The sequence below is a fragment of the Hemicordylus capensis genome, chromosome 14 (genome assembly GCF_027244095.1).
Source record: "Hemicordylus capensis ecotype Gifberg chromosome 14, rHemCap1.1.pri, whole genome shotgun sequence".
Lineage (NCBI taxonomy): Eukaryota > Metazoa > Chordata > Lepidosauria > Squamata > Cordylidae > Hemicordylus > Hemicordylus capensis.
In genome coordinates, this window is record NC_069670.1 from 17689175 (window position 1) to 17822634 (window position 133460).

Sequence of the window (133460 nt, forward strand, 5' to 3'; positions counted from 1 at the left end):
GCCAGGGATTGAACCCAGGTTGGCCTTCGGCATGCAAGGCGAGAGCTCTGCTACTGAGCTGCAGGCAGCCCCATCTCAGGCCTTGCCCTCTTTCCTTCTGCCCTTGTTTCTCAGTATATCACTGCGCAGGAATCTGCTGTCCCTCGTCTGTACTCCGCTCAGCCAACCAGGCATCTCCTACTCGAAACCATTTCAGCTACCCTGATGGGTTAGGAGAGGAGAGCTGGTCTTGTGGTAGCAAGCATGACTTGTCCCCATAGCTAAGCAGGGTCTGCCCTGGTTGCATATGAATGGGAGACCACTGTAAGATATTCCCTCAGGGGATGGAGCCGCTCTGGGAAGAGCAGAAGGTTCCCAGTTCCCTCCCTGGCAGCATCTCCAAGATAGGGCTGAGAGAGTTTCCTGCCTGCAACCTTGGAGAAGCCGCTGCCAGTCTGTGCAGACAATACTGAGCTAGATAGACCACTGGTCTGACTCAGTATATGGCAGCTTCCTAGGTTCCTATGGGTTCTGCCTAGCCTGAAGCTCCACATGCTGCTGCTGCCCCCTGATGGTAAGGCCCAGAATTGCAGCAGCCCTTGAGTTCTCAGAGCGCTGAGCCCAGTCCTGGGTTCTCTCCCCAAGCAGGAAAAGTACAAGAACTTCCTGCCTCAGAACCAGCCTGGCCTCGGGGTCAAGGTCTTCTGGTTCTGGAGGGGCTGTTTCTGGCTTGCTTTCTTGAGTTACCTGCTAAGTTTGACCTCTGGCGTGCTCCGGACCTCTGGCCGCTGGCTTGACTTCTGGTGTGTTCTTGACCTTTCAGTCTTCCTGGGCCCATCATGCAATCCATGCTAAAATTCTTTCATTGGGATTCTCCATGGATTGCCTGGTTTTGTTGAGCCATAATCAAGCTCTACAGGCTCTGAAGCAGAGAATCTTGGATACTGAAAATCAACACGAGCTTTCCATGATCCCTGAATGTTCGAGAAGGAGGCTGGGTTTATGCACTGCTGTCAGGGGTCCCACTACTTACCTGTATACCCTAGAGAACCCGCGCCATCTGAGGGCTTTCTTTAGACCAGGGTATGACATGCTCCCATCGGCTGTGCCGGCGGGGAGAATAAAGAGTATACCAAGGGAAGGTAGAATCTGCCCTTGTGGCTATAGGGAGATTTAAACCATCCAACATGTATTGCTCCGTTGTCCGTTTTACAGAGAGCTAAGACCCTCCCTGATATCTCCTTGTCCGGCACTCTTTCCAGGATGCTCAGAAGATTTTTGTGTTTCTTATCTTCTGGCAGATCAATCTCCATCTATCGCATATAAGGTGGCGAAGTTTTGCTCTAATGCTATGTGGTTACGTCAGTTTTTTTATTTCATGCGTATGTTCTTCCTGAATTTTCAGTTTATATTTATATTTATGGTTAGCAATTGCTAGTTAGGTCTTTGATTGGTACTGTATGTGACTGATGTTTTATTATTTTCTAGCAACTGTTAACCTTCTGTAGGATTTCTTTTATTCTACTATTTCTAGTTGATTTGTAAGCTGACCATGGGTCGTAAATAAAATATCTTCCCTCGATCTTCCCATCTGACCTTGGGCTACTGGCTGTCCTCTGATTCTGGTCTACTCTGCTTGCTTCCCCTCTGGCCCGACCGGACTGCTCCTAGGCCTGGCTTCTAGCCTTTTGCCACCTAGTGGCTGCCACTTCATACATTCTCCCTTACGGCACCCTGTGCCTATTTATTTTATATTTTATTTTATTTTATTTATCTATAAAATGTATAAACATCCCAAAACTCTTCTTTAGGCAGTTTACAAGAAAACAACACAGATCAAAAACAAAATTTAAAAACATCAAAACAATTTGAAAACAAGGATGAGTCTGATTTAAAAACAATGATGAGTCTGATTAAAATGTAATCGGACACATATGCAAACCACCCCGGGCCATTTTTGGAAGGGCAGTATATAAATCAAGCAAACAAATAAATAAAAGCCCAGATGAATAAATGCGTCTTAACAGCCCTTTTAAAAGCTGTCAGAGATGGGGGCGGGGGGGCCTTCTTATTTTAGCAGAGTACACATTCCAAAGCCTCAGGGCAGCCCTGGAGTGGGTCTTGAGTAGCCACAAGATGAGCTGCTGGCAAAGGCAGACGGACCTCCCCAGGGGATCTCAATAGGCAGCGGAACTCATAACCAGGACTAGGGTGGAGCAGGGGACGCGAAGGGACAGAGCACCGGGACTTCTTGGCTTAACGGGGTGGGCATGGCCATGGGGGCTGTCATGGAGAGCGCCTGCACTTCTGAATGTGCAACTACATCACTGCTCATAATGGAGGGAAAAAGGAGAAGGGAGTTCTGCATGGAACTCCCCGCCGCACCCTCAGCACCCTGTGGTGCCCCCACCCACCCCAGAGCCCGCCTCAGAATGTCCCTTTCACACGGGGCCTGCTGCAAAACCTTTCCGTCCTCACCCCCAGCTGAAGTGAAGCTGAAGGGTGTCTCCCTGCTGTTACTCACGGGCCGTTCTTGTTTCCTGCACTGCTGACAGCCTAACCGTAATCCCTTCAAGGGCAGGGCCTTGTTGTGTCTAGTGCTGATGCTATTCCGTACGGTGCCAGGGGGCTCCACATTAACAATGATAACGACCGTAAAAGGAAGAAGCAGTAGAAGCAGAATCATAGAATGTCAGATCTGGAAGGGACCTTCCGGTCCACCCCATTGCTCTGTACAGGAAACTGCAGCAGCATCCCATCCAACTTCTGTTTGGAAACCACCAGCAAAGCAGAGCCCACCACTGCATGAGGCAGACTGTTCCACTGTCCAACAAGCCTCACAGTTACGAAGTTCCCTCCACTGAGTAGCCTTAATCTGCTTCCTTCTTGGGTGATCTTTAGGTGTTCACTTTGCCTATCTTGAGGTGCAGCAGTTCCCTCTTTCCTCACCTCTCTCTCTCTCTGGCCACAGGAGACTGGGGAAGGGACAAGATGAAGTCTGGTGGCAATGGTGCCTCGTGTTGAGGTTCTCAGACTTGGGTCCCCAGATGTTGCTGGACTACAACTCCCATCATCCCCAGCCCCAATGGCCTTGGCCATCTGGGGACCCACGCATGGGAACCCCGTCCCCCGTCCTAGTGGTTGAGCAGAGATTTGGCAGGATCATGGTGAGGCTTGACGTTAGGTCTGCTCATCGCTTCCTGCAGCGAGCATGTCAGCGAAAAGAGGAAGGGAAAGTGGAGGGCGGGGGAAACGCTCCTTCACTCATTTCGCAGTCTGGCCTTGGAGCGGCATCAATATGAGTAAAGGTTAATCTGGTTTAAGGGCTTTTTGGAAGTCAACGCATTCAGCACCAAGCTCCTTTTCCATTTAATTGTGTGCAGCACCTTTACAGTGTCACTTGGCATTCCAACACACAGCCGGGTCCCATGCAAACAGAGAAGCTCATTTCTCATCCAAACATCCTTGCAGAGGTGAGGAGTGATCTGCAGGGCCTTTGCAACAGCGGGGGTGAGAGGGTGGAAGGAGGGAGAGGAAACCAAGCTATTCAAACCCCATTTGCCCCCCTGGAAGGAAGCTATAAGAAACCTAGGAAGCTGCCTTATACTGAGTCTGACCCTTGATCCATCTAACTCAGTCTTGTCCGCACTGACTGGCAGCAGCTCTCCAAGGTTTCAGGCAGGAGCCTCTCCCATCCCTACCTGGAGATGCTGCCAGGGGCTGAACCCAAGACCTTCTGCATGCCAAGCCCTACAGCAACATCCCTTCTGTACTGTGTACTCATTACTGTATAGGGAATTGGAAACTAGCCCTCAGGCATTTGTGAATAACAAATTTTGTAGAGGTGCAAAGTCGGGGACATTCAGCATTGCTGAAGCCAGGCCCACGGGCCACCCAGGATTGATATGGTTTAGAGGACTATTGCTACGCTCAGTACTTTTCAAAATGTCTGGAGGTGTGAACGGTAGCCTCTTCTAGGCCAAGTCGGGATCTGCACCAGAGCAGGGATCCAGGAGCTGCACAGACCTCGGACAGCGCTGAGGGATCAGAACCTCCGTCCGCACCAAGCTGGAACACGAGAGCTGGGGATCACAATGAGCAAGGGACGTTGCTCCAGCATCTTCTTGCCCGTGTGTTTACGGCTGCTATCCAGGCAGAGTGAATTGGTTCTGCCCCTTCCCTAGAGAAGGCTCTGTTTCTTGGAGGGGTCTTGCCTGATTTCTTAAGCACTGGCTCTGGCAGTGCTGGGTGGGGTGGGGTTCTACCAGGGCTGTTCTCCAGGGGTTCCGCTAAGTCAGGGCTGTCTTCTCAGATCACGGTGCAACTGTGGGCTTGGATTCCCCTGGTTAGGGGGATCGCGGCAGCGTGGGGTCGCCCGTGCTCTGCGACAGACAGTCTGCTCAAGCCAGCTCATCCCCCGCTTTGCCCCCCAGTGGTGGGGTTCTGGACCTGGGGTCATGACAGGCTAGGTGACTTTTGGTGACTCCCTCCCTGCTCTCACCTCTGTAGGGTCGTTCTAGTGCATGCAAGATCCCTGCTAACTGAGCAAAGAGGCACCTTTCAAAGTGGTGACTCTCTTATATTGAGCAGGGGGAGAGCAACTGGCCCTATCCAACCCCAGCACAGCATCCCTCCAGCGGCTGCTGCTGGTGTCTACCTTATGTTTCTGTTTAGACTGTGAGCCCTTTGGGGACAGGGATCCTTCTTTTTAATTTATGATTGTTTTTTCTATGTAGACTGCTTTGGGGACTTTTGTCAAAAACGTAAAGTAAAGTGTGCCATTGAGTCGGTGTCGACTCCTGGCAACCACAGAGTCATGTGGTTTCCTTGGGTAGAATACAGGAGGGGTTTACCATTGCCATCTCCTATGCAGTATGAGAAGATGCTTTTCAGCATCTTTCCTATATCGCTGCTACCCAATATAGATGTTTCCCATAGTCTGTGAAACATACCAGCGGGGATTCGAACCGGCAACCTCTAGCAAAAAGTGGTATATAAATATTTGTTTGTTGTTTGTTTGTTATTCTTCTTCATACTCTGTCACATTCACAAACTACAAACAGAAACTTTCCTTACACTCCAGATGCATCCTTAAATACAAACCAGTGGTTCTAATCCAGATTAGCCATTCTGAATGCAAGCTAAGGTTACCACTATCCAAAGAAGGCAAGATAGAAAGGCTTATAATACAAGACTACTCTTTACTTTGATACTGTCATTGATACTTTGGAAGAAGAATTTGCATGATTACTGTTATAAGTGCCACTGAGGAAGACCAAGAAGGTGGAAATGCATTTGGCAGAGACAAATCAGCTACACAGAAATATGCATTCTTCAGATGAACTCCAATAACAAGAGGATAAACTTCTGGCAAAGTCAAACATACATAACAGTAGTATGTTTTCTCTACATGAGCTTTGAGGAAAGTGAATCATTTGGAAATAATGGAAGAATAACTGGTTCATGTGGTTATATTTCACTGGATTTATTATTGTGATTTTATGTAGTTTTTGGATCAGAATTGATATAATTTTAGATCATTTGTTTTTATTCAAGTTATTGGATATATAGTGGAAAATAAATACCTGGTTTTCACATTTAAGATACGTTACGATTTATGTAGCAGTATACACAGGGTTGATACTCCTGCAAGCGAAAAGGTGCTGGTGAGTCCAGATTACTCAGGATTATGGATGTGACATGTGCAGGCCGTGGACTCATGAAGGAAACCCTGGTGGCTGCAGGGAAGAGCAGCTTGGGTGTCCTGTGAGTTCTGCTGAAGACTCACCATTCTTGCATTCCCCCCCATTTATTCAGACCCAAACTGGTCTTATGTAACGACCAAGTAATTACTTCCAGCATGTGCATGGCTGGGACCTAATGGACAGTGACATTTTACCTTTGCTTTTAATGAGTAGGGACAGGCTCCGGTGGGTAGGCGCACTCCAAAGTGTGCCTCACTGTGCGAGGGAAGTTGCAGCAAAATTAGATAGCTGAACCAATGTAGAACTGCCCTACTGGTTCCAATCAAGATGCATAAACTCACTGGTTTGGTGGTTCAGAGTTGCCTCCAGACACGGAGTGATGGCCAGTCATATTCTCAGCGGATGCTTCTGTCTGAGCTACAGGAACGACCTAGACAGTCAAGTGTGCCACTTTAGATGGTTTGCCCGGCCAGATTTTTGCCTGGCCTCTCGGATCCCACCTGAGCGTTCCAGAGTACATTGGAGTCTTCCCCTGAAATACAAGTGACAACAATTACTGTACAACTTATATCAGGCAGGCACTTGGAGATCAAGTCAACCACATCCCCCAATAACTTCTGTCCAGAACTGCAATTTTAACAATCCATGTCTGGTTTGGAGAGGAGAGCTGATCTTGGAGAGGAGAGTTGGTCTTGTGGTAGCAAGCATGACTTGTCCCCTTAGCTAAGCAGGGTCTGCCCTGGTTGCGTATGAATAGGAGACTAGAAGTGTCAGCACTGGAAGATCTTCCCCTTCTTAGGGGATGGAGCTGCTCTGGGAAGAGCAGAAGGTTCCAAGTTCCCTCCCTGGCAGCATCTCCAAGATAGGGCTGAGAGAGATTCCTGGCTGCAACCTTGGAGAAGCCGCTGCCAGTCTGTGAAGACAATACTGAGCTAGAGGGACCAGTGGTCGGACTCAGTATTCCTATGTTCCTGTGTCAGTTTCCTATGTGCCTCAGCTTCCTATGTTCCTGTGTCAGTTTCAGTCTATATGGGCAGTATAGTCTATATGGCCAGCCTTGGACTGGAATGCTGCAGGTGAGGGCCAGTGCTTTAGAACTCTCTCTTGCATTAAAACCTTCCCTGCTGGTAGAAAACTAGCACATCAAGGAATGAGCTAGGCCAGTGATCTTCACTATTTTTCAGGCAGCGGCCACTTTGACAAAACAAAACAAAACAAAACAAAAAACAACCCTGCAATTTGAGAGCTGTTTTTCACTGTGCTGAACTCCGCACAAATACTGTGCTTTCCCAAGTACTGGGAGGCACTGTTCCTGCTGAGGAGTGCGCACTTGTGTGCGCTCACATGTTTTTGGATGTCCGCTCTGTTCAATTTAGATCCTGCTCAGGTTGAATCAGGAAGGCCCCCCTCTGAATGCATATGAACACACTGCCTTGATACTGCCACCCAGAACAAAACTCATTCCGCACACAGATGAAAAAAATTAGAGAGAACACTGCTGAGAGGGCCTTTTAAGAGAGCCAGAACCCTCTCCTAAATGCACGGTGGGGAAACCGCTGGGAGGAGGCTACACTTCCCAGCACTCTGTGCATGCCTCCCAAGATGGTGAAGGAGGCTCCGTTGACAGTGCAGCACTGCACAGTGAGAATGGTTCTCTCCACATGGAGTATTCAGAGTATTCAGCTTTGGCCAAAGCTTCACACAGGCCCAACAAACCACGTGTGAGGGAGCCACACTGAGGATTGAAGGGGGTCTAGCCCCCAGGCCTTACAATTAAGACCCCTGAGCTAGTTTGTTGTTGCTTTGACTCAGAGGAAACTTTCAGAAATGGCATCCTGAAGAAATGTGGGCTTCTCTGCCACGTCTGGATTTCTGTCTGCTGCTTGCAGAGACCGCTGTTCTTTTCGTAGTGCTTCAGGGAGGCAATTGCTTGGTTTCTAATCATATGAGCTTCTTGCAGGATTCTCTGTTTTGTAGAGAGCCATTCAAAGGGGGGGATGTTATTATTTGGTTGTAATAACACACCACAGTTGTGCAGGTTGTTGTTATTGTTTTGTTTTAATGCTTTGTGTTGAAATAGAAATAGCCAGCACCAACCTTACTCTCCTGGGATGTGCATGCTCCATCTTTTTTCCTTTCGCCTATGGCTCCCTGCCCACACAGCACATATCAGTTGACAACTATAGGAGAAGAACGCGAAATGTCAGTTGGCCCATGCAGGAACCCACACCTGTTCCATCGCTGAGAGACACCTCAAAAGATGCATTGACTACCTTGCATAGGAAATGATAGAACATCTGCTCTGCATGCAGAAGGTCCCAGGTTCAATCCCTGGCAGCATCTCCAGGGAGGGTTGGGAAAGGCTCCTGCCTGCAACCTTGGAGAAGTCGCTGCCAGTCAGTGTAGGCCAGGATTCCCGACCTTTTTAAACAAGTGCACCCCTTCTTTTGCAAACGTTCAGCTCAGGCACCCCATAGAGATTTTGTTATGAGACGGGCTACTCCAGTCACTGGCTTAGATCCTTAATCTGGATGTGAACCAGAGACTGGAGTAGCCAATCTCATAACAGCAACCTTTAAATTTATCAGCGTTAATACACCTATATCCATAAAAACACAAATTTAAGTGTTAAACTTAAGGAGACAGGCTACTATAGTCACTAGCACACATCCACACGAAGCTGCTCATCAGCAGTCTTTTCGAACCTCTTTTTGCTCATCAGCAGTCTTTTTGAAATTAGTGGGATCAGTTCACTTGTCCTATTAATTTGTTGACTAGGACTCCCAGAATCCCCAAGCAAAAGCCATGGCAGCTGGGGATTCTGGGAGTTGTAGTCAACATCATCTGGAAATCCCTGTTAGATGGAACACTGGCCTTGAATAACCCCTGGGAGCCTTTCAAGTACCTCTAGGGGCACTAGTACCCGCACTGGCAACCCTTGGGAGAGACCAGTGGTTCCCAACCTGTGTTCCTCCAGATGTTGCTGAACTACAACTCCCATAGTCCCCAGCTATAATTTATTTAAGCGCCCTGGTAAGGCTGGGAAAGACTCCTGCCTGAAAACCATAGTGAATTGCTGCCAGTCAGTGTAGACCGGACTGAGCTAGATGGACCAAGGACCTGACTCAGTATAAGGCAGTTTCCTATGTCCCTATATCTGTCAAGGGACTCGTGCTTGCTGACTGCACGGGACAAAGCAGAAACAGCCCTTGCATCCAAATGTCTTGATCACCACCAGCACAGCTCCTGAGTCCTTCTCAGCTATGCTTCTAACCTTGGCATTAGCAGGACTCCAAACCTTAGGGCTGGAATGGTTGCACAGGGTGTAGAATATGGGGGGTGGGGGGGCGGGGCGTGTTGCTACCTGAAAGTCCAGCCACCACTCCCCGAAATTACACCTTTTAAAAAAAGTCTCCCTGAAGAGAGAGAGAAACCCAAATAACTGCTGCTGTGCTAATCTGCTGCTACTATCTATCCTCCCCCAGTGATAGTCATGCCAGAAAAACCTCACCAAGAGCTTGGTAATTAGTATAGATGTGCATGAGACAGCCAGAGACCAGGATGAAAGAAGCAAAAAGAAATAACTTTATCTATGAGATAAAAAGCACAGTTGTTTCAAGTTCTTGTTGCGGTTACTTACTTGCAAAACCCGCAAACCCGGCAGAAGCAATTGCTTCGCTGTTAATTAGCTCTCTCCTTTAATTAACTTTCAGGCCAAATTGCCCCCTTCTTACCTCCATTGTTTTTTCTAGAAGTCTACCCCATCAAATTAATCCTATTCTAAACCTTGCTGAGATGTCTGAGTACAAAAGAACAAGAGACGTTTCCTCCAAAATGCCTGTTTTTCATCAAGGAAAAAATGTAAGCTCTTGAGAGGGAGTGTGCAAGTTAGGGGGAAGGGATGGTTTTTTGTTTTTGTTTTACATTTAATAACTGATTTGCTCTTAATGATTTATTATGACCATGTGGTAGGGGTACACAGCTCAAATTATTCAGTGGGCCGAAAGAACCAAATCATGGCTTGGTGTGTGGAGTTTAAGTCCATTTTTAGCACATTCATGGTTGCATTTTTAGCACATTAATCGTTAAAAAAACACATTAATACATAAATTACACTATTAAGACACAGACACACACATATATAAATTTAAGAAGCCAGTGGGGGGGAAATATCATGTATCAGGACAAAAATGTACCTGTGAATAATTGAAAATAGCAAAAGGACACACACACACACACACAGTGTGCTGTTGGATACTCCAGAAGGGAAAAAGCGGAGGAGACTTTATAACCTGAACGGCAATATCTGGATTATAAAATCAGGTAGGCACCACTCAGCCGCCCTGATGCTGGGCCTGGAACTGACCACAAAGGTGCGTGTAGAGCTGAGGTAACTTTCCACCACATTTATGACTGAATTAAAACATCATTAACTAAAGCCATTCTTAAAATGTTTGCTTTAAGAAGGGCGTGGGGAGAAATAGCACAAAAGCGTGCCTGGGAATAGCTGGAAATAGGAAAAGGGGGAGGTTTGGGCTTGGGTTTTGTGTGTGTGTTGCTGTTGTTGCTGTGCTGGACCCTCTTCTCTTCAAAGGAGAGAAGGAAAAAAGGACAGAGGCTTCATTACATCACAGCTGCACACGGACACGGGTATAGCAGTGGCCCCCTGAGCTGTTATCTCTCCAGGTCAGGCACTCCAGGCTCAACTGGTTTGGGCGACATAAACCTGAAACGCCACGAGGGCCTGAGGAAGCCCACCAAAGCCAGAAGAGCCCGGATGTTGAGAGCGCGAGGGCGCCCCCCTCGGCCCCCCCCCCATGCCTTTCGGAAGAGCGCGAGGGCGCCCTCTTTATTAACTCTTTATTGCCCGGCAGGCAGCGGCAGCAGCAGCAGCAGTCCCCGCGCCCAGCAGTAACTGACTTCCTCGACTGGTGGTGAGATCCTGGCTGGCTGGCTGGCTGTTACTGGGCGCGTGCGCTTCACCCTGGGGCTGTGAGCAAGCCGTGGGGCAGCGCAGCGCAGCAGCGCGGTGGCTTTTGTGTGTGAGGGTCACAAAGCCAAGCCACGCTCCTGTGCACACTCCCCCGCCCTCGCCTTATTCGAAAACAATTCGGACGAGGTTTTAACAAAACGCCCTTACTGAAGTTCATGCAGGGGAACCATATGTCATCACTGAGCCCAGTCGTTAATGCATCATATACGGATAGCCCTGCATTGCTGGAAAGAGTCTGGAGATACTGTGCGCAGTCCTGGGCGACGCCATCTCATCCCAGTGCTGAATAAATGGAAATCCATTTTTGCCCAAATGTATTCAAGCGTGTGTGTGTGTCACTGGAACATTGGAAGCTGCCATATACTGAGTCAGACCCTTGCTCTAGCTAGCTCAGTATTGACTGCCCAGACTGGCAGCTTTCTCCAAGGTTGCAGGCAGGCATTTCTCTCACCTTGCCAGGGAGGGAATTGGAACCTTCTATACGCAAGAAGGCAGCTGCTATTTCCCAGAGTGACCCCCATCCCCTAAGGGGTGGGTGGGATATCTTACAGGGCTCACAGAGGTAGTATCCCATTCAAATGCAAACCAGGAGGGACCCTGCTTAGCAAAGGGGACAATTCATGCATGCCGCCACAAGACGAGTTCTCCTCCTCGCTTGATGTTTTGTTTTGTTTTATATTATAATTATTTATATTATGTACGGGTTAGACCATACAGAGGGTCTACCCCTGCAAAGATCTGCTGAGATTTTTCTTCCATGCTAAGGTAATACACAGCCTTGCTGCTGTTAAAAAATATCATTCATTCCCACAAAGCTGACCTACCCACAGAACTTACGACAATAAAGTATCCATTTTACCCTCTTTGTGGTTTCCAAATCCCTCGCGCCGCGTCGCCATCTAGTGGAATCTATAGGTAAGACGCGCTTTGTTTTTAAAGCTATGTAAACGGAAGCAGACCCAAGAGGAGCCCACTTCTGGGTCCTTGAGTGGTGCTAAGGCCTTGGAATTACCTTATTTACCCGAATAGGAGGCATCTACGAATTTAAGAATACCCCCTTTTTTAAAAAGTTAAACACAGTTACAACTGTATTTACCTGGAAGGAAGAGCACGCTGAATTTAAGACAACCCCCTGATTTCTAAGGTCAAATAACCGTGTGTGTGTGTGTGTGTGTGTGTGTGTGTGTGTGTGTGTGTGTAGAGATTCAGGTAAATACAGTAAAATTGAGGTTTCTCACAGCACTTTAATATAACACTGTATTAAACAGCATGCCCCTGTAGCCAAAGTCCTTTAATGATAACTACTACTCACCAGTAACTTTCGTTTAACAAAAGGCCTGGCTACTTCAAACAAAATCCCAGCCATTTCATTCTTAGGAACATAGGAACAGAGGAAGCTGCCATATACTGAGTCAAACCATTGGACTATCTAGCTCAGTATTGTCTTCACAGACTGGCAGCGGCTTCTCCAAGGTTGCAGGCAGGAGTCTCTCTCAGCCCTATCTTGGAGATGCTGCCAGGGAGGGGACTTGGAACCTAGATGCTCTTCCCAGAGCGGCTTCATCCCCTGAGGGCATATCTTACAGTGGTCTCCCATTCATATGCAACCAGGGCAGACCCTGCTTAGCTAAGGGGACAAGTCATGCTTGCTACCACCAGACCAGCTCTCCTCAAAAATGAGATGTGTCAATTCTTCTCTTGCTCCTGGAAGGAGTTCAGGTGCAGTACAGGCACAGCCTGGTACTTTTCCACATGTTTATCCATGACTCCAGTCAGGGATTCTTAACCTTTTTGCAGCTAGGGACCCTCCAGATTTGCAAGTATTACCCACTCCATTAGATAATATATTTTCATGAGGCTCCAATAAAAATTAGAGAACAAATAAATACTCAGGAGGATAGTCATTCTTAAGGATTTTATTCTGGGTCACCAGGAAGCAAAATAAATCCAGTGCAGCAGAGATTTCAGGGCAGCAGAGAAACCGACCAGACATGTGAGTTTTGGGCAGTATAGAGAATTGTTACGTAAATAAAATGAATAAACTTAAGACCCCTGACTCAGAACACCATTAAATTGCAAGTGGCAAAAACTGGGAAGGATATCAGCTGGAGAGAGAGAGAGAGAGAGACAGAGAGAGAGAGAGAGAGAGAGACTCATATATATAAATATATATTTATATTTATATTTATTTATTTTCTGGTCTGGTTTAGCTACTGCAGAAGCATTATTCTGAAAGTCCAGAGACTGGGGAGGAATCCAGCAGGCATGAGAAATGCCACCATCATCAGAGCTATTTTGAGTCCCTTCCTCCTCCAGCATGATGCAAATGAACCTTTTTAGTGCCCTCTGCTGGGTTGGGGCAGAGAGGGAGGAGGGCCTCCCGCCATCTCTCCTTTTGGCGGAAAGTTGAAACAGAAAATAAGAACGGCTTCCTTTTTCTGACGGACGGCCCCGCATTGCCGCAGCTGCATGGCCCGCGCCATCATCACCAAGGTGAGGAGAGGGTGGATGCTAACTAGATATTCATCTCACTGAGCCGTACCTGCTGGGGTGGCTTAAGAGGTGGCAGGCGGTGGGGAGAGAAATAGACAAAGGTCCTTGGGATGCGATCAAGGCAAACACCTCCCACAGCCAGCCTGGACGCCTCACACGTGAAGGCTGCTTGCAAATGGAGCCCAGACGATGCTCTCGGGAGGCCCTTCCATGAGGCAGGGTGGGAGGGTGGTCTCAGGTAGAGTTGCCAGCCCCGCCCCCCGGAATTCTGGGTTTCACCCAGATTTTAAGCATCTCACCCAGATTGCTTCACCCACCCAGATTCGCCCAGATTCCAGCTTTCATTTAAACAAAAAAGCTAAGCTCTAGCCCTTGTCGAAGTGGAGTTATGGAGCAAAACGTGCAGTCCCTCTTCGGCTCAAAATTTATTTTCCAGCCTATTTACATCATATGCAAATTAGGCACCCAGGTTTGGAAAGCCAGAATATAGCAACCCTCGTCTCAGGTGCCGCGGCACAGGGTGGGTCAGTGTCGGGCACCACCACGGGGGCCATCCTGGTGCCCGCTTCTGTGGCCCTTCCTCACCCCGCTGGGGCACGCTGTGTTCGTATCCCCCTCCTCCCCCACTGAGGTTCACCCCGCTGCTCCAAGAGTTAAGGACAGCCCTGCCGCCACGGCTTGGCTTGGGGGCATAGTCTGAGGCTGCACACATATCACTGCCACTCCCTCGGCCCGAGAATGCTGAGATGGTGGCGGGGTGAGCTTGTCCTTTGTCTCAGTCAGGCAGTGGCGGGGTGAGCTTGTCCTTCGTCTCAGTCAGGCAGCAAAATTGCCTCGGACTGCCCTTGGGGGGGGAAGAAGGACCACTTTCCCAGGGTCCTGCACCTGGTCCCGCCCTCTGATCTGCAGGCATCCTCAGGCGAGCCCGAGTCAGCCTTGCAGCAGCGAGTGTGGACTAAGCAGGGCTCACCTTGGTTCCCATTTGGATGGGCGACTACATCTGAGCGCTACCAGACTTTCCCATGAGGGGAAGGGGCCATGGGTCAGTGGAAGAGTATCTAGGTCTAGGTATCTAGGTATCTAGAGTATCTTATTTAAGCCGGGGCATAAATAATGAGCCCCTGGTGGCACAGTGGTAAAACTGCCGCCCTGTAACCAGGGGCTCAAGGTTGACTCAGCCTTCCATCCTTCCGAGGTCGGTAAAATGAATACCCAGAATGTTGGGGGGCAATATGCTAAAATCATTGTAAACTGCTTAGAGAGCTCCGGCTATAAAGCGGTATATAAATGTAAGTGCTATTGCTATTGCTATTCTGTCTGAAATTGCATAATCTCTGTTGTTTAGAAAGCCACAATACTCCACCCCCCAATTTTTTTTTCTTTTTTGCAAACTTCAGCAAAGTTACTAGCATGGGTGCAGCTGTCCATGCACGGATTTCGGGCTTCTTAGCTTCTCTAAGAGGGCCCCTCCCCAAGACAGGGGGCCACCACCGAAAAGGCACTGCCTTTTAAAATACTGCTTATTATTATAGGCTGCTCAGTGCCCAAAGCAGCATATAATAATAATGACAACAGGTTAGAACACGGGGGGGGGGGCGGGGTTTAAATGCCATGCCCATACAATCTATCTGGTGTGACTGAACTTCTGTTTTCATTCCCATGGTCACCGACTTTCAGGTCATCACTAAGGAATGCAAACAGCCCCTGTGCGAATTCCGATTACCCCTGGAGTCCTGCTATACAAAAACCTGCATCCATCCATCCAAGATCACTGGTACTTTTGAGCTCATCCAAGCTCACCTGGGTTCCCTTGTCTTTTTGGACAAGCACAACAAAACCGGCGCCCTTTCTTGGCACGCACGCTCTCTCCATCCCGCTTTGTACAACTTTTTGACAGAAGAGGAGTCGGTCGAATAGACAAAAGCTTTGGCGGCGGTGGGAAAGATCAGCCCCTTTCTAATCGCGCTAAACTGTCCGCGCCCCAAGGCCGCCTCCTGCCTTCCATCTTCCGCAGCGGGCATTCCCCACGGGCTCCGGCCGGGTCGCAGCGAAGAAGGCCGGACTGCTGTGCTGCTTTCCCTCGGATTCCGCGCGAGCAGCCCCCCAGCACCGTTTTTCGGGAGGAGGCCCGGCGGGAGGGCCCGCTGCCTGCGTCAGCCGGCCTCTTTCCTTCCTCGCTGCGCTCCGGCGCGCAGACTCCAAAAGCAGCTCCACCCCGGAGGCTCGCCAAGGACGGCGAAGGAGAGCGGCTGGCTGCTGAGGCTGGCCCGCCTTGCGGGCATCCAGCAGCCTCATGGAGCCGGGGCCGGCAGGGCTGGCCTGGCCCTCCCCTCCTCGCCGGCGGCGGCGGCAGGTGAGCCTCCCCTCGGGGCGAGATGATGCTGGGGTGCGGCTGCTGATGCTGAGCGCTGCGGAAAGAGGCGAGAAGATGCGCCTCTCTCGGGGCTGGTGGATGGAGAGGCTGGGGAGGGAGGGATCCTCTCTTAGGCATGCATTTGGTTTCCATCTGGGCGGGAGGAGGCTAAGTGAAGTGGCTCCGGATTAGACAGGCGTCCCTCCCCCACCTAGAGCGCAGGCCGGGGTCTCTGGAATAGGGGCTGCCCCTCCGCGGATTGAGGGAAGAGCAAGGAGGCGGGGGAGCTGGTCTGTCTTGGCTAGAAAGCCCGGCCATTTCCAAGGCCAGGGGGCCAGTCTTAAAGAACAAAGGTGGCTGTGCCTCTGAACATGTGCAGAGCACTGTCCCGGGGCAGAGGTAAAGGTAAAGTGTGCCGTCAAGTCGATGTGGACTCCTGGCAACCACAGAGCCCGGCACCTAGATGATTTTGGAGCCTGGAGGTAAAGGCCTTTGGTACCCCCCCACCCCCCCACTGCTGCATCTTAAGCATCATCCCCCTACACACACACACACACACACACACACACAGTATTTTCAACACATGGGTTCCTGAGGACACAAACAGCAACTGAACTCCCAAGAATGTAGGGATATAAAATGGGTCTATTTATGCAAATATGCATTAGCAGAAACAATTCAACACACAACTTAACATATTCCCATCCCACATATTTCTTTTCCCCCTCCCCCCTCTGTTTCTTAAGCAGAGGTCACACCACCACCCCGGGGCAGACTATAGAGGATTTGGGGGGCCTCAGGGGGTGTGGAGGTCCTGGACTTCTGCCCGGAAGTCCCAGGGTAAGAACACCTCTGTCCCCGGGCCCACTGACGGCAAGTCGTCTATTTTGCTGCTGGGGAGAAAACCAGGTCAGTGGGTCTCCTTCTTCTGTAAACGTGAACTCTGCCCTTTGCATCCAAATTCTAGATGCTCTGGACTGCTTGTGGTCAATTGCTGAGGGGGATGGGTAAGACACTCTGCACATGTTCAGAGGTGCCCTGGGACTGAGCCATGGCAGGCTTAAATAGAGACACATTAAGGACCTTCTTCCGCAACTCCCCATTTTCAGATACTTTTATTTGGTTAAAACATTGCTTTCCCATTTCTGCATTGCAAGCCCACCCTCTTTTGCATCTGTTTGTACCCATGCTGTCCCCAAAATGCCATCTTTAGGAGGTCTGAAGAGCTGGGGGGTGTATAGCTCTCTGAATCAGAGCGTGTGGGTTTATTTCTGTCTTGTGAACTGGGATCCCTTTGGGAATCTGTTTGTGCCTGGTGTGTGCAGAGTAATGGGCAAATTAATTGAGGCTCAGCTCTGGAATCTAGTTTTGAGTGCCAGGATTCAGCTCTGGGTTATGTAAAGTCTTAACAGAAGAGAGTGCTTCTGAGCATGTGAAAGGTGCATTTCCTCCCTTAGTGAACAACAGCTGCTGCAGGCCACAGTGCACCTGGGATTAGGGAGGGCAGGCGGGCTTGTACCTTAGCACTATTGGGTTGGGTTTGTCTCAGTTATTCTCTTTCTTTGCTCTTCCTGTGCCTGGCAGACTCTCCAGTCTTCATCTGCATTTGCAGAAAACTATAGAGTTTTCAGACGCTCCCTAAAACTTGATCTGAGATTTCCCATCCCTTCAAGGCAAAGTTGAAACTTGCTAGCTGTTCATATTTTGTTTTGCTTTCCAGGTGCGGTTGTGATTTGACGGAAGCAAGATAGGACAACCTCCCCTGCCTCCTGCGTAGAGATAACCCCTTGCTGATGGCTTCCCAAGGAACACCCAAGGACTCGTGAGTACTATGGTTGTGATCTGGGAGGGCTATCCTTTGGAAGGACTTCACTAAGCGATGCCTTGTCGCTGAATCTGTGTTGAGCACAGCAGCTGAATCTTAGACTGTTGAGAATAAATAGAGAGGTGCTTTGGACATGTTAAAGAATGCCTCTTTGAGCTTGTGAAGAGTGCCCCTTTCTCCAGCCCTTGTGCCTTGTATGTAGACATTTTATAACCTGATGTGACACCTTTCGTGGATCACTTCATGTTTACCATGCTAGAAGTGAGTTTCTGAGTTAAACAGAATTCTTTTTTTGGCAGAAGTTGTCATGAGCTAGTGGGATGTGGTGGACAGTCCTGGATTTGGACCATGAAGACCTGAGTTCAAAATCTGCTTAGGCTAATCATGATCTGCCAATTTATGGGGTTCCGTGAGTATAAAATGGGACAGCTAGGAAGTATGGAAGACAAACACAAATGTGAGAAGAGAGTAGTTTAGGAAGGTCTCTCACAGGCTCCCAAATACACTTTCTTACCATTTGTATTATATGTTTTCTGCTCTGTGCCCAAATAGTTCTGTGTAACTCCCAAGCTTGCTTGCTTTTTACTGCACCAGTTTGGATATGGAACACGTAATTTGCATTAGGCTGCTGTGTGTGTTTGTTTTTTACATGGCTTAATATTTAGATTTTTTAAAAATACTATCCTTTACTATAATAAAGTTGTCTAATATATTTAGATTTATTTTTTAAGGTCATATGTTGTTAACTCTGTCATGAGTCACCGTTTGCTGGATTTCAAACTGGGAAAGGCAGGGTATAAATTGTTATCTTAAACCATTATTACGTAAGCTTCCCTGTGCCCTGAAAAGGTTGTTTTCAGAGACAGGTGCAAGAATTTGTGAAGGTATGCCCAATTACATTTTCTCGAAGCCATACATGTGGAAGGAGGCAAGTATATTCCACAACCGGATTGAGAGCATTGTTTGGATTCTGAGATTAGAGGAGTTGAGTTTGGGGCTTTCTGGACAGGCGAGTGCACTCCCTTTCGCTCATTCTCACACCCACACCCCACATCCTGGCCTTTCTTCCCCCCACCCCGCTCACCAAAGCCACAAAGAAAAACACTGAGGTTGTATTTCCACCAAACCTGATTTTCCTGTCCGAATATGATCATGGGAGGTGGGAACGTGACCCATTTGGTGTGTGTAGCTGTTTTTCTTCCTCCTCCACAAAAATTTGGGGCAGGGGGATGCAGGGGTGAGTGATACTGGCCACTGAAAAGCACGCCATCTGCACCCCCACAGCAGTTTTTTAACTCCTCGTCTACTTGCAAAGGACGTTGGAATCAGTATTTGGGTGTGTTGTTTTCCGGCTGGACACCTTGGACCGAGCCCTAGAGAGGGACTGGGTCCAACACGTTAATGAGTAATCCAAAAGGTGACCTTGTCCCCGAGGGTGCAGGAGGTGGGAGACCCCCCCTTTCCCTTCTGCTCATAGCCACACAACCCGATCCACCAGGAAGCTCTTTTGCGTAATGTATCTGTTGGCATAAAACAGGAGCTCTGTGCAAATCAAGCAGGCAGGTGGGAGAGCTCTGCCTTGTACAGACGTGCTTTGAATGGCTTGTGACCGCACACACCCACAGACACACACCCACTTTTCTCCCCCAAACTGCCAGGTTCCACTGCGTGGCGATCATCTTCTTCCTCCTCGGCCTGGGAACCCTTCTCCCCTGGAACTTCTTCATCACGGCTATTCCGGTGGGTGCTTTTCTCTGGGCATGGGTTGTGTGTGTGTGTGTGTGTGTGGCTTTTTTTTTCTAAACCTGTACAGGACTTCTAAGTCCAGCTCCACTGCGGTTTACTCAGCATTTGTCAAGCTTAAGCAAACTTCAGTTTCTGGGCAACAGGTGATCAAAAAGCTCAGAGTCTAAGAGAGTTCATGGCGATGTCCTCCGGGAGTAATTCGCCCTAACTTTTAGCTTAAAGACAACAGGTTTTCTCCCTCCCACTGTTCTGGCTGTCTTGGCCTAAGACCTAGCACACCCAGTGCAAGTTTCCACTCAGGTATTCTTGTCTGCCTGCCAGCCCGTTGCTGGGCAACTCCCCGCTCCGTGCATCCCGGGCAGGCAGCCCGCCCAAAAAAGGGAATTGATCAGGGCTGCTGTGTGTGTGTGTGACCATACGTGGCTGTGTTCAGAGCTTGGTGCTTTTCAGGTTATCCTGGCCTGAGTGGGACTTGCTGCCTTGACACATGTGTGTTTTTGGAGTGCCCAGAGAGACAGCAGAAAATTATAAACTGGAGGCTGAGTTGCCCTCCTTTGCAACTTATTGGCTTGACATTTGTTTGCATGATTTGAGCTTGACATATCCCAGACACCACCTCTCTCTCTCTCTCTCTCTCTCTCTCTCTCTCTCCCCTGCCCCCCACTGGCTACACACCCCTTTTTCTTTCTAAATGTTTCTAAATGTTTTAATTGCTTCCCACCCACCCCGCCCCACATTGCATGCTTGACAGAATATTGTCCAGAGAGCGTCCCAATGTTCTTTCAGGCAAGGGACCAGAAAGGGGGAGGCAGCTGGAAGGCGTCTCAGATGGGTTTATATCATTTCCGTTTTGTGTCTGGTTCTTAAAATGGAGCTCTAGAGGAAGGAATAACAGTAGATTTCAGAGATAGGAAGCTGCCGTATACTGAGTCGGACCCTTGGTCCATCCAGCTCAGTGTTGCCTACTCTGACCGGCAGCAGCTCCCCAGCATTTCAGGCAGGAGTCCATCCCAGTGCGACCTGGGGATGCTGCCAGAGATGGAACCTGGGACCTTCTGCCTGCAAAGCAGATGCCCTGCCACTGAGCCACGGCCCCACCCCATCCCTAGAACCTGTTCTGAGTATGTGACAGAATGAGAAGAGGATCTCTGAGCATCTGCAGAGTGTCATTTTGCCTCGCCACCAAGTAACTGGTGACATGTCTTGGGCGGCATATAAATGTGTTGCATACATAATAAATACATAAGTAAATAAGTGAGTGAATAAACAAACAAACGAACAAATAAATAAATAAAGACGGCAGTTAGCCTACACGTCACTGGATTTAGAGAGCTTTCCGCTCTTGACTAGCTTCCAGGAAGGGTTGAGCCTCTCTCCCCTTTTGGACATGCAAGTGCCCCATCCAGCTGCTGGCCTGGCGTGGTGGGTAAAGTGCTAAGACTAGGACTTGGGAGACTCGGGTTCGAGTGCCGACTGGGGCATGAAGTTTGCTTGATCACCTTAGAGCAGCCCCTCTAGCCTACCTCGCAAAGCAGTTGTGAGGATAAGAGAGGGCACGTATGCCGCCCAGAGTTCCTTGGAAGAAGGGCAGCATAGGGATATAATAATCAACAGTGATGTTCTCGTCAGTATTTCCAGTCCAGACTCGTTGTGGGGAACTGCTCGGCTGGTGAGGAGGACTGGAATCGGACGGCCCCGGGCCTCGAACCCGCATCCCACTGCAGCGATGACTTCAACTTCAGCAACTGGCTGGCCCTTCTCTCCCAACTGCCTCTGCTCCTGTTCACCCTCCTCAACTCCCTCCTCTACCAATGGTGAGGCAGCTGTTGTTGAAACTGGCACTGTAAGATCTTCCCCTTAGGAGATGGGGCCGCTTTGGGAAGAGCACCGGCACGCTTGCCTTCAGAAGCCCCCAAGTTCCCTCCCTGGCGTCTCCACGGCTGAGAGAGACTCCTGTCTGCCACCTCGGAGGAGCCGCTGCCAGTCTGTGTAGACGATGCTGAGCTAGGCGGACCACGGGTCTGACTCAGTATGTGGCAGCTTCCTGTCTTCCTCCGCTCCTGCTGAATTTCCTTCTCTTTTCCCCTCCCCAAAGCATCCCGGACAAGGTCCGCATCCTGGGCAGTCTTTTGGGGATCCTGTTTCTCTTCTCCTTGACGGCGACCCTAGTCAGAGTGGAGATGGCACCCCAGAGCTTTTTCTCCATCACCATGGCGAGCGTCTGGTTCATTAACTGTGAGTGAGTTCTCTGCTTTTGGCCTCTGCTCCGTGAACCTATCACAGGCTGTCCATGGCAAGACAGGCCCCGTTTTCTCTTCCCCCCGCCACCCCCCACTAGTAGGTGGCCCAGCCTCGTAGTAACTCATCGTCACGGCCAGCCTTCGTTTTTATTTGGGTGTTTGAGTTTTCACAGTGCCTCGTTTATGGTTAACCCATAATTAATGTTGTAAGCCACCCCAAGGGTAATTAATTGCTGTTGCACTGAAGGGGCGGGATATAAATATTTCAGATAAATAAAAACAAATACATAGGGACATAGGAAGCTGCCTTATACTGAGTCAGACCATTGGTCTATCTAGCTCAGTATTGTCTTCACAGACTGGCAGCGACTTCTCCAAGGTTGCAGGCAGGAGTCTCTCTCAGCCCTGCCTTGGAGATGCTGCCAGGGAGGGAACTCTGGACCTTCTGCAATTCCCAGAGCGGCTCCATCCCCTGAGGGGAATATCTTGCAGTGCTCACACTTCTAGTCTCCCATTCATATGCAACCAGGGCAGACCCTGCTTAGCTAAGGGGACAAGACATGCTTGCTACCACCAGACCAGCTCTCCTCCTAATCCAGCAGTGGCCAACCAGAGGCTCCCCAGCTGCTGCTGGACTACAACTCTCATCACCCCCTCACCAGAATTGCAGCAGGGGATGATGGGAGCTGGGGGAGCCTCCTGTGGGCTACTGCTGGTGCTTTACAACAGTCCTGTGAAGTGGGCCAGAGCTTTGATTCCCCGTGTTGGGGGTGGGAGGCTGAAAGAGATGTTGCCCGTCCCAGGCAGTACGGCTTGTCTGTGGTTGCTCAGTGGCAAGGCATAGATCTCTCCAGGGTTTAGCTGTGGGACCTGCATTCAGAGTTGGGATTCGGTCGCAGCAGGCCATGCACGTTGCCTCTGAGGATGTGCAGAGAGCATTACCTTCTGCACCCGGTGACAGAATCCAGACCCCAAGAATCCAGGCAAAGGGCTGCCAGGCAGTTGTGTGTGTGTGTGTGTGTGTGTGTGTGCATTTCAAAGAAGTCATTCCTACTGATCTTCTGATCTCCTTTGTCACTTCCCTCCTCTTTCTCCAGCTTTCTGTGCCGTCCTCCAGGGCAGCCTCTTTGGGCAGCTGGGCTCCTTCCCACAAAACTACAGCACGCTCTTCTTGAGTGGCCAGGGCATGGCCGGATCCTTCGCGGCTATTGCCATGTTGCTGTCCATGGCCAGTGAGTATCAGGGCAGGGAGGGGTGGAGCGGGGATGATGGCGGGGCGGGGGGGCGCTCTTTGCTGCTGGGGCATTTAGCTATTAATACTGGCAACCCCAAACCACCTCTCTGTCTGGCTGATCAGCAAGGAAAGGCCCTGGTTTTTGCGCCCCCTTGATTTCGGCTAAGACGGCACAGCCCCTAACCCTCTGTGAGTGTGTCTTTCCCAGTTCCCCCTAGGATTCCTCATCGCTCCATTTGGCCCACCCAGGCATCCTTCCGGATCCTGCTTCCAGGCCAGCTGCTGGCTCTGACCCCTCCCCTGCCCTTCGCCACCTGGCCTGAGCTGTTTTTCCATTACTAACCCCTCAGCTGCCCGCCTCTGTTATTCCTGCACAGTCCCCCACCCAGCCCCAAGTTTTTCTCATCAACAAAAATGATCTTTTGCTTCTCTCACTGAAGCTGCCCTGCCCACGAGCTTCCGGTCAGAGACATCCTCACCCTGAACAGTTAGAATGTTTGTGAACATTCCCAGCTACCCCAGAAGCTTGGCTAATGGCTGGAAGAGACTTGCGGGCGACAAGCCGCCTTTTAAGGCTGTTGTGATAACCGAGACAGGTTAGAAGAACAGTAGGCTCAAGTGCTTTCCCCCACCTTTGGTCCCTGGAAGCTTTTGCCCTATAGTCCAGAGAAGGTACTGGGGGAAATGCCCATTGGAGGGCTCTCCATCCCCATCCCCTTTCCTCTGGCTTTTCAGGTGGCGCTGATGCTCAGACCTCTGCTTTGAGCTACTTTGTCACTCCCTGTGTTGGGACCCTGATCTCAATCATCTGCTACCTCTTCCTGCCACACAAGGTGAGATGAAGATCTTCTCCCCCTCCCCAAATCAAAACAAGGGGGTGCCCTTTTCTGCAAATTTGGGGGGAGAAAGGAACAGCAGAAGATCCATGGGGCTGGCCCAAACCTTTGTCTCTCTGAGGTGGGAAAGTCCTTTCCCACTTACCAGCCACGTAAAACTATAATTTTATTTTATTAAGGCAGGTTAATTGCTCCCGATTACTGCCCAAGGCAGCGGTCTGTCTGATAGCTGGCCTGGCCTGGTGACTCCAGTCTGGTGGCAATTTGACATCTAGATGTGCAGAGTTTGGCTTTCCTCTGTGTGCACATAAGACCAGCCTTGCAGGATCAGGCCCAAGAAGGCCCAACTAGTCCAGCATCCTCTTTCCCACAGTGGCCCACCAGATGCCCCTGAGAAGCCCACAGGCAAGAGCTGAGACCATGGCCTCTCTCCTGCTGCTGCTCCCCTGCAACTGGGATTCAGAGGCATCTTGCCTGTGAGCCTGGAGGTGGCCTATGGCCATCTAGACTAGTAGCCATTGATAGACCTGTCCTCCACATATGCGCTCACTAGTCCTAAATTAGCCCCCTGGTTTGTTTATTTTTGTTTGTTGTTAAATTCATATACTGCCTTTAAAAAAAAATTCCTAGGTGGTTCGCAATATATTAAAAAACAAACAGTAAAAATGCAACTCGCAGAAGCAGCACCAGCTGTGAGCGGGAAGCCACCTTGAGTTACAGCAAATGGGCAGTTTATAAATCTGAAAATAGCGCCCCTTAAAAGGGGTCCTATCCTTAAAAGTAAATAGCCAGGTCTCTACCCAACTCTTAAAGGCGGTGAGGGAGTCTGAGGAGCAGATGTCTGTTGGGAGAGTATTCCAGAGCCCAGGGGCCACGCTCCAGAAGGCCCTGTCCCGTGGAGGAGAACTCCCTTTGATTATCTGATCTGAAATAGGAAACACTGCCGTGTGAACCAATCCATGCAAACTTATTGAATTGCCATGAGTCTGCTTAATTTTCCTCCCTTGGGTGTAGAGCAGCTGGGTCTGGGTTTTCCCACCAAACTCTCAAATTTTTGGTGTGTTTGTTGGAGTGGGGGCAGACTGTTACCAAAGCAAGATTGGGAAAGGAAGTCTTGATTTGTAGAACTACCTGAAGAACAGATGTGTAGCTGGAGGTGTTGCGGTCTGATGTAAACACTGCCTCTCTTAAGAACCTAAGAACAGCCCTGCTGGATCAGGCCCAAGGAGGCCCATCTAGTCCAGCATCCTGTTTCACACTGTGGCCCATCTTGGTCGTGGAAAGAATTCTCTCCCTTCTCTGATAACAGATCCACACTGGGAGCTTTGCCAAAGTTCAGAACAGAGCATTTGTGCTTAAGCTGAAAGGGACCAATTTTGTTTAATCTGATCGAATACATTCTATTCATGGGATATTTATTTCTCTTGGTTTTATCGTTGATTAAGTGTGGAACATTTCCTGCCCCGCAGACCCTCACAGTTCTTTTCTCTAAGGAACGCAAAGCAGGCTGCAGGGAGATGATCCCATATTACATACACAACACCCCTGTGAGGTAGATTAGGCTGAGGGTAAATTAATTGCAAAGCTATTTGGGGTGGGGGCAGAGATTTGAATCTGCAAAAACGAATGGATTTCCTATGTCCAAGCTCAACACCCTGTTTGATTTATCTAATAAAACACCTAATCTTCCCCTAACCATGGCACCCACACTAATTTTCAATTTTAATTGGCTACCCTCCTGCTCTTCACCCATTTTTATGGTGTGAACCCCATCGCCATAACTTGTAGTGATTAAGAGGGTGAGGGAAAGCAGGTCACTCTTGGTATTGCCCCAGTGCCAGGATGGGGCCATAACCCAGCAGCAGAGCATCTGCTTAGCACGCAGAAGGTTTCGGATTCAGTCCCTGGCAGCATCTCAAAGTAGGGCTGAGAAGAATTCCTGCCTGAAGCACTAGAGAGCTGCTGCCAGTCAGAGTTGACAATACAGAGCTAGGTGGACCAAGAACCTGACTCAGACGGCAGCTTCCTATGTTCTCCACAGGACTTTGCTCGTCACTACCTGAACAGGAAACGCCAGGAAGAAGAGCCGGGCTGGGAACTGGAGACCAAAACTGGACTTCTTCCCCCAGGTGAGTGATGTCAAAGGGATGAAGGAACGGGATGGTTGGAATTCTGATGTTCTTTGCCAAGGTGGAGTGGGGGTTGAATTCCATGTTGTTGCCTGAATCGGGAGCTGTGTGTGTTTCATCATCCCTTTTTTCCTGGTTGAGATCTGGACAAAGGTAACCAAGATATACCATCAGACTTGCTTTTTATTAACAATCCAAAGACCTTCCTTAAATAAAAACAAACCCAAATCTGCAACCCCGGAAGATGCAAAAAAAAAGATTAAAATGCAAAAGGCACCAATGTAATGTTTAGACCTATAAAGGCCAGGCAGCCCTAATGACTGTGAAGACGGCCATACCTAAGATGAGCACTTTGGCAGGGTACAGGCCTGTTCATATCTATCTATCTATATAATTCTCTAAGGCATACCCATGCCTAATCCCATGCGTGGCAACTCTCATGAGACTTTGTGAGCAGAAACACCTGGTTGGGGAGGTCTCTGGGGATAGGGGGCTGCAGCTTGGCCAATAGGCACCTTTAGCAAAGCTGCAGCCGCGACCAAGAGGGGTGAGAGGAGTGGAAGCAACGGGATGGAGGAGGAGGAGCAGGAGTGCGGCTCAGGTGAGGGTGAAGAGATCTCTGAGGTGAGGAGAGCCATCGAGTACTAGCACACAGATGCACTGTGTGGGTTATGCTAGTTATTTGTTAATGTTTGTTTATAATCAAGGAGGCCAGGCATAGATCTCACCGAGCCGCTAGTCTGTACGTCAAGGGGCTGGCTGGCCTGCAGAGGGGAGGCTGATGCAGCAAGCTGTCTACGCGGGGCTGGCGTGTCACGGGAGCGTGTGGACCTCCTGGCGTCGCCCTGTGAGCAATGGGTCTTTTCCTGCTCTTCTGCCTGCAGAGGGTGGTGCTCCCGATGGCTCCAAAGAGGAACCGCTGCACGTGAGCAACGGGAAGGTCTTGGCCCTGGAGCAGGTGGAGGTGAAGTGCCCTCCAGGGATGATGAACAAGAGTAACGGGGCAGGCCTGGCCCCACCCAAGCCGTCGGCCCTGGGCGTGCTCAGGAAGGTAGGAATCTGGAAGCTGTTGGGCTGATGGAGGGGATTTGGATGTACGGGCAGACCACGCTGCTCGTGTGGGTTCTCTTCCCCGCCGACTGCCACGAGGAACGGAACTGCCAGGCATGGTGCCTATGGAAAATGGGTTGGGTTCCAGAATTTGGGGGGGGGCTAAAAAAACTAGTGAAAAAAGGTGAAAACAACTGAAAGTATTGGCTGTACTGTACTCCATGGGTCTCCATATGCCCAGGAATGCCCCCCAAAACCTAAAAATATCCAGGGGGGGAATGGGTATGGGGTTTTTTTAGCAGCAGAGCCACAAAAGGGCAGGCACGGAGTGGCGGGTGCTAATTCTGCCAGCCCTGGGCTCCCTCAAGCGCTGCCTCCCCTTCCAGATCTGGCAGCTGGCCCTGTGCATCGTCATGGTCTTCTCCGTCACGCTGTCCGTGTTCCCCGCCATCACGGCCAGAGTCGTCAGCGCGTCGCAGAACGAAACCTGGAGTGAGTGAGAGGTGTCTTTTGGGATGGGCCTGGAGGGTTAGAACACGGGGAGCGGCCAAGAGCCGCTTCTGGCAAGGAGGTGGGGTGGGTGGGCGGGCAGAGAGGAGAAGGGGCGGGGCTTGGCATGCAGCTTGGCTTGCTTTCGAGAGAGAGCTGTCTCTCACACAGAGTTTCTGTGGGGCTTGGCCATGCTTACAAATTCACAAAACCGTGACACGCGACTTGACAAATCCCAGGTGCCAGGGTGCCATGGTGCCTAGAAATGTAACCATGGTGCCTAGACTAGGATATTCAGAGGTCACTCAATCAGATCTTTCTTTGTCCCAGGCAGCCCTGTTTCTGTTGTAACTATGTGACTTGTAAAGGGGATAAAGAGAAGCCGGTTTACCCTTTTCCCCCCACCCACTCCGTAATGCCTGTCTCAAAGTCTGGTAGTTTCCCCCGTGTCCTTGGTTTGGCTCCTAAATTTTTGGGCTGGCTCCTAGATCCAGAGGGAAATGGTCAAGGCCTGAAGAGCGCAAGCCATATATTCTCGACTGTCAATATATGCATACAGTTGCAAGTGAGGAAATAGCAGACAGCAGAATTTCAAACCCCAAGAACGGCGTTTGCCCAACAGTGACGTTGCAAAGCTCAGAGGAGCAAGTGGGGCTTGAGTCCCCCATATCCTCCCAAGGCAATATTGAGGATTATATGGAGGAGGAATATAACCTCCTTTAGTTAAGGCAGAGGTCCTAACTAAAGGCCAGGCTAGGCACAACAGGGGCTGCCCCATTCCGGTAGAAAGCTGGGGTTGAATTGCCTGGAATGAGAGAGCTTATGCAGAAGGCGTCGGGTTCAACCTCCGGCAGCATCTCTAGGAGGGACTGGGCTAGAGTCCTGTCCGCAACCTCGGAGAGCTGCTGCCGGTCAGTGTAGACAATACTGAGCTAGATGGACCAAGGGTCTGACTCGGTAGAAGGCAGCTGGCTATGTAACCTTAGAGGACTGGGCTGTAGCTCAGTGGCAGAGCATCTGCTTTGCAAACAGAAGGCCCCAGGTTCAGGTGGGGCTGGGAAATACTCCTGCCTGCAGCCGGGAGAGCTGCTGCCAGTCAGTGTCGGCGGTACTGAGCTAGATGGGCCGAGGGTCTGACTCGGTAGAAGGCAGCTTCCTGTGTCCCTATCTCCAGGTTGGCGTAACAGGAAACGATTCTCCCACCCCACAGCAGGACCATTTGCAAAGGCAACTGATTGTATAGTCCCCCCAGGAGAACCGTAGGCTCAAGAAAGTGTCCCAGTTTCTAACCCGTTCCCCAGTTTGTGTTTGGACTGCAGCCTGGTGTATAGGAACGGCATTTTTGATCTCCCTTCCCCCTGCCTGCTTTTTCCTCCACCTCAGGGAAGTTCTTCACTCCGGTCTGCTGCTTCCTTGTGTTCAACCTCATGGACTGGCTGGGCCGCAGCGCCACCTCCTATTTCCTCTGGGTAAGTGGTGGGCGGGCAGTGATGGTATAGGGGGATTGACCCCTAGCTGAGTACCCCTCTGTGCTGGGCAAGGAGCCCGACCTTCACTCCGTGCCTCAATGCCCTTGGGACAGAGGAAGCTGCCACATACTGAGTCAGACCCTTGGTCCGCCTAGCTCAGCATTGTCTACCCAGACTGGCAGCGGCTCCTCCAAGGTTGCAGGCAGGAGCCTCTCCCAGCCGTGGAGATGCCAGGGAGGGAACTTGGGACCTTCTGCATGCAAGCACGCACACAGATGCTCTTCCCAGAGCGGCCCCATCCCCTAAGGGGAAGATCTCAACAGTGCTCAACCATGTCGTCTCCCATTCAAATGCAAACCAGGGTGGACCCTGCTTAGCAGAGGGGACAGTTCTTGCTTGCTGCCTCAAGAGGAGCTCTGCTCACAGAGCTCCTGCTCAGTAGGGAATCGGATACGAGAAGTCATGACCATGGACCCTTTTGATCCTCCCCAGCCACAGAAGCATCTCCGGCTGCTCCCGGCCGTGGTGGGGCTCCGCCTCCTGCTGCTCCCGCTGCTGCTCCTGTGCAACGTCCCCTCCCGCTCCTACCTGCCTATGCTCTTCCAGCAGGACGCCTGGTTTGTCCTCTTCATGGTTGTCTTCTCACTCTCCAACGGCTACTTTGTCTCCCTCACCATGTGCCTGGCGCCAAGGTGAGTGCGTGCTCACCGCTGCCTTTTGCTGAGTCAGGCCATTGGTCCGTCTGGCTCAGTATTGCCTGCACTGACTGGCAGCAGCTCTCTGAGGTTTCAGGCTCAGGCATCTTTCCCAGTGCCAGGGATTGAACCTGGGACCTTCTGCAATTTCAAGCAGATGCTCTACTACAGGTCTACAGCCCTATCCCCAAAATATAGCTGGATTAAGCTTATTTGGGGGGTAGGGTTTGAACAGGTCGGAGGGCACAGGATCTTGAGGGAGTGTTTAGGGGCCAGAGGGTTCATGGCGACCGGCTCATTCTACAGGAATCGCCTCGGTTTCATAGGAAGCTGCCTGATCGTGAGACCCTTGGTCCGTCTAGCTTAGCAATCCCCACCCTGACTGGCAGCAGCTTCCCCAGCCCTCCCTGGAGATGCCGCCGGGGACCTTCCGCGGGCCCGGCCGCTGCTCTAACCACTGTGCCACGCAGCCCTTCCTCTCAGCCCAACCATCTTGGGCGCCCCAGCATTGAGAGCCCCAGGGCTAAAGCGTGCCTTCCTTCCTTCTCTCTTCCCAGGCAGGTGCAGCCGCACGAGCGGGAGCTGGCCGGTGCCGTCATGACCTTTTTCCTGGCGCTGGGACTCTCCTGCGGGGCGGGCCTGTCCTTCGTCCTCCGGGCCTTGCTTTGACGGGTGCCCTCCTGCCAGCGACTGGGCCCGGACCCCACGACGGCCTCTCTGCTCCTTGGGAAACCCTGGGGGGAGCTGGTCTCTGCCCCCTAAGCCCCGCGCCCACCTCCCCAAGTTCCATTTCAAGCCCCCTCTGTATGGCAGCTAGTTTTCTCCGGGGTGGGGAGAGGCGTTCCACCCGTCTTCCGACAAAGGGAAACGTGTGTGTGTGTTTTGTGTTTTGTGTGTGTTTTGTGTGCTGGGCGGAATTCGAGCTCACCCGGTTCCCCTATTTCCCCAGGAGTCTGAATGTATTTTCTGAAAGACGTCTGGGTTTTTTGGCTTAGGCCACGTGTGGGGAGGGACCGTGAGCAAGAGCACCCGTTTCCAGAGGCCGTGGAGGATAATGGCCTCTCCCACTCGTGGCCACCTGATACGCACAAAAACGGAACGGGAGGCCGTGCCACACACAGCCTCCTCCTTCTTCCTCGGCTTTCGGTTTGAGGGAATGTCACTGCATGACGCACAATTGCTCTGTGGAATGTACTCCAAGGGTGTGATCGCGGTGGGGCCAAGCAGATGTTAGCACCAACGGCAAAACTAGCACTGAATGTACTTTCCCCCCATCCCTTTCCTCATCACACGCACACAAAACATCCAGTCCCCTGGGGCAAGTCAACCCATACTCTCTGCCTCTCCCTCCTTTTATTTTCAGAGCCTGTATGGGTTCAGATTGTTTGCTAAGCCCACAGGACTAGAAACTTGTCTTCGACTGAAATACAAGGACCACAAGATGTCCGTTTTTGTAGCAGCTTTTCCACGTCAGGGGGGGAAAAGGGGGTTGGATGGATTCAGGGCTGTAACCAGCTTTAATGGATCTTGAACTGCTGGTGGTCCTGAAGCTGTTTCTGGCTCACCGCTTGCATCCTCTAGTCTAAAGAACTTAAGAACAGCACAGCTAGATCAGGCCCCAGGCCTAACTCGTCCTGTTTCACACAGTGGCCCCCACCAGATGCCACGGAGAAGCCCACAGGCAGGAGGCGAGGGCATGCCTTCTCTCTTGCTGGGGCTCCCCTGCCACTGGGATTCAGTGCCAGTTATCTGTAAACCGCCCCGAGCCAATTTTGGAAGGGTGCTATAAAAATTGAATAAATAAAAAAACTGAATAAATAAAAATAATCCTGCCTGTGAGGCTGGAGGTGGCCCATAGGCACCAGACTAGTAGCCATGGAGAGACCTGTCCCCGTGCATTTGTCTAAGCCCCTTTTAAAGCCATCCAGGCTGGTGGCTGTCACCCACCTCTTGGGGCAGAGAATTCCACAGATTAACTATAAGAATGCACCTCTTATAGTGGTGGTTTTATAAACTGGTTGGAGAAGTGTAAAATATCTGGGATTTGGAAATTTGTGGTGGGGAAAGGAAAGGGAAGAAAAATCTCTCTTTTTTTTTTTTTTTTGGTCTTTTAGAAAGAGATTGTGGGATTCTCTTTATGGGAGGGATGTTTTGCATTATAGGTTAAAGCTGCTATGCAGGATGTGTCCTCCCTCCCCAAAGAAAGGCCCCTCTTTCAAGCTAGACAATAGTTCACAGGAAACCGAGTGGTGCTACTGTGTGTTTATTCTGAGTTTGGAAAGGGGATGATCATGCTCAGCCTGCCAGTTTTCCTGTATTATGATTGTATTATAGCCATGCTTGGTTCTTGGGCTCGGTTCTCTGGGAAGATCTACTAAAACTGCTCCCCCCACGCCCCTGGCGGGGACCAGCCCCATTTGAAAACCAACCCTTGCAAGCTTTGAAAATGGGAGCAGGGAGGAGAGAAGGTTGCCAGCAGCTGCCGCCTCCTCTCCTTGTGCTTTTTGCAAACCGTGCGAGGAGAGGTGCTTCTAAGGGACCGTTCTAAAGAGCTGCTCCAAGGGTGACAGCGAGGTGCATTTTGCCACCCTCCTTGATGCTCCAATAATCTGCCGCCTAAGGTGATTGCCTCACCCTGCCTCATGAAAGGGCCGCCCTTGATTGAGCTATTGTTGATTCAGCCCAGTGTTGTCTATCCAGCCTGGCTGAAGCAGCCTCGCCACCCAACACTGATTTAACTGCAGATTGACTTTAGGACCTTCTGCGTGAAAAGATGTGCTCTAATCTAGTTAACTGGGCCTTCCTACCCACCGACCCCAATGGGTAGACCAGCTCTCCCTGGAAAACCAGGCCTCAAAATGGTGCTAGAAACACAGCTGCTAAAGTGATGATGGAGATTATCGCTGATTTCCTGAGGCGGTGTTAGATATAGGTACTGACCGAGCAGCTAGATGCTGAATGTACAGCCCCCCAGTGTAAGTTTGCGGTTATGGGCCAGGGGTCTCCAACCTTGGGGTCCCCAGTGTAGTTGGACTGCAACTCCCATAATCCTTCAGCCATTGTGACTTGAGATGATGGGAGTTGTAGTTCTACACCCTCTGGGACCTAAGGTGTAAGAATCCCTGTTTTAGACAGAAGGCAGATACAGCTCCTTAAATTCGAATAGCCTAACTATGCTTACTAGGAAGTGAATTCCCCTGAATGTGTTGCCTTTCCACACATTTCATGGCAGCAAACCCCGGTTTACGACTGAGTTTACATGTGAAAGGGAGTTGCACCCAATCCTCAGACACTGATGGGGGTTTCCAAATGTGTTTCAGTCTCAATATTTCACTTTTAGGTTTACATCTTTTAAAATAAGTGTGTGAATTGGTTTCAGTGGGCCTTCCTTCCAAGTAAACATCTTTAGGATTGCACTATCAAATTGTATTTCTCCCTGCCTCTGTTCACATTGCTCTTTCTGTGGGAACCACATGACTTCTCCAAAGGAGGAAGTTTGGGGTCAAACAGAAATATTTGCAGTATTTACTTATCAACACCCAACTCGGCCCTGTTTCTTTAGTCCGACCCCCTAATTGCAAGTGAGCTGCTTTGGTCTTTTGATGTGGTTAAGCAATATGTCACAAATTTATCTGAAATCCCCACATTTCTTTGTAGACAAGAGACTTGCCTTCTAGGCAGAGGCTTAATATTAACTTTATGAAGGATCAAAGGGCAATCATGAAAATAGGATATTCATATGTATAAGTGATCTTACTCTTTGTGGCAAGTGTATTTTGTGGAATAACTTAAGTTTCACCCTTTTTTTTAACAGACCCATGGGGAGAGGGAATCGACTGCAATGGTTGCCTGTGATGTTAGGTGGTGCTGTCCTCCCTTTTCTCCCCCCCCCCGCCCACTTAAAATCACATCTCCCATTCCTTCCTTTCAGATAGCTCCCCCTTCCTTTTCTATTAAGGGAAGGGGAGAAGAAAAGCAATTTTGATGCCATTTTCCCTTCTTTCCGCTGCAAGCCATCTGTGGGGAGGGGGCTGGGGGGGCTGCTGTGCCACCCGAGACCTGGAAGCAGCCTGCCACACCTTGCCTCATGGGAGAGCCGACCCTGAAAAACTTCCAGGAAGTGTCCTTTGGGGATGATGGTTTAAATAGATTCCAAACTCTTTATGTGTCAGTTTTTGCTCTGTGTACTCTGTCGAACCTCTCTTCTTGGAAGGTGTGCATCTAGCTGCTTATTTAGCTCCCACTCAGTCAATAAAGTTTTTTTATATATATAAAATGCTTTTAAATCTCTTGCTTTCTGTTTGCGTTGGTACTTTGAGAAAAGCTAGCCAAAGGTTTGCTGCAGGAGAAGAGCTTCTGTCATCTTCTGTGTCACTGTGTGCCTCTGTAGTCTGGGAAATGGAAAGCGTGCCACGAAGCAGCTCTTCTGCAAGATTGGCCAGCTAGGGTCAGTTTGACTCTTGGTATTTCAATGGACTAGATTCAGTTCCCCATTTGGAACAATCTAGAAAAGGAACATGGACACCGCCCACCGGAGGGATGCTGTGCTGGAGATGGATAGGGCCACTTGCTCTCCACTTGCAAAATAAAGAGAACCAAATAAAGAGAAAGAGGTGCCTCTGTGCTCCGTTAGCACAGGAGGGATCGTGTCGATTTGGTTTTTTAGGATATCAACTTGCCAACCCTGCCCCAAGTTCAGCAACATCAATAATTGGGGATGTTGTGTGGGGTGTCAAATTTAAAAATACACTCAAATTTTTACAAAGATTGGGAGTGGGGGAAATAATTTCTTTTAAAAAATAATTTTCTATATATCAATGTGTCTTCCAGTTCATCTTTCAACATAGTTGTACTAAAACATCCATATTTGCTCTCATATACATATCTACTTCATACCTATATATCTAGTTGTTATATCCTAGTCCTTATTTTCATCATCATCATCATCATCTAGTTTCATTACTGTAACACAATCCCCAACTGTTGTTTTTACATTTCAATCCCCGTTAATAAATCCAAATTCACACTGTTTTTCATATACCGCAGAAAGGGTTTCCAATCTTCTACAAAGCTTTCTATATGACTATCTCTTACTAATACAGTAAGTTTTGCCATTTCTGCATATTCATATGCCTTCATCAACCATCCTTCTCTTGCTGGAATTTCCACAGATCTCCATTTCTGAGCAAGAACCATTCTAGTAAGATATAGAAATAAGTTTATATTTTCTTTTGGGATTTCTTCATTGATTATGCCCAACAGAAAGGATTCAGGTCTCTTGTGAAATACACCTTTAAAAATCTTTTTACATTCATCATCAATCGTATCCCAAAACCTCTTTACCTCCCTGCAGGACCACCACATGTGGTAAAAGGACCCCTCGCTTTCTTTACATAATTTTGGGGATAATTTTTGACCATTCTCCACACACATGCACAATTTCCCTCCCCCAAGCCTTTCTTTGGAGCTGTTAGCCCAGCTAGAGGCCAATTTCCTTGTGCCTGAAGTGACTTCCAGGAATGCCCGTTTGCCCCAGGCCTGGTCCGAGCCCTCGGGGAGACGGTCAAGAGACCAGCACTCCCCAAGGCCACCCATGGCCACTTGCCCTTGGGCTTCCTGAGAGGATTGGGCCTAGTTGCCATTTTGTGGCAACTGCCACACATTTCTCCCTACCTCCCAGCGTAAACATTCCTCTGGGGCTTTGTGGGGGGGGGGATACTGGTTGCCATTCCCCCCCCCCCAAAAAAAGGTGCTTGAACTATGTGTATATCAGGGCACTGGGTGTGGGGAGGTTGAGTAGTGATGCCTGAGAGGAAAAACTTTAAAATCAAAATTTGTTGCTACTACTGCTGCCTAGATAAGCTCCCCCCACAAACCGTGAGGAGCGTACATCCCCGGATGAGGGTGTAAGGCTGCTCCTCAAGAACTGGCCCGTAGTTTATAAAAGAGACCTATTTTTTAGTCACGTTTAAAACAGATACATCCTGTTGAGTTACAGTGCAGCAGCAGATGGGCAAAACAGGAGCCCGCCACTTTGAACGCCAGATCCTCTGCCTCACTAAGTAGCCTTAGGCAAGCATTCTGCATCTGCAGTGAGGGAAATAATGCCGTCCTACTCTACAGGCTTGTTGTGAGCATTACAGCAAGAGCACGGGAACCCCTCTCAAAGGTATATTCTAATTATTATGATAATTGCTGTCCAGCCCTCTCGACTGGCAGTTCATCACTGGAAGCAAATTGATCAATACCAGCCGTAGAACAATCCAAGCCATACAAAATGGATGATGCCTTAAAACACAAACCGTGGTCTGCTTTTTTCTCTACCTGAACAAGCGTCTAGGTCACTTCTCTTCTTTCTTTACAAAGCGGTTCGGTTTACAAGGGAAATGAGAATGTGTGCATCTCGTCTCTGTACTGTGAAACGTGGATGCAGGTGATAAATCCCAATTCTAGGCAAGAAGCCACAGTTCCTATGGGCAGTACAGCCTCTTCTTGCCCATCCTTGGCATGAAAGGCATATTGTGGAGGGGCAAAGCTGCCCGCTTTTATGCCATTTGCAGCAAGAACAAAACACCAGGATCCGTGGGAAGGCCTGGGATTTGCCTGTCCCTTTTCCCCAGCTCCCAAAGCAGCTAGGAATGACTGGCAACCCACAGCTGGGGGCCAGTGAAATGTCACTCTTAAAGCACAGCCGTGCTCACCTTTGTGTCTCTCTCAAACTCTGCAAAGGGAGGCATTTCTTCCCCATCTGGAAGAAACTGCCTTCTGAAAATGCAAGAGGGGAAGCGTAGCTGACCCTTTCCACTCAAAAGGTGTGCGACGAGGATGGGATTCGAACCCACGCGTGCAGAGCACAATGGATTAGCAGTCCATCGCCTTAACCACTCGGCCACCTCGTCTCATAGGGCACAGCTGCCTCCTCCACCTGGTCTATAGTTGTCTTTCCAGGGGGTGGGGTGGGGGGAATCCCTTCCTTTATGATCTCTGCTGCTTTCCCCGCCTCCTTATGAGGACCCCACAACTTTCCCCGCGGTGGCCTCTTTCTCCTATCTCCTGCTTTGTCTTGCGCAGAAACGCCTACCAAAAGAATCAAAACCTCAAGGCAACACGCCCACCACCAACAAAACACACACACACACCCCGCAGGCTTTCAGCAACCTGCTCGCGCCACAGACAGGATTGGGGTTTGGGTGTGCGTGCAGGGCTGGGGAGGGAAATCGCCGCTGCCTTGTGCAAAGGGAGAGGAGGGGCGCGATGCAAGGAGGCGGCAGCGGCGGCGGGGGTGGGTGGGTGTCTCCGTCCCCTTTTTAGGAGGATGGCTGTTGCAATGCATCCTCCTAAGCAGCAGGGGGCGCCGGAGAGAGGGGCTCCCTCCGCTTCCCCAATCTCCCAAATCCTGTGTGTGCACTGCCAAAGAGCTCTCAGATTTCCAAAAGGAAGGAGCGAGGGAGGCGAGCAGCTGCAGGCAGGCGATGCATCGGGACTGATTCTCCTTGCATATTTTCTCCGGGCTCCCTTGCAGGCCGGTGCGCCACCCGCCCGGCCTAGGCTCCGCGCGCAGTTTGCCGAAGGGAAGGCAGGCAGAGGCGAGCCAGAGCCTATGCTGGGCCCGGCTTGAGCCCCCTCCTCTGCTGCCTTGCCCGCCCGCCCATGCACTGCTCCTGCTTCCAGGTGCTGGTGGCGGCGCTGGCCCTGGTGGCTGGCTTGCAGCTGCTGTACTTGGCCCTGCTGTCGGGCTTGCACGGGCAAGATCAGCGCTCCCGCTATGCCGAGCTCTTCCAAGGGCGCCAGTCCCTGCCCAGCGACGGGCACAAGGAGCGGCTCAAGCAGGTGCTGGCCAGCGGGGGGGCCCTGGACGCCAGCCAGCAGTACCGCATCTACTGGGACATGCTCCGCGGCTCTTGGGACGGCGGCGGGGGCCGGCGAGACGTGGTGCTGGTCACCCACACCAGCCTCGGCAACTTGCACCACACCCAGCAGCTGGTAGAGCGCTGGGGGGGCCCCGTCTCGGTGGCCCTCTTTGCCCCGGGCTTGGCCGAGGTCCGCCTGGCCACGGTGATGGTCTACGCCCTGGCCGCCCTCTGCATGCCCGTCCGCCAGCTGGTCCGCCTCCACCTGGTGTGCCACGCCGACCAAGTGGCCACCTTCCCGGAGCTGCAGGACCAGGGCGAGTTTGCCCGCCTGCAGGCCTGCGGGGACGTCTTTGCCAAGCTGGCACAGGTTGGGGCCGGGCGGCGGAATTACGCCATGGACGTGGCCAACGCCTCCTACCCCAACAACCTGCTGCGGAACGTGGCGCGGAGGGTGGTTGGCGGGCACTGGATGCTGGTGGTGGACATGGACATGGTGCCCAGCGAGGGGCTGCGGGAGGATTTCCTGGCCTTCTCCAGAGCCGCCGACGAAGGGACGCCGGGGGTCTTTGTCGTGCCGGCTTTTGAGATCCGCCATACGCGCCGCATCCCTGGCACCAAGACGGAGCTGCTGCAGCTGTACCAAGTGGGCGAGATCCGGCCGTTCTATGAGGAGCTGTGCGCGCGATGCCAGGCACCCACCAACTACTCCCATTGGCTGAATCTCCCCGTGGGCGGCCCCCTGCGCGTGACCTACGAGGTGCAGTGGAGGGACCCCTGGGAGCCCTTCTACATCGGTGCGAGTTCCGTGCCCCCCTACGACGAGCGTTTCAAGCAGTATGGCTTCAACCGCATCAGTCAGGTAGCTACGCTGTTGGGCATCAGCTCTGCTAGTGCAGGGACCAGACCTGGCGCTGGAAAAGGTTTAATTAGAGCTAGGCCTGAAGGGAGGGGCGATCACAGGAACATAGGAAGCTGCCTTATACTGAGTCAGACCTTGGGTCCATCTCGCTCAGTATTGTCTACACTGACTGGCAGCAGCTTCTCCAAGGTTGCAGGCAGGAGCCTCTCCCAGCCCTACCTGGAGATACCAGGGACTGAACCTGGGGCCTTCTGCATGCCAAGCAGATTCTTTACCACTGGACTCGAGCTACGGCCCCATCCTTATAGGACTAGCCCCCTGACATTTGCTTCTTGTGATTTTTCGGGGAGGGGGTTATTCTTGCATGTTGTAGATTGGGGGGAAGCCATCTTCTCTTGTGACCTTGTCCTTTCCCTCTAGGCCTGTGAACTCCACGTGGCTGGGTACCGTTTCTCAGTGCTCAGCAATGCCTTTCTGGTGCACAAGGGCTTCAAGGTGGCCGGCGAGTTCCACGCGCAAAAGGACTCTGAGAATCAGCGCAACAAGCTGCTCTTTCGGCAGTTCAAGCAGGAACTCAAGACTAGATATCCCAGCTCCCCACGGCGGTGCTGACTTCGTGCTTGTGTCCAAGGAGGCACCACTGGGCTTGTTCTAGACTGTGGAGGACTCTAGCATTGCACACTGCCTCGACAAAGATGCCCAACTCAGGGTGTGGATGCTCACCGTCTCTCTTGTAGTATCCAGAGAATTACTCCTGTGCCAATTGGAGGGAGAGGGAGGGAGCGTTGTAGCTAGCCTGTCTATTCTCTCCAAATCCCTTTGTTGCTGCTAAAAATACTTGTGCTTCATTTATGGAAGTCTGTGTATGCACACACCCACACACCCTGACCCCTCCACCTGTGAGCACCTTGGTTTCTGTCAGATAGGAGGAGACCCCCGTTGAATTTTTTTGTAGAGCTTGTTTAGAGATTATTCACCCTGACTTCACATCACCAGGAGTAAATGAAAGGTTCAGGCTTGTTGAAAGAGAATCAAGGACCATAGACAAGACTAGGGACTTCTGGTTCACTCCCCAGTTAGTTCACTTCTGGGATAGTAGCAGGGATGAGGGGATGATGGCCGTAGCTCAATGGCAGAGCATCTGCTTTGCATGCAGAAGGTCCCCGGTTCAGTCCCTGAAGCATCTGGTAGGGCTGGGAAAGACTCCTTCCTGAAACCTTGGATAGCCACTCTCAGTCAGGATAGACAATACTGAGCTAGGTGGACAAATGGTCTGACTCAGTATAAAACAGCTACCTGTGTCCCAGTGATGTCGCCTCTGGTGGATTTTTTCACAGTCTTATACAGAGAAGAAGGGTGGCCTGTGAAATTATCCAAGGTAGTCAGCATAAGGGTGTGTGCTAACCCATCCTGAACTTTTTCGTTTCTTGGTTATGAACCCTGTGATCATTTCTGGTTCTTGATTGTGTGAATAGCCTTCAGCCCATTTCCACTTGCTCAGCTCTTAATGTTTACAGACATTTGATGCTTCTTTTCCATGAGCCAGTGTCACCCTACCCAACATTAAGAGGCACCTTTCTTCCTGTGAAATAATGTTGTATGATTAATTCAGGGATATGGGATGGGGAGAAGAGGTCTTTGGGGTTTGGTGCTAAGCTCTGGGAACTGAGGTCTAGTTGTCTGAATTGAGAAACAAAACCACAAGCAAGGATTCTTGGGTTGTGCCCCGACTTTGCTTCCCAACTTCCTTTTCTGTATCCTGATGTCCCTCCTGGGGCGTAATTTATTCCCACGCTTCAAAAGTACAATCCGTAAATGAATTAAACTGAACCACTTGGATTTAAAGTGCTTGGGTCCCATCAGCTTTATGCCATGTATTCTCACTCCGTTTGTGACACCCACCAGGCACCTTTGATTTTAGAAGTTAAGCATAGGGTGCTTACATACGAATTGGGTGCTAGTGACATTAAGGGATGGCTAGGCCAGACGCCTAACCCTTCAAGCTCTCTGACTAGGTGGTACAAAAACCTCACAGCTGCTGGGGCACTAGCAAAGAACGATTTCATAGCCTCTAGCATGTATCCAGTTAAACCGTGACTTCCTCACCCTCTATGCCAATGGCTCTTGTGGTCCGAATATGTACCATGTAACAGGAGGCATTCCCTTTAACATGGGCAGTGAAATACAAGTTCATGTGCTTTGCTACCAAATAGAATGTCACTATAATGAGATTTGGATGATCCTCTCTAAGATATACAGATGTGGGTTATGTGCATAGAATAATAGCAATGCCTTTTAAGGGTCAAGAGAAGTCTGTATTAAGAGTGTTTTCACTCTTCTTCCGTGGGCATAACAGCCTCAAGAAAACATTCATCCCCCCTTCATTCTCTTCCTTCCCTATGTGCTATGGGCAACTCGCTTCCTCCTTTTGTGGCCTAAATCTCTCCCTTTTCGGCAGAGACATTGGGGGATAAGAAGCCACCCCAAAACTAGTGGCGGCAACCCAGCAACTCGGATTGCATTGGCCTTGTGTGTGGAGACTTCAACATGGGCAACATTGTGGTTATTATGTTCAGCGCCGTCCAGGGTCATAATGCTGGTATAACGAGCAAAGAGCCTGTTGGTGTCAGGATGTGTCATCTAGGATTCTAGCTTGCCCTGTTGGGTGTGCTTTAGGTGGGTTACGGCCATAAAGCACTGGAAAGTGTGATGTTCCTGAGTTGCTGTAGTGATGCGGTTGTTAGCAATCCTGTCAGATGGCGAGGGGGTGAGTAGTGGGAGGATAGTGCCGGTCCCCATGGCAACAGCAGTACCGGATGCCATGGCAACACTAGTCCACCACCACACACACACACACCCCACAAGTTGTAGAGTGTGGCTTTCAGGCCCTTTGAGGAGTTGCCTCTTGGCTGGCTTGAAACTAGCCCTGGTTTCTGTGTCCTGTTTATTGCCACTTAGCCGCGATCCTACTTTTAAATGTGGCCATTTATGCTGCGCATGGAATGAGTCACACCACCACGCCGGAAGGCTGGTGGGTTTATTTTAGCTTATTATTTATTTGTTCGATTCGATTAATGGGTGGATTAATTCAATTCGATCAGTGGGTGGATATGGTTTGGTCTCTATGCTTTGCTTCACTGGGGTCACTTCTATAAGCAGTTCCACACCACACAGTGCAATTGTGCATCCTTTTTGCTTTGCCGGGCTTGGCATCTTGTTGCCATGGAAACGTTGGCCCGTCCCTTTATTTCCGGCTTCCCATAATGCCGCGCGCAAGCAACAACCATAGAGCTCGAGCGAGGCCCAAGCTTGGGAGAGTCTACGTCTATACCTCCCGTTGTGATTGGCTGCCGTTGGCCCGCGGAGCCTAGGAAGAAGAGGACTTCCGGTTGCTAAAGAAGCCAGAGGGGGTCTGCGCCTTCTTCAGCCCCTCCCCCAGGTATGAGGGGGGTCCTGACTCGTTTCCCCACCCATCCCCCTTTTGCGGGTAATGTTGGTCCCGCCCATTCTAGACTTACGCGTTTTCCCCATTGCAAGGCAGCCTTGGGTTAGCCCATTGCATCCCGGGGTGGGGGTATGGGTATGGCTGATTCTTCTCTTATCAAGTTCAGTGTTGGAAGAAAGCGCCTCTTCTCCCCGGGCCCACCCCCGCAGGTACTCGTTAGTCTCTTCCTCCCTGGAATTTGCTGGAGAGGCGGTTGAGTCCATTGCAGTCTGAGGGCGAGGCTTACAAAAGAAGCTGCTTGGTCCCAAATGGCTTCCTCTGCCGAATGGCTCTTGCCAAGCAAAGGCTGTTGGAGTGGGGATTGCCTGCCACACTTTTCCTCCCCCCTCCCTTTTTACTTCCTTCCTTTCCTCGCAAGTCTCCTGTGCCTTGAACAGCAGCTCAACAGGCAGACTCCCAACAGGTAGATGTCCCCATCTTTAGCCATATACACCTGTTGAATTTCTGCCTGTCGCCCGACAGGTTTAAACTCGATTTAGTTGTTTGTGTGTTTGGATTGAGATTGATTTCCCTGCCGCCCCTTCCAGAAAGCCCTCAAAGTGCAGGAAGGTTCCCGGAGTGAGGCTAGGAGGTGACCAGCTGATCCTCCCAACCACCCCCATTTTGCCTGGGAAGGGAGGACACAAGTAAAGAAACAATCAGGCACATACATCATGTCCAAAGGAGCTGCAGGTCAGCTGGGCTTTTACTCCTGAGGATCCTGGAGGCTTCCGAGGAAGCTGGAGGGGATCATAGCAGCTTGCACAGGAAACCTCTGACTGGCTGACTTGGTTTATTTCTGGTTAGCAGCGAATTATTCCTCCGATGCTGCCTCTCTACTCCTAAGGGAAATTACCCCCCATGCAGAGGAACAAAGCCACAGACAGAGAAGTCGGACCAGCCTTCCTCCAGCCTTCTCTGTCTGACAGCAGGGAAGCCTCTAGGATGATCAGCGGTCAGAGCTTGGCTGGCGCATGGCTACCACGTGATATGACGAGAGTAACAGGCAGCCAGGGGGGCCCGAGTGTGTGCCTGGATGGGAGAGACAGACGTAGCCAGACAGACGTGGTTTTGCCTCCGCTCCGAACCCCTAATTGGTTTTCCCTTCAGGCTGAGACGCTGAATCAGACCTAGGTGCCCTTAAAAAACAAAACTCAGATTTTGAATGCATCTGGAGAAAACATTTCAGGAGCCCTCATGCTGAGTAATTCTCTCTGCTTCCAGTAGTTGAGAGAGGGGGAGGCAAAAAGCAATACAGGACACGGAGTCTCTTGCCCCCTGGCCTGCCCCGCTGACAGCTTAAAAAGTAGCAGCTGCCTCTCTGGGTGACAGTTTGCCAGGAATGGATAACCTCCTACTTGCTTGCCTGGCCTCGCAGTCTTAAGGACTAGAAACTTGCCTTTAACAAAAGAGCCAGGGAAGCTGATATTCTCCCAAGTGGTGAGCATACCACTTGGAGCATACGGGTAGCGCACTGTGGCATTGCAAGGGTGATGGTCTGAGTCTGTTTCGCCCCTTCACAGGTTGGTCGCTTTCTCTTTTCCCTTCCCTCGACTCGGGCACCCTGCCTCCACGGAGCACCATGCCCGTCCAGCCCCTGCCCAAGGAGGTGGAGGCAGAAGGCGACTCAGCGGCTGAGATGAACGGGGAAGAAGAGAGCGAGGATGAACGCAGTGGCGGCAGCCAGTCGGAATCGGAAGAGGAGAGTTCAGGTAGCTGGCGGGGAGAAGGAGCCCCCAGTTTCTTCCACAGGGGCTTGGGGGCAGGGGAGGCCCAGGACTCAGTGGCAGTGCTGCATAAGAAGCGGCCTTATACCGAGTCAGGCCCTTGGTCCATCTTGCTCAGTTTTGTCTACACTGGCCGAAACAGTGGCTCTCCCAGGTTTCAGGGAGGAGTCTTTTCCCAGCCCTACCTGGAGATGCCGCTAGGGATTGAAGTAACGGTAAGCATCCTCCCGGATTATCCAATTTGGCTGCAGTTTCGTAAATAAAACACGTAGATAAGTGGGGAGGCACAAAGAATCGTGGGGCAGGGCAAAGAGAAGGAGTCTCTTCCTTCCTCTCTGCCAGTGAGTTCTGCTGCTGCAGTCTTTCTCCTCCACTCAGGAAGTCGCCACTTTCCTACACCTTCATAAGGAGGAGAGATTTGTAGGGAGTGGTGGGTTGTTTCCTTCAGAAAAGCCGAAAGCCACAGCCATGCAGAATGCACGCTGCTCTGTTTGTGAGCCCCTTTCCATAGTCGCTCACAACATGGCATGAACTGTGGTCCCTCACAACTGGGAAATTTATCCACAAATTCCTGACAGAATCTCAGAACAGTTCCAGTGATCACTGTTATACTGAGCCAACTGTGTTGGTGACTGGTTCCACTGAGCTCTTCAGAGCCACCACATGCTTTGGAATGGGAAGAGCTCTGTGCAATTCAGAAGCTTCCTCGCCTTTTTCTAAAACCTGGCTTTTCTTAAAGAAATTCCAGTGTAGCCAATGTTGCTGAATTCTCTTGTGCCCCGAGGTGATGAGGCACAGGAGGATGGCTACTTGGCATGTGTCGTATGTTCTTTCTGCAGAAATGGATGAAGAAGACTATGAGCGACGCCGGTCCGAGTGCTTGGATGAAATGTCGGACTTGGAGAAGCAGTTCTCCGAACTGAAAGAAAAGTGAGTTGCCCCTTCTCTCTCCCTGTGTTTCCTGCAAGGAGCAGCTTTATACGTAGCAACATTCTAGTCCTCAAGAGAGGGCCACAGCAGTAGCCTGTCAATCTTGCATAATTACTCACTAAACACGAAACAAGAAAAGCTTCTGCAGTGTACAAGTGGTTTGCGCGCACTTTAAGCCAGTGTTCAGTGATACCTTCTTCCTAACAGAAATCGCTTGCTTCAAGCCGGGAACTCGGTATGCTAACAACCTTTGTTAATTCAGCTGGCAGCAGTATTCAGTTATTACCTACCCAACCCCATTTTCTGCTGAAACAGAAATCGCTTGCCTCAAGCCAGGAACTCGGTATGCTAACCACCTTTATTAATTCGGCTGTCAGCAGTGTGCAAACAAGGCTGTGTCTTCGTCAGTAACTTTGGAAGGCATAAACATGTGCCATCACAAAGCAATCGGGAATATTCAGACATGTATGAAGCAGTGGATGCTTTTAAAATAACTCATCTGGTAATTAGATATTATCTTTGTAAATCTGTGTTCCCAAAGCTTCCTGTGCCCGCTGATTCTCTCATGCAGGATACTCCGACCGCTGTTGTGACTGGGGGTGATGGGAGTTGTATTCCAACAGCATCTGGGTAGTATACAAATATGTTAATAAATTAATTAAAATAAAATAAAACCCTTACTCAAAAGGTTTTAAACGATTTTTATCCCTGAAGATCTGTTTATTTTTAGTGGTGGTTGTCTTGTTGATCACTTTGCTGAACTGTGACTGCAGTTTGTGCTTTCTTACTGTTTCGGGTGTTTTAAGAAAACGCTTCTTGACGCAATGCAGAATTAACCTGGGGAACTGACTGCCACAAGATGCCATGGTGGCTGCTAACTGAGATTGCTTTCAAAGGAGATGAGACTTGTTCACAGAGGATTATATCAGTAGCAATATCTATGAACATCAAGTGTCCCTCGGGAGAGAACTGCGGGGGTGGGGGAGGCAGGCAAAGGTGCCATCACGTGTCTGTTCCTGGATCCGCTCAAGAATTGCCCCATCTGTTTCTCCCTTCCCACATATTAGAAGGAACGGATCGTTCTCTGTGTGTCAAGTTTAGTTGAATTCAGCCTTTTGAAATTCTGGTTTTTTCCTTTCTTTTCCTCCTCACTCCTGAGTCCATTTATATGGCCTCTTTCTTGAACCTGTATATATATATACTTGGACCCATATCTATGGTTATTAGCAGCCTGAGCCCTTGTGATAAGGCAGAAGCTTAGATGTGGATCTTAGATTTTAGGTCTGAAGACTACGCAATAGCATAATGCGCTCGCCATGTTGGGAAGCCGTCTTCCTCTGGTTGCCGGTGGCAGAACCAACCACAGGGAGTGGACGGCTACAATCCCCATAATCCCTAGCCAAGGCCATTGCAGCTAGGGATTATGGGAGCTGTAGTCCCCAACATCTGGGGATCCCTCTTCAAGGGAACACTGGATGTGTCCATCATGCCTGCTTGTGGGGTTCTCTCTCGGGTTGGGTCCAGCCAGGCAGTTCCCATCTACATGTGGTTGCTTTCCTCCACTCACCCCCAAGAGTAGGGATTTCCCTATTCTTAAGCCCTTGTCATATTTATTTCTACATACATACATTTATATCCCTCCAAGGAGCCCAGAGTGATGGAACCGATAATTATGTTTCTCCCCACAACAACACTGTGACTGAGAGAGACGTGACTGGCCCAGAGTCACCCAGTGAGTTTCATGGCCGAATCGGGATTTGAACTCGGGTCTCCCCGGCCCGAGTCCAGCACTCCAACCACTGCGCCCCGCTGGCTCTCGATAGGGCCGGCTAGATGCCCAGCCCAGCGTCTCTGCTCCCTTGCAGGCTTTTCAAGGAGCGTCTGAGCCAGGTGAAGGCCAAGCTGGAGGATGTGATGTCGGGGAAAGCGGCAGAGTATCTCGACCCCCTGGGGGTGCTGCAGAACCACATGCAGATCCGGATCGAAGTGGCTGGTGAGCAGGGGCCGCAGCTGGTCGGTGGCGGTGGGTCGCGTGGCTCGGGTGGGCCAGCATCCGGCCAGGGGGCAGTGGCCAACTTCCAGAAAGATGGGGGCAAGGATCCAGATCTCCCCAAGAGCCCTGCCGGCTTATCCCCAGGTAGGCGATGGCCACTTGGTGGGGATGGGAAAGTGTGCATTCTGCCCATGCTCGGAAGTCCTCTCTTCCATGGCTGGGCCCTGGCGTTGAAAAGAGGGTTGTGGGGTTGGCTTTCACAGGACAGAGACTTGTGTTCCATCTCCGACACTTTGCCTTTCCTCAGGGATCTATCGAGGTTTCTGCCTGGAGGTGATCCACCACAAGCATCGGTGTGAGCTTCAGGGAGCCCAGCAGCACCTGGAGGTCAGGCCCTGTTCTTGCTCCTTGTTTTACTTTTTTTAAATCCCTGGGGACAAAGGACCTTCCTTCCTTCCTTGTCCTCCCTTCTCCAGGAGAATCCGAAATGGCAAAGCGATTGGAGGAGATGCCTCCTCCTCCCTGACCCTTGAAACCCACAGCTAAAAAGAGACACAAGAAGGAAATGGCATCAAGAGATGTTTGAAGCAAAATACAAATTGCAAAACGATGGGTTAGCTTTTGAATTTCGCAGAACTCTTTCTCGGGCTCCAGAACAAGGAAAGACGGCAGAAAAACAGAGGTTGCTGTTAGAGAGTTCTGGTAGCAGCCCCCCTCTGCAGCACATCACGGTCCTGAGAATGGAGGGCTTTTAAGTGAGTTTTGTCTGAGAGGGAAACGGCTCATCCTCACAGGCGAAGGTCCTTCAGGCTGCCCCGTTCACGGCTGCAGGGCTTCCTCCCTGTGGAACTGCACACGCTCAGAGAAGCAAGTAGACAGAGGCCTTCAGTGGATCAGTAAAGCCCGGTCAACTTTACTGAACAATGAACTCTTTCTCTTTCATAGCTTGTCGTTCCCTGGTGGAGCATCTGATGTGCATGCAGAAGGTCCCGGGTTCCATCCCTGGCAGCATCTCCCGGTCGGGCTGCTGCCTGCAACCTTGGAGAGCTGCTGCCAGTCAGAGTAGACCGTACTGAGCTAGATGGACCAAGGGATGGTATAAGGCAACTTCCTATGGTCGTATCCCCCAAACTCTGGTGTGTGTCGCATCCCAAAGCCTAGAGCCATCAAAGGTTTAACATGGGAACATAACAAGTTGCCTTCTACTGAGTGAGACCATTGGTCCATCTAGCTCAGTATTGTCTGCACTGACTGGCAGCAGCCCTCCAAGGTTGCAGGCGGGAGTCTCTCCCAGCCCTACCCGGAGATGCTGCCAGGGATTGTGCCTGGGACCTTCTGCATGCAAAGCAGATGCTTTGCCACTGAGCTTCTGTATGGCCCCATCCTCTCAGCGACAGCCATTTTTGCCGAAGGCAATGGACTGCGTTCTGCATTTCTGGCCTCCAGTCCCAATTTGGAATGTATGTGTCAGCTCTCCGCACGGATCTTTTATACGTGAGTTTGCAGGACACAACAATCAACTCTGCAGACAATAATTAGCAAATGACAAGGCGGCTCTTGAGCACGAAGCTGGCGGGATGTTTCCTGCTGACCGGCATCTTTGTGTCTGACTTCATGAGTGTAATGAAAGAGCCCTTGCTTCTTTAACTGTTGGAAAGGCGCGTTAGGGAAACTGGCCTAGCTTCGGGCTACCTCCCCACAAATTATACCCTTGTGAGGACATGACTGGAGGAGCCCTTTCTGATTTCTTCTCCACACGAAAAGCTAAAATCCTCTCCAGATGGCTGGAGTTCACCTTGCTTACGCAGACAATAAGGTCCCCTGTGCCTCTTAAGACACATCAGCAACTGCCTTCTGTTGAGTCAGACTCTTAGCCTGTTGATTTGGCTATTGTCCACTTCAGGGCTGCAGATGTTGGCCTACAACTCCCATAATCCCTGGCTATTGGCCACTGTGGCTGGGGATTGTGGGAGTTGTAGTCCAAAAATGGCTTGGGGTGGGGAGTGGGAAAAGTTGAGCAGGCCTGGTCTAATTTGAAGCATGGATGGCCCTAGCTGGAGATGTTGCCAGGGATTGAATTTGGGACCTTCACCATGTGAAGCAGGTGCTCAGCATCAGCACTTCTGTAACATGGGGGTCGGGGGGGGCAGAATCAAGCATGGGCCCCCAGATGCTTCTGGACTACAGCTCCCATCATCCTTTGGACATTGCAGCTGAAGTTTATGGGAGTTGTAGTCCAGCAAGATCTCGGACTCTTCTTTGAGAATCTCGGCTATAAGGCTTTTCTGGTAGACTTGTGAATCACGATAAGGCAAGCCAAGTCAGGAGATATGAAAATGTGACAAAAGAAGTAAGCCCAGGTATACACAGCACCCCCAAGACAAATAAGCAGTGGTCCCTCTCCTTTTATCACAAAGTTGGAAAGGACTTTGAAAGGCCTCCAGCCCCTTCCCTTGTTCCGTGCAGAATCCATTACAGCATCCCTAAGAGACGGCCATCCAGCCTCTGTTTGGAAACCTTCAGCAAGAGAGAGCCCACCACTGCATGAGGCAGGCTGTTCCACTGTCTAACAAGCCTCACAGTTAGGAAATTATTCTCGATAAATCTAGCCTAGATCTGCTTCCTTGTAAGTTCAACCCATTGGTCCTAGTCCTGTCCTCAGGACCAACAGAGAGCAGCCTGAATTGGTTTCCTCCTAATTTTGAGGATATAAAAGTCTGCTGCTGTTTGGAGCCGTCTCTGATAGTACTTGGGTCCCTTTGTATAAGGCAGAGAACAGAACATAGTGTCGCCTTTATGTTTCAGTTATTGTCCTAAATATAGGAATTTGCTTTAAGTGCTGCTAGTTGACCAATGAGCCACCTAATGGCGCAGTTGGGAAATGACTTGACTAGCGAGCAAGAGGTTGCCGGTTCGAATCGCTGCCGGTATGTTTCCCAGACGATGGGAAACACCTCTATCAGGCAGCAGCAATATAGGAAGATGCTGAAAGGCATCAGTTCATACTGTGTGGGAGGAGGCAATGGTCAACCCCTCCTGTGTTCTACCAAAGACAACCACAGGGCTCTCTGTGGCCGCCAGGAGTCGACACTGACTCAGCGGCACAACTTTACCTTGACTTTAGTTGACCCATAGGAGCCAAACTGGACAGTAATGAAAAGAGAGTGCCCCAGATCCTCAGTGTTGCTTTGCTGCCTTGCAGAGTGAGAAGCTGCTGTTGTACGACACCCTTCAGGAACGCCTGCTGGAACGGATCCAGCGCTTGGAGGATGACCGGCACAGCGTGGACCTCACCTCCGGTCAGTGCAAAAGGGCTCTCTCCTGTCCCTGTCCCCATTGACCCTGCTGACTTCTCTCCAGAGACCCCCACGGTTGCCACCACCGATCTAGAGAAGTTGATGTTATGAGCAAGCGGATTTCGCAAACGAGGAAGGCTTTGAAAAGAACTGGGGGTTAGTTTGTGTGTGTGTTCTAAACTGTGGCCTTCCACTTCCCGCCTCCTCGGATGTGAACAAATTTGCATTGCCTAAGGTGGAAGTGCATAGAGACAGTATATTGTGGATTCTCTTGTTGCTGCTTCTCTGACGTTCACAACACGTGCTGTGTGGCAGGGTCTCTGTTATCATGCAGTGCAGCTGGTCCTTAGAAAGAATCCTGGGAAATGTAGTTGTTGAAAGGAGCCAAACGTACTCTGGCTAGAGATTGTTTGCAGAACTACAGTGTTCCCAGGATTCCCTGGAGAGAGGGAATCGCTATTGGGCCCATGTCACTCGAGTTTAGGTAGTCCTCAGTGCTGAAGTCTGTTTGGGGGCTTCTCCTGTTCTTCTTTCCCCTAGAATGGTGGGATGACAAACTTCGACCAAAGCACAGTTCGAAGGAATGGGATGCTCTCCGGCCCGGCAAGAGGAAGAAACCGCCACTGGTGTCCGATATCCTTTTGTTCTTTTCCTCTGATCTCCCCAACCGATATCAAAAGAACAGATTTGCCTTGTGAGAAGTGCTGGTGCATGGGTTATGATGCCGAGATGCAAAGGTGGGGAGGGTGATTTTAACAGCAGTGCAGAAGGTTTGCCCTCTTCAACTTCTGATGCAGGAGAGAGAAAAGCCGCACCTGTTGAAACGCAGCCCGTAATCCCAGCTGGAGAAGGGTGTGGGGCGAAAGTATCTTGGCTCAGCAGTGTGTAGGTACCTCCTTAACGCCTCTCTCCAACGCCCGTACATTGTCTATATGTTGCATGATATTGATATCATGGAGGACTGGACGGCCATCAAGAAGGTGAGCTGGGGAAGGGACCTTCTCTTTAGCCTTGTGGGTATAGAAGCTGGTACTCTCCAGTCCTCTTAATAGCCCTGGGTGGTGATCTGGGGGGCGGCTGCATCTGGGAAGCTGGTCTTGCTGGTTTGGGAGATAGTGCTGTGCTTTATTTCGATCAATGACCAGAACAAAAAAGAGAGAGAGAGAGAGACATCATAAAATGGCAATACGCAGCTTGCATGCAATGTAACAAAACTTGACCACAGAATTAGTACTCATACTATCAAATTTAGACAGTAATAAATCAAGATAAAAGTCATCTGAACGGCCAGGAAAAGGGTGAAATAAAATCTAAACGGGCATCCCTGTAGAGGTCACGGTACAGAATAAAATGTGTAGTAGATAGCGCTGTACTTTTAGCCTCTTGATTCAGCATGTGTGCAACTGGGAAATTCCACAGAGAAAAAAGGGAGATTCCCTGCCCCAGAGGGGCTCCAAATCTAAGAAGAAGCACAAGAAGGGAGACCCCAGCAGCAACCGCTGGGAGGGATGCCTTGTTGGGCTGAATAGGGCCTGTTGCTCTCTCCCCTTGGCTAATATATGAGAACCACCACTTCAAAGGTGCCTCGTGGCCCAGTTGTGCAGCCGTTCACACCAAACGTATATGAGTGTACAGACTTTGGTACACTTCATACAGCGTAATGTCTGAACAGGGCTAAAAACTGCGGGTAATATGGAGCATTTGGGTCCCCGTCCTTCTGCGCCAAATCATGGGCTGAATTCTCCGCTTAGAAAAGGCCCTCCTTGTGGCAGGGAGGGATGGATCCATTTTGGTCAAGGCCTCTCGCATTTGTCTGATCGTTCTGTACAAGGAGGCAACCTTGATTCGGCTCAAGGATGTCCCACTGGGAGTCCGCTCTGACATCTCGCTTGGACTCGGCACTGCTCCTAAATGCTGTGAAGGGGAGGTTGAGTTCTGAGATGCCTTCCCCGTCTCCTCCTTTTTCTAACTCGGGATGGGTCTCTGCCTTGGCACAGAGAAGGCTGGAGACTGCCAAGCGGCCCAAGGATTTCCGCAAGGCACCCAGGAGAGTGTCTGGCTCCCTCTCACCACCGCCTCATTCTTCCTTCCTAGGCTAAAGCCGCAGTGTCCCCTCCGAAGAGGAAGCAAGAAGGCAAGAATCCTGTCCCTTCCCCTCGGTGGCAGGGAGGCTGTCTTGGGTCTGTTCCCACCATCCAGGAGAACCCTTGTGGAGCTGGGAGGGGGCAGGCTGACCCTGAGGTCCAAACACAGACCCGTTGCCCTAGTCCTTGGGGGAGACGCGGGTGTTTGTGGGCTGGTGGTGGTGGTTATTAATTCGATTTCTATACCGCCCTTGCAAAAACGGCTCAGAGCGGTTTACACAGAGAAATAATACATAAATAAGATGGAACCCTGTCCCCGAAGGGCTCACAATCTAAAAAGAAGCATAAGACAGACACCAGCAACAGTCACTGGAGGTCCTGTGCTGGGGGTGGAGAGGGCCAGTTACTCTCCCCCTGCTAAATCAAGAGAATCACCACATTAAAAGGTGCCTCTTTGCCAAATTAGCAGGGGTTAGCATGTTCCTCTTTGCATGCAGTTTGGCACTCCTCAGGATCTTGGATTTAAAAAAAAAGACATTAAGCAAGTTTCTCACCATTCTGGCTTCAGGGATGGATTTTTTGTTTTAAACTGTGGGTGTTATTTGGAGTTGCTACAGAAGCCAAGAGGGGGTCTGTGCAGACTCTCATCCCATTATTCCAGCAGCCCACACATGTCTAATGCTCAGCCTTCCATCCCTCAAGAGAAATATCTAGCCCTTGGGAAAACCTGGGTCCTGGGAGCATCAAAACCAGTGCCAATTGGAGCTAAGCTAATGGACTATGGGGTGGCTTGCAGAATTGGTGTGGGATTTCTGCTTCTCTTTTCCTCCGTCCCCTCCTTCCTCCAGGCCTGGTGAAGGCTGAGAAGCGGGCGTCCCCTACGCGGTACTCTGCCCACTGCGAAGAGGGCCACCTCCACTATGAGGGCGACATCTATGCCAGAGGGCAAAGCATCTCCTTGCAGGTCGGGGATGAAGCGCCTGTCCAGTGAGTGCAAAAGTGCAGCAACCGGGGTGATGGGGGGTGGATTCCCCGGCTGAGGATATTGGTCTGTCACAGGATGCGACTGGGCCTCTTCTTTTCAGTGGGGCTTGTGCCCAGAGAACTTGCCCGTAGATCAGGCCCATGCGAAGTAGGGAAAGAGGTGGGAGGTGCAAGCTGAGCTTTCTGGCTCAGAAGTTCAGTCTCCTCCCAAAGGTCGTCTTCATCCAGCCCTAAAGAGATAATAGCTCAGAATTTTGCAAGCCAACCCAGACCCAGCCTTGAACCCATCTTGCACAATCTTTGAAGCAGATTACCTGATTCAGGCCAGGGAGGGAGGGCCGCTCGAATATCCCAGAATTGCAAGGGGTGGGTGGGGTTGATTTGTTTGAGAAAGAAAGGCCTTTGAGTATATAAAATCCCCTCCCGGGGGCCCCTCTAAATTCTTGAAATAAGTGAGTAAAGACTTGTGGGGGCAGAATTTCCCCCTTTCTAGCAGGGATGTCTTCAGCCTTGCATAGTCTGCTTTGTTCTTCTTAAAATTTATTTTAAGAATTAGAATCTCTGTGGACCACCACCATGCATTAAATGTGCAGAAGAACCAAGTTGCACCCTCTTGATAGTTACAGCACAACTGATCTGTGTCGGGTGGTCCTGTGGATGCACTCTTGGTTTGGAATAGAAGTGCCTTGCAGAGAGATCTGCCCCAGAGAGCTTACAGTCTAAAACAAGGCACTGGGGAGAAGGCAGAGAGGTAGAACAGGCAAAGGGGGAAAAGGGATCATTCAAAACTGTAACTTCATTCTTGTTGCAGCTTGTGGGGTGGGTGGGTTAGTAAGACGTGTGTGGGGTGGGGTTGTGGAAGAGACTTGAAGAAATTGGGGGGGGGGGCAGGGTTCCCTGCAACAGGGGATCCCAGCAGTTGTTGCCTGTGACTCCCAGCATCCCCAGCCCAAAAGTCACTGCAGCAGAGGAGGCTGGGAGTTGTAGTCAACCACATCTGGGATTCCCTGTTACAGGAAGCACTGGTGGGCATCTAGGCATCTGAGCTTCCCTGTCGTCCCGTCCCCCCCCCCCCCCGCTCGCTTTAGTTTCTCTCTCCTAACCCTTTTCCCTCTTCCCAAGAGCCGTGATCACCGCCATCAGCACGGGAGAGGTTTGGCTCCGCAGGGCGGATGGCAGCAAAACCAAAATCTACGTGTCCCAGCTCCAGAAGGGCAAATACTCGGTCCACAGAGCCTAGTGCCCGCTGGGGGGGCCGCGGCCTCTGCTCCCCGCTTCTGGATCCCGAACAGCCCTCCAAAGGAGCCGGTGGTCGCAACACCCCCTCTCTGTGCCTGCTTGGGCTGGGCCCGTGGGAAGCCGCTTGCCGCCATGGGTCGCCTGCAGCTGGGACGGGACGACAGCCCTCCTGCCGTGGGATGCTCCCACCCCCACCCCACTGGTTCTGCTGCCGTTCTGATTGGGCTTGCCGTCTGTGTCCTCCCTCTCCTTGGGGACGATGGGGGTGGGAGGGTGCAAGCACTTATTTCTCCAAGAGACCTCAAATAAAACACCAAAGTGAGATTCTTCCCCGGCCCCTCTGTTGGCTTTTAACTTCCACACTTGCGGTCTCTAAGTTTGGGTGCCGGCAGAAATGCCCCTGTTTGGGAACCAGCAGAGCTGCTGCCCGTCTGGGTCGACACTCCTGAGCTGGATGGACTGAGGGTCTGACTCGGTATCCGGCAGCACTAAATGTTCACGTTTAAGAGGGCAAGGACTGGAGCACTGCAGAGCTCAGTGCTCTGCATCCAGAAGGTCTCGGGCTCAATAGTCCCCGGAGGCATCTCCCAGGTATTGCTGGGAAAGACCCTCCGTTGCTGGTCTGTAGAGAGAATCCTGAGCTAGTTGGACTCATTCAGCAGCTGCCTACGTTCAAGAACAGACCACCCTCCCTCTTAAGAAGATCTCCCGACGTTTTGCCTGCCTGAACTAGTGACCGTGTGCTTGAGCATGTGCAGAGTGCCTTTTCCTAGCACCGGGGAGGTGTCCACTCTAGCATCTCTCCTGTGAGGAAGGGGCTGGGGGATGAATTGGGAGCCAGGATAGAACCGAGGGAGCCTGACCTCACTCCCTTTTTCTCGGAGCCAAGCAAGAGCCCAGGTGCCCTTCCTCTCTCTTGCTTGCCCTCTCGGCTCTTAAGCTGTACTCCCTCACGAGATGGTAGTCCTCCACTGCAGACCCCTTTTAGGCAAAATTGCAAATTCTTTCGTCCCAGAATACTTGAAATAGCCCATGGGGGTGAATAACTCTGGCAAGGCCACAGTTGTGCCTGTCTGCCTCCCGCCCAAGTTGATGGATGTCCTCAGATGTTTCCAGGGGAATGGGGCAGCAGCCAGTCACGGATCCTCTATGGGGCGGGGCTGCTGGGGGCATCAGGCAGGGGGTGCCAGAAGAACCCCTGAGACGGCGGCCTCAGCCCATGCAGGGGGAAGCCCACCGGATCAGGCTGGATACCTGCTGAGCTGCTCTAAATGGAAACAAACGAAGGGAATTTAAAGCCTCTCGGTAAACTTTAAATCTGTCACAGACAGGCAGCAAATCGGGAGAAGGCTGCCGAAGGTGTAGCAACTGTGCGGGGAGCTGTTTCCCACTCCGCTCTGGAAGGATGCAGAGGGTGGCTCTGTGCAGGCGCAAACCCCTGTGTGCCGATGCCCAGAGACCACCACCACCACCACGAAGAAGTTCTTGGAGAGCTGCTGCCAGCCAGGGTAGACGACACCTAGCTAGAGGCACGAAAGGCCTGCCTTGGTATAAGGCAGCTTCTTATGTTCCTCCCACCTTTCTCTTTCGTTTTGGTGAATGTGGCCATAATAGCTCATGGATAGAGCGTCTGCTTTGCATGCAGAAGGTCCCAGGTTCAATCCCTGGCAGCCTCTCCAGGGAGGGCTGGGAAGGAAAGACTCCTGCCTCCAGCCTCAGAGAGCTGCTGCCAGTCAGTGTAGACGGTATAATCAGGGTCCAACTCAGCAGAAGGCGGCTTTCCGATGTTCCTGCTATGACTCGGTGATACCAGGTAAGCAGCGGTACCCAGAGGTTTTCTCGCTCTGTTGTTCTGGCCACCGCTGGGTCTGCCGCTCAGGACAAATTTTGGGCTCGAGTGTGCAGGGTGGGGCTGTTTGCCTTAGCAAGGAATGCCTGCTGGCCCTCCAGGTTCTTCTGCTCCTCCCAGGAACATCCTGAACCACAGGTTAGGCCCCACACTTCTGCTTTATCTGGCGGTCCTTTGCCAACTCTTCATTCCTTAAAGGCATTGTGAGGGCACTGCCCTTCCTGTCTAGACATTTCTCTCTTGGGTTGCAGAAGTGTGGAAGCTGGATTCTCTTGACCATGAAAACACTTTGCACGTGCTCAGAGGCTCTTCATTATTCTCTCGCAAGTTTGGAGACGAGCGTGCTGTGACTAGCTGTTCCTGCGGTCTCAGTCTTATACATACGAGGACTGGAGAGGGAGAAATGTTTACCAACCCCAAAGGCACCTGCTGTGGCTAACGTTCAGAATTCTTGCTGTGCTCAGATAGACTGTGACTATCTGAAGCAGTTCTGCACGGCGGAGGGGACATGTCCTGCTCTCCAAAGTTTTGTGCACACAGTATTCAGTGGCTGAGTGTGCTGTACTGGGCTAGGCTAGTGGGGCTGCACCCTGCGGCAATCGTGCTCTTCCAGCTGCAAGCCCTTGCCAATGTGGAAAGCTAGGATCCCTAGTTTTGGGACCCCAGAGGTTGGCTGTGGATGATGGGAGCTGTAGTCCAACACAATCTTGGGCTCTGCTCTAAGTAAACATTCCTGGCTCTTCCTCATCTCTCCTACTGCTGGTTTCCATGGTGAAATGAAAACCGTATTTAATCTAAAGATGTTACTCCCAATATATTACATAACTTTTTATAACACCCCCTTCTTTTCTTTTCTTTTTTTAACTCTGGCCAAGCTGCACTCGGGGCAGTGTCCCTATTTATTTCCCTGTCTTGGTTGCGTAGTTTGGGAGTTGTGTGCCGGTACTGAAAACCAGGCTATGATGCCGAGCTGACCCTGAAACTTGAGCCGGGAGCTCAGTGGCAGAGCGTCTGTGCTCTGCATGCCAGAGGTCCCATGTTCCATCCCTGGCTGGCAGCAGCAGATCCAGAGTTCAGCCTCTGGCACCGTCTCCAGGCAGGGCTACAACTACGACTGCAAATATATATATATATATTCCCAACAAAAGTCAAAGCCGTTGACATAGGAAAGCAAATAATAAAGTTGCTTCCCTCAGCTCAAGGGGGAGAGCGGCTGCCAGTCAGTACCGGGCCATGTCTGCCAATGGCCCGACTCTGTCGTGGGGCAGCAGCTCCCTGGCATTGCGCTCCTTTTCTGTGTTCCAGGGCTCAGCCCCAAGAAGCGCGTGGAGCCGTCCTAAAAAATAAGTTTCGTAAAATCTACTCCCCTAGTCTAAGCAAGGGCGTTTCTGTAGGGGTGAGAGAGGGAGAGAGCCCTCTGCACGTGCTCGAGGCGCCCTTTAGTTCGGCGATCATCCGGCCGCTGTTGGAAGCCGAGAGCGGCGGCAGGCAGGCAAGCAGGCAGCTCGGTGGTGGTGGTGTTTCTTCGGAGTCACGCAACAGTTTCTGTGGCGAAAGCCCGATGAGCTCATCCTCAGATAGGAGCCCTGCGACGAGCGCCCGAATCCCGCGCCACGAGGTGCCCACCCCTCTCGGCCTCCCTCCTTCCCGCTGCCTGCCTGGGCCTCGCCCTGCGGTCGGGTCGCGCCTCGACGTGTTCAGGCGGCAGCCTAGAGGGGCACCACAAGGCAAAAGGGATCGCCGGGCATGAGAGAGGAAGCAGCGGGCTCACCGCCGCCGCCGGGACGCTGGCGAGAGGAGGAGGTGAGCGGGGCTGGTGGTGGCGGGGTAACTTGCCCAGGGGGGCTTCCTCGGGGTCCTCTCTCTGCCCTGGGAGGGGGATGCCTTGCCTCGCCGGCTGTCTGCATTTGCCAGGCGTCCTTCCTGGAGGCGGCTGCCTGCGGGGGCCACTTGGTTTCTAGGGCTTGTCTTTTGAATTTTATTTCTGCAAGCCGATTTCCTTGTTCGCAGTGGCGGCTGCCCTGGAGACGCCTCTAGGTAAGGTTTGCATGGATAGGTCAGAGGAGGACAGTAGAGCTCGAAGGTGAGAGCCAAATTGGTTTGGAGTTGCGGGGTCCTGTGGGGGCGTGCCAGCCCCCCCCCCGCAAGCATCCGAGGAGCTCCCCCCCCCCCGCCAGAACCAACCCAGACTTTCAATCCCCCAAATATATTTTTGGACGGCAGCTCTCCCTGCACCCCGTTCAGTCCAGACTCCTGGCCGTGCTGTGTGCGCACAGGAAGGGATGAGACGGGGCGGAATTGGGAGCCAGGACCCCTGGGTCCGTTTCCCCTCCAGGCTAGACCCACAGCCCTCTCTTTGTACTCATTGGGCAGGGGTGAGTGGGGTGGTTGTGGCCCCCCTCCCGCCATTTCCAAGACAGGGTTATGGGGTCGAGAGTGCTAATGAGTGTTTAGTGGTGGTGAATTAGCGTGAGAGTTACTTTGGATGAGGGGAGGAAGGGGGGGTCTGGACGCAGTTTGGGGCATCTAGTCTCTCCCGAGGCGGAAGGGGGATCTAGGAGTTATGGGGTGCGGGGGGGGGGGAGAAGAGGCATCATGGCATGGGGTCTGGATCCTTCGGGCCTTGGGAGGGGGTCTGGTGGCGTCTCCTTAGCTTGCAGGGCTCAGACTCCTGGGTTCTCCCCAGAAGGCAGGAAAGTCTGATGGCTCCTGGGGGCTGGGATGGGGCGGGCCGGGTGTGTGGTGCCTGTACTCCTGAGCTTAAGGGGGCGATACTGCTTAGTGGTAATTGCAGAGGGGAGCTATTTTCGGCTCTGATTGACAGGGAGGAGACACCCCCCCCACCTCCTCCACTTGCAAAACGTGTTCTGTTTCTCTCCTCTCTCCCTCGCCATGTGATGAATGAGGGAAAAGTTCCCTTTCCCCCCCAGTCTGCTTGCATGTGATCAATCACCCCCCCACACACACACAAACACCCGCTTCATCCCAGGGCTGAGGCCATCCCAGCCCCACCCTGCGTGCTTGTGCGGTGCCACGTGAGGGGGCAGCCCCCATGGCAGGGCTGGAGGGCTGAGTCAAGAATTCCTCCTTCCAGTGGCAGCGCTTTCTCTGGCCGAGGGCTGCTGCTGCTGCTGCTGGCAGAGACGGCTGGTGCGGCCACCCACTTGACCGGGTCACAGAGCAGTAGGACAGCGGGTCTCAGCCCCAAGGAGCTTGCAGTTTCCATTTGGGGGTGCGTGTGGGGAGAAGACAGAAGGGAGAGGCTGCGGAATGAGCATGTGGATTTCTCGATGGCGAGGACGGAGGGGCTGGTTTCTCCCCCGCCTCCCTGAATGTGGGGCCCATCGACGTGGGGTTCTTCTCTCTGTGGGGCAAGCACAGAGGCCGCGATCATCTGCTAAAAACGGTGCCGCTTACAGTGGCACCGAGCCATCGAGAGCTGATTCATGCCCTGTTTTCCTCCCCCTCTCGCCCCCGCTGTGTTCTGTAACAGTTCGGAGACGGCTCTTTCAGCTCCTGGGCTTTCCAGCTGTGCCTCCGCAGAGGGTGGCCACCTTCCCGGCCTGCGAGGCTCCTGTGCTTTTAAAAGGAGCGAGGAGGCGAGCGGCAGGGGAGGCCACCACGGGTTAAGGGGCAGAGCAGCCTCCTCCTTCCCCCATTCCAGATAGGGCCAGGTCCCCTCAGGCAGGGGTTCCCAACCTTGGGTCCCCAAATGTGGTTGGACTACAACTCCCATCACCCACCACCAAAATAGCGGTGGGTGATGGGAGTCTAACAAGATCTGGGGCCCTCAAGCTGGGGACCCTTGCCCTCGGCTACCTTCTCCCCACCCACCACTCTTGCTGGCTGTGCCCCTTTCCTTTGTACTTAAAAGATTTCTTCTTCTCTCTCTCCCAATCCAGGATGACTGGCAACCCCATATACGACTATCCGGAGCCCTATGCCAACCCCCGGCGTGGGGCAGTGGCATCTCCCCAGAAGATCAGCCTCGTGGGACGGTTACGGCTCACCCAGCCCGTCTGGCTTCAGCTCGGCATCAACTCAGCCACTGCGCTCCACATTTTGCAGCAAGAGCCTCCCGGGGTAGGAACCTAGGAAGCTGCCTTATACTGAGTCAGACCCTTGGTCCGTCTGGCTCAGTATTGCCTACACAGACTGGCAGCGGCTTTTCCAAGGCTGCAGGCAGGAGTCTCCTTATCAGCCCTATCTGGAGATGCTGCCAGGGAGGGAATCTTAGAACCTTCTGTGTACAGATGCTCCTCCCAGAGCAGCCCCATCCCCTGAGGGGAAGATCTTAACAGTGCTGGCACATGTAGTCTCCCATCCAAATGCAAACAGGGCGGGCCCTGCTTAGCAAAGGAGATAACTCATGTTTGCTACCGCAAGACCAACCCTCTTCCCTCAGGAGGATGGGCAGGGGCAGGCCTTAATTTGCAGCTTTACAACAGGGAGGAGGAGCCATGAGGGTGAAGAGTGCTTCTGAGCATGCGCAAAGCACCTTTCTGGCCTCAGTGGCTTGGGTTGCCACTTTTTCTTCCATCAGGACTCCTCTGCATGCAAGACAGGCTGAAATTCAACAGGCAGAGCTGTTAATAACAGGGAAACACACTCATGGGGGGGGGGAGACTAAACCTGCTGAATCGCTTGCTTCCATGCCTCTATCAAAGGCATAAGAAGAAAAGTCAAAGTGGAAGACCTGCCTCTGAGTAATCCTGATCATCTCAGTCTGAGAGGTCCAAAGTCTGGATACCCCAATCTCCCCCACTGTTTCAGTGCGTATTGAGTGGGGAGGGATTTTAATCTGCCGGCAATTGTGAATATGGAACCAGTTACTCTGGATTAATGCAGAGCACACGGGTATGATCTGTGCATGTCTCTGTGAGGCGTAGCTGAGATTCGGCCGTGTTTTCTCTGAGGCTCAATTTTCTGTGGAATTGAGGTCTTAAACTTTAAAAAAAAGGCTTTTAAAATGCTGGCACTCGTGGCCTTGGTCCACTCCACTCAGTCCACTTTTCTGCTTCTCTCCTCCCCTCTCCACAGACATTTCTGGTGCGGAGATCAAACACGCGGCAGTGCCAGGTTCTCTGCTTACGTCTTCCTGACAACTCATCTCCAGCATTCGTCACCACTTATGGCTTATGCCAGGAGCCTACAGGTAAGCCTGAGGAGCATTCGCAGGACTCCCTCACCAGCATGCTGAGCTTGCAGATGTTCTAGTGACGACTGCTGTGTAAACGAAATTATCTTGGTAAGATCCTGGGACTCAAGCCTGCCTGGAAAACTAACCTGGCAGCTCTGTCTCTGATCTCAGGTGTCTGAAAGGCACTCTGCACATGAGGAGAGGCACCCATTTCATTATTATAACTTTGCATTCTCCAGTGATGAACTCTGTCTCCGAGAAACAGGTTCTGGGGAGCGCCGAGGAGGAGATTCACCGATGTCTGAAATGTGCCCACCTTTCCATTTTGAGCAACATTCCATTTTAAATTGAATTTTTAAGGGAAAGTGTGAAGCCTGCATAGAATTTTCGGGTTGGGTGGCACCTTGGAGGTCATCTAATCTGACCCCCTGCTTAGAGCGGGATGCTTGATGAACCTAAAGGTAGCATAGAGTCCATGCACATGCCATTGTGCATCTGCTGTTAAACAGTATTAGGTATCAACAAGAAATTATCAGATACTGAAATCAAATATCATAGGGAGTCACCAGCAGATAGGAAAGGTTTCGAGTACACTATTAATATTATCATGAGTATGAGTTCTTACAGTGGTTTACATAGAAAAAGAAATAAGATCAAATAAGATAGATCCTTGTCCCAAAAGGACTCTCAGTCTAAAAATAAATGCAAAGAGCCCCAGCAGCAACAGCCACTGGAAGGCTACTGTGCCAGGGCTGGATAGGGACAGTTGCTCTTCCCCTGCTAAACACAAGAGAATTGCCACTTTAAAAATATGCAGTGAGGCTGAATAGGGATAGTTGCTCTCCCCACACTAAACGTAAGAAAATCAGCACTGATTCAGAGGACAGTCAGGAATTTTGCAAAGGAGGATTTGGGCGAGCCAATCTGTCCTAGCTCTGGCTTAGGGGATGGAGACGTGCCTCTTCACCTTTCCCCCCCGGTCCCTTCTTTTCTCTAGCCATCTCGCTGGAGGGCTCGAACCTGACCTTCCCCAGCCTCCTGCATCTCATCGCCGCTTCCTGCTCAGCACCGTAAGTCAGAGTCCTGTGCTCCTCAGCCTTGACATGGCCCTGGGAGGAAGTGGAGAAACAGTCTGAGGAAATCCTCCAAGCAGTCGTGGCTGGCGGGAGGCAGGCAGGGGAGAACCCAGTCCCTGAGGGGGGAGCCTCCCCCCACCCCTTTCCTCCCTCATGTCAGTCAGCAAGCAGGCATGGGGCGTCCTCCACCCCTTCTGCAACCAATCTGCCCCCTGTGGCACCCACCTCCCCACGCCCCACCTGTGGGCCGGCCCTGAGTGTAAATGCCCTCGATTGGTCCAAGTTGAGACTGTGCACGTCCTTTCCGCTGATCAGCCAGACTCAAGACGGTTCTTTTAATGTTTAAAGGAACTTTGATTTTTATTTTTTTTAAGTGCCTTGCCAAAATCAGGTTTGAAAACTGGCATGTGTAAAACTCGTAATTGTCAATTTCAGTACCAGATCTTTAGAAGAGAGCCTGCTTCGAGTGCAGGCCAAGACGGAGTCTCAACAGCCTTTCTTTCTCTCTGCTTCCCCTCTTCAGGGACATCCTCCCTCTCTCTTTGCGCCTTCCTCAGCCCATCTGGAAGGCCTCATCCTGCCAGCAGCTGGAGGCCATTGCACACCTGGGACTTGGTGAGTGGGCTAAGCCGTTTAAAAGTTCCCCTGACTCCCCAGACAGTATCCATTCCTTGGACAGCAACTTCCTTTAAATTGCAGCTTTCCCCCCACAGTTACTGCTTCCTTGCCTGACCTTGGTCAACCCTTGACCAGGGGAATTCTGGGAGGACACCTGCTTTTGTTTGCAGAAAATCCCAGGTTCAGTCCCTGACATCTCTAGCTAAAAAGATCTTGGGTAGCAGACCAGCCCCGGTCCCCTCGTACACACACCCCAGTTTTTCCAGTTGTCCCTTCTTACCAGGCATAGCCTCTCTTCTTTATTACCTTGTCCCTATGTGTTCTTTTTAGAGGTTAGTAGACCACTAACTGAACATGAGCCGGTCATGTGATGCAGCAGCGAAAAAAGCCAATGCAATAGTGTCTGAATCATGGGCAGTAATGGTTCTGCTCCACTGTGTATTGGTCAGACCTCACTTGGAATACTGTGTCCAGTTCTGGGCATTGCATTTTAAGGAGGATATGGGTAAACCGGTTCAGAGGAGGGCCACCAAGATGGTGGGAGATCTGGAAACTAAGTCCTATGGTGAATGGTTAAAGCAGCTGGGCAGCAAGGAGAAGAGAGACTAAGACGGTGCCAGGGGTGGGGATGAGAGTCATCTTTCAGGATCTGAAGGCCTGTCACGTAGAGGGCGGAGTGGAATTGTCCTCTGTGGTTGTCCAGGGCAGGACTGAGACCGATGGGCTGAAATCACAAAGGAGCAGATTCAAGCTGGACATTATTCGTTCGTTCATTCGATTTCTATACCGCCCTTTTATTAGGAAGAATAAAATCATTAGGAAGAATTCCCCACTCTAAGAGCTGTTCAGTCGTGGGACAGTCTGTGTCATGCAGTGGCGGTTTCTCCTTTGTGAGAGATTTTCAGAGTGATGCTGGACAGACCCCTATCAGGGATGCTGTAGCAGATTCCTGGGCGCTTTCCAGATTACACCCTACAACAGTGTCACGACTGTCCACTAAGTGTGCTTCCGTACTGCCTGTGTTTCAACATTGTCAGCCAGGTGCTGTTCACCTTTCCAATTCCTCCTTTTGGATTTGATCCTTGTGTTTTAGTCCCACAACATTGCATGTGTGTCGCCAAAAAGAGAGAGCTGTATTTCCCCGTTGTAGGAGGGTTGCGCAAGCGATTGACGTTTTCGGAACGATCCTGCCAAGCTGGAAGCAGTTTATTGCTGAACAGGGTGCAATTTGGAAAGCACCCTGCTCTGAGCAGGGGGTTGAAGACTTCCAAGGTCCCCTCCCACCTCTATTATTCTATGTGATACCTTGTTAAATGGTTAGCGTGAGTTGCTAGAATTGCCATGCTTCAGGGGTTGGTTCCATTCCCCGGGTTTCCAGAAGTTGCATTTCCTAGTGTGGGGGTGGTGATGGATGCATCTTCCCTAGTACGCATGTGTATAAGTGCGTACGCATGAACGCTAAGGCATGGTGCAGTGTTCAGCCTGCCATTTGGCACGCTGCAAACGTCAAGCTCTGTACCTGGTACTATTTTATCAGACAATTAATTCTATTTTACTGAGGTTATATTTAGTCCCTTTCAGCTTCTCAGAGCAGGGTACCATTAAAAGATTTAAATAATGCAGATTAAAAATTTCAAGGAGAAAGAGTAAAACGAAGTGAAGACCTGTTATTAAAGCAAGATGTAGGCAAGCAGCAGAACAGCCATGCAGTGGGGCTGGCAGCTAGATTCAACCCACAACCCGGTAGCCCTCTATCCCACTCTCCTCTCTTGGGTGCCAGCTTTGCATTCTAACAGCCTAGCATAGAATTTCCAGATTGGCGATGAGAGTGGAACTGTGTTTTTTCAATAATGCCATGAATGTTGAGGCTATGATTATGGATACCAGCTGGAGAAGAAGAGGCTAAGGGCAGATATGAGAGCTGTTTTCAAATCTCTGAAAACATCTGCATAGAAGAGGGGGTGGGGTTGTTCTCTGTTGCTCCCAAGGACAGGACGGGAATCGGGGCTGAAATCACAAGGAAGCCAATCGAGGCCAGACTTTAGGGAGAATTTCCCTAAGAGCTGTTGGACAGCGGAACAGCCTGCCTCATGCAGTGGTGGGCTCTCCTTGGCTGGGGTTTTTCAAACAGAAGCTGGGTAGCTAGTTTCCCACACATTCTGTGAGCTGGCTGATCCTGTTCTCATGCATGTAGAGGTTTCATTTAAGAAAGAAATAAGCAAGAGATGGGTACGATGTAGGATATCCAGGAGGGGAGATCTGGTCTTGTGGTCGCAAGCATGACTTGTCTCCTTAGCTATGCAGGGTCCGCCCTGGTTGTATATGAATGGGAGACTAGAAGTGTGAGCACTGGAAGAGATTCCCCTTCGGGATGGAGCTGCTTGGGGAAGAGCAGAAGATTCCAAGTTCTCTCCCTGGCAGCATCTCCAAGATAGGGCTGGGAGAAGTTCCTGCCTGCAGCCTTGGAGAAGCCGCTGCCAGTCTGTGAAGACAAGACTGAGCTAGATAGACCAATGGTCTGACTTGGTATATGGCAGCTTCTTATGTTCCTATTTTTGAGCAATATCATATTTAGAATGAGGTAAGGGTTAAAAAGATTAGCTGACTGCTGGAAGTAGAATTACAAGGGTAAACAAGGAACCCTGATGCTAACAATGAGGAAATAAGATAGACAATGTACAAACTGGACAGAGAAAAGGGGAAGTGGAGGATGGTTGTCCCACAGGGACAGTGTCTCGACTAAGATGAGGTCATTAGAAAAGGTGGCATTAGTCCTAAGTAGTCAGCAAACTGACATAAAGCTGAGCATAATAAAAATATATGAATTCCGCAAATTCGAGTGTCTCTAATTTGGGGGAAACAAGTACAGGGCAAGATTAAATTCACCACCCACCCATCCCCAACCCCGAGTGGTTTTGAAGTCAAAATGGAAGTATAGGGATGAGAGAAAAAGAGGACAAATTAAAGGGATTGGGGTTTTTGTCTTGAACAAGAAAGAGGTCAGAAGTCAACAGAAAATAAACAGTGACCTATCTTGAGAGAGGATAGGTGAGTAACACAGAGTTTTTAAAGAGTTTATAACGTAAGGCATAGGAGAAAAAATGGGAATATTACTTGCACTAATGATTTTGAGATTGTTGTTACGATTTTAATAATTTCCTTTTTGCTGAAAAGACTTTCTGAGTCTGAGGTCTGATCTGCCTTGATTGCAGTTCTCAGACATTTGTTACCTGAAATATATACTGAAAAAGAACTTGCATTTATTTATTTTTATTTATTTAATTTACGTACTGCCCTTCCAAAAATGGCTCTGGGCGGTTTAATGCTGTTTGCAGATTCTCCAAATGGGATGGGAAGAACCTAGATTGAAGGAATTGCGGAGAGCTGGGACTAAATAATTTCCCTTCATTTAGATCACTTGCTAACAGTCCAGGCGGCCAGATAATATTCCTGAATGTGGTGTTAATGGCCTGTAAGGTGGCACCTACCCCTTGGATGGAAGGATGCAGGGTGCTTCATCTACCTTTCCTGGGGTGTCAGTGAAAAGGAATAGCAGCAGCATCAATCTAGGGGCGAGATGGAAATAGACTGAGCTTCAGAGAGGATAGAATGAAGAACTAGGAGGAGAGCTGAAGTGCTTTGGGGTGCAGGGTTTCCTCTCTGGGTGCTGATGCTACCTGATCTAACACTAACGTTTATAAACCATGTATTGTGAAGACACCACAAGCCTCCAATAATTGCTTTGCCAAAGGAAGCCAGAGTAAGCGCTGATCCTCTGGAACTTCTCACCACTTGGAGAAGTGGAGAGTGGACACATAACGATACCTTTCACTAAAAGAACAAACACCATCTTTAGTTTTAAATCAAGGAAGGAGGGGCTTATTGCAGGGTAAAGGAATGTAGCATACTATTGGAGAAATGCATAAAAGGTGAGGCTGTCATCTTTAGGAACATAGGAAACTTCCTTCTACTGAGTCAGACCACTGGTCTATCTAGCTCAGTATTGTCTTCACAGACTGGCAGCAGCTTCTCCAAGGTTGCAGGCAGGAACCTCAGCCCTATCTTGGAGAAGTCAGGGAGGGAACTTGAAACCTTCTGCTCTTCCCAGAGTGGCTTCATCCCCTGAGAGGAATATCTTGCAGTGCTCACACTTATAGTCTCCTATTCAAATGCAAACCAGGACAGATCCTGCTTAGCAAAGGGGACAATTCAAGCTTGCTACCACAAGGCCAGCTCTCCTCCCATTTATCTGTGAAGCACTGGAGAGTATGCCTCCCCCAGGCCACCTTGACCTGCTATACACCTCCCCCCCCCCCGACACACACACACTGGCAGCAGCCTTCAAAATCCACAATAATTGGCTTGCTATTCTTTCAAAAAAGAACAGAGACTGTTAATTTTGCTTTGATTACTCTCTCTTGCTTCTGTTCCAGTTGCCATGTTGCAAAGCCAGGAGAAGGGGCTGAGATTTTTTTTTTAGCTCATTGTTGTTGTGGCTAACCCAGAGAGGAGATTTTGGAATTGCTCCTCTGGTTGCCCAGCAACTGGGGACACCATCGCATCTGAGGGCTAGGAGGGGCCTTGGAGGTCTTTTAGTCCAACCTCCCGCTCGGTGCAGCATCCCTGATGGGGATCCAAGTCATTTATTTAGAGCAGGCCTCCTCTGCTTCGGCTCTCCTGCAGATGTTGGCCTACAACCTCCCTAATCCCTGGCCATTGGCCCCTGGGGCTGGGGATTATGAGAGTCGTCGTCCAAAAACAGCTGCAGGGCCTACGTTGAGCCGGCCTGAAGTCATTCGGTTTTAGAGTCGGAAGGGGCTTCTGCCCTCCATCCTCTCCTCTCAGTCTGGCAAAAGGTGGGCGAAGGGGAGCGTTCAGTAGGCGGCGGCAGCAGTATTGGCCACAGATGGTTGGGAAGCCCTCCTGTGTCGCACAAACGCTCCGCCCCATGTCCCTGGCCCGCTTGGAGGGAGCACAGCCGGAGAGGCAGGGAGTCTCACCCCGCCTTCCTCTCTTCTCTCTCCACCCCCAGAATTCTGGAGCTCCTCCCTTAATGCCAAGGGACTCTCCAGGCCATCGCCCCCAGTGCCCGTGTCTCATGCAGACCCCGACCCTCGGCGGGATGCCCGGGCCGACCCCCAGGGACCGAGCGGTGAGGAACTGGCCCGCGGAAAGCCCACCCGAGCCTGCGGCTTTGCAAACCCCTCGCCTGCTGGACTGTCGCCCCGGGATGTGGGTGTCCGGCGGCAACACTTCAAGAACAGCGTCAAAGTGCGGGTGTCCACGGAGGCCGCCAGCCCCCTCTCCCCGCCGGCTGCCCCCCCGCCCCCCATCCCCGTTGGGAAGAAGAAGCCCCTGTCCCGGGCACCCCAGTTTCCTGCCCTGGGTAGAGGAAGTCGTGCCGCAGACAGTAAGCCACCGCCTCAAGTTTCCACACAGGCCACAGCGCGGCTGGACACCTACTGCGTACCCTCCAGCAGCAACCAGGGGGCCAAGGAGAAAGAGGCCGTGGGTCAGCGTGGGGCCCCTTTCATCCCCATCTCCTGCTCTGCTCAGCTGCTACAAGTGACGGAGGAAGAACAGCCAGAAGGACGCGGCAAGGAAGGGGACCCCGACGATCCTCCCTGGGGCACCCCAGCCCGAGAATGGGGCGCACTGGGTAATGGAGTAAGAGGCGGGAGGATTTCACCCTCCGAGCCTTCTTGAGAACAGATGCTTCTGTGGAACTTTGCTGAAGCGGCCGAGGGTCAGGATTCCTGGGCGTTCCCCGAGGAAGAGGTCTGATGGACAAACCAGGAGATGGATGCGTTTGATCCAAGCTTTCCAGAGGGAGCAAAGTCTGGCCAGTCAGGACTTCTCAGTTATCCTGAGACAAATGGACAGAATTTGGGGTGGGGGCCGCAGTGTCCCCTCTAGCAGGGATTTCCAGATGTTGTTGACTACCACTCCCAGAATCCCCAGCTGCAACGGCTTTTGCTTGGGGATTCTGGGAGTTGTAGTCAACCACATCTGGGAATCCCTGTGAGAGGGAGCGCCGGTGGGGAGGGGAATCTTCAAATGGCTGCAAAACTTTAAAATGTTGTGTCCGCCTGCGTTTTGTTCTGTGTTCCCTATTATGGATTCTGTTGGACGCGGGGTTTTCAGGAGCAAAAATGTAAAAACGAAAAAAGCATTGGGCAAGTTGGTGCCCTAACACATTAATTATCCTTCCAGGCTGAATTTCAGAAGCAAAATGTGCAAACCTTCGAAAATTCAAGAGGTCGCATTGGACAATGGTATAAAATGTTAATGATGCAAAATGTAATTTTAAAAAAAAATTAGCCCACAACAGTAATCTGAGAACCATGGAACAATTGCTCCAGGGTCCTTGTCAGGTGGAGGAACCCCTTCCACTCCCTGTCTAGCCTACTCTTTCAATAGTCAGTGCAAGTGCATTGCACCTGGAAACCTGTGCACCTGGAGGTTCCCTTTAGCTATCATGACTATTCACTGTTGAGGGCTCTCTCCTCCTCTGTGAATGTGTCTAATCCCCTTTCAAAGCCATCTAAGCTAGTGGCCATCACACGTTGTGGCAGTGAGTTCCACAGGTTGATTGCATATTGTGCTTGTTGTGCATCCTGACTAGAGGTGGGACTCTCGTGCCAAGTGTGGCAGAGGAATTTCCCAGGTAGGAAACTTCAGCATGAGATTCAGAGGGGAATTATTTGGGGAGCAGGGAGGGGAGGAGAGAGGTGACTCTCCCCTAGTGCTCTGGCACTTCGAGCTGCATCCCTGAGACAGATATTGGAGTCAAACCAACGTCAGGGTGGCCAATAACTGATCTTGTAGCCTCACAGCCAGCCACAGCTCTGCAACCGAAGTTGCCCTTGCAGACCTGCGAGGATTCTGTGGGATGGTCATTCACCGACATCTTCTAGAGGTGGAAGCTGGATTTTCTGAAGATGGGTAGCTGTCTTGGTTGTTGCCAAGCAAGGGAATGTCTGGGATGGCAGGGCAAAGCAAACCTGAGGACTCCACGGGACTAGCTTTTAAAGCTCTCCTTCCATTGGTTTTCCCTGGAGCCCAGCCTGCTGCGTTCACACATGCCTTTACTCTCCCTGTGTTAACTTTAGGGGCTGCTAATCCCCCCACACACACACTATTTACACCATGCCGCTTCCCCTCAAAAGGCAGACGGCCCTCAAAGATCGCCTCCTGGGTTGATTTCCACTGAATTTATTTAGTTTCCAGGCCCTAAATGTGTGCAGCACATGTGTGGGGAAATTGGCCCTCCAGTTGAAGCTCACTTCAAAAGCTGCCCCCCAGAGTCCCCACATGTTGCTTCCATGAACCTTCCCTAAGCTTTTCTCCTTCCATCTTCCTCTAGATCCCATGCAGAACAGGATGAAAAGTTGGTTGCTCTTTTTTTTAACTCTTGAATGCTCTTAATGCTTTTGGGTCTGGAGCGGCCAGCTTAAGGGGTGGGGTGGGGTGGGGTGTTCAGACAATCAAAACCCAGGAGTCCTGGCACATATTTCCTCAGCAGAGTGAGCCCAATTTTTTTGCCACACCAGGAAAATGTTTTCCTGCTGTGGCAAAGGTGTGCCCTCTAGTGGCTACCCTTTGCATTGCAACAGTATTTATTTTTTATTTTATTTATTTATCAAATTTGTACACCGCCCCAAACTTTCATCTCTGGGTTGTTAACAATAGCATAAAACAAGTTAAAAACATATGCACAAAAAAACCCTCAAAACAATTTAAAAATTTAAAAATAAACCAGAGATAAAAATAAACCTAAGAAAATTTAGGCAGCTGAGAAAGCTTGGGCGAAGAGATGGGTTTTCAGGTGTTTTTCTAAAATTGCCAGAGATGGGGAGGATCCTATCTCAGCAGGGAGCGCATTCCACAGTCTCAGCAGGGAGCGCATTCCACATTGCTTTGCTGTATTTTTATTTTGGTGTTTTGCTTGTTTTTTAATGCTGAAAAGCTCCTTTGGAGGAGGACGGGGAAGGTGGCCTCATGATGGCACAGGGAGCTAGCCAATCAGCACTCTGCACAGCCATCTTGGGCGGCAGACAAAGACAGCTGGTTTCCTTGAACTCAATCTTCAAGGGAAGAAAGTATGTCTGAGCAAAATACAGTGAGTGCCTTTCCACAGCAGAGTCACTACTCAAACTAAGGATTCATCCAAAATGAGCAGGGCTACCACAAAGGATCCTGGGGAGACCCTGTTTGTCTGTGCTCCTCTCCTCTCTCAAGTTTTTCTTCTCATGCAGCTAAGTGCCTTCTCTGTGTGAGAGGCTTTCATTATTATTTGCTCCCTTTTCTCAAAGATTACCGAAGGTGTCCAGAGACTTGTCATGTAAATTTTCTGTTTAATTTAAATGATGTGATATCTTTAAATGTTGCTAAGTTCTGTTCCATGGTAAGTGGAGTGAGTAAGAAGATGGTCGCCTCATTAGAATCGGAAACAGTATGGGAGGGTTTTATATATATATATATGTAGGTTATGTTTAGATCTAATGCTCATAGTTACAGGTTGAGTAGCTATGCATAAGTATTATGTATTAGGTTTAATTGGGGAGTAATTATATGTTTGGAAATTTGTGAGTTGTATGTCTGTTCTGGTTGATGTCCGAAATAAAACTCCATCCATCCATTCATACATACATGCAGTTGTCATCACTGGATGGGATGCTGGCCTGCTTGGATCTGATGATGCCAGTTAGCTCCTGCAGTGCCTTCTGATTCTGTGTTCAAATTAATCTTACTGGAAAGCTGCTCAAAAGGAACCCCCACATCCCCATAATCCAGCAACAAAAGGCAACACCTCTCAGGGAACATACGAACGTAGGAAGCTGCCATATACTGAGTCAGACCCTTGGTCCATTTAGCTCAGTATTGTCTTCACAGACTGGCAGTGGCTTCTCTAAGGTTGCAGGCAGGAGTCTCTCTCAGCCCTCTCTTGGAGATGCTGCCAGGGAGGGAACTTGGAACCTAGATGCTCTTCCCAGAGTGGCTCCATCCTCTAAGAGGGGGGGACATCTTCCAGTGCTCACACTTCTAGTCTCCCATTCAGATGCAACCAGGGCAGACCCTGCTTAGCTATGGGGACAAGTTATGCTTGCTACCACAAGTCCAGCTCTCCTCCATTGGAAGCAAAGCCAATGTCTCTTCCAGAGAGGGCAACCACTTCCCCACCTATCCATGCTGGCTTCAAGTGCCTAGTCCTTATGGGTCCCAAACTGCCATATTGACAATGACCCTTACAACTATAGATGGGTTTCATTTCTGTTCCACCTTCCTTCTGGTATGGTAGGGGGTTTGCAGGCAGCTTCTCAGCCAGGCACTGCCGAGACCCAGGAGTGCTCCATTCCAGCGAGGTGGCAGCCTCGTTCATGCCCTGCCTGGGACCAAACATCAGTCGGGTGAAGTTGCAACTGTGTTGGGTCTGCCGCTGCACTCTTGTGGTCGTTTGGGAGGTGAGCGGTCAACCGCACCAGCGAGGCAATCGTCACAAGGCCCCAGTAACGCTCACGAGGCTGGCTGGCAGTCAGCTTCTGAGTTCACACAGAACTCTTCACCCATCACAGAAGCTCAGAGCAGAAAATGCAAAAGGGTCCTGTGTTGCTGTACAGGTTAATATTAGCCCTGTTTCTGTACAGCCGATTCCCACCCCCCTAAAATTCCACAGGCAGGCTTCTTAGCAGCTGGCTTTGGGTTTTTGTCCACCAGAGGGTGCCATGGCCTATGTTTTGGGAAGCTCTTTCCAAACTCATTGCCTTCTCTGTCAAAAGGTGGATTATGCACCCCTGGGGATCTCTTTTGGTTCCAGCATCTGTTCCTAGACCTCTCCCTTATGTGCTGCTTAACCATTGAGGTGAAACAGCAATTGCTTTTATAGTTATGCAACAAGAACAGTGCCATCCCTCCCACTATTAGTTTTGGTAAGCTAAGGTATTTCACTCTCATTGCTACTAATTAGACATCTTTTTCCAAGGCAATATGGAAAATTTCAGTCCCTGACAGGTGGTTAATACTTCTTACTCAAAATGTAAGTAAAACAAGACATTCTTATTTGCACCAAGACATTTGGGGAGGGGTGGGGTTGGAGGGTACTTGAAATTGCCTGAGGTCTTAGATGGGGTGTGCTACCCATCAAAATTTGGGGAAATGCCCCCCCAAACCTTTGATAGGTTCTGGGTCTCACAAAATGCTTTGGCAATGGTGCTGTGCCACATTATGATGACCGGGAAACCGTTTTCTTCCTCTTAAACCTCAAGGGGAAGAGGGAGGAGGCCCTGAAACACTCCTGCTCACCCCACTTTCTGTTCTCTTTCCTCTCCCGGCCACTCTGGTTCCTCCCTTGAAACTTCCCATAATAAAATTGTAAATGCCGAGGATGAGAAGCAAGCCCTCCCCTACCAAATTTCTCATCATTTTGTTCCCAACTAGTAGGACCTATGAGTATTGGGCCGCAGGGAGAAACTGAGGCACAGGCTCAGCCTGGCGAAGAATTTGGTGGAATTGCTAGAGAGAGGATTCAGGCAGGTTCCTGACTCCTGATAAGAGAAACTTCCCAGATGCTCGGCTGCTATTCCTTCGAGATCACCTTTCACGATACTGTCACTTATTAAAGTGTTGTCCCCCACACATCTCCCAATTAGATTTCTGCCTGGTTCCTCCCTGGGGAACGGCAGCTTGAGGCAGGAGGAAGCTGAAATTGTCGATTTCTCCCCCTCGCTCCAGAGCAGCAGGGCTGTGTGGCGGCGGCGGCAGCGGCTGCCAAGAGATTCCCAAAAATGCTTTCCCAGATGGTAGAGCAAAGGGTTAAGTCCAGCTGCCTCTCTCAAGAGCCTCCCCCTCGGTATGAATAGCTGTGCAGAGTCGCTTGGAGGCTTGTTCAGTGGACAACGCGGACGCCGCCGGTCATTGTGTCTCCTCCTCTTCGCTGCTGGCTGGGCTCTGTTCTTGGCAAGGGGCTTCTGACCATGGAGAGCTTCCTGGGCACACAGTCCTTGGGAGAGGAGTCGCTCCAGATGTGGAACCTCAACAAACGCCTGGAGGCCTACCTGGCCAGGGTGAAGTACCTGGAGGAGGAGAACGAGCTGCTGAAAGCGGAGATCCAGACCCTGAAAGTGAGTCCGGTGGAGAACTCCTGGAGAGGCAAATATGAGGAGCAGATGGCGGCCTTGAGAACCACCCTGGACGAGGCCTTCAGGGAGAAGTATGTGGCGGAGCTCGCCAGGGACAACCTGTACGAGGAGGTCCAGCAGGTGAAGAGCAGGTGCCAGAAGGAGCGGGCGGCCCAGGAAGAGGCAAAGAAGCTTCTGTCCCTGAGTAAGCAGGAACTGGAAGAGGAGAAGCGGACCCACCTTTGGCTGTGGGAAAGAGCTTCCCAGCTGGAAAAGGAGGTGGAGGCGCTGGTGGAAGCCCATGAAGAAGAGAGGGCTGGGCTGGACCGGGAGGTGGCTGGCTTCTCCTGGAGCCTGGAGGGCTTCCGGGCTGCCCCAGCACCTTTCCAGCCTGTGGAGGTGGAGGACTATTCGAAGAAGCTCTCCAGCATCTGGAGGGGGGCCGTGGAGACCTACAAGACAGAGGTCTCTCAGCTGGAGGCCTCCCTTGGCGAGGCCAAGGAGAACCTGTGGAAGGCCACGGAGGGCAACCGGCAGAACCAGCTGCAGCTGCAGCAGCTCAAGAAAGAGCTGGCCGGCCTCAAGTTCCAGAAGGAGATGCTGGAGCAGAGTCTCTCCCAGCAGTGGCAAAACCAGCAAGGGGAAGCCGAGAAGCTCCAGGTAAGCGGTGATGATGGGCTCGATGACGGACATCCTGTGGGGATCCTGAGCTGGAGGCAAAATCTGCTGTGCAAAAAGCAGGTTTGTTTGTCCTCTAGCTCTGGAGAAGCTAGTCTGCCTATCTGTCTATCCTATACCGCCTGATATCTGCATCTCTAGGCGGTGTACACAATTTAAAACACAACAAATATAGAAAGTATAATATAGCAAGTGGAAAGTACAAATATAGTAAAAGCAATTTAAAAAATTTCACGGAATAAAAAATTAAAACCATCTCATAGGATAAAGACAATTAATATTAGTCAGTATGGCTGTAAGGACCCTCCATGTTCAGAGGCAGTATATCCATAGATGCTGGGGGACAGCTGTATCCTCTGTGGGCTTCCCAGTGAACCGTTGGGGCATAGCTAGGGGAGAGGGGGCCCGTCTTTATCCCTCTCTCTGGCGGCCCCCCAGAGTAAGGGAGATAATGAAGAAAATAGGGAGGGATGAAGCTGGAGGGCCCTCAGGAGCTGGGGGCCCGTGTTCTTTGAACCCTTTCGCTCCATTATAGCTACGCCCCTCTGCGAAAAGCAGAATGCTGGACTAGATCAGACCTTTGGTCTCATCCAGCAAGCCTCTTCTTATGCTCTTCATATGAGCCTTCCTATTCAACAGGTGAGGATTGGAAGAAGGGGCTCCCTTCTGAAGAAGAGAGGCAGGGCAGGTGATAGAGTTTTAACTTGTTAGGTTGCTGTGTTTTGCAGCAGTGAGGATTCAAAGGGCAGCAATGAAAGTGACTAAGGGACTACATGACAGGAAAGGGAAAGCTGGAGGAACCGGCATGGTTAGCCTGAGTGTCACATCTCATCAGGAGGGATGCGCCTTCTAAATTCTGAGTGGCAGCAGGGCAACTGCCCCGGATATTTTGCCTATAAAGAAAGACGCCCATTCAGGACAATGGCTGGGACATGCTTCTGCCGACATTAATCCTAATGCTGGATGATCTGGGGAATAGAAGGATCATGAGATACACAAGGGACAATCGAGGTGGGCGGATGGCTAACTCTGTAAAGGAAGGAGTAGTCCTTCCTTTACAGGGAGGGTGAATCTTGCAGGTTTTTGCTGGTCGATGAGCTAAGGAGGGTTGTGGCTAACCCTGACTCAAGAAAGGCAATTTGCTCTATTCATGGGGCCCCAAAAGGAGTGCCTGCCTAGTTCACCCCAGTGAGCCTGATGCAGGCTGTACCACACGGCATCCTCACACTGAGCCCAGGGCTGTTGAGGGCGGGGAAACCTCAGGCATTTCCAGAGAAAGAGACTCCTCTGTTCCCAGCTCCGTGCCGCTTTGCAGTTGCAAGAGGATACGTTAGCTAGCCTGTGTAGTCTGGAATGAATTGTTTCAATTTCCGCCAATCAATCAGTCCCCCCCCCCACCACCACTTTTTAAAAAACATGCACCAAACCAGTGACCCTTCCCACAAATTCTTAGCCTTGCTTGTGATTAATTTCTGCTGCAGTTTGTGTCCTGGGGCTTGAGCTGGGGGCCAGAAAGGGGTCTCCTCTCCTAGATCCGATTAGTGTCCCACAGGGCCCGGCTACAGTGACAGGCTGAACGGTGTGGAGTTGCACTTGAATTAAGTTTGGGAAATGAAAGATTCTGAGTGCTCCTCAGAGTCAACGGTGTGCGAGGGCAGCTTCAAGAGATGACGAACATGTGTGAAATGACCACTCCAGACCGACCATACGAGGGGGATGGCCTGGTAATCGCCTCAAGCATCAGACTTGAAATGATGTCTGCCAAATGGACAAGTTGAGTAGGAGATCATCGAATGATGAGATGTGGGCGGGGTGGGCAGATACATGTGAACCCAGCCTCCATGGAGGGATAGTAGCTGATTTGGGTTTGTGAATGGGATGTGTCGGAAACAGTGAGTGTCCTGGGTGTGTGCGCTACACGTGTGCTTTCCTTGTGGTCTGAGGTTTGGCTGGCTTTCTCGAGCCGTCTTCTGACACCTTGCTGGGCACAGCTGCTCTGATTATGCCTTGATGCAGTTTAGAGTTGAACAAGAGTGTCTGATGCATTGATAGCATCTCTGTAATGAGATTCTGCCCCTCAGAGATACCAGACTCTTGTCGGGCAAAAGAACCCGCAAACACGCTGATTCTAGCTGCTATTATCTCATGGAAACAAACATCCGATGGTGATGTGTTTTCAGACCCTGAGAGGGACCCACGAGGGACATGCAACACAATGGAATCTCCAAGACGCATTTTCACAACCAACTGCTCAAAAATTTATTTGGTTCTCTGTACTGGTCTTCTTTTCAGCGATTTAAAACAACCCCTTTGCATCTGCCTCCTAGCACTATGTTAGAGCAGGCCCCCAAATCCAGCACGAAGGGCAGAAGGGTGGCCCTAGTGCAATGAGTGCAAATCAGGCACACCCACTACTTGATTGTGTGGTTTGCACAGAGTTTCATGATCTGTATGCTGCCGTCGTAGAGCACTGACAATGTTGGGATTTTTGCAAAATCTGGGAGGAGATTTGGGGCAAGAAGGAAGATGGGGGTTTAGGATCCGAATGTTCAGGACATAAGTACTGAGGCTCTGTGGGTGTAGGGCTGGAGGTCTCATGTCAGGCACCGCGTTTTCTTCCTCAGTTGGGAAGCCACCGGAGAGTCCCTGGCCCTTAGCATGGCCCTGTTGGGACCCTGAAGCTGCCAAAGAGCACTTGGAAAACTTTGGCAGGGCAAAGGGGTCTGAGCTGGACCAGAAGCCCTGCAAGGGAGGGATGTGATGGGCAGCCACTCAAACATGGCTGAATCAGCCCGGCCATGCTAGAAGGGACGGTGTGTGTGTGTCTAGAGAACAGCTGGTAGAATTTTGCTTTTCTGCCTATGGGGCCGGTCGGTGGGGAGTGTTTTTTAAATGATGCTTCTTGTCTTTCCTGAAGTGCATGGAGCTGCACTAACCTCTTGACCTGTTTGCTTTCTGGCACTGATTTACATGCTAATTAGAACTCCTTTGCCACAAAAGCCTGTTTTGCATCCTCCCCCCAGCCCCCAAAAGATCCTCCATGGGATTTTTTTTCTGCTAGGCTGGGCAAATATAGCATGACACCTTCCTTCTCCCCCTCCCTGCCTGTAGCACAGCCACCCGCCCACCCCCTCATATTTTGCTCTGCGATGGCCCTTTGATGGCAGTGGAGTGGGCCATGGGGAGAGGGGGGCTTCCAGGCAGCCCAACGAAATTTGATGGGACGTAGGAATGAAAGAGCAGGAGGAAATGCAGGGCAGCGTTCCAGTTGGAGGAGAAAACCTGGGGCATGTCTAACCTTGCGGTTTAGTGAAAATAGTAAGCAGCGTGACTATTATTTACTATGACTTGGCATGATGTGCACAACTTAGAGGGCAGTGCAGCGGCAGAATTGCTGGACCAGACCTGAGTACACTTTGTAAATTAAGCTAAGCTTTTCTAAATCGGAGTTGCTAGATAGCTAAAACCCACCTCAAGAATTCTCCGCTCTACCACGTGATGCCAATAATAATCGGAACCAATGCAGGACGTTGCGGCTTCTGCTACAAGTCCCGGTGAAGACAGATGTGCCAATCCTGGCTGAGAAGCAGCTTCACCTTTGGTGACTTGCTTGGGGTCTCAATTTGCAGCTTGCAAGGGAAGCACTGGGCGAGTGGCAGACACGCCCCAGGGACAGCTAACGTTTTGGTGTTTCTGCTCTGCATTGACAGTTGGCCATTGAGGCTCTGGAGGAGGAGAAGCGATCCCTGAGGGTGCAGATCACTCAAATCTTGGAGGACAGGCAGCAACTGATGCATCTGAAAATGTCCCTCAGCCTTGAGGTGGCCACGTACAGGTGAGTGAGCTCCGTGTCCACCTGACTTGAATTCCTCTGGGGCTGCAGTTGAGGTCCAGAGGAGACCAGTTAAATGCTAGGTTAGGAGGAGAGGGGTGTGTCCACTGCTGTCTCCCGTCCCAGTTCCTGCATTCCAGTTCCCAGGAGGGAACAGGGCCTATAGTAGCCTTCCTTGGGTGGCAGTGGAATAGCGGAGTGCCTCTTCAACTTTCGGAGCCTCCATCTTCACCCATCTCTGAAGAGCACAAGGAGTGGAAGCAGAGGTGCTGCCAAAGATGATATCTTCTGCCCACTGGAACGATGGGGAAAGTCTTCCCAGTGGAGAGACTGCAGCTGATTGCCTTGGCAACTGACTTTTTGACAACAATTAATAATAATAATAATAATAATAATAATAATAATAATAATAATTTTTATTTATTTATTTATTTATTTATTTATTTATTTTCATGTTCCCAGAGTGGTTTACATAGAAAAAGAATAAAGAAGATGGATCCCTGTCCCCAAAGGGCTCACAGTCTAAAAAGAAACACAAGAGAGAACCCAGCCACAGCCACTGGAGGAGGGCTGGGCTGGGCTGAATAGGGCCAGTTGCTCTCCTCCTGCTTAATATAATGAGAATCACCACTCTGGGGGGAAAATAAGCCCAGCCTTTGCCCAGTTACCTACTGTGCACCAGCTATTTCTTTTTAGCAAGGAAGCTTTGGGTTCATTTGACATCTGCAAAAAATACCCCTCTCTCTCTTTTCCTTCCACTGGACGGCTTTCTCCCACCTTCCTCAAAAGACATCCCACGGAAGTCTTGCTCCTGTTCCCACACCCCTCCTCCTCCTCCTCCTCCTCCTCGCCTGCCCCCCTCCAGATGGCTGCCAGACAAAAGAGAGGGGTCTGCCAGATTAGCATGAGAATGGGGGCCCAGCTTGCTGGAAGGGGAGAAGGATCAGCTAAGACTAGTGATGATGTCACCCACCGGCCAGGCTGGAGGCCGGAGACACAGTCAGAACACCCCCCTCCTTGTATTCGGGAACTGCTCTGAGATTGGGATGCTTAGCACCGAAGGCAGTGGGTGGCCGGTAGCAGCATCAGTGACGCCCAGAGGCACATTTCAGCCTCTCTCTCAGACTTTGTACAGCTGGGATATACACATTTTAGACAATGGGGAAGCTTCTTCTCTAACTCCATTCCAAGCTCTGGAATTGAGTATTTCCAAATCAAAGGAGGGAGCTGTGCAGGCTGTATGTAGACTCCTGGCGACCACAGAGAGCCCTGTGGTTGTCTTTGGCAGAATACAGGAGGGGGTTACCATTGCCATCTCCCGCGCAGTGTGAGATTATGCCTTTCAGCATCTTCCTATAGCACTGCTGCCTGATATAGATGTTTCCCAAAGTCTGGGAAACATGCCAGTGGGACAGACTGCATAATCTGCTGCTATCTGAACACAAATTGTTCCGCGGTGTCAGTGAAGCTGCCTTTTCAAGAAGAATTTGGTGCAGCCCTGAAGTCGGCATTCATTAACAGGATTTGGTTTAGTCAAAAAGGTATCTATTCTGACACACACAAACTAACCAGCCCTCTTCCCCTTCCGCATTTTAGGACGCTTCTGGAGACAGAGAGCACAAGGCTACAGATGCCAGCCACAGACTACAATGTGGCCAATGGCCTTAGAGGTAAGTATAAAGGAGAAAGACTTCAGCAAAACTCTTGTGAGGGTGAAGAAGAACCAAAGGAAGGAGTTATATTTGGTGTAATTGTTATATATTGCGGTTTCAACAACAACAAATTCTTAAAGTGCAGCACAAGAATATAGAAGATGGTTCCCTGTCCCAAAGGGACTTATATTAAAGGAAAGGAAAGCGGGGGAAAGAAAAGTGAAAAAACCATGAAGGAGACACCGGCAATAACTAATTAACCATTGGATAGATGCTATTCTGGGCTTTCCCCTACTAATATTTAATATTTATTTAGCATTAAAGTGCTAATGTCACTGCTTTAAAAGGTGCCACTTACCCAGTTAGCAGGGTGTTGTATATCTTAAAACAGGTCATCAGAGGGAGAAGATTATCTGTGGAATCTCCAAGCCTTGGCTCCAGTCCCAAGAACAGTGGGAGGAAAAGTACAGTGTGTAGCCATCCTGACCAGGAGCCACTGATAGACCACCTCCTTCTTCTCCTGCATTTGGCTAAAACTCTTAAAACTATCTAAACCAGTGCCCATTAGCACCCCCTGAGGCAGTGACCTCCATAAATTAATTAAGCATCAAATGCCCTTCATACAAACTTCAGATATGTGAGTTACTATTGTAATTAATAATTCCTGGTGTTTCCCTCCTTGTGCCCCGTGCAGATGCCAAACTGGAAACAAGCAACAGTAAACTTCAAGCCGTGTCTCTAGATAGAGGGCGTCTGGGGTCCCGGGACCTCAGACCAAGCCCCTCCACCTTCTTGAAGGGAAATATGAAGTCTCGGCTACCCAAGAACCAAAACAAGTCCTTCACGGTAAATCTAGCTTCCATGCTCCCCAAGAGCAGAAGCCCTGTGACTAGGGAGTTTCAGAAAGCCAACACGGTCCTTCAGTCCCAATCCACAAAGAGTTTTGATGGGTCATTGCTTCAAAAAGATATTCCAGCATTTGTTGACCCACCTGCTTTCAAGCTGGGCTCATCCCAAGTGATAACGGCCACCAAAGTTGAAACGGTTTCGCAGTCATTCTTCCATGAGTCCTCTCTGCCTGTCAGCTCCGTCAGTCCCGCAGTTCCAGATGTCTTGAAAGAGAACAGCTCAAACACAGAGCAAAGAAGACTCCAGAAAGGAGGACAAGGCAGAGATGAAACTGCAATCCAACTGGAAGGTGGAGGTGATACTGCCACTCAACTGGAAACAGAGGAAATGGGGGAGAAGGAGGAACTTTACGAGTATGAAGAGGGGGAGCAGCCCAGTGAAGAACCACCAGGAAAGACCACCACCCAAAATGTGCCTTATCCCACTCAGCTGGTCACTGAAGCCTTAGAAATTGCACTCAAAGAAGTTAATGAAGGGGACGTCTGCTTTGAATCTGTCTTGCTCAACGTGCCTCCAACTCAGAATGGGGTTCTTTCCGGTGATGCTTTGTCCATGGAAGAAGACAATGGGGCAGATTCTTCTCTAAGTATTGGCGTGTTAGAAGAAACTGTACCCAGGCTGCACAAAGACGAAATGGAAGACAGTCAACTAATGGATCTACCAGAGGATGCTAAAGACTCTGAAGTGTCTGTTGAGGTTAATGGCAGCCGAGAAGTCTGCGCTGAGCAGCCAGAAGGGGAGATAGAGGTGTGGGTGACCCGGGACGTAGAATCATCCCATGAAACTGAATTATTAGAGGAAGAAAGAAGCTTCTCTACCCGGCAAAACAAAGAAGAAATTGTAGCAGATGCTCCAATCATAGGAAAAATGGCAAGTGATAAAGAAACAAGATTTTCAGAGGAGAATGAGGGTGATGATGAACAGCCACCAATTTTACAAAGTGTTGAGCTCAGTGATGACTTGGAGGTGACCAAGTGCACAGAATTAACACATCATCCAGGTCAAGCAACACCTGCCACATTGACAGGCGAAAAGGAGAGTTGGGAGCCTAGCACAAGCCATCGTGACGAGCAGCCAGGTGCCACAGGGGGGGACTTAGAGGAGACCGATGGAGGAGCAGAAGACTTAGAAGTGATGAGCACAGAAGCACTGCATCTGTCAGAGGATGAGGAGAGGAGAGAGTCCTGGAGTCCTTCACGGGAAAATGAAGAATATGACTTCCAGGCAGAGACACTGGAAAGTGAGCTTTTACAGATGGAAGAGTTTGCCATTGAAAATCTGTCACCACTAAGCCACCCAGCTTTATCTGGAGAAAGTTGCCAGGAGCATCTCTTTCTTGGGGTGGAGCAGGAAAATCTTGAGGAAAAAGGAACACCACTTTACGAGACAGATGCTACAATGTCAGAGGAAGAAGAAAAAGAGATGGTTCTAGAGACGAAGGCCTTATGTTTCGCCATGGAAGCTGAAGAGGCCATTTTGAGAGAAGAAATCTCAGAAAGGAATGAAGAGAATATTGTCTTCGCTGATGAGCCCAGAGTTATAGAGAGCACAGATGCTGAGGAAGAGCATGGGGGAAAGCTAAGGGAAGATACTGAACAAGAGAATGCTTTGGACAATGAAGACATGATAAAGGAAGATATATCAGACAAGGAGGCAGTCAACTTACAAGATGAGACCCATGAGTCAGATACCATCTTACAGGATAATGTTCTGGGACAGGAGAGTGCTAAAGAAGGGCAAACAGAAGAAACGGGAGAGGCATCTCAAGGACAACTGGTGATGGGGCAAAAGGTTGAGGGAGAAGAGAGCACAAAGGCTTCTTCTGAAGCAAGTGTTGATAACTTGAAAAGAGAAGATTCAGTAATGGGCACAGAAGCAACAGAAACCGAAAGTGAAGAGAAAGTGGGCATTCTGGAGAAGGAAGAAATAATGGACCATGTCAGTACAAATGACTTGCAGAACAAGGAAAATCTGCCACAATGTGATGAAGCCAAACCAGAGGTTGGGACCAGTGCACTGCAGACGGAAGAGCAGCAGGTTGATGGTGAAAAAGAAGACAATGAAAAGCCCCCTAGCCAACAGATAACCACCCTTGAGCAATGCACAGTCGATGAAGCCAGAAAAGCTTCACAAGAGCAGAGTGATTCTATAAATGAGCTTGAAGCCAAGGACCACAGTAGCTCACAGGCCCATATCGAGATGCCTTCTGGAAGTGACCGGCAGTTGCAGAGTGATTATTCAGGGTCCGAGGATTCCCTTGAATCCTTAGATACCTCCCTAAATCCCTCCTGTGAAACAGATGAGAGCACAAAGGAGCTTGAAAGTAGTAAACAAATTATACTGGAGGAGACATTGCCAGATCACACACCCTTGTATATGTATGATGGGCAGATGTTGGCTGTGACTGGGAAGTGCCAAATGGTTCCAGAGAGTGAAGAGGCTGCGGAGACATTTCTCTTAACCAAAGACAGAACTATTTCATTGGAGGATACACAACAAACAATGAAGGAACAGGGTCCATGCAGTTCCGAAGCAGAAGAAAACAAAGAACAGGTGGAAATAGCCAAGATATTGGAGAGTACGGAAGAGGAAGGAGGCAGCAACACAGCATTTGCTCTCAACCAAGCTGCAGAAGGGCTTCCGATGTCAAAAGATTTAGAAGACGCTCAGGCTGAAACCTTGGATAATGCAGACCTGCGCATAATAAAACATGAAATGCCAAGAGGGGAAGAATGTTTTGCACAGTTGGATGCAGAATCCAGTGAACAATTGGGGGGAACTTTCAAACAAGAAACTCCAGTGGCAAAAGATTTAGAAGAAGCCAAGACTGAAACCTCAAAACTAATTGAAGATAATGCAGACCTACACACAATAAAACATGAAATGCCAAGAGAGGAAGAGCGTTTTATGCAATTGGATACAGAATCTGATGAACAATCAGGGGAAACTTCCAATCAAGAACCTGCAGTGTCAAAAGATTTAGAAGCAGCTCAGGCTGAAACTTTGGATAATCCAGACCTGCACACAATAAAACATGAAATGCCAAGAGAGGAAGAGTGTTTTACACAGTTGGATGCAGAATCCAATGAACAATCAGGGGAAACTTCCAAACAAGAACCTCCAGTGTTAAAAGATTTAGAAGAAGCTCAGGCTGAAACTTCAGATAATGCAGACCTGCACATAATAAAACATGAGATGCTTAGCGAGGAAGAGCATTTTACACAGTTGGATGCAGAATCTGATGAACAATCAGAGAAAACTTCCAAACAAGAACCTCCAGTGTTAAAAGATTTAGAAGAAGCTGAGGCTGAAACTTCAGATAATGCAGACCTGCACACAATAAAACATGAAATGCCAAGAGAGGAAGAGTGTTTTACACAGTTGGATGCAGAATCCAATGAACAATCAGGGGAAACTTCCAAACAAGAACCTCCAGTGTCAAAAGATTTAGAAGAAGCTCAGGCTGAAACTTCGGATAATGCAGACCTGCACATAATAAAACATGAGATGCTTAGCGAGGAAGAGCATTTTACACAGTTGGATGCAGAATCTGATGAACAATCGGGGAAAACTTCCAAACAAGAACCTCCAATGTTAAAAGATTTAGAAGAAGATGAGGCTGACACTTTGGATAATGCAGACCTGCATACAATAAAACATGAAATGCCAAGAGAGGAAGAGCGTTTTACACAGTTGGATACAGAATCCAATGAACAATTGGGAGAAGAAACTTTCAAACAAGAACCTCCAGTGTCAAAAGATTTAGAAGAAGCTGAGGCTGAAACTTCAGATAATGCAGACCTGCACATAATAAAACATGAGATGCTTAGAGAGGAAGAGTGTTTTAGACAGTTGGATGCAGAATCTGATGAACAGTTGGGTGAAACTTCCAAACAACAACCTCCAGTGTCAAAAGATTTAGAAGGAGGTCAGGCTGAAACCTCAGAACTCATTGGAGATAGTGCGGACCTGCATACAATAAAACATGAGATGCCAGGACAGGAAGAAAGTTTTGCACAGTTGGATGTAGAATCCGACAAACAATCTGGGGAAATCTTCAAACAAGTAAGCAATACAGAAAAAGAACCTAGATTAGGAGAACTGCTCCATGAGGAAGCAAGTGGGATGGATATCGCTTGGGAGCTAGAAATGGACACTGTTTTCCAAGCAGATCAGGTTGACCCCAGCAGCACCCAGGAAGGTGTCTGTGTGGAAAATGATAGCCCTTTGGAATTTAGTGACCCAAGTAACTTAGAAACTGAAGGTACCCATAAAGTTTCTCCTCTGACTAGTGTTGCTGACTTGGGAGAAATTGTGTTGGAAGGAGAACTGTCTCCAGATGTTCAGAAAGATGATGAAGAATCCCAAAGTGTGGCTTACTATGAGGATGAAAGTTTGCCCTTTGTCCATGAATCCCAACAAATCACTGACCTAGGAAATGGTAGAAGAGAAGATTCCACCCAGCAGAGAGATCTTGCTGAGGGGGATCCAAACAGGGAGGATGTTCCAGATCCTTCACCAGAGGCAGTTGTAAATATTTCGATAGAGAGTATGAAAGACTCCGATATCCTGGAAATTGTAGAACAGGCTCTGGAGTTTAACCAAGAGTTGATCAAAGCTGTAGAGCGGGATGTTGAAATGGAGCAGCCAGCAACTGATAGAGATGAACACAGTTCCCAAGAAGAATACAGTCACTGCACCTCTGTTGGATTATCTGATACAGATGAATCCCAGATTCTCACAGGGATTCTGGAGGCCTCCTCTCCCAGTGCCAAAGACACAACAGGATTCAGCCATCTGTGGGTTGAAAACAATGAGAATGGGCTGCAGCCAGATCCCAGCCTCACAGATTTAAATGAGGAGATCCTGAATGGCATTGGAGATCTCCATCCTGGAAATGTGGCATATGATGTTGGCACTGCTGGAGAGGAATTAATCAAGAAGGTCATTATCACCCAGCAGTTTCATGAAGAGGAGCTGAATGACTTCTCTGTGCGGGAGACTATAAGCCAGAGTCCACTTGCCAATGAAGAAGAGGCACCACAAACTGGAGAAGATCATTCTGAAGCCTATGAAAGAGTTTCACCAGGCCATAGAGGGCAGGAGGCCCTGGATAGTGATGAGAGAATATTTGCTGACATAATACAGACTGCTTGCATGAAAGGAAAGGATGCTGAGCTGGAGACCATTTCAACCCCACCACATTTTGGAGATGAAGTTCTCCGCCTGGAGGCCAGCCAACAGCTGAAGTTCCGACCAGAAGATAACGATGAGCTGTGGTCTTCTGAAGACAACTGAAAGATTATATCCTGGCTTTTAACGCTTAATAAGATCAATTTTGGCAAATGGGGTCACTCTTTCACCTCCACAATATATTTCTTCCCTAGATACCCTCCCCCCATTTTAAATTAGGCCGTCAAACTGACAATCAAAAGCATTGTTTAGATAGAATATTTACCCCTTTAACACTTCCACCTTATGGTAGTGATTTTTGTTTGTTTTAAACCAAACACTTTTGTTTACTAAGCATTCAAGTCCAGTGCCTTGTAGGATGTAGTAAGCTAGATTCAGAGGTTGGGGCTTTAATCGTAGGTTTTCATGTTCTCCTTAAGGAAACCAGTTATTTGGGAGAGGAAACAGTCAAAAGTCTTGAGTGGCCTTTGTTGCTGGCTAAGTCTACAGGAAAATCTGTTGGTTAGTAGTGATCAGGTCTCCTTTATGCTGGCATCCTAAGTGCTTGAACCAGTATGTTGCCTGAAATACCACGAGATCATCACATTTGGCGGCAATGTTGCAGAGCAAAGACATTTGGTACTTTCAGTACTTGGTGGCTGGCACAGCAATTCTAAAGACTGGGCTGTAAAAGACCATCTCCTTGTCATGGATCCACGGTTATCCATGGATCATATAATCGTTTCCCTTTCTTTGCTTGTGCATTCTGGAATATACGGTTGTGCACAAATGATTATTTATCTGGAGCAACAGGAATGGCCACAAATGAAACTGGGGTTGTGGGCGTGGGAGAGCCTTGTAGCAGGTGCAAGGGAAAACCTGCTCGCTGCATTTTCCGTCATTGCAGCTGTTTCCACTAGTCTCTTACATGTCAAGGGAGTATTGAAATTTCCTAGACCAGCTCACAAGCAGCTTCTGGTCCAGTCAACTTCCCTCCTAAAGTAAACAAAAAACCGCCTCCCCACTTGCTCCTGGATTATGTTCCAAGAGGAGCCTTAAACTGAGAGTTGTTGGAATTCAACCTGGCTCCAGAGAAGTCTGAAAGTCCTCAGCATCAATGTGAATTCATGATATTACCTTCCCCATTTCCCTCTTAACCTGCTCCTGTTGGGATAGGTTTTCCAACAACCTAATCCACCTCTTGTTTGTCTGTGTGCATGTGTGAGCTTGTGCATTTTACAAAGTACATATACTTTTTAAAAAACGCCTGTCCCTGTGCCAAAATTCCAGAGCTTTCTTTGTTTGTTTTTTTAATGAGTGAGGGGAGGGGAGGGAACCAATTTAAATGCCTGGTATGCTGCTCCTAAACACCTCTGTTGGCATGTCTACTAGACAAGGGAATATAAAAAATCCAGATTGCTGCTTTGAGGCAGGGACCACAGTTGTTACACCCCATACTCAGCAATTGGAGGCCAATCTTCTAGGTAATCATCCTGCCAAATCTTGTTTATAGAGATGGGAGCTGCAGAAGACCCACCAACAAGTGGACCTTGCAGATCCCAACTGCCACACTATGGCATCTTGAAAGGGAGTGAGCCCTATAGGTGCTGCTTCCTAACGTCAAAGCATTGTGTTTGTAGTGATAGTTTTGCAGTGAATCTAGAATGGTAACTACACACAACTCGTCCACTTCCAGCAAGTGCCTTTGTCTCCCTGGGGCTGAGAAAACGGTTGCAGGTGGCTGTAGACTACAGTCTTTCCTTTTGTCCCTGCTACATCCTGCCTTCCTAGCAGAGGCCATGCATTCTTAACATTCTCAGGCCATGCTATGGAGGCAGCAGTGGTGGCACACAGGGCCAGCCCTGTGGTTTCTGGTGCCCTAGGCAATGTCTGATTTGGGGACTTCCCCAGCCATGAAGTGCAGAGCCCTGGCTTTAACCTGAGTTGTGCAGGCTACTCCTTCTTGAGGTCGAATGACTAGTCTGCACTGGTTTGACGATACAGCGGAAGAGAGTTCCCAATCTTATTATGGAAGCAAAACTCTACCACTTTGGAGATGAAAAGATGTGAATTTGGAAATCCAGCTGGAGACCATTTCTTTTTGGAAATGAATGCAGCCAGAGGTGCACCTAGGTAATTTTGGAGCCTGGACCTAAAGGCTTTTGGAAGGCCACCCACCCAGTATTTTTAACATGCCCACACATTCTGCGACAAAATAAAAAGGATTTGGGGGCTCCCAGGCGGTGTGGGGGGCCTGGACCTCGGCCTGGAAGTCCAGGGGTAAAAGCCCCTCTGGATGCAGCAGCGGGCAGCTTATCTTCAAGAAAGGGAGTGCAGCTTGAGACTAGTTGTTCAGGGGGAGCTGAGGTGCCGTGAGTAAAGAAGGCTGTGTGTTTTGGGGTACAGTATGTGCAGGCCCTGTGGGGAGCAGCAGGGTGCAGTATTACATATGACATTCTTACACCACTGTGCAGTACTTCAGGGTGGAATACAGGAGGGAGAGAAAGAAGAATTGGCAGTGCTCTGTCCTGGCACTATTTATGCACACACACACACACACACACCTGCCAAGAACTGGTGCTCTTGGTCTGCTTCGTGGATGGGCCAACCCTGGTGATACACAACCATTTTTAGACTATGCCACCAAGCCAGGCAGTGGCAGTCAACTCCAGCCAGGGGGGAGATAAGAGAGGTACCCCACCAGTAAGGCAAGGAGAGGGAAATGAACACCCAATCAGGGTAAGGAAGGGCAGCAGCAATGGACAGTGGGGTGAGGTGGGGGTCTGTGATGGCTTGCTGCCTGCCTGCTGCGTCCTTCCCCACACTTGAGGTGGCTGCCCCCATCCTGCAACATGGAAGGGATGCCTCTGCTTTCTAGACTCCCAGCCCCCTTGCCATCCAACATGTTGCTATTTGATTCTATAGCTATGGGGGTGGGATGATCCACAGGGCTGAGAGAGAAATCCAGATCAGAATGGGACTGAACCCAAGGCATCTGATCTCTGGGGTGCATCTCTCATCCTCGGTGGCATTGCAAACGATCCTGGGCAGCACTTCTTGGATCATGGACTGCACGCGGATGCTGCTCAAAATAGTGGTGTTCCAAGAATCCCTGAGGTTGCTTGCACAGTTGGGGTGCCCCCACCCAAAGCAGGGACTATACATGCAGATGTTTGTCCACATCAAAGTGAACGAGGAAAGCAGGTTCCTTATATCCCAAAAACATTTATCTAAGAGAGATATTCTTACACCTATGACACTCCAAGGAACACTTCAGCTGTATTCACCCTTGCATGGATTTAGGAATCCGTTTCTCTGCTTCTTGTTAAGGGAGCATTTTTCGATCCATTAAAATGAAAGATGAAATAATATCAGAAGCATTTGTTGTGGCATGAGAAAACTGGCACCCATTCAGAAGCTGAGCCTTTCAAGTCCATTGATTTCAAATGCAAGCAACTTAAGATGGCATGTTTCACCTTTTTAGTACGAGATACCAGATTTGAACTTTGGATTTTGAATTGAAACATCTAATTTGTGGATTTAATACCTGAATATTGGGGTTCTGGTGGCGGGGTGGGGTGGGGGGAATCTGTGTTTGCTGCAAGATTGCAAACTTCATGAAGTTCAGAGTTGATTATGTTTTCAGACACCGTTTTGAGCTCTGCTTTAGATGCAAGCCCACAACAGGGCTGTCTGCAACAGACCATGAGAAGAACATGTAGGCAGAGTCACGCCCACAGCAGACAAACAGCATGGGCATAGGCTTTATTGCTTTGAAAGGCTGCAGGTTGTGGGTTTCTTTGTTTGCTTAGATCGGAAGTATGTGGTTCTGTGGTATCCTACCACAATGCCTTCCAGCACAGAGCTAGCACGAACCACCCGATGCCTGCCACTGGGCCTCTGTTACAAGCTAATAAAGCCATTTATTTCTCACCACTTGCAAACCTCTGTGTCTTGCTTTAAAACTTGACATTTTAAAATAATGTACAACCTGATAAGAATTCTGTGTGCATGTTGTGTGGGGTGGATAAAAATGGTATGTGTATGAAAGAGGTCCAAAGAATCACACAACCAGTTCTGTGCACCCAATAGGGTTTTGGACTTGAGCTTCTCAACCAGCTCACAATTCCACTGACTACCAACAGGAGCGTAACTATAATAGGGTGAGGGGAGACAGTTGTCTGGGGGCCCACTGCCTTGGGAGGGGGGCTGCAGAGGCAAGTCACATGACTGACTCCCCCAGCCGCACACCCTCCCGGGCTTCCTTCAGTTGTATTCATCCTCCAAAACTGATGTGAGTGTTAAGACCTGGAGCTACCAGAACAGCATGTCTTTCTCTAGTACCATTAAATGACTTGCATCGTCCACAATTTACAAAACCTTTTAAAAAATCATTTAGGATGATGTTCTATTGTGGCACATAGGTTTATTGTTACCACTATTCAGCCTCATTTAAGATTTCTTTACTTAATGAGCGGAGCTTCAGTGAGGAGGGGAGCATTTTAAGATCTTGTCTCTGGGCCCACTCCAACCTTGTTACGCCCTTGACTACCAAGATGTTTCTGGACTCAATTTAAAGTGCTGCCCTTGGCCTTTTGAAGCCCTAACTGATCTCGGACCAGATTACTTTCAAGAATGGTCTTCTCCTATATGATCCTGCCTGAGTTTTCAGATCAGCTACAGGGAGGGTGGTGGTGGCGGCGGCAGGCTGGCCCTCCATTATAGCGATTCAATGGGCAGGTACTAGAGACAGTCACCTTGGTAGCAGCACCACAGCTGTGAAACTCGCTAAAAAGGTTAGGCAGTTTTCCTTGCTCGCGTGTCTTCAAACAAGGTGAATACTTCTTTGTTCCAGAAGGCTTTTAATTCTGGAAGGCAGCTCAAAATGAGTTTATCTTCTTAAACTGCTGCCATCTATTTTGAATTTATTGATGTATCTATCCCCTGCCCCCCATTTGTTTTACTCTGATACATGTGTTGCAAGCTGCTCTGAGATTTTTAATTCAGAAGTGGAATAGAAACAAACAAACATTATCCTCTCTTTTGCCCCAACACTTTGGCAAACCATTCTGTAACAGACAGAATGTTCAAAAGCAAGGTTTTGTCCTTTGTAGGTTTTTTGTTTTTTTTAAATAGATGGACATAGTATGGGACCCCAAAGGTTTTTAAAGGGAGAGGGACCCGTGGGATAGCAAAAGCAGGTTTTAAAAATATATATATATTGACCTGCATTTTCAAAATATTTGGGTAACACATCCTGTCTGAACTGTTCAGCAGCTGCTCTTTGCAGGGGTGCAGCTCAGGTGTGCAAATCACTCCTCACGGAGTAACTGCAGGGCTGAGGAGTATCCTCAAGGTGCCCAATGAAGGATATTAGCTTGTTTTCCAACAAGGTTCCATTCAAGAGGTGAGCTGAAGCCTCCCCTGCCAGGCACTCTACTCAGAAAAGTGCTTGCTGTGCCAAGGCGGAACAGACTTCTCTCAGCAATACTGAAGACGGGAAATGTGCGTTTTCCACCCAAGGAATGCTAGCAGAGAGGTCATTTGGATATTTGTGAGTAATGGCTGCACAATCCCCTTGCAAAAGTCCTGCTTTGGGAAAGGACTCAGACAGTCATGCTGGAATAGGGGGCGCTTTTTATAGCAAGGGCCAGAAAGCACCACTGAGCAAGGGCCTGAAATATGCGCCCAGCTGATGCAATCAATCCAACATCTCCCTAGAGTACAGGAGTATTTTGAGAAGCAGGAAAGAGAGTTAAATGTGTGTCTTCCCTCCCTCTGGGACTCACACAGATAGAGCTGTGAGGGAGGACAAGATGCTTATAGATCAGGCAGCGTTGAGGCAGTTGGCACTGAAGCCTTCTTCCCCACTTCATACCTGGAGCACTGTGTGTTGCTGCTGAAGCTATTTTCCCCAGAGTGACATGGAGTGCCAGTTGTCCTTTTTGCTGAGGGAACAAATTGATGTTGATTTGGGAACAAGTTTCCTGGAAACGAGGACTGGGTTCAGGATATGTTGGGAGCTCAGTAGCCAGCCTTTCTTTGGGGTCGGCACCAATCCCCTCTCTTCCCTCAGATCCTTTTCTGGCACCCAGGCAGAGGGCTTAGGAGAGAACCAGGTCTTCTGTCATTTGCAATGAGATATGGAGATGGTAAGAAACAGTGGGAGTCCGCTCCTACTGGTCTTTCTTACCTTCTCAAAAAATGGCAGTGGAGATTAGACTTCTGGGGAGGAGATCTGTGTGGTGCTGGGTGTCCTGCTTGCCAGAGGGCTTGGGGCATCGGCCACTGCCAAGCTGGCAAGTGGATTTGTAGATGTCTGGTGGTCCGAAGGGGTTTATAAAGGATATATTCTAAGTTTCACTCGTGGTCCTTTGGGGTCTTCCCCTGGTAAACTGTGTTGGGGGTTTTATTCTTCCTTGGGAGCATCAGCAAGGATTCCAGCTCAACACAGAAGCCTGATCATAAGAACATCAGAGCCCTGCTGGATCAGGCCCAAGGCCCATCTAGTCCAGTATCCTGTGGCCCACAGTGGCCCACCCGATGCCTCGGAGAAGCCCACGGGCAAGAGTTGAGGGTGTGCCCTTTCTCCTGTTGTTGTTGCTCCCCTGCAACTGGTATTTAGAGGCATCTTGCCTCTGAGGCAGGAGCTATACAGAAAATGGGTACATCACCCTGTCAATAGCCACCAGACTAGTAGCCATTGATAGACCATTGTCTCCATGAATTTATCTAAGCCCCTTTTAACGCCATTCAAGCTAGCCATCACCCCATCCCATAGCAGAGAATTCCACAGATGAATTATGTGAAAGTATTCCTTCTCCACATGATAAAAAGGACTCTGGGTCCATGAAAACCTATGCCCAGGAGCAGGTCCAAGACATTTGACTGCTGAGATGGACAATGCAACATATCTCCACATCCACTGACAGCATGCCTCAGCATGGAGAGGAAGAGTAGTGACAGAGGACAGCAGGGTGGCACCTGTGGTGGTGGAAAGAGTCTGACGCTCCCTCCCTCCCTGCACTTCTGCCTGAGGCAACCACCTCACCCTGCCTCATGGAAAGGCTGCCCGCTTAGCCCATCATAAATATGTTCATCTTTAAAGGGCCACAGAATTCTTTGCAGTTTCTCATTAGAGTGACCAATGAATAGATGTTGCTTAGGGCTTGCCTGGATGGGGTGAGCAAGCTATTCCCCCACAGCTCAGAAAAGCCACTAACCCTCAGTAGCAGGAGGGGAGGTGGGTGACGGCCTTGCTCACTTTAATCGGAGCTGTCTGCTGCAATCTGCTGCAGTCTTTCCCTGTGTGTGATGTCCGGGATTGTGCTGATGTACCTCTCAGGCTTCCCCAGTGGTGACACACGTCGCTGTAACAGCAGACAGGTAACAAGAGGCTACGTCCCTCCACCTGGGTTCGGAAATGCAAGAGTATTCCAAGAAGGCTGCCGAGGGACTGTTTGCAACTCCTTTAATTGCCCTGGTGCAGGCCTGGAAGCCTGGACTCTGTGGGTTGTATTCCTACAGATTGCTATCCATTCCTCAGCTTATAAGCATGGATGGTGGCAGACACAGTCTGGTGTCTCAGTCCTCCAAAGCAGCCCCCTCTGTTAAGTCACATGGGGCCTTGGCGGATTTTATTGTGGCATGTGTTTAGTTTACCATCGGCACTGCGGCGTCAGGCAACAGGGCATTCCGAAATGGGGGTATATGGCATGCCTCAATCAAGCCTTTTGTGATTTTTCATGCTGCTGAGTCACAGAAGGCAGAGAAGGCCTTTGTGCTTTCTGAGAGATGGGACTGAGTCATCAGCCTTGCATAGATGCTTGGCCCTCATCGGCACTGCAGGGCGGGCGTGTGGCATGTTTAAATAGATGGACTATATTGGGAACATTTTAGCTGAATGATGACAGAGGGGACACAACAGAAATGTATCACAACTGGGCAGCACAAACAGAGACATGGTTTTCTCTCTCGGAGCCTTGGAATGTAGGATCGTCTCATGAAGCAGATTGGCAGGATAATAGATGGAGAAATAAGAAAAGGTGAATACAGAGACCTTTTTGTCCCCTTTTCCACAATGACAGAATGCAGGATTGACAGAACCTTCCTGTACACCCTGGTTTCCTCTTCCTGCTCAAAGCGAAGGCAGAAACTCTGCCCAAGCCTTCCTCATTAGACTGCTGCCAGGGTTTCCCCAAAGGGCACAGCACTTTCCTGGCTCTTAAAGCTTCTTCATTAGAGGTTGGCCCCTTGCCTGCCACCCACCTGTTTCACTCTCAGCATTGCTGGAAGGCAGGACATGATGCCCAAGCAAACAAGCATGATTCCAGCTGTTCAACCTAGTTGAGAACGTTGGAGCCAAAGATTGATAAGCTGTTGGCTTCCCTGAACAGCTTCCTTTTAAGGGCAAACTGCTGAGCTTTCGATCTAGAGGCAGAAAGCAAAATCTTCATTCTTTCATCAGGAGCAAGCCCTGCATGGAAACCTGGCAGAAATGCCTTGGCACAAGCTGGCCATGACAAGGCACAGCTGCTTACTGTCTCCATTCAATAGCGCGAGTAATAAATCCTGGCCAGATAGCTTATCTTTTGGCTTAGAGGCCTTTATTTCATGTGGCACCATGATCCTCCAGCCTTCTTTCTAGCTGCATCTTCCTAAATGTTTTCAGGAAGTATCTTGCTTATATTAAGAACAGGACAGTACTTCACCTGGAGCATTTTCAGACAGCAAGCTTTACCATGAGTTTACTGAGAGGCTTTACTGAGAGTTCAAAGTTGCCCCCCCAAAAAATTACAAAAAGTGAGGTTTTTTTTAACCCTGGTTATAAATCAGGCTACACTCTAATATGCAATGCACCTGAATCATGTGTGACGTGCTCCCCGATAGCTTGCAGGGACTTTGGGGTAGATCTGGCCAATATGTGAACACACATCCTCCATTCTAGAGGAGATGCGAACTAAAAGCCCTGTGTGGAAAAGCTCCTGCAGAAAACCTGAGCTCCAGCAAGGACCTCTGTTGGTGGGGTCATAGCTCATTGGTAGAGCATCTGCTTTACATGCAGAAGGTGCCACTCCTGCCTGAAACCTTGCTGCCAGTCAGTGTAGACAATGCTGAGCTAGATGGATAAATGGTCTGACTCGGTATAAGGCAGCTTCTCATTATCCAGGGGTTGGATTTTTCCTTCTGGCTGAGATTATCAGGAAAGAACAGAAGATACGGGAGCATCCAGCACAAATTAGTTCTGGTGCTAGTCAGAGTGAGATACTCTAAACGGGCTTGCAAGACATCTTAAAAAGATATTGAGCAGAACTGCTGCTCCCTGCATGTTGGAGGATGAAGTGTTGGTGTTGGTAGTGAAGGGGGAAACGCCTGCAAAAAGGCATAGGGCAGCAGCAGCTACAATAGGAGTCCAGATTACTGGTGAAATTAAGCACATTCTTTGCCACTTTGAATGCTGACAAGGAAGGACAAGAGGGGGGCCAGATGATGGCCATGTGTCAGACTCCACTCCCTGGAGAGCAGAGAAGGGAAATTAAGCAGCACTGTGGAATCTGAGAAAACAGACTTAAATGCATCTGTGGGAGGTGAGGAAAGATGCAGAAAGAGGAAACAGGAAACATGTTTGAAAACAGGGAGGAGCAGGGTGGTCTAGCAAGCTGGGCTGGATTAATAGTCTTGCATATATACGCACATTCAGAAAGCAAAGCCAGTCTGGAGACCCCCTGGGCAAGGAACCATCAGGGAGCCATGCCACTTAACTGATAAGAGGCACAGCCTCTGAGCTGGGAGATGCCCCCAGAGTCCTCCGGGATGTGCTCTCACTTTGCATGGATCACAGCACACACCTGATCCTTCTTCCTTGTACTTGCCTGTAATATTCTGCACTTCAAGGAAGACATAAGAAAGAGAAGGCAATCTGTTGCCTTGTGCTGGGTGCCTGAGAAGGACTGGAACTGGTTGTGACATTCGGGAGTGCCTTTCAGAACAGCAAGGCTCTTAACTTATGGCAGCCCATATGGGCCAGACCAAATGACACCCCAGGCAAGGATTGTGTTCAGCTTCTGAATACTTTCTTTTTCATTTGTAGCCCCTTTCACAACATTGATGCATGATCTGCCTGTGCAATGTACGTCTTTCAAATCGGACAATACATATGCATGCATGGATCTGTTTTTATTCATGCTATATATCAGCAAATCAAAACAAATTTGTTTCTTTGAATCTTACAAAAGCTTTTTAATGTTAAGAATGACTAAAAACCCCAGCCCTCCCAGGTGGTTGCCTGCCACTAAATCTATTACTATTAATAATATTTATACACCACTTTTCAATTTTAAAAAAAGTTCTCCAAGTGGCTTATGTAGAGAAAGTAATGGGATGGTTTCCTGACCCAAAAGGGCTTGCAGTCTAAATCTGGTCCTGTTACTGGCTCTTGGGGGTAAGCAAGTAACCAGTCATGCCGGCTTCTTCACACACTGCAAAGGAAGGCAGAAAGTCCATAATTTAAATAAAATAATTTGCTCTATATTAGGACATTTAAAAGTGTATCCATTCCATCCTGCCTATCTGTGAGGAGCTTGAGGACAAAACCTGTTTCCTTGCACCTGTCCCCAAACCGTATCAAGGAGTTCCTAGAAACGGTGAGCCGAAAAGCCCTTCTTTGTGACAAGAATCCACTGGTCCAAAAAAAATCTAAGCCTCTGTATTGTCCCTGTGACAATTATGTGCCAGAATAGACGGTTGGGGCTTGTTAAATGCAGCCACTAGAGCACACTTAATCTAATTTGCGAGTGGTGGCAGTGGCGGGTGTGTGTGTGTACGTAATGAGATTGTGGGACCCAGGAGACGGGATTGGTTGTGTAAGTGGCAAACAGCTGCTCTGCTTGTTTACTTATCACAGGACACAACAACTACCACACAGCCACCCCTACGAATGCACTAAGGCAAATGTGCCTACACATTTGGTAATAATTCTTCTGCACAGATGGAATTTAACAGGCACGCTGTTCGAAACACGAACAATCTAGCATGAACATTTCAAGCAAAAGGAACAGGGTTCTTGATCTTGAAGCACAAGGTGGTTTTTTTTAGTATTTTTGTGCTTATTGTTGATCTATTTTGGTTTGGGTTTATAGCTGCATTTTGTTGTTTTAATGATATCATTGGCCCTGTTGAGTTCCCTTGAGGAAGAAAAGGAGGGTATAAAAGCACATATAAATAAATTAACAAGCACAGCATGCATTTGAGACTTTCTGTGTTTGAGTTTTCAACTCCTCCAATCCTGGTTAATTTCTTTAAACCCAGGTGGCTTCCAGAAGATATTTGGGGTTTGGCAAAACCTGCTTCTGGAAGAAGTTTAAGAAAATCTTGCAGCTGCTAAGTTGCCACTACTATGAATGCCTTCCTATACTCACTGGGCTTGGTGCAGGTGACCCATCCCCCCCCTGCATCCATCGATACATCATCCCACCCAAGGGCGTGTTTGCATCACCACTTTGCAAGGAAATGGAAGCAGCCCTTTCAAGAGTCTGCTGCTGATGGATGCCTCTCTCTGTCTTTGTGCCTCTGTTTGGCCCAGGTCCAGACAATTAAGGGCTTTCTTTCCTTCTTGGCTGGACTGTGATGGTTGATTCAATGGAGGCCGCACAAAGAAACGCTGCGGAGGGAGACTGAACTGGGGAAGGGGAAGAAGATGAGCTCAGTGCGATGACCTCACTTTGCACAACTCCCAAAATTTACAAGCCTTATAAGGCTGGATCGTGTGTGTGTGTGTGTGTGTGTGTGTGTGTGTGTGTAGAGAGAAGACGCACACACAATACACATCACCAATGCATTCCAGCCTCCTCTGGGGGTTCTAAATATAAAAGGCAAGCCTCCTTTCAGCTAAATGAATTCCACATCCTGCTATTTCCCCCTCCTGTATTCAATTGGTGTGTCTGTGTGAGATGGTCCCTTTATTAACCCAGTCTTTCTCCCAATACCCTAAAAAGCCCCTCACTTCATTCCCAAAGATGGAGAACAATGGAGGCCCCTTGACAGAGGGAGGAACGTGACAAAGTGTGGAATGCACAGGGGGCGGATTCCCGAAGTCCCGGAGGAATGTCAAGGAGGAGGAGAAAAATGAAGTGAAACAAGAAATGTAAATGACAACATTGTCTGGCTGGCCAGTTTGTTTTCTTTCTCCTCATACTGCCCAACCCACCCCCTGCCAAATCACTGGCTGTTTGCTCCATTTTGGTGAATGGCAGAGTTCAGCAGGAGATATGAAACACTGACCTCATATCTGTGGCTTCAGGCCATGCACCAATACCTTGGGCTTGGAGCACATGAGTTTTAAATGGTCACATTCAGACGTAACGTGCAACCGGAAGTCGATGAACCCATGGTTTCAATTTGAAATGGTGAATCACATCAATGTTTTAATGAATGCAGTTATGGCAAGAGCTGTAATGCAGGGCCCGGGTGTGAGTGCAGTAGAGTCACTTATATGAGCCACTGTCTCAGCCATTCCTCATCTCTAAAATAAGAATTACACTACAATGGAAAAAAAAACAAAAGCAAGGGCAGACGGAGAAGAGTTCTGTTTCCGGTCACAGTGGCAATTAGGTGGTGAAAGCACTGAATTTTCCCAGGCACAAAAGGCATTTGCTTTTCCTTCTTGGAAGATGTGATATCTGTGAAAACAGCAATGCGCTGTGCAAAATCAAATGGTGTGTGTTTAATGTGCAAAACCCTTGCACGTGGCAGAAGGGTCCTTACATATGAAAACCTTGGAACAATGTTTTACTGTGCCTTGGCTGCCTGTCTCTGGCAATTCATGGCCCTCATGGCTTCCTGCTTTTATTCTTAAATAAATAATTAAATTAAATTAAATTCAAAGAGTCAGCCTATCCCTGCCATCTTTTCTTTCAGAGAAAAACACCCAGCTTTTCAGGCTCTCTAGTATATGTTATAAAGACCTCTCAGAACCTGGTAGCATTCCTCTGCTCTAAATCACTCCCAGCTTGTTGATTAGCTTACTGAACTGCATTTGTTTTCCAAGGATAAGTTTTCCAAGGATGAGCTCCAAGCAAGAGTTATCTGAATCTGTCCCTCCTACTGTGAACCTTCCAGAGATGAGACAGATCTTGTCGTTTGAGTACAATTGCTGTTATCTGCCCTGAGCCCCTGGGTGACTGTGGGCTATAAATCAAAGCAGAGAGGTGCCAGTCCGCACTGGAGCCAGAAAAGACAGATTCCCTCAGCCTTTGCTCTATAATAAGACTCCCCTCTAAGCCAAGGGGCATTCCCACTCTGCAGTTGCTCCTGCAATGCCTCTGCTGGGCTGCGCCCTTCTCCCTTCTCCGTTTGCAGCTGTTGCCAGCACCAGGCCCGAGAAAAGCATATGGGGGGATTTTTAGTGTCTAAATCCTAGAAAGCAAAGATCACAAGAGACCCTCTCACCTTTGACTGGACTCCATGGAGATGGATTAAAATCCATCAGCTGTGGGGAGAGGGGGGCAGGCAGCTTTCTGGAATGTGCTTTTGGAGCCATCCATCAGCACTGGAGAAGGGGTCGAAGCAAGGGGAGCAGTGGGGCCGGCAAGGGCTCAGGTTTCATGGAAACTGGGGGAGCAGCAGATGTTGCTGCTCTGTTCTGAGGCCCCTGCTGTACTTCATATGAGAACCAAGGCAGGAGGAGGGCGGGGGGCGGGGGGCGGGGGTTCTGCTTTGTCAGCTGTTTTAATAGCTCCAACGGTCTCCTGCCACACACGGAATGAAATTGCTCATAACTGAGTCGGTCTGACCATACTAACCCTAACACAGGGTTTTGCCTCCCCTTTTTCCGCAATCCCCCACAAAGTTACCCTCTCCCACTATTGTTAGGTTTTAAAACCGCCTTTCATTAAAACAATCTCAAGGTGGTTTACAAAATATTTAAAAAGATATAAAATTATAAAATAGTCACACAATAAAAATATTAGGTTGGAATATAAAAATACAAATCTAATTAAAAGTTTAGAAAACATGCACAATAAGACCATAAAATACAGAGCAACGTGATGGAGGTCAGTCTCTCTTGCCACCGTCTTTTTTAGCAAACAGGCTTTCTGCTGCGTGTCCAGGGAGCGTAATGCTCACAGTGTCATAACTGGAGTCCACTGGATGCACACCCCAGGGGGCTGGTGCCAATGTAAGGATTATTTACAGGATTATTTGGGAAATTGTTTCTTCCTGTGGATGAACACATGTGGAAAATGCTATGCCCCAAGGAAAGAAAATCATGTGGATTTTGTGGGCAAGGTCTGTGTGAATGGTAGCCCGTGGGCATAGGAACATAGGAAGCTGCCATATACTGAGTCAGATCATTGGTCCATCTAGCTCAGTATTTGCACAGACTGGCAACGGCTTCTGCTGTTTGTGTTTTTATCCAGCGAATCTCTCAGGGTCTGTCCATTCCCCAACAAATAAAAGATATGGTAATGGCAAACAAAAGTATCTTATGATGCCAGGTAATCTGAATCAGTGCAGCCATTAAGTCCTCTGCCATTTCTGAAAAGGACCACAAGACCTGGGAGGGACCTCAGCGCCTCAGAATCAAGACTTTGTATTTCAATCCAGCCAGAGAGATTGAAGCAAATTGTTAATTTGGGAGTAAATCATTTTCAGTGGGAAAAACTAACCCTCTCCTTGTACACCATGGCTGCTTTATATGAAAAAGAGATTTAGCCAGACCGAAGCAACTTTCTAGGAGACACATTTATCGTAACGTGTGGGTTGGTTCCAAGCACACATCCCAGTCTATCTTAGCATACTTTTTTTGTCAACCAGGTATAAAAGTAGCTGCTTTACCCACTTGGAGTGGAAAAGTAGTGGCAGAATTAATCTTCAGGGCTTGAAGTGCCCATGTAAAAATGAGCCAACAGAATCTACTTGTGTTCCCTTGAAAACCACACCCAATGGTGCTGGAGTCAAAAGAGAGCACTCTGAGCAATCCAGTCTGTGAAACGTGTGATGGGGACCAAGGAGAGTGGCTATTAACAAAGGCATTCTCATGTTGAGCACTCTGAACGGTGTCTGGCCCCCTGTTATCAAGGAGACTCAGAAGGATTTAAGCAATGAAGAGAAAATAATAAGACGGAGAACAAAAATAAAGATCTAAACAATCCCAAAAAAGGGCCTTGGCTGGCATCAGTAAACAACCATTCCCAGAGCAGTAAACATGATGATTTCTCTGTAATAGCTGAGGTTTGTAATTAAAGTCTTCCAAAGGGGCAGGCGATGAAGCAGGATGGTGGGGAGACAGAGGAAGTGGCTATAGGCAGGCTGAGCCTATTTCAAATTGGCCCATGTGGCCACTCTGTTCAACTCTGCACCAGCTGATACAAGATGGCACTGAAAAAGCCACTCCATTAAAAAACCATGGTCCAAGGGCTGGTGGAGATGGAGGGGTGTCTTGCTTTGTCTTGTCATCCTTCTCCCACCCCCACCACCAATACCTCCCACATTTCTGTTTGGCTGGAGGGCAAGATTGAGAGGGAGGGGGGCAGCTTCCAAGAGTCCAGGGAACAGCTGGCTATCTGTGGAGCAAAGATGAGACTGGAATGGAATTCTGTCCCAGAATTCCTGGACTCTGGGAAGGGCTGGGCTTTAGCTTCACCGCATGCCCCAGGGGGAGTAAATCAGACTCAGGACTGCGGGGAGCCAAGGCAGCAGGTGCCCCACGTTTGCTGAGCATTTGCAAGCCGGACCATAATGAGACACACGAGCCTGGCTCTTGGGTACTGGGCCAGCTCCAACAGGGCTTTAGAGCAGGAGCAAGACCCACAGAGGCAGGCACATGCCATAAGATACACTCGAGTATCGGGGAGGGGAGAGTTTTATTCTGAGCCATCCAGAGACGTGAATTTTGGGTGGTATATAAATATGTTAATAAACAAACAAATAAATAAGAGTAAAATCAAGATCTTCTTTCATCTGGAAATACCCTTCTGGTTATACTGTGACTGTACTGTGATATCTAAGAATATAAGTAGAGCCCTGTTGGATCAGAACACGGTAGGTACATATAGCCCAGCATACTGTTTCACTGTGTGGACATCCAGATACCCCTAGGAAGACCACTAGCAAGGCTTGCAGGCTGCTCTGCTATTGCTGTCCCTGTTACTGAGGAGCTGTCCCTTATGGAGGTCCACCCCAAAGAAGAAGAAGGTCTGGCATATGTAGCATGCGTGAGGGCAGGTGTTAGTTTGGGAGGCTGCAATGTGTAGAACTCAGTGGTGCACCTAGGTAATTTTGGAGCCTGGGCCTAAAGGCCTTTGGAGGCCCCCCCTCCCCTGAAAATTAAGAATCATCATGATCCGCCAGGCGAGTACACCACCCAGGATAGACTAAAGAGGATTTGGGGGGGCTCCAGGGGCTGTGGAGGCCCTGAACTTCGGCCCCGAAGTCCAGGGGTAAGAGCGCCTCTGGTAGAACTGACTCCCAAGAAACAGTAACTAAGCAGCTCTCCCTGCTTCTTCTCTTCCTTCCTCATATTTATTGATTGATTTCTATACCGCCCTTCCAAAAATGGTTCAAGGTGGTTTATACAGAGGAATGAATGAATGAATGGATGAAATAAACAAATAAGTAAATAAACAAGATGGCTCCCTGACCCCAAAGGGCTCACAATCTAAAAAGAAACATAAGATAGATACCAGCAACGGTCACTAGAGGTACTGTGCTGGGGGTGGATAGGGCCAGTTACTCTCCCCCTGATAAATCAAGAGAATCACCACATTAAAAGGTGCCTCTTTGCCAAGTTAGCATTTGGACTCCATCCCAGTTCCCAGTTTCACAGGTGGCAGCCAGGCAAATTAGTCCAACTGAGCATCTCTTTGGAGTGTGTGTGGTCGCAGTGGGTGGATGCTATTAATACAGTTGGAAAACATTTGGGAACAGATAGAGGCAAATGTTCTCATAATCCAGGTTCCTGGACTCTGGAGGCCAGTTCTGTCCAGGGATCCCTTGCAAGTGAAGGAGCTTCATAGCTCACAAAAAGGCAAGAGAAGATGTGTGCATGGCACTGGCCACTCTGCTGAAGTGAAGAACATGCAAAAGTCTGGACTCAAAGCTTCATTTCCATCTTTAAAAACACAAAATGTTAGAATGTGAAAAAGATCCTTCTCTCTTTATTCATCTGAAAGGTGGGTTTAGAAACCTTAAATGGAGCTTTCTGGGAAAGCTAGCTGGTGCCATTCACCCATCACCAGCCAAGAATAACTCAGACTGCACCACAGCCTTTTGCTTTGTGATGTTAACTAGTTCTCCTTTGCAGTACAGTGCTTAGTCCTTCCAGTGTGTCAGAGGCAAGGCTGACTAACCCAGTGGGAGATGAGCGGCTGAGCTGCCTTCCTTCAACATATCACAAATCAGAGAAGCACCCTGGAGGAATCTGAGTGAGAATTCCAGCTGGCCAGCTCCATTGAGGAGATACGGGTTATTTTCACACCAGCTGGCTGCCAACTGTCTGGTGGGGTAGAATTTCAGCTCTGGAGTTGTCGGGGAAGAAAGATTGATAACCTCCTTTTAAGCAAGGTGGGGGGAAGCTAGCAACAATCAAACTCAGAACAGTTGGGTGCCTTCCCTGTGAGATGATTTGATGTCCTTTAGTTGCTTAATGTATTACTGAAATGGGGTGCCTGGGCTCAGTATAACCTGGATGATAGCAAAGGCCAGAAAGATGGACTGGCTTTGTCTGAGCAGTCAGGGGAAAGCACTTTGCATAGGCGCAGAAGTTTTGTCCTGATGATGATGAAGAAGAAGAAAACACCCAGCAAATTAATGTGAGAGAAGGGGTAGTTTCAGGATTCTGAGCCATCACAAGCTCCAGCACAAACGCCAGATTTCCAGCTGTCCTGTGAGAGCATAAGTAAAGTTGTGCTGTCAAGTTGGTGTCGAGTCCTGGAGCCAACAGAGCCATTTGGTTTTCTTTGGTAGAATACAGGAGGGGTTTACCATTGCCGCCTCCTGAGCAGTATGAAACTATGCCTTTCAGCATCTTCCTATATTGCTGCTGCCCGATATAGGTGATAGTCTAAATTGCAGTTAAATTACAGATAAATCTAATTGCAGGAGTGGCTTTCTCTGTCAGAACTACCTAATCTGTGTTAGGTAAATTCAGTTCTATAATGCAGTGTATCCCTGCAGAGTGATTATACACATTTAGTACTGCTATTTTAGGACGGCACTGTGGTTAGTAATGCATGTCACAGGGTCTTATAACAAGGTGCTGATTTTGACCTGAAGCCCCCAAAAGCCGTCAATCCTGCCCAGTTTGGAAGGTTTAGGTGTGACACAGGGTTAAATCTGAGCAACCAAGGCAAAAATAGCTGAACAAATAGAGAGGAAATGTATCATCGTATTCAAGCAAACCAAAACTTTTTCTCTTTCACTCCCAACACTCTTGGTCTCCTCCTCTCCTCTCCTCTCCCTCTGATTTTGACCTGAAGCCCCCACAAGCCGTCAATCCTGCCCAGTTTGGAAGGTTTAGGTGTGACACAGGGTTAAATCTGAGCAACCAAGGCAAAAATAGCTGAACAAATAGAGAGGAAATGTATCAACGTATTCAAGCAAACCAAAACTTTTTCTCTTTCACTCCCAACACTCTTGGTCTCCTCCTCTCCTTTCCTCTCCCTCGCAGGCTTTTGCAGATAATGAGATGACATCAGACCTCAGGCACTGAGTAATGCCTCTCAGAAAGGCTCTGGAAATGCCATTATTCTGAGGAGGAGAACAAAAAGAAAAGGCCACCACTGATTTATTGGAACCCTTTCCTGTTTTTCTCCCTCCACTTGCAGATGGAAACGACTCAATCCAAAATAAAAGGGAAACTATTCCCCTTATTTGTTATATTTTTATCCCATTCTATGAGCATAGACAGTCTGCAAGCAGTTGCCCATCTGGGTTCAACATAGTTTCAGAGCTGAAACCCAGCTGTGTTCTTCTCGAGGTTAAGCATGAGGGTTCTCCCATTGTGCTAAGAGTTATGTATAGTCTTAAATTTTTGTTCTAATGCAGAGACAACCACTGGCTTCTTTGTCTTCCTTCAAATAATCTTGGCACTCTTGCCATATTTATTTTCTTCTTCTTGGGGTGAAATATGTGTTTAATATTTGAATTCTTGACAGAGGCTTTCCATTTGACCACTAAGAAGTGACTTTGCCACTACTGAAAAAGTAGTTCTTTTCCCTGTTTAAAGGCACATTTTTATAGGCACCTCGGGGATCTAGGAACCCCAGTGATTAGCAAAACTCATGCTCCCCAGGAGGTCAGAAACTACTGACAATCTGCCCCTTACATTATAGCTCTGGACTATATGGTCTCTTCTTTGGTGTCCAAGGCAGTCCTAATATATCTTGTATTTCCCTCCACTTGCAGAACAGTTAAAACACACACACACACACACACACAGAGCAGCAACCCAGAGGTGACTGACTCTAGATCCAGCCACTCCTTATCAGCCAGCAAAGTATTTTAAGAACATCTACAGATTTGGCACAGCTGTTTGAGTGATGTGACTTTGACAGCTGTTTGGAACTGAGAAAGAGAGGGGGCAGGGTGCCACCTAGTGGCTCAAATGAGTTAAAAGTAAGACAGACCTTCTGTTGGGGCATTGAGTTACTGATGTTCAAAACTCCATCTTCAAGTACAGAAGTTCACAGCAAAAACTGAATGAGGCAGTAAAGGTAAAGTGTACCATCAAGTCAATTTTGACTTCTGGCACCCACAGAGACCTGTGGTTTTCTTTTGTAGAATACAGGAGAGGTTTATCATTGCCTCCTCCCGTGCAGTATATGATGCCTTTCAGCATCTCCCTATATCGCTGCTGCCCTATATAGGTGTTTCCCATAGTCAGGGAACATACCAGTGGGGATTTGATCCGGCAACCTTCTGCTTGTTAGTCAAGCATTTCCCCGCTGCACCACTTAAGGCAAAGTTGTATTATCTAGACTTGCTTGTGGCTGCTTCCTGGATATTCTAAGGATGTCTGAGGTGTCCTAGGAAGGTTGCAGTGTGGTTTCCTTTTTGGCTGAACAGTCACATGGTAAATATCCCTTTCTCCAAGGGTGGTGAACACAAGACTTTCCCCATTTTAGGGCACTTCCACACGTTCCTTGTAATGCCACCCTGTTGTTGCTTTTGCACTATCTATGCAAGTGGAATTATATCACCACTTCCACACCGATATGGTGTGTTTTGAAGACACATTAGGCTGATCCTCCCCTTTTTACCCATTCTTTTGTACCTAAGTGTAGCATTATTCTGTATACACAACACTCATGGTGCAAAGGTACTGTTATATTGTCAATGTAAACTGCTCTGAGAACCTGTTGTTGAAAAGTGATTTATAAATATTCTTAATGATTATAATATTATCCAAGAGGTCAGATGTTTTCCCATTAATAGATGTGACAATTTAAGCATGGAGAAAGTACAAGTTGACAACATATGTCTGATGACATCATGTGGTTCCCCTGTGAAGAGTGAGTGAACAATGTGTGACAATCCTGAATGAATCACTCCGTCCAGAAGTACCCTTAGTCCAACATTTTAGTTATCATTTTAGTCCCATGACAAACTGATGGAGTAGCTAGGCTGATAGGTAGCAGCTGGGCTAAGGTTATCTCATCAGCTTAATGGCTTAGTGAACTAGATCCCTCAAGCACAAGCCCACTATACCACACTGCCTCCCTCCATGCCATTCTGCTAAAACATGTGGACCAGCCAAAGATTACAGAAAACAACTCAATATGTGAAAAAATTGTTAGAGGAAATAAGGAAACTTGTATGCCATAGTTACTAATGGAAGTTCTCATTAATAGGGAATGTTCAGTTTGATACATGAGTCTCTTTTGTATTTCATATGAAAATGCAGCACCACTGTGCCCGTTGCTAGGATGTTCTGATGTCCAGGGAATTTTCTCAGGTTTCAGTCTCCACCGTGGATATGAGGGCCATCCAGGCTGCTTGGGAGAGGCACTTGAAAACCCATCCATCTGCTTCGACCAAAGCTGTTCGTAACATTACAGGCTTCCTCTTTTCCTGCCCGCCTGCTGCTTGCCCTCTCCAACCCCTGTTGCTGTGTTCAAACTCTTCACTAGGGCTCCCCTCACATTGCTGGCTTCACCCGTCCATTTGTAACAAGGATACTCATCAAGAATGAGACAAGTTGGCATTTTACTCCACTTTGTCGCTTGACTTGCACAAACATAGACAGGCAACATATTCCCTAGGACTGTAGCCTTTTCTTTTTTCACTTGGTTACTGCTGCCCTCCGGGGTCGCACTGGTCTGTTTACTGTCTGCTGTAAATTGGTTTGCTCATCAGATGGGGAGCACTTCTCATTTGGGTCCCAGTGAAGACCCTAGTCCTGGGGAAAGTAGATGCTGCCACACTGTGGACACATTTAGAATAGCTCCTGAGCAAAAGTCCCTCTATCGATGAGCCACATCCAGGAGTAGCAGCCCTCTCAGTTTGTTACAGCAAAAACAAGAGCTTAGCAAAAATAAGAGCTTTGCAGTACTTTAAAGACCAACAAATTTATTGTAGTGAGTGCTTTCTGGTGAATTGGACTGCAGGAAAAGAACTGCATTTGAAGCTTTTTAGTCTTGCTAAAAACTATTTATTTCTATAGAACCATCTACATACATGGAACATACTTTACAACAGATCAGAGGACAGGTCCCTATCCTGGGAGACTTACAATCTAGGAATAGACACAAGGAAGACAACAGAAGAAGCAGGGGGAAATGACTAAACAGGGGAAGAACGTGTGATTACTTCACGTACACGTAGTTAGGCTTAGTTGCAGTAGGGTATAACTAGGAATTTGCATTACAAGGCATAATAGAAAATGTAGGTTTTGAGGAGTGATTTGAAGGAAATGAGGAGTAATCATGCAAGTAATCTTGGAAAGAGTTCCAAGTATAAGGGGCAACAAGGGAGAGAAGATGAAGCTGTTTGACTTTTGAATGGCAGACTATGGTGGAGCTGGAGAAGCAAATCTCAAGGGCCAGAGAGCAACAGGATATAAAGTGGAAAGATAAAAAGGGGCAAGGCTATTGAAGACTTTTAAGATAAGAATGAGGGGCTTGTTCTCCTTGATCCAGGAGTGGACAGGAAGCCGCTGTACCACCTTCAACAGTTCTTAGAGCAGTTTATATAGGGAAATAAGTAATAAATAAGATGGTTCCCTGTCCCAAATGGGTTCACAGTCTAGATACTGAAAAAGAGGTGTGATGTGATCAGAGCAATGAGAAAGCTGAATGATTTTGCCAGCAATGCTAAATGAAGATAAGAAGGCTGAGGTGTGGTGAGATAATGGGAGAGGAGAGGAGAAGGTTGCAGATAATAGTCTAAGTGATAGATGACAAGGGCACAAACTAGGATTTTAAGAGTATTTTCAAGGGAGCCCAGTAGCTTTAAGGGTATTGCTTACTCAATGGTATATTACTATTTCTACTACTACTAAGGTAAAGTGTGCTGTCAAGTTGATTTTGACTCCTGGCACCCCTGTAGGTTTCCTTTGGTAGAATACAGAAGGGGTTGACCATTGCCTCCTCCCATGCAGTATGAGATGATGCCTTTCAGCATCTTCCTATATTGCTGCTGCCCGATATAGTACCAGCAGGGATTCGAACCAGCAACCTTCTGCTTGTTAGTCAAGCATTTCCCTGCTGCGCCACTGAAGGTGACCTCTGCTGCTGCTACTACTACTACTACTACTACTACTACTACTACTACTACTGATATTTATATACTGCTTTTCAACAAAGTTTGTGAAGCCGTTTACATAGAAAAATAAAAAATCAATGAATAAAAAATAAGATGATTCCCTGTCCCAAAAGACTCGCAATCTAAAAAGAAACATAAGGTAGACACCAACAACAGCCACCGGCAGGATGTTGTGCTGGGGTTAGATAGTTGCTCTCCCCCTGCTAAAAATATATAAGATAATTACTTTGGAAGGTGCCTCTTTGCTCAGTTATCAGGGGACTGAAACAGATAAATAAAATTAGGAACATTGGAACATCGGAAGCTGCCATATACTGAGTCAGACCCTTGGTCCATCTAGCTCAGTCTTGTCTTCACAGACTGGCAGCGGCTTCTCCAAGGTTTCAGGCAGGAATCTCTCTCAGCCCTATCTTGGAGATGCTAGATAATTCACCAAAACGATAATGTAAATGGCTAGAAGCCCTGTGAGGTGGTTTGTGATTTTTTTATCATATGTGGTGGTCATGTAAATGCACACAAAACAACTGGGAAATAGAAATCTAATGAAAGGAGGAGAGAATGTGATATTTTATCAATTTACACTCCGTTCCTTTCAGTCCTGACAATGGCCACTTTTAGAACACTAATATTTACAATTACACACCAAAAAGAACAGAAAAAGTAATATCCTCTATGGCTACTTCAGCAAGGACTGACTAGGCTAGATATTGGTGCCACTCGATCTAATAGGATGGTTAGACAAATGGTGGAAATACTAAAAAATGGCAAAAAAACACCCCACTATACTTGAGGAAAATAAAAACATCAGAGCCTTGGATATTCATTAGTAAGAGAAACTGGACTCCGTATATATTTGGCTCAGCTGCAATAAGTTTGAATTCCTCATTCACAAATAAGCTCCAGTTTACCATATTGCTACCTTCAATAAATAAAATATAATTTTCAAAAAATAAAAACTAGAACTATGAGGCTGTACTGCTTGAGAAATTTCCTAAGTTTTAGGATTAGTTCAATATCTCGCCCTTCTCGGAGAGTGTACTACATGTGAGGGGGGTATTGTTATTATTATTTATTCGATTTCTATACTAGAAAATTTGCTCTTTATCCTTCCTCACAATATCCCGTGAGGAAAGCTACGCTGAGAGACGAGTCAAAATTAATCCAGTGAGTTTCAGGGGGAGTCTCTCTCTCTCTCCCCTCTCCTAAATCCGACATTACTATACTATATACTATAGTAATGATTATGAATAAAGTGCTTAGAATTTCCAAGCGCTAGAGAAACATTGGTATTCTATACTGGCTCTCGTCTCTGTTCGAACTTCGATTTAAAGAAGAAGAAGAAGAATAAAAAGTCCCCTCCCCTCACTGAGAGGATTAACTGGGCTCTTCACACTCTGAGGTAATTTAGCCCTGGGGATCACATTGGGGGAGGGGCAGGAGCGTTACATTCCCCCTCACGGCGCCCTTCAGCGCCAGAACGAAGTTCCCGCCATTTCCAGCCTACAAATCTTGCCCAATTAGTGTAGCCGTGCTGATAACAGACGTGCACAGGAGCCAATAAGGAAGGACTGGGGGGGCCCTCCGGCGCAGAACCCCTGAGACTGTCCCCCCCGACCCCACGCCAATCGCTAGATAGCTTGAAGGAGGGGCTTGAACAGAGTGGCGTGGCCCCTGTGGGGATGTGGGCGTGGCCAAGGGAAAAACGAAGCGTTCCGCCCAGGCGAGGAAGCGGAGGAAGAAGAAAGGCAGCCCCGCCTCAGGAGCCGGCGGGCGGTGAGTGGGCGGGGCCTGCTGGAGGAGCAGCCGACCAATGGGAAGAGGGGGGCGTGCCCGTCTTTCCAGAGAGTTCCTAGAAGAGAAGGAGGAAAGAAGGAGGTCGCGGCGCTGAAGGGTGAGTGGGTGATTGACGGGTGTGTGTGTGGGGGTCTCCTTCCATTCCCCCTGCCCCCCATCTCGGACGCCTGGGTTCCTTCCGCCGTACTCCCTGCCTCTCGGACTCCTGGGTCCTTTGGAGATGGGGTGTGCGCGCGAATGAGGGTCTTGGGGTGGCCTCCTTCCTCTCCCCCCCCCGCTCTCTCGGACGCCTGGGTCCCTTTCCCTCCAGTGGAAGCTGGCAACCCGGGCTGGGCGCCTGGGACCCTTCAAGCCTCTTTGGAAACGGGAACTGACGACCTTCAAGTGGCTTCTTCCTCCTCCTCTTTCTCTTCCCCCGCCCCCGCCTTCACCAGCCCTCTCCTCGGACGCCTGGGTCCCCTCTCTCCAGGGGAAGCTGATCGCACACCCCGGGCGCCTGGGTCCCTGTGGTGCCTTTCTTAGGGCTTGTTTTTCTTCCTTGGCTGGGAGTATGAAAGTAGCCCCGAGAAAGGCAATATGCTGCCAACATCCCTTGGAGAGAAGGGACCCAGGTGTCCGAGAAAAAAGTCGGGGAGGGAATAATAGGAAAGCCCCCTTAAGGCGGTGGGTTCCCATTTCCAATGGGGCTGTCCTCCTGCGATTGTGAGGAGGGACTCAAGCATCCGAGGAAAGTGGAGGGACTTCATACTGTCACTTGCTCTCCATCTGTAAAGGGGGCTGAAGGCAAGAGCACGGCTAGACACTCCAGAGCTGGGAACAATCTTGGTTTTTGCGGGGCCTGATCAGAATCTGAGGCTGTAACAGCAGTTACAACAGCAATATTCCCATAGCGTTTTAAAAAGAGCAACTTACCTTAGAACTGAAAGGAGAAAGACCCTGCCAGCCTGCATGTTTACATGCACTTAATGGGCTGTATCTGATCGGTCCGACTCTGTACTGCGCTGCCTTCTTATGAAGGTGACTTTTACTCCTGGTATCTCTCCTGCCCTGTGTGTTTCTCTTTTGCCCTATTTCTATGAAGAGTGCTGCTTTCTAAACCCCTGACTCTCCTCTTCCCTCCTCCCCCTTGAGAGGGCACCACCTTCCCAGATTAATGCCACTTTCCCCCCTGGAGAGCTGACTTTTGTTTACTGAATAGTTGTTTGGTCCTTCCCCCCACCCCCAGAGAACAGCACCCTCCTCTCACCTAGGATGCTTGAGTACTTGCTCTGACCTGCATCTTGACATCTGTCAAAACTCCCCCCCCCCGCACCCCATCTTTCCTTTAATTTCTTTATATGAGAGGCAGAAAGAGCCACACCTGGTTCCTTTTCCTCACCCTCAACTCAGGCTGTATATAGATGACATACTAGCTCGCCCTGATCCGGTGCTTGTAGCTCAGTGACTGAACAAGCAGAACGGAATCTGGGTGGCTGGGTGGGGAACCCTTGCTGTGGTAGGCGTGCTAAGGTTTTCCCAATTCCAGCCTAGTTCCAGAAAACTAGTGAAGCTGACTAGACTGGAATGCTACAGCCCATTTCACTTGTAAAGAAAACTACTTCATTTTAATCTTTTTTTCTTTTGAAAGTAGGGTGGCATTACTTAGTATCCTTTTGCATACTAAGTAAAACTGTGTAATTAAAACACACACACTGCACTGAGCCACGCTTGCAGGAGTGCCTCAGGCACCGAGAGAAGTGCGTTGCGTGTCGTACTGCAGCATACATGTGTGGCCTTGATCATGTTTGAGAGCTTCTTTGGACTTTTTCTGGGGTGCAGCTTGACGCACAACAAAAACCAGTTTGACCACTGAGTGTACTGGGACAGGAAATTAAAAAGAAAAGAAAGTATGTCTCACGGGGAATGCCAGCTCAGCAAAACTGCCCCCAAGCCTAGGCACAGCCTGCTCTTTCCTTCTTGCGTGGATCGGTGTTCACAGCAGGAGATGGAGGGAATCCCCCCCCCCCAAAGCAAGAGTGAGAAGGTGACCTGGCATCCCACCCCCCTGTGCATGTGCTGTTTTCTACTCCCCTCTAAAAGTTGTAGGATGAGTGAGGATTTGATAGTACTGGCCGAGCGCTTGGAGGCTGCAGTTTAAGCCCAAGGCCTGCCCTGGAATGAACTCTAGTTCTCCTCTGTAAAGGAGGCCATGAGAGTTGCTTCCATTTGTGTGTGTTGCCTCTTCGGATTCTCTTTTCACAGCTTTGCCTCCATCTACGTAGGAGCATAGGAAGCTGCCTTATAGCAAGTCACATTGGTCCGTCCGGCTTAGTATTGTCTACACTGATTGTCAGCAGCTTCTTCAAGGTTTCAGGCAGGAGCCTTCCCCACTCCTACCTGGAGATGCTGCCAGGGATTGACCCTTCTGCACTGCCCTCCTCTCTCTAGTAATGCTGAGATTAGAAGCTCCATTATCAAGAGCCTCATCCTGCATTTTTAAAACTAGTTTTGTTGTGAGGCAGGAATGGATCGAATCCTGAAATCTGCAACAAGGAAACTTAAATCTACAAAAATGCCTGGAAGGTTTCGCCCTCTCTGTTCTCTGCCGTATATATGGCTCTTAGTGTTTCCCTACGGATAGAGTGCCTCTGTTCTTGAGAGGCAGTGGCAGCAATGAACCAGCCAGAGGTCAGCTTCACGGCGCCTTGCTTTGCCATGGAGATCAAAGGCACCATCTGACCTCCATGCCACTTAGAAGCTCATTCCGTTGAGCTTCTGTTTCTTGCTTGTTCAGTATAATCTAGCTGTGCTCCCGGGAAAGGAGAGCCTTCCTGCCCCCAGGAGCAGCTCCCATGTGGCTCTTTTTGTCTGAGACGCAACGTGGCTCTCTTGTTGGCTTTGATGACCGGCCCCTTACTGTCTTCTGATTTTCTACGGGCTTCCGTGTCCCGAAGTGCCGAGCAGAACTATAGATGACAAGAGAGAAAAGGCAGAGGTGGAAGGGAGGATGAGCTGGAAGCAGCAAACCAAGAGAAAGCACCTTTGCGTGGTCCAGAGTCATCCCGCTCTTGAAGAAGCTTCTGCTCTCCTCTTATATCCAGCTTGTAAAGTGCTGCTTGTCCAGTCACTCGCAGCCAGTAATCATCTCTGGCAGGGAAGCGTTAGTAAATTAGAAGTTGACTTTCCTCCTAGCCTTTTGGGCCACCAGTGACTTACGTAAACATGCAGGAACTGGCAGTCTTGTCAACAAGTTGGTGAGCCGGGCCCCCAAATCGTGGTCATTGGTATTATCTCAGGATGGATGCTTATAGTGGTTTTTGGCAAGGTCTGCCCCCTTAGAGATGGAAAGTAGGTGGCCGCATTGTTGCCCTTACAGATTTCTCAACTGTTAAAAAGTCAACTCAAGACCACGTCCTAGCTGCCACCTGGCTCCCTTGTTTTAAAAAGCCAGGAGGCAGCCAGGAATAGGATTGCCTCCCCTGCCCATCCCCTAAGATCATCTGGTGAGTTTCCGGTGCTTTTGGGGAGATTGTTTGGTAATGATGTACATGACGACGACGACGACAAATACTTATACACCGCTTTTCAACAAAAGTTTTCAAAGCGGTTTACATAGAGAAATAATAAATAAGAGAATCACCATGTTTAAAAGGTGCCTCTTTGCCCAGTTAGCAAGGGTTAACTGACGGCCATTTCATTGGTGGAACCCAGACTTATGGAACTTCCTGACTCTGGATGTTAGATGGGTTTTCAACAAAAGTTCCCAAAGTGGTTTACGTAGAGAAATAAATAAATAAATAAATAAATAAGGTGGCTCCCTGTCCCCAAAAGGCTCACAATCTAAAAAGAAACTTTAGATAGACACCAGCAACAGTCACTGGAGGTCCTGTGCTGGAGGTGGAGAGGGCCAGTTACTCTCCCCCTGCTCAATAAAGAGAATCACGATGTTTAAAAGGTGCCTCTTTGCCCAGTTAGCAAGGGTTAACTGATGGCCTTTTCATTGGTGGAATCGACACGTGTCGAACTTCCTGACTAGGTGTTAAATGGGCTCTCTCGCTACTACTGTTGTGTCAGTGCTTACAAATGTTTTTGTTTTGCCAGGTCTTGTGGTTTTTCTGTTAGTGCTCTCTTTGAGCTTCCTTGGCAATTGGATGGGGTTGTTGGTCTTTAGTTGCTGTATTAGTATGCTTTCTTTGGCTATCAATGGTTTTGTTATGTGTTTTCACTGATTGATGACTGCCTTGGGCAGTTCTGCTTTTGAGAGGGCAAGAGGCGGATATATGTCTTGTGATCTGTAAATACCTGGGCCTGTGCAGAGCTGTTAAATGAATAGCAATGGGCTTGTTTGGTCCTTACTGGCTGGAATCATTCAGCATCAGTCTTGTATTATGCACTGTATAGGGTGAAAGTGTATTGGTTCAATCTGTATTCAGCATCTCCGCTTTCCCTCAAAGAACAGATGGAAGATGCTGATGCCTTATAAAGCCCGTGTGAGAAATCAGCTGCTGTCATAAACCTCCCAAGTCGGCTCTTCCAGTGGTTAGCAAATAGTTTAAAATGCCTTTGAAATCCATCCCTTGAAACTGTGTTTGTGGCAGTCTCAAGGGCGCTGAGTACTCTTGTTCTCCTGGGAATCAGAGGAGCATCAAAGGTCCTCGGAGCCTTGCAGGATCAGCCACTTCAGTTTCTCTGTAACCTGTTGCTGTTGCAATTTTCGCCTGTGCTCAGCTGCCTTGAGTGCTTGCAAAACAGCTGACAGGGCAGGCTAGCTGCTGGTGGTGGCTGATGAGGTTGCTTCTCCTGTGGCTGCATCTGGGATTCACTACAAAGCCAAAGAGCTTATTAACAGGAGAGATTTGTAGAGACCAGAAGTTCTGGTCTTGTGGTAGCAAGCAGGAATTGGCCCCCTTTGCTAAGCAGGGTCCACCCTAGTTTTCATCTGAATGGGAGATGACATGTGTGAGCACTGTTAGCTGTGTTCTCTCTAATGGGGATTGCCAGATGTTGTTGACTACAACTCCCATAATCCCCAACCAAAGGCCATTGCAGCTGGGGATGCTGCGATTTGTAGTGAACAACATCTTGGAATTCCTGTTAGAGGGAACACTGACTGTGTAAGATATTCCCCTTAGGGGATGGGGCTGCTCTGGGAAGAGTGTCTGCATGCAGAAGGTTCCAGGTTCCCTCCCTGGCAGCATCTCCAGATAGAGCTTAGAGAGACTCTTGCCTGTAACCTTGGAGAAGCTGCTGCCAGTCTGGGTAGACAATCCTGAGCTAGATGGACCAGTGGTCTGACTCAGTATATAGTGGCGTTCTGTATGTTGCAGGAGCCTTGGTCTGGTGGTCCAGTGGTTCTTGTCACGTTTCTCATGGACAAAGCGTTTCAGAGTTGAAGGGCTGGAGAATGCCCCAGAGGTGGCTGCGCTGTGGTGGTAGACTGCCATACAGGGTGTTCTCTGTATGTATTTCATCTGTGTGTGGAAATGAGTTTTGTTCTGGGTGGCAGTATCAAGGCAGTGTGCATGCACATGCATTCAGACTGGGGCCCTCCTGATTCAACCTGAGCAGGATCTAAAATTAACTGAGCGGTCATTAAAAATTTTTTTGAGTGCGCGCATGTGCAGTCGCCTTAGAGGGAACACTGCTGCCATGTCCGTGTGGCTGGGTGGTTCCAGCCTGCTTGGCAGCATCTAAAGGGTTCTAGGCTGGCTTCACAGCACGACCTGAGTCGCTGCGCTTGCTGCTGGGAGTGGACAGGCTTTTCTGCCTTACAAGCCTAGCATATCTTTTGGGGAGAGGTTTTGGGTCAGCTTCTTTTTACGGACTGATCAAAAGGTGTCGGCGGGAGGAGGAATCTGGGAGGTGTCTTGAAGTTTTCAAGCCACTTCTCTCTCTCTCCAGTGCTGACTGAGAGGTTCAAGCCAGGGATAAGAGCAGGCAGGCAGGCAATGGGACAGCTAGTGGAACTAAGTGACAAGATACCTTCCAGGCCAAGGCAGAGGTCTGGAGTTCTGTCTGTTGCATCCACAGTGACAAGTGTTGGGATGCGCCCCGGGTCTGAGGCAGGCCAGGACTGAAGGCCGTGCGGAAACAGGTCATGACTGCTGAAGGGCCCCCCTGGTTTGCTGGCGAGGAAGTCATGATGCAGCCGAAAAGGAGAATGCCGCGTTCTGTGAGAGGTGGGGGTTGGATAGAGGGGATCTGCAGTCACCCAGGGCACAGGCAGGAAACCTGAGCAGGAGAGCAAGGCGAGTGGAAAGTAGGGCAAACCCGAGTCTGCTTGGTCTGTGCTTTTGCAGCAGCTGCTGCCGCCACCTCCAGCACACCACACCCTGCAGGGCTTAAAAGGCGCACACGCACACTCATCCTGTGAGGCAGGCATTGGTAATAAGCACTTTGGGCATCCGACGCACTCCACGCCCTCCTGCTGGCTGACCTGGAAACCTCCAGCCGGTTAGCACAGTGACACTGACCCACGGCAAGGCATGTGAGATGGGGCTGCCTGTGTGTGTGTGTTCGGGCAGGAGTCTGGTTTGAGGCAGCTGCCTGTCAGTGGATGAAGTGTCCGGTTACCTTAATTGTTTCGATAATCTTTGCAAGGAGACCCAGCCGCTCTCGGTCAGCAATTTCAAGAAGCTTTTCAGGGGCTATTCCTTTCTCAAGTGTCCGTTGACTTCAAGTTCTTGGATCTCTCTCTTTAAAAAAAAAAAAAGTAAGCATTTTAGATGTAATTTAGAGACTTAAGAGTCAGGAAACCGGGAGTATGTGCTTTGAGGGTCAAAGCAGTTTAGTAGGTTTTGACAGAGGACCAAGGCTTCGGTGATCTTCTAAGACCTGTGCTCAAGGACTGTAACCACTAAACAGCCTGTCCTTTTCCCCTGCACCAGTGCACCCAGGAAAGATGGTGAAGGAAACGGGATACTACGACCTGTTGGGGGTCAAGCCATGTGCCACAATGGACGAGATCAAGCGAGCGTACCGGCGACTGGCCCTGAGGTACCATCCGGATAAGAACCCCAGTGAGGGGGACCGGGTAGGTCAAGGCGAAGGAAATGATGGGGGAGGGCTGGGCTGGGAACGTGGGAGCGTTGTTCATGCAGTGCATGAATCCCTTCCCTCTCCCTACAGTTCAAGCAGATCTCGCAAGCGTACGAAGTGCTGTCGGATCCGCACAAGAGGTCGCTGTATGACCGTGGAGGGGAGCGGGCCATGAAGGAAGGAGGCATAGGCGGCAGAGGAGGTTTCGGACCCCCGATGGACATCTTTGACATGTTCTTTGGAGGGGGCCGTATGCACGGGCCCCGGGCAGAGAGGAGAGGTACTTGGGTGCAGAAGAAGAGGGATCTTGGCTTGTGAAGACAGCTCTGTTGGGTCTTCCTCAGATTTCAATGCTGTAATTGTCCAGATGGAGGGGGTAGTGTGTGGTGCATTGCAGAAGTTGGATCACAGAAAATAAGGCTACAAGCTGTGTACTGTCAGGCCTCAATCAGAGAGATCTTTATGGATCTTTTAGATCTTGTGTAGGAGGGGAGACAAGCTTTTGCTGGGTGGGGGTGGGGAGGTTCTTTGCCTCCCTACTTTTGGAAGCATACTACGTCTCAGAGGCACCCCTCTCTGATGACTGCACATGTCACATGATAGCCTGGTCCTTTGTTGCTTTTGGCACTAAGCAGTAGCCAGAGATGGAAAGGGGGAATCCACAAGTGATGATTGGCCGCTTAGTAAGGAGGAGGGTGCCAGTGGGATTTTCCTAAACAAAATTAGGCCATGTGAGTCCATTATGCTTGCTTGGTAGTCCTACGACAAATATTTATGAAGACGATGAATATTTATTTTTTATTTTACATTTTCTATCCCGCTCTTCCTCCAAGGAGCCCAGAGCGGTGTACTACATACTTAGGTTTCTCCTTGCAACAACCCTGTGAGGTAGGTTAGGCTGAGAGAGAAGTGACTGGCCCAGAGTCACCCAGCAAGTCTCATGGCTGAATGGGGATTTGAACTCGGGTCACCCTGGTCCTAGTCCGGCACTCTAGCCACTACACCATGAAGTTCCCAAAGCAGTTTACATAGATATTGTATGTAAATATTGTAGATATTGTATGTAAGTATATAATTAGTATAAATTATATACTAATTTATATAATATTTTAATATGGAATATTAAAGTATTTTATGTATCTTAATCTGATTTTTATATTAAAATTTGTATATCACCTAGAGATTTATATATCAGGTGGTATAAAAATATGATAGATAGATAGATAGATAGATAGATAGATAGATAGATAGATAAATGAAATTACTCCCTGTCCCCAAAGGGCTCACAATCTAAATGGAGAATTGGCAGTCAGTCCAGTTCTGGAAGTGCTTTAGCTTCCTAATTAGAATGATAAAAAGTAATTGCTTCTAAGCTGTCTTTCCAATAAGAACGAAAGTTGTATTAATGAGCTAAGAATCTGTTCGTTTTAGACAGAAACCAATAATTGTTATGTTTCTGGTAAACTAGAAAAAAGGAACATAAGATAGATACCTGCAACAGCCCCTGGAGGGATGCTGTGCTGGGGATGGACTGGGCCAGTTGCTCTCCCCCTGCTAAATAAAGAGGATCACCACTTTAAAAAGGTGCCTCTTTGCTCAGTTATCAGGGGAGTATTGTGCCTTTTCGTAGAGAAAATGGAGTGAGAAGGTCAAATGTGCCCCTTCTTGCTCCATCTCTATGATTCAGGAGGACCAGGAATGGAGTGCAGGGTACCCTCTAGAACAGGCCTGCTTAACTTTGGCCCCCCAGCTGTTTTTGGACTACAACTCCCACAATCCCCAGCCACAGTGGCCAATAGTCAGGGATTGTGGGAGTTGTAGGCCAACATCCGCAGGAAGAGAAGTTGAGCAGGCCTGCTGTAGAATCATAGACTTTTAGGACCAGAAGGTATCTTGGAGGTCTCCTAGTCCAGGGCAGGAATCTATAGCAGACTTAATGTCCTGTGCTGGTGGTCATGCTTGAGATGAAATGGGGTAGCGGGCAGATTGATGCTTGAGGCTATATCCACTTCCCTCTGCTGAAGCGGGGATACTTTCTCCTAAGCTTGTCTCCCCTGAGGGTGGCACTCCCACAAGACGCAGGTGGACGCTGTGCTTCCTCCCTGCCCCTTCCAGAGTCAGGGCGTGACCCTCCTCTTGGGTCCTGCCTAAATTCTAACTCCAGTAATTGCATCCTGTTTCCCTGGATCCTCCCCCACACTTCCCTACTTCACACCCTGGTTGAAATGGAGGCTGCCGGCACACTTCACTGGTTGTGCAATGGAGCCGACTACTGCAGTGCTCACCTAAATGGCGTCTTCCTGCCTGGAGTGGGTCGGCAGCTGTGTTGCGAGTCAGAGTGATTGGTGTGAACAGCCCTTGGGAGAAAGAACAGAGTGGCCTGGAAAACCTTCACACGCCTGAACTCGAAGAGACCCAGACTGGGCAGTGGGGGGGGGGCACATTTATTTATTCATTCATTCATTCATTCAAAATATTAATACCCCGCTCCTCCAGGACACTGCCTGTTCAGGGCGGCTCACAACATTAATAAAACAGATCCAATGTAAAATAAGGGACTAATTAAAATGAATACAACCAATATTTATACATCGCTTTTCAATGAAAGTTCCCAAAGCGGTTTGCATAGATATGAATAAATGTATAATTAAATTAAACAAGTTGAGTTAAACCACTTAAAAGCCCAGTTTAAAATTACAATTAGGATTTTTAAAAAAAAAAAAGAAGTTCCAAATTAAAAGTGATTTTAAAAGCTGCATTTCGTGCATTGATTTGGAACTAGAAATGTTGAGGGGTATGGGGCGAGGTGGGTTGGTCCATTGCAAGGGTTTGATTGCGCTCCTTTTTCCAGATTGCTGTCAGTGAGGTTCTGACCACTCAAGGGAAGAGAGAGGCCACCGTAGCATCTCTGCAAGAAGAGCTCTTTGCTTTGGAGCCACCTTGCCAGACAGAGGCAGAGCTCTGTGCAAAGAAGGTGCTCCCAGCTTCAGTCCCTGGCAGCATCTCCAAGCAGGGCTGGGAAAGACCTTTCCTGAAACCTTGGAGAGCTGCTGCCAGTCAGCGCAGGACAGTACTGAGCGAGATGGGCTAAGGGTCTGACTCAGGACAAAGCCGCTTCCTGAGAATGAATGGTGTGAAGTCAGTGTGATGGTGTGAACTTCACTCACTAGGGAGGGAGACTAATCCTGGTCCCTGCCCGTCACCACCCCAGTCCTTCTCGTTATCTAGTTTGATATTGTCTGATGTTAAATTATCTGGTTTGAGATTTAATGTAACAAATAAATGTCTGCACTGCCTGGCTGCAGCTCCTCCAAGGTTTCAGGCAGGAGTCTCTCCCAGCCCCACCCGGAGAGGCTGCCAGGGGTTGAATCGGGGGCCGTCTGAATGCAAAGCTGCTGCTGGATCATTGAGCTACAGTCCCATTCCAAGAATTGGTTCTGCCCTCCACTGCCCCGCCCTCTTTATCTGCTTAACCACATCACGAGTTCTCTTGCTTGGTCACAACTGGGCGTGACGGCATGCTAGAAACCAGCTGCTGCCCGTGCAGGTTCTGGTTTTCGGGCCTCTGCACTGCTTCGCAGGGTTGATTGTCCCAAAGGCTTCTTCCCAGGCCTGGCGTTGGGGATCAGTCTCCTTGGGAAGCTGCCCAGGCTAATTCCTCCCATGGGGCTCACTACAAAACCCTGTTGCCCGCTGGCCCTTCTGTGTTCCTCCTGTATATTGTCACTGCCTGGTTGCTTGCCCTTGCTGAGTGAGTGGAGTTTATTGGGAGTGAGGAGAAGGCACAGCAGCCTTCGGGCAGCCGGTGGATTGGGCCCAGAGGAGGAGGGCAACAAATTAATGGCCAGGGGCCCCTGGACAGCATTCTGCTCTGGGCCCTCCAAAACCTGCTTTACACTGGTTTCACTAAACAAAATATCTTTCCAGAGATGCAGCCCTGGATGAAACTGAGTCCATGCCGTAGACGTTGGGGGCACTTCTCGGAAGTCCAATACCTCCCCTTCACCCTACTTTATAATATGCCCTGTTTATGTTGCTCCCAGAATACAAAATCCTTCCCTGGAATTCCCCTCGTGATTTATTTATTTATTTATTTATTTATTTATTTATTTAATCGAATGTTTATACCGCCCCAAACTTTGGTCTCTGGGAGGTTTACAATAACATAAAACCAGTTAAAAACATATACAAAAAGTTAAAAACAATTTTAAAATATACCAGAGATTAAAACCCCAAAATATTAGGAAGCTGAGAAAGCTTGGGCGAAAAGATGGGTTTTCAGGTGGTTTTTTTTTTTTTTTTTTTTTTTTTTTTTGGAAAATTGCCAGAGATGGAGAGGATCATATCTCAGCAGGGAGAGCATTCCACAATGTCGGGGCAGCGACTGAGAAGGTCGTTTATCCGTGGCCCCCTTGCCCAAGCTGACAGAGTGTGATTCAGCTGAGACTCCCGGGGTGGGTTGCCGGCAGACCTCTCACAGCTGCTGGGATTCATACCAAGGACCTTGGCCTGTTCCAGGCAGAAAGATGTTGCATCCTCAAGATAGCTGAATATGGCATTACCTCTTATGATGATCGGGTTTTAAAAAAAAGTTTACGAGTTATTTCTCTAAAGCCTCAAAGCAGCTACCAACAGTCTTTAAAGTAAGATTAAAAAAATACAATAGAGCACTCAAGGCACTTAGTTATGCCTTCAGCATGGAGAGATTGTGAGGGAGGAGAGCTGGCCTTGTGGTAGCAAGCATGAGTTGTCCTCTTTGCTAAGCAGGGTCCTTGCTGGTTTGCAGTTGAATGGGAGACTACATGTGAGCACTGTAAGAAATTCCCCTCAGAGGATGGGGTGGATCTGGGAAGAGCCCCTGCATGCTTGCATGCAGAAGGTTCCAAGTTCCCTCCCTGGCAGCATCTCATAGGAACATAGGAAGCTGCCATATACTGAGTCAGAGCATTGGTCTCTCTAGCTCAGTCTTGTCTTCACAGACTGGCAGTGGCTTCTTCAAGGTTGCAGGCAGGACTCTCTCTCAGCCTGATCTTGGAGATGCTGCCAGGGAGGGAACTTGGAACCTAGATGCTCTTCCCAGAGCGGCTCCACCCCCTAAGAAAGGGAATATCTTACAGTGCTCACACTTCTAGTCTCCCTTTCATATGCAACCAGGGTGGACCCTGCTTAGCTAAGAGGACAAGTCGTGCTTGCCCCCACAAGACCAGCTCTCCAGATAGGGCTGAGAGATTTCAGATTATGTTTATTACAGTCTGAGACCAGAAAGCAAACAGAAACAAGGTGGGTGGATGCGGGAGATTCCTGCCTGCAATCTTGGAGAAGCTGCTGCCAGTCTGCGTAGACAACACTGAGCTAGGTGGACCAAGGGCCTGACTCCGTATATGGCTGCTTCCTGTGTCTCCTTTTTCTCTTGCTTTGTCACTCTAAGCCACACGGAGAGCTAGTGAAACAACAGTTGGGCTGTGTGGGGCTGAGATCTGCCCACTCCTGCTTTGCCCCAGACCAGACGCCCAGCAAGGCTCATCACCACATGGGGACTTGAATTGGGGCCCCTGCTTTCAGCTTCAGCGCTGCTCTTGTTGATGGGAAGAGGATTGTGATGCGTTTCCCCGCGTTTTTCCTGCCAGGGAAGACTGCTGTCCATCAGCTGCCTGTGACCTTGGAGGATTTGTATAACGGCGCTACTCGGAAGCTCTCCCTGCAGAAGAACGTCATCTGCAGAAGCTGTGGAGGTAAGTAAGGAGAGGCCAGAAGTGTGGCCTTCCCTCCCCACCTCACCCATCCAGAAGCAAACTAGTAAAAAGGGCCGGTGGTGGGTGGGTGTTGGCCTCCTTCCGTGAGTTCTGTCTCCTTCCACAAGGCTGGGGCAAGTGGCCATCCAATGAGATTGAGTGGCAGGAAACTGAGGACAGGCCAAAGGAAGTACTTCTTCACACAGCGCACGATTGGCGTGTGGAACTGCTTGCCACAGGATGTGGGGATGCCTTTTAAAGTGGGGTAGACAAGATTAATGGAGAATGAGCCTGTCAGTGGTCACTTCTTTTGAGGGCTCTAGGCCACCTTCAGTTTCAGAGGAAGCCTGGCTCCGAATCCCACTGGCAGGGGAGCCACAGCAGGAGAGAGGGGGTGCCTTCATCGCCTGCTTCTGGGCTTCCCAGCGGCATCTGGTGGGCCACTGTGGGAAGCAGGATGCTGGGCTAGGGAGCACGGTTCCCTCTAACCAGGACTCCCAAACGTTCTTGACTACAGCTTCCATAACCCCCAAGCCAAAGCCGTTGCGGGTGGGGATTCTGGGAACTGCAGCCAGCAACATCTGGGAATCCCTGTTAGAGGGAACGCTGCTAGGGAGGCCTTTGGACTGACCCCCGCAAGGCTTTTCTTGTGTGCTCATGGAAGGCTGTTGCCTGCCCTTTCTGTTCCTTTGACTCGCTCCTCTTGTGATGCAAAGGTGGACCAGTGGGAACTGGCCCCGCTCCCTAACCAACAGAAGTCCGCTTTCCAGGTTTCCCGCCAACTGGGCTCAAGGATGCCCTGTGGGCGGTCAGAACAAACGTGCATCCTGGGAGTGAAAGAGTGGCCAGCAATAGTCTCCCTTAGTTGGTGTGCATGGGGGTGCGGGGAGGTCCCGGGGTGCAAGGCATGTCCCTGGACCCCCGGCATGCGGTGTTGCCTCTCCTCAGGCCGCGGCGGGAGAGAAGGCCTCGACACGAGGTGTTCCAAGTGCCATGGCTCCGGCGTGGAGGTCATCGTTCACCAGCTGGGCCCCAATGTGGTCCACCACATCCAGACGATGTGCTCGCAGTGCCAAGGTCACGGGGAGTGGATGCGGCCTCTGGATCGCTGCCTGGCCTGCAACGGCAGGAAGGTCATCCGGGAAAAGAAGATCCTCAGTGTCCACCTGGACAGAGGTAAGCTCGGGCCAGCTCTGAAGGGCCGGGACCTCCGTCTCTGTGGAAGGGGCAAGCCGGGCCCTTTAGGGCGTGACGTCTACGACTGCTCTTTATAGCCTGCTTTTCAACAGCGTTTCCAAAGCAGTTTCCAAAAGAAAAAGAGAAGTCAATAAGATGGTGTCCCTGTCCCCAAAGGGCTCACAATCTAAAAAAAGGAAATATAAGGTAACCACCCGCAGCAGCCACTGGAGGGGTGCTGTGTGGGGGTTGGATAGGGCCAGTTGCTCTCCTCCTGCTGAAGCGACAGGCACACTTTCACAGATAACCATCTCAGCCCTTCGCCTACTCCTACTCTGAATATTTATATACCGCTCATCAACCAAAGTTCTCAAAGCAGTTTACGTAGAAAAATAAATAATGCATAAATAAGTTGGAACCTCAAAGGGCTCACAGTCTAAAAGGAAACATAAGGTAGGCACCAGCAACAGACACTGGAGGGATGCTGTGCTGGGGTTGGATAGGGCCAGTTGCTCCCCACCTGCTAAATGTAAGAGAATCACCACTTTGAAAAGCTGTTTCGCTGCTCAGTGCTCTCTCCCCACCCCACCCCCTTGTGTGATAATGATCAGGGAGTCCTTCCACCCAGAATTCCTAAGTACGTTGGCAGGATATGCAGGGCTGATACTGGCATTGCTAGAAGGGACAAACCTGGCCCGTGCCCCTCCACTAGTGGGGCGGGGCCTTCAGTAGGGCCAGGGTTCCTTTCTCAACCAGCACTTGTGTGTGACCCAACAGGCATGGCAGACAGGCAGAAAATCACCTTCCACCAGGAGGGGGACCAAGTGCCTGGCCTTGAGCCTGGAGACATCATCATTGTTCTGGACCAGAAGGAGCATCCTGTCTTCCAGCGCCGTGGCAACGACCTCATCATCAAGAGAGAAGTCAGTCTCGTGGACGCCCTTTGCGGCTGCAAGCAGGTCATCCAGACCCTCGACAACCGGCGGCTGCTTGTCTCATCACGGCCAGGTGGGTGGGGAACTTAGGAAGCTGCCTTATAGAGAGTCTGACCCTTGGTCCATCTAGCTCAGTATTGTCTTCACAGACTGGCAGCGGCTTCTCCAAGGTTGCAGGCGGGAGTCTCTCTCAGCCCTATCTTGGAGATGCTGCCAGGGAGGGAACTTGGGACCTTCTGCATGCAAGCAGGCAGATGCTCTTCTCAGAGGGGCCCCATCCCCTGACAGGAATATCTTATAGTGATCACATTATGTCTCACATTCAAATGTAAACCAGGGCAGACCCCAGGGCAGGGGACAATTGTCCCCTTATTGTCCCCAGGGCAGGGGACAATGCATGTTTGGAACCACAAGACCAGCTCTCCTGAGCAGGAACCCCAGGCACTGTTTTCTCTAAGGGGTGAGCATGTGTGCGCACTCACAAGTTTGTGGATGTCCGCTCAGTTCAATTTAGATCCTGCTCCGGTTGAATCAGGAAGGCCTCACTCTGAATGCGCGTATGCACACACTGCCTTGCTACTACTGCCCAGAAAAAAACTCATTCCACACAGAGATGAAAAAAAAAAGAGGGACCACTGACCCCAGGGCCTGTAAGCATGGGCTGGTGTGGGGCGTGAATTGTGGGACAAGGTGGCCCAGGGAGAAATAGCGGGATGGGTGGGGGCAGATCAATCCACACCAAGTGTTTAAATTGCTGGAAGAATGCTTCCGGGTCACACAGGGCTCCATAGTCTTTAGAGTAGTGGGGAGCTCAGTACTGCATTACAAGACTTGGAACACAGGAAGCAGCCTTCTGCCGAGCCAGACCCTTGGTCCATCTAGCTCGGGATGGCCTACACGAACTGGCAGCGGCTTCTCCGAGTTTACAGGCAGGAATATCTTCTCGCCCTGCATGGAGATGTGGATGGGCGCTGAGCCTGGGGGCTTCCCACGCGAAGCCGATGCTCTGCCACTGAGCGACTTGTGCCTGTCTGGTTGCATCTGCTGCCTTTTAGGGCTGGATCGCCGTCTCCTTTAAGGCCCCTAATGTTTGGAGCGGGTGGGGCTTAATGTGCTCATTCAGAGGCTGTGGGTGGGCTGGGCGGCCTCCCGGGTGGCCTGCTTCACTCCCGTCTCTGCTTTGCCTCTCAGGGTCCATCATCAAGCCCGGAGATGTGAAGTGTATCCCCAATGAAGGGATGCCCATCTACCGTAGCCCGACCCAGAGGGGGAAGCTGGTCATCCAATTCCAGGTATTGATACTGCCAGCCTGCAGTGGGAGCGAATCCTGACAACTTCTAGATGCAACCGGCTGCGACCGCTTTGCAACCCTGAGGGCTAGGATATTAGCTTAAGTAGAGCGAGCCAGGCTGCTTAGCACTTGAATAAGAGCCTTGGATGGGGCGGTACCTGTTTCTGGGTCTGGGCCAGTTGTGACCCCTTCATGTAGTTGCTAGTGGGGGGAGCCTGGATTACATGAGACAGCTGGGGGTGGGGGCGATACCATGGTGGGGGGTGGGGAACGCCCTTGGCGACGCTTGGCAAGATCTACACCCCTAGAGGTGGAGAATAGGTGACAACATTCAGCTTTTCAGTGTGTGTGTGATAATGCTTTTGTTGTCCTGACCATTTGCAGCGGTATTTTAAAAGCTTTTTAAAAACACAAAAACCACTTATCAATGGCAGTAAAAATTAGCAGGAATGTCCTCCAAAGATGGACTCCATGGAGAGAGTCGAGCAATTGGTTTGTTGCTCTCCGGATCTGACCTTAACCCCTTCCTTTCTGCAAAAGTGACTGCCATATCACCCTAATTGTTTGCAGGAAGGGACGAAAAAAGGGTGATCACACAGAGAAAACTCTTAAGCACAGCAACACGGTCACCTGTTTGCCATCTCTCTGGGGGTAGACGGTGTCAATCAGCAAGTCTTCAATGGTTTATCAATCCTGGCCTCATTTGCATCCAATGATGACCCGTATCAGGGACCAAAGGACATAATATCTCCGGGGTTAATGGCCGATTATCGTCAACCAAAATGGCCGATTATCGTCAACCAAAGTCCTTATGAGCATTTGCCCCCTGGGATGATACCAATGGCCAACATTTGTGGACTAAAAGAAGGTGGTTGTCTCCCCCCAGCAGTAGGCAGGTAGGCAGGGGTGTGGATGTGCTGTCTGTCTAGGGAGCTAGTGTTTATGACCCTGTGTTTGGTCCACGTCCGCTTGTGCTTTCAACAGGTGGGGGAATGTGTGGTGTGGGTAATCGAAGGGAGACCGACACAAGCAGCCTCGGGTCCTCTCTCTCTCTCTGCGCTTGGGGCCCTGGTCGGTGTGCGTTCTGCTCCTTCAGGTCACTTGTCCCCTCTCCCTTCCTGCCCCAGGTGAAGTTCCCCGAGCCCGGCTGGCTCCCCTCCCACCAGCTCCGTCAATTCCAGGCCTTCTTTCCGCACCGCGAAGAGGTCATGGCCACTGAAGACATGGAAGAGGTGGAACTGCGGGAGTATTTCCCCCAGCCGGAGTTTGGCGGGAGGCGCTTCCCCGGCGAGGTCTACCACGAGGATGACTTTGAGGACCCCCTGCGGCATAATGTCCAGTGCCAGACGTCGTAGCGCCCGGGACTGAGGCCCCACATGTAGCCTTTCGGGGGTGGCGGGCAGGGGGTGGGAGCGGGAAGGCTGGGGAGAGGTTGACAAGAAACCGCCATATGCTGTCCGAGGAGGAGGGGGGAATCTAGCACTGCTGGGAACCCGCCTGACGAGGGGAGGGGTTTTGCTTCCTGACCTCACCTTTAGAGCTCACCCTCATCGCTGTCCTCCCAGAAGGAGCACCTTTTGTGTAACCTTTGAACACACAAGTTCTTGGAAGTTGGCGCGCGCACTTGGGTGCTCCAGAACACCCCCAGTTGTACATGTATCTATGTATCTGGCGGCTCAATTACCAGCCCGAGTGTAGAAATACCTTTTTGCGGTAGGATGAGGAATCGTCGGGCTGGACTTCCGGGAGTTCTTCCCCATCCTGTTGGACGTGTCTGTGAACGGTGCAGGTCAGACCGACAGGCACGGTCCCTGGTCTGCCTGCTCCTAAAGCACAACTTTGGTCATTCCTAGCAGGTCTCAAAATTCGGACGTGACTTAAAGAAGAGTTCCCGTCCCCAGCCCCCGCCGCAGAGGTGGCTGCCGTTCTCCTGCGTCCCGTGGAGTCGGGGCTAGCTTTGGTAGCTCTTTGTCGTGATACCTTTGCAGGACTTTCTTTGTTCGGCTTAGGGGAAGGAGGGGATGGATTTATGAATGGGGGCTCCTGGGTGTCACCGGGGTTGGGGTAGGGAGCTTCACAGATGTCCCAGCCCCAGGTTCTCTCCCACCCACCCCTCAGTTTCTCAGCCTTTCCGCAAATGTCGTTTCTAGTCTTCAGCACTCCTGCCTGTCTTTGAAAACTGACCTTGTGTTCTCTGAGGATTCTGGCGCTTGCCACAAATTCCCAAGTTCCTCTTTGGTCACGGCAGCCCATGTTGATTTCTAGGCCCCCGGGTTCCGGCTACAACCAGGGCCCCCCCCCCTTTTGAGCAGGGGCAAGCAAAGGAACTCCATCACTGGCCTGAACAATGAGAAGCAAACCAGTCTCTTTGACGGGAGCAATGGTGTCCCTACCAAGAGGGGGGCATGCCACCCACCCACCCACCCTGCTCACCAATCAGTAGCGATGGGGGTTTTTGTGTGTGTGTGTGGCAAGAAGCGACTCCACGGATAACCTATTGCAGGCATCCAGAAATGGAGGCTGAGAAGGGTGAATGGCGGGGGGTCTCCATGTTCGGAAGCTCCCCGGCAGAGGTGGGAAGGACACTAGGAAAGAGAGACTGGTGCTTCTCCAAGCCTTGTGGGGGGACCCTTGGACCAAGCAAGGGATTTCCCCCAACCTCCTTGTGTTGACCCCATCCAGGCTGTTGCCTCTTGAAACTCAAAAGAATCCTGAAGACTCACCGGGGGTCTTCTCTCGCTTGCCAGCACTGCAAGGAGTTTTTCCTTCGGGCATCTGGAAGTGCCTTGCTTTCTCATTACACGGAACCCGAGTGTCTGTATCAGGGGAAGGTAGAGTAGAGGTAGTTACTGAGGGTTTAAATTAAAGGTTTGCCAGGAAAAGAAAATAGATTTCTAAGCCTGGCCTCCGGTTAATGTCCCTTTGTCCAAGTGGCAAGGGCTGACTTTTCTCCTAGATCGCAGCACCTCTAAGTCAGAATCCCCCCCTAAATGTAACTATACTGCAGCGTTGTGGCGCCTCAGATAGCCGGGCCGCCCGGCCCAGTGCGGAGAGCCCATCTGCCTTGGGAGCAGAGCATGGCCAGAATCTGGAGCCGCCTTTTGCCCATAGAGCACCACACCACCTTGGGGAACCTGGTGCTAAATCACCGTGGATGACCTGGTTCTGGGTCAGAGTTCCGTACATAGCAGAGCAGTTCCCTCACTGCGATCTGTTGGAAGCCCCCAAGTCCTCAACACTAGGATGAAATCAAGAGACCAGCCACAGACTGGCCGAGTGAGGGGGTTTCTGGGAGCTTAAAGTTTGCTTTCTAAAGCTGGGCTTTAGCGGATGAGCAGCTTCCCAAGAGCCTGTGCGCAGTCACAGAACAACAAGTCTCTTCCATTGCTGCAGCACCATCCTCAAGACCAAGGACCAGGCTGGATCTGAATTCGGAATCTCTTGCTTCTGTTTTAATAAGGATAAAGCCCTCCAAGCAGGCCTCCGCCTCCTCTTGGGATGTGGGAACGTCACTCCCTTGCTAAAGGCCTTGGGGGGGGGGGGGAAGCTAACTGGAGCAGTCAAAGGCATGCATGGCCTTCTGCACCAGAGCTGGGAGCCCAGGCACAGGCTGGCGAACGTTTCCACTGGGGCCCTTCTCTAAAAGGCAGGCAAAACCAGCTCCCTGCCTCTGTGACTGACTGACAGATGCTTGCCGGATGCGACACACACGATTTGGACACAAGGACTGCGGACACACAAAAGCGCATACCAGTCGGGACCAGTTTTGTGAGCTCCCAAGTGGAGTTCAAGCTTTAAAAAAATATATATACGGCTTGGTGTGGGGCAGAGCAAACGGAGGCAGGATTCTTGGTGAGAATTCAGCCCTTTTGGGGTGGGTGGGTTGTCAGCTGTGGTGAGGATCTTGTGCCGCTGACCCCAGTAAGGGGGCAGCCCTTGAATGGCCATGCCCAGCATTATTTTGTTATTATTTTAGAAGACCTGGAGGGTCTTACTCAGCCCAAGTGCCTTCCCCTTTCCGGCATGAGAACAGGTAATTATGTTCTCCTGTGTTTACAAATGCAATTAGCAATAATGACTATAATTATTATAAGAAATAGCAATCGGTGTTTATGTAGTGCTTCTCCACGTAGCAGTTGCGGCTGCCTGAGGAGCACAAGAACCTAGACTCCTATGCAGCCATACTTCTGTGAGCAAGCGGCCGGGAGCGGGCCTGTCTCCCAGTGCCGTTCAGTGCCTTCCGACCGGGACAGCACCAGGCATGAGGGGGGAAGGGGTGTGGCTTCCCCCTGCAAAGAGTGAAGCTAGCTTCTTCCCAAGCACATTGGATGCTTCCCGTTTTTAGAAGAAAAGTCAGGGTTTGGGTCCGTCCCCCACCGCCAGCTGCAGAGGCCTTGCTCTCTCTCTCTCTCTCCTCCTCCCCCCCCCCCCAATGTGTAAATTGGAGGGCAGCAGCAGCACCCCGGGGCTGGTGTGGTGGCATCCGGGCTTTGAGGGAAATGCTTGGGGTTTAGACTAGAGTTGTAGCAAGCTCGGGGAATTGACTGTGAGCGCCACCCTTAGGGATTTTTCTCCATAGCTTAAGAGCTAGAAACTCGCCGTTTTGGAACAGGAGAGAGTAGAAAGGTTTCCTCCCTGCCTGCTGATGCAGCATCTCAGGAAGTTGTCACTGGAGTCCAATTCCGGCTCCCGTGCTTGTGGGTCCTAGATGCCATGTGAGGCACAAGTTCCTAGCGCTCAAGAGATCTGCGAAGCAGAACCATGCTTGGCAGCAAACGTTTCAGAATAAGTTCTGCAAAGCAAGAGGCGTGAGGCAAGTCTGCATGGGTTGCAGAATTCACACCGGTTGCAGAATTCTGATGGTCTGCTGGGTGCAGAACTTCACATATCCCCCACCCTGATGTGGAATGCACACTTCCCCAAGTTGCATTCCCATATTGGGAGGGTGGGTGGGTGTGTCCTGCCCGCCCCCGTCCCATAGGGCTGACCTTCCGCTTGTGAGGGCAGCTCTAGAGGGTGGCTTTCTTCCAAGTGCAAGGAAGGCACCTCAGCCCTGCCCCTCATTCTGGCTTTGCTGATTCTCTAGGTAGCTTGCTGTGATGGAAGGAGGCTGTTTGCCCTGTGCATGTAGGCCTGAATGGACAGGTTGTTGCCAATGTGAACTGTCTGTGGATTCAACATGGGGGGACGGTGTTGGGAGCTAGCCCAACTGTAGAGGGAACAAAAGCCATGGAAATGGTTGTGTCGTCACACACACACCCCTTCCAACTGCCTGCACAGTCACTGCCATGTGGAGGGTACAGGATAGACATCAGACCTGATCAAGTAATTTCAGTTTGTTGCTTCAAAAAGAAGTCAAAAACTACTAATGAAGTATGACCCCACATTGTACATACCTCAAGTAAATGAATCCCCTAACCAGTTTCCTAGGAAACACTCCTCTTTGTTAACTGGGCACCCCATCTGATGTTGCCCCGGTGGTCTGGGTAAATGCAGGGGTGCCTGTTTCCCACCCAGCCACCTGCAAGTGGCTTCCTTGAGACATGCTGCTCGTTTCATTCGTCTTGAATCTCCCAGCGTGATGTTACAGCAACCTCAAGGTGACGTCAGCAAATGCCACGCCTGGGCAGGATTTCCCTCTGGTTCAGAAGTCGGCGATATTGGTTCTCTGGCTGTGGTTGAGCCACAACTCCCATGGTCCCCTGCCACACTTTATCGTGATGAATGAATTGACAGGAGTCTGGGTTCAACAACAGCTGGAGAGCCAGGGTTGCCTACCCGAGCAAGCGGGTGTGTCTTGTTTTCCCCATTGTAAAACGGTGGGTCGTCCGCATGAGCCATGGGGTTAGCCAGAGATGTGGACTTCTTGGATTGATTTCACAGCAACAAGGCAGAAGTTAGTGGAGGGGCCCTCGCCCCAGAACCACACCAGCTGGGGATTGAGCCTAGCTGGCAGCTACCCTGCCTTGCCATGGAAGTTCTGTGGGGGACCAGAGTGCCTTCAGTCCCGGGGTGTCCTCCTCACTGACTGAGCTTTAACAGGGATGGCCACCTAGAGACCTGCTCTGTGCCTGGAGAACAGAGAGGCCCTCGAGACGGCAGAGATGGGCTGTCCCTGAACTGGATAGTGAGCCAGAAATCTTTGCTTAAGAGCTCTAGTGCAATCTCTCTCCTTTGCTTCAGAAGTATGCGGTGTGGTGGGTGCCCTTTTTGTCTGCAGAGGTGGCTTATTGTGGAAACTGACTTCAGTGTTGCTGGGGTGGTGTAAGGGGTGCTGGAGTAAAAGCAAATTGAGACCTATTTTGCAGCAAATGCATTCATTCTCTCTCTCTCGCTTTGTATGCCCAGCCTGGATTAGGTGGTGTAAAATTGGAAGTCTGTGCTTAATGTCTCTGCATAGAAAGGGATGGATGGAGTGGGGGTGGGGGTTTCGGAATCCACCCTGTTTTAATTTATTTTAAAAATCAATTTGAACTCTGTGTCTCTTTTGGCAATGCTTTGTACATAAAATTAAAATTAGACCCTCATTCCGAGAGAGGTACGCTTGTGTGTGTGTTGCTTTACTGGAACAAGATGACAGGACGACAAAGACTATTTATGTGTGCAAGAGAGAGAAACTCCTGTGTTTTGTCCCTGTGCGCCGATGGGCAGGGATGCCACAGCCATGGGGCAATCAGTGCTGACCTGTCCAGATATGGAGCTTCTGCAAATCTCCACTGACCCTCACACGAGTTGCAGATTAGTTGGAGTTCACATTTTGAGACAAGATGCCCAGAACCCACCCACCCGCAACAAATGAGCAAAGACCATCCATTTTGCTGTCCCAAGAGAGCCTTGTGCTCTCGCAGATGATGGACCACAACGGTCAGTGGGTCATCCTGCAATGCCACCAGTGGCCTCCAGAGGTCAGTGTTAGCAAAGGCACTGTTCTGCCAAAGAGATGTTGAGTAGATTTTCCTTGCACATTTTCAGGATTGTGTTGTGTTCGTTTCCTAAGATAGTGGAGTTATTATACATTGGTCCTGT

The 133460-nt window shown here is 49.7% G+C and overlaps 6 protein-coding genes, 1 long non-coding RNA gene and 1 other non-coding gene across 14 annotated transcripts; 6 read left to right on the plus strand and 2 right to left on the minus strand.

The window, feature by feature from the left end:
• Window positions 1-5045: 5045 nt before the first annotated feature.
• LOC128336982 (uncharacterized) lies at window positions 5046-10427 on the minus strand. Its single transcript, XR_008312140.1, has 3 exons — window positions 9881-10427; window positions 7782-7864; window positions 5046-6216 (listed from the first exon to the last, which is right to left on the minus strand). It is a non-coding gene; the product is annotated as an uncharacterized LOC128336982 (long non-coding RNA).
• Window positions 10428-14847: 4420 nt separating this feature from the next.
• Window positions 14848-33516, plus strand: SLC29A2 (solute carrier family 29 member 2). 2 transcript variants are annotated; one of them, XR_008312285.1, is made up of 14 exons: window positions 14848-15523; window positions 17244-17345; window positions 19007-19088; window positions 20724-20908; window positions 21190-21329; window positions 22432-22566; window positions 23304-23401; window positions 25446-25533; window positions 26418-26584; window positions 26970-27075; window positions 28456-28541; window positions 29034-29233; window positions 29794-32258; window positions 32318-33516. XR_008312285.1 is itself a non-coding variant. In XM_053278504.1 (13 exons), the coding sequence occupies exons 2-13, from the start codon at window positions 17317-17319 to the stop codon at window positions 29903-29905; spliced, it is 1428 nt and encodes a 475-aa protein (XP_053134479.1). In that variant the 5' UTR covers window positions 14848-15523; window positions 17244-17316; the 3' UTR covers window positions 29906-33516. The 2 variants fall into 2 exon arrangements, 1 of the variants encoding a protein (XP_053134479.1); XM_053278504.1 differs by having other exon boundaries at window positions 29794-33516.
• Window positions 33517-36053: 2537 nt separating this feature from the next.
• TRNAS-GCU (transfer RNA serine (anticodon GCU)) lies at window positions 36054-36135 on the minus strand. The gene has a single exon. It is a non-coding gene; the product is annotated as a tRNA-Ser (tRNA).
• Window positions 36136-36602: 467 nt separating this feature from the next.
• B4GAT1 (beta-1,4-glucuronyltransferase 1) lies at window positions 36603-39793 on the plus strand. The gene is made up of 2 exons (XM_053279003.1): window positions 36603-37948; window positions 38369-39793. Exons 1-2 carry the CDS (start codon window positions 36887-36889, stop codon window positions 38558-38560), a joined length of 1254 nt encoding a protein of 417 aa, XP_053134978.1. The 5' UTR covers window positions 36603-36886; the 3' UTR covers window positions 38561-39793.
• Window positions 39794-41136: 1343 nt separating this feature from the next.
• Window positions 41137-54014, plus strand: BRMS1 (BRMS1 transcriptional repressor and anoikis regulator). 3 transcript variants are annotated; one of them, XM_053278103.1, is made up of 11 exons: window positions 41137-41387; window positions 42956-43144; window positions 43999-44089; window positions 45955-46082; window positions 46390-46469; window positions 49285-49381; window positions 49919-50011; window positions 50294-50358; window positions 51473-51512; window positions 52311-52449; window positions 53569-54014. In XM_053278103.1, exons 2-11 carry the CDS (start codon window positions 43015-43017, stop codon window positions 53684-53686), a joined length of 981 nt encoding a protein of 326 aa, XP_053134078.1. In that variant the 5' UTR covers window positions 41137-41387; window positions 42956-43014; the 3' UTR covers window positions 53687-54014. The 3 variants fall into 3 exon arrangements, with proteins under 3 accessions (XP_053134078.1, XP_053134079.1, XP_053134080.1); XM_053278104.1 differs by lacking the exon at window positions 41137-41387 and adding an exon at window positions 41463-41602; XM_053278105.1 differs by lacking the exon at window positions 41137-41387 and adding an exon at window positions 41665-41856.
• Window positions 54015-56759: 2745 nt separating this feature from the next.
• On the plus strand, window positions 56760-71015 carry RIN1 (Ras and Rab interactor 1). 4 transcript variants are annotated; one of them, XM_053278099.1, is made up of 6 exons: window positions 56760-57337; window positions 59437-59617; window positions 60575-60689; window positions 61672-61744; window positions 62274-62365; window positions 67401-71015. In XM_053278099.1, the coding sequence occupies exons 2-6, from the start codon at window positions 59438-59440 to the stop codon at window positions 68072-68074; spliced, it is 1134 nt and encodes a 377-aa protein (XP_053134074.1). In that variant the 5' UTR covers window positions 56760-57337; window position 59437; the 3' UTR covers window positions 68075-71015. The 4 variants fall into 4 exon arrangements, with proteins under 4 accessions (XP_053134074.1, XP_053134076.1, XP_053134075.1 ...); XM_053278101.1 differs by lacking the exon at window positions 56760-57337 and adding an exon at window positions 57418-57571; XM_053278100.1 differs by lacking the exon at window positions 56760-57337 and adding an exon at window positions 58273-58766.
• Window positions 71016-73267: 2252 nt separating this feature from the next.
• On the plus strand, window positions 73268-89664 carry NES (nestin). Its single transcript, XM_053278220.1, has 4 exons — window positions 73268-74145; window positions 77874-77998; window positions 79592-79665; window positions 80342-89664. The coding sequence occupies exons 1-4, from the start codon at window positions 73342-73344 to the stop codon at window positions 85852-85854; spliced, it is 6516 nt and encodes a 2171-aa protein (XP_053134195.1). The 5' UTR covers window positions 73268-73341; the 3' UTR covers window positions 85855-89664.
• Window positions 89665-110307: 20643 nt separating this feature from the next.
• On the plus strand, window positions 110308-132971 carry LOC128337406 (dnaJ homolog subfamily A member 1-like). Its single transcript, XM_053278354.1, has 8 exons — window positions 110308-110380; window positions 117150-117295; window positions 117391-117580; window positions 122928-123032; window positions 123981-124208; window positions 124986-125216; window positions 126335-126435; window positions 127562-132971. Exons 2-8 carry the CDS (start codon window positions 117164-117166, stop codon window positions 127787-127789), a joined length of 1215 nt encoding a protein of 404 aa, XP_053134329.1. The 5' UTR covers window positions 110308-110380; window positions 117150-117163; the 3' UTR covers window positions 127790-132971.
• Window positions 132972-133460: the final 489 nt, after the last annotated feature.

Excerpts from the sequence above, each read along its gene's own strand:
- SLC29A2 (XM_053278504.1), top strand. The coding sequence starts at position 17,317 with ATGGCTTCCCAAGGAACACCCAAGGACTC. Across the intron at positions 19,089-20,723 it reads TCTTCATCACGGCTATTCCG|TATTTCCAGTCCAGACTCGT; the intron begins GTGGGTGCTTTT and ends TGTTCTCGTCAG. Across the intron at positions 25,534-26,417 it reads AACTGGACTTCTTCCCCCAG|AGGGTGGTGCTCCCGATGGC; the intron begins GTGAGTGATGTC and ends TTCTGCCTGCAG.
- B4GAT1 (XM_053279003.1), top strand. The coding sequence starts at position 36,887 with ATGCACTGCTCCTGCTTCCAGGTGCTGGTGGCGGCGCTGGCCCTGGTG. Across the intron at positions 37,949-38,368 it reads GCTTCAACCGCATCAGTCAG|GCCTGTGAACTCCACGTGGC; the intron begins GTAGCTACGCTG and ends CTTTCCCTCTAG.
- BRMS1 (XM_053278103.1), top strand. The coding sequence starts at position 43,015 with ATGCCCGTCCAGCCCCTGCCCAAGGAGGTGGAGGCAGAAGGCGACTCA. Across the intron at positions 50,359-51,472 it reads ACTGGACGGCCATCAAGAAG|GCTAAAGCCGCAGTGTCCCC; the intron begins GTGAGCTGGGGA and ends CTTCCTTCCTAG. Across the intron at positions 52,450-53,568 it reads GGGGATGAAGCGCCTGTCCA|AGCCGTGATCACCGCCATCA; the intron begins GTGAGTGCAAAA and ends CCTCTTCCCAAG.
- RIN1 (XM_053278099.1), top strand. The coding sequence starts at position 59,438 with ATGACTGGCAACCCCATATACGACTATCCGGAGCCCTATGCCAACCCC. Across the intron at positions 60,690-61,671 it reads CTTATGCCAGGAGCCTACAG|CCATCTCGCTGGAGGGCTCG; the intron begins GTAAGCCTGAGG and ends TCTTTTCTCTAG. Across the intron at positions 62,366-67,400 it reads CATTGCACACCTGGGACTTG|AATTCTGGAGCTCCTCCCTT; the intron begins GTGAGTGGGCTA and ends CTCCACCCCCAG.
- NES (XM_053278220.1), top strand. The coding sequence starts at position 73,342 with ATGGAGAGCTTCCTGGGCACACAGTCCTTGGGAGAGGAGTCGCTCCAG. Across the intron at positions 74,146-77,873 it reads GGGAAGCCGAGAAGCTCCAG|TTGGCCATTGAGGCTCTGGA; the intron begins GTAAGCGGTGAT and ends CTGCATTGACAG. Across the intron at positions 79,666-80,341 it reads TGTGGCCAATGGCCTTAGAG|ATGCCAAACTGGAAACAAGC; the intron begins GTAAGTATAAAG and ends TGCCCCGTGCAG.
- LOC128337406 (XM_053278354.1), top strand. The coding sequence starts at position 117,164 with ATGGTGAAGGAAACGGGATACTACGACCTGTTGGGGGTCAAGCCATGT. Across the intron at positions 124,209-124,985 it reads CAGTGTCCACCTGGACAGAG|GCATGGCAGACAGGCAGAAA; the intron begins GTAAGCTCGGGC and ends GTGACCCAACAG. Across the intron at positions 125,217-126,334 it reads GCTTGTCTCATCACGGCCAG|GGTCCATCATCAAGCCCGGA; the intron begins GTGGGTGGGGAA and ends TTTGCCTCTCAG.